At 33.0% G+C, this 106,097-nt stretch overlaps 1 protein-coding gene across 2 annotated transcripts; it reads right to left on the bottom strand.

Annotated features, from left to right (window-relative positions):
- Positions 1-6,385: 6,385 nt before the first annotated feature.
- Positions 6,386-99,888, bottom strand: LOC146532580 (uncharacterized). Of its 2 annotated transcripts, XM_085196230.1 has the most exons (10): positions 99,778-99,888; positions 99,086-99,159; positions 21,362-21,585; positions 18,269-18,477; positions 15,364-15,499; positions 12,165-12,298; positions 11,203-11,541; positions 10,158-10,281; positions 8,401-8,461; positions 6,386-6,867 (listed from the first exon to the last, which is right to left on the bottom strand). In XM_085196230.1, exons 3-10 carry the CDS (start codon positions 21,402-21,404, stop codon positions 6,855-6,857), a joined length of 1,059 nt encoding a protein of 352 aa, XP_085052356.1. In that variant the 5' UTR covers positions 21,405-21,585; positions 99,086-99,159; positions 99,778-99,888; the 3' UTR covers positions 6,386-6,854. The 2 variants fall into 2 exon arrangements, with proteins under 2 accessions (XP_085052356.1, XP_085052355.1); XM_085196229.1 differs by lacking the exons at positions 99,086-99,159; positions 99,778-99,888 and adding an exon at positions 30,986-31,161.
- Positions 99,889-106,097: the final 6,209 nt, after the last annotated feature.

The following is a 106,097-nucleotide window of genomic DNA, read 5'->3' as shown; positions in this document are numbered from 1 at the left end:
TGTATTCCAATGACAAATAATACAAAATAGAAATAAATACTTCATTAACACGCGCCACCGTGTCCAAGCCAAATTAAAAGCCAAGGAACGACGTGTATTTTACATGTATCATTTCAAGCTACTTTTGAGTCTTTTTTTATAATAAGTAAGTCTCTTTTTTTATAATAAGTCTCTTTTTTTTTATAATAAGTAAGTTTCTTAACAACGTTCAACTTCACCGCCAATACCTACGACTGTTAGGTTATCGTCAATGAGGCGTGTGCGTTTTATTTTACAACGAAAATTTTATTAATTCTTTTGTTTGAAAAAAATACTTAAAAACTTACTTTTACAGCAAAAAATAATGGAATTGTCGTACCTGACACGCGTTAATAAAATTAACCTTAGTATAAATCATTTATAGTTGTTCCGTGATTTACATTAGTGTTATGTTTAACGAATCGGATAAATGGTGTTAACCGCGGCCTTTGTACTGAATAACATTGCAAATGTACCGCAAGTGAATAAATACGTTTATTGTTCTTTAAATTTTTTTTTGGTTTCAAACTGTATCCTGCATAATGCACAGTATTCAGAGGGAAACTGGGAACCTAGTGTTAAGATACACCGTTCCCATTAAGATACTTTCGATTCCCACTTTCTGCTGAAGCTCTGCTTAGCTACTCAAGTGCAGGTCTTAAGTGTTTATCACGTATTACAATTTTTAGAGCTTCAGGTAGGCAGAGAGAGCCTAGTTTGAGACTCTCCGCTCCCCACTTTCCGCTAAATTCTGAAGGCATTGCGTGTTGAGTGACGGGACTCAGCGCCACGCTTTGCCTCTACGCCAGAGCGAACAAATCAAAATATTATATGTTTCATTTGCTCAAGTGGGAATCGAACCCACAACCTGTTGCGTTACGAATAGATACACGCTTGTGGAACACAAGTGTGCGCCACGACTGGCCTCAGGTATTACAATAAATACAAAATTATTTTTTGTACCCGTTCACAATACTATTGATTAATAATTTATTTATATGAACTATTTATATAGAAAGTCGAAAAGCATATATCATTCATTTAAGCAAATACCTTATTGTTAAAGACCCATAGCTTAAGAGCTTAGATAATCGTTTAATAAATCTTTATTACGTGCTACATAATAATTCATGTAGATCCCCGTGTTCCATCGAGCGGGTAAGTGATGCGGTTCATATTTAATAAGTAAATAAGCCAAAATGTGGCCTACTCAGTAATAAAATTAAATTTTGATAAATATTATGAACCCTAGAGGCCATCGGTGCTTAGGGGTTAGGGGTACACGCGACTGGTAGCGTTCGTGATTCCCGCTCGAGGGAATGGAAATATTTAATATTTCCCTTCCCTCGAGAGGAACTTAAACGCACGACTGTCGTGTTTACAGTCGCACGCTTGTTCCCCTCTTATTGTTATTGTGCTTATTTAAGTTGAGTCGAGTTCCGCCACTCAACACACAATGCTGTCGAGAATGTGGTGGAAACTGGGGAACCGAATTGTCTTCATGGAAACGGAGTCTCAAAACCATGTAAGTGTGTCTTAAAATATACATGTAGTAATGTATTTTAGATTATACGGACTAAAGCTTTTGTTTTATATTAATTTATAAAAAAATAAGTATAATTCCACATCAACGTTTAGTAAAAAGTTTATGTAATGTATACAGATCAAATTTTAAACGATTAATAATATATTAATATTCATTATTAACTAATAAATTATTATTTTGCTAGAATTGACCTCGTGTCCCTAGGTAAAATCAATCGGTACTGTCTCTAAATCAGATGATCCTCCAACATAATAGGCTTATAATAAACTAAAAACATAATATTATATTGCATGGAGGAATCCATATCTATCTACCTATCTAAATATTTCCCAACAAAAGAAGCAAATAAAAGATGTATCTATGCAATAAATAAACTATCGCGTTCATTTTGACAGAAGATAGAGTGGTAAGTGGCTTCAGCTAGGGTCGCCAAATCTTGATATGTCAGTAAACATGAACCGAATAAACAAGAGGAAAAGCTTATATAAAATGAATATAGTATTTGTATTGATCATAAAGCTTAGTTTGCAATTGAAATTATTTGGCTGTTATTATTTCAGCTATTTCTATTGTATTCGTTCATGCAAAATTTAGTCAATTTCAGTTCAGTCTTTTATTTTTTGATTGGTGAGTAAAGGGTCGAGAGATAGATTAATAAGTCGTTATGTTCACTATATAGGGAAAGCCTACTTTGTTGGCTTATTAAAAGAATATAACAATAAGTAAAAATTAATATGATATTTATATAATATGTTGAACAGAAATGAATAGTATATATTCGTGTAGCGAATCTATTATCCAAATTTAGAGTCATTGTCTTATTAAGTATGTAATAAAAAAATCTGCTTTTACAAAATGGATTAAAATTATAAAGTGGCGGGGCGCAACGCTGAAGCTTTATCTTACTAAAACGGGAAAAGGCAATAATTTAAATATTCTCATTTTCCTCAGTAGGGATCAAACTGGCGATCACAATCTTGTAATTTTCAAGGATAACTTAATTTTTTATAAAGAGCCTTACACCATTGATGTCTGTAGATGATCGTATTACCATCATTTAATAAGAATTACGTATATAATATAGCAGAAACTGTAAACTTTACTAAAACTTTATTACAAACTAACGTACTGTAATTTAAACAAGCAATATTTAGATTTGTGGTGTATTTGTCTAGTCTCTGTAAGTTGTTATTTGCTTTCAAAGTGAACAACAGTGCGTTGCAATCTAATGAATTTGTACAATGAAGTTCATCTATAAATAGTTCCGCTTGTTTGTCCGCTCGCAGTAATAACAAGAGATATTCAGTTACCTTTTGTGGGATTACAAATACTTTGTAGGATTACTTTTTATTTTTTTTTATATTTTTCTCTCTGAGAGTCGTCGTTTTCCTTTTTAATATAAAATATGTATATTTTTAAAATTTTATTTTATGTTATTATAATTTCCCATATGCCTCATATGCTATATATGTATTTCAATTGTTCCTTTGTTGAAAACATTATGGTCCTTGCTCTATTATTTCCATTTCTTCAGGCGTTCTGTATTTTCTTGTCTCCGATGGAATTTTGGAAAAGTTTCTCTTGTCGTATACAGCAAGATACTCACCTACGAGTAGGGGACAGAGAAACATCCTACTTTTAAAAATCCAATTAACAAAAGTAAAAGGTTCATAAATTTAATTCAAATATTGTTTTGACATATAATCTTTTGTAGGGGGCAGAGACTTTTCGCACGTGTGACAGAATTCAGCGGGTGCGCCAAATTCCTACTCGAAACTATATTTTGCAAAAAGACTACTAATTAATTCAAATAAAAACTACTAGACTACTTATATCAATATTGCTTCTTAATGTTGTGCTCCTACAGGTATTTACATGATAAAGTGTCAGGAGGTACATAGTTCAAAGACGTCATCAACAATCGCTTTGTATCCAATCTCTCTATTGTATTCATTGTATTACCTGTCAATGGTCGATTTTGTAGGAAACACTATGTATTGGATAGCATTAAATTGAAAGCACATTAAGCTACTGAATTAACTTGTATAATTTATTATATGGAAGAAATATAATATATAATATTTTATTTACGAGTAGATAACAAGTCTGTCTTTAAGGGAAAAGAAAACTCAAAATTCTGTACAAATAAAAATCTGCATTATTTAAGTAAAAAATTTGGAATAATTTAGTATTTACAACTTTTGACCACGTATAATCTTAATATTAAGCTTGGCTTCTATTTACTTTTTGTAGCTTGTATCCCGCACACTCACACAAGCAATACGCTTGTACGTCTGTATATTTGTGGTTGATATTTTTAAATAGATTTCTATCTATGTTTATGCAAAGTATTAATAATATTTACATCATTAATATTAAAGCCCAAATAAAAACTTATTTTTTTATACTTTACACTTAAAATATTAATATTTTAAACTAAAATACATAAAATTAACATTTTTATTACATCAATATTTTATGTTTAAAACAAGTGAGTCGATTCATCTCAAAAGAACTTGGATGTAACAATATAACAATAGCGATAGGATGCAGCTAACGCTACGTAACGTCTCTCAAACGGTGCATAATAAAACCGTCAATAGACTATTTCGGAAAAGAATTGACGAATATTCTCAAGAAAAATTTTTGCTTCTGATAACGAGTGCTATAAATATTTTGTATTTCTTTTGTACATCAATAATTATAAAATGGAATATTAAATTTCGATACATTATATTTATGTTTCACAAAAGAATACCGTTCTTTTTGAGAAGTCAAAAAATAATACGCTTGATGAAGGATAAGTCAACAAAAGACAACTTACTGACGTATGATGTATGATTTTCGACTAGAGTGTCAAAACACTCAGATCACACAACGGGAAAACGTTGACCAGTGCCGGTATAAACTTGTCTTCTTTTCAGGCATTCCTTGGGAATGTTTTTTATGGGATGAAAGGAAGGCTGCGGCACCAGGTCAAGGTCAAGTATTCAGGTCGATACGACTTGGATACCTTCAAAAAGCAAGTCTATCTCCACCTCAGAGACCGGCAACGCAGCATGTAGCTCCTCTGGTGTTACACAAGGTCGTGGGCGATGATCACTTATCATCTGGAGACATGTACCCTTGTTTTCATCTTTTCCTTTCTTTATGAAATGTATAAAATATTTTACTTTTATAATACGCCTACCTATCCGAATTATCACAAGTTATGGCCCCTAAAACGATATTGCGACTAGGTGTAAGCTCACTCGTGTAAGATATCGCATCTGCTCCATTAAGGCCCAGTCGTCCGAGAAATTTCCATTACCTTCAAATTGTATTGCTTGTGTGTTTCACTTTTCAACATGTACACAACACATGAACAACGGTTATTTCAGAAGTCGATGACGTGGAAGTAGTTTCCGTTATTTAGGGGATTAATCTCGATGCTTTGTTCGCGATTTTTTATACTTCATTTTTATGTTTAAAATAAGTACTTTTTTATGGTCAAATTTTATTTTAATAAAGATATCGGTCTCGCTTACTCTAATGGTAATTTATCCGAAAATATCTGTGAGCTCAAAAAAAAGAAAGCAAGAGACGAAAAAAGTAAAGATAAAATCAGGGCTCAGCGATGAAATACTAATAAATACCTTACTACCTAATAATACCTTGCGCTGACAAAATATATTTTTTCTCGCTGTAGGTATCCCTCATCTAACAGGTTGGACAGAGGAAACCTCATACTAAGCACTGAGTTCCCCACGCACCGCACAATTTTTTATATGCTTATTTCTTATTGCTTATCTTATAGAAAAAAGACATACCTGAATACAATAAAATAATAAGCCGCAATAAATAATTAAAAGTAATTTCATAAGAATCGCTTTTTTAACAATATCTACACTAATATTATATTGAATTTACGTTATATTTTATATTGAAGCCGGACGTGGCGCAGGGGCACGAGCGTGCGACTATAAACTCGACAGGTCGTGGGTTTGATTCTCACTCGAGGAAATGAAATATTTAATATTTTTGTTACTTCGCTCTGGTAACAGGCAAGAATTTAAATTGCCTCCATTGCCTTAATTAGGAAATAGAGAGCGGAAGTGTCTTAATGGGAACGAAGTCTCTATCTACCATGCTGAATAAAAAACTATAAAGGTTGTTTTTAAAACAATTCTTTTTAATTAATATTTTCACAGATATAGTTTTTCAATTACGTTGACCTGGCACCTGAAATTTACATCAGAGATTTTATATGGAGCGTACGCAAGGCTGAATATTAAACTAGCTAATTAACCTGTTATAAATATTTAAAAAAAATCTTCAAATGATATGTTCTTTTAATAAATTTTATTTTGTTTTATTACCTTCAGAGTTGTTGTTTTTGCTCTTTCCGAAATAGCAATTTTTTTAACTCAAATTTTTTTTTATTAAAAATATTTTAACGTAGTTCTCTTCTATTTCTCTTCTTACAGTTGTGAATATCCATCCGTTCCATTCCATTTTAAGGATGGTGAGGTCAACAAAGAATAAAAATATGTTCCGATGAAACCGCACATAAAGCTCGAAGAAAAGAACAATAGCGTAGAAATAACTGCTAATTAACTCTCTTTCAATATTGTAAATTAATAATTATTTATTTTTTGTCTTCAACTTGCTTTCTAACTAAAAGGTTGTTCTATATTATAAAAATAAATATTTTTTAAAAAAGCCTTTGTCTCGCCCGCGTAATTTAAATAGAGCCCTGTAATATTTAAATAGGTTGGTTTTTTATAATTATAATAAGTATTATAATTTCAATTCTATTTTTAGAGAACATAATGAAACAAGTTTTACAAATGGGGAATTATTTTATTAGACCATTTTATTTTATGATAACAGTTACATACATAAAAGTTGTGAAGCGGAACATCACTATTCTCTTAAGTCTATGTAATTTAAAACTACATACATATATACAAGTATAAAATTCACTACTTCACTTCACTGATAAAATCGTTTTACCTGTCATTTCATTAATACCCAAATATATAGTAGAGTATAAAACAGCATTAATAAATAATATTTAATATACGGTCGAACATTACTTGTAGAAGAAATACATCGTCAACCGAACGTTAGCTTAAACAAAGTTTGGTAAAACTTTATTATTAAATTTACTTACAAAATTTATTGGAATTATGCGAGTTAAAAAATTATAGTAATTTATTAATACTCAACTATAAATATGGGCTTAATAATTATTTATTAATCTAACACTGACTCGAGTCGAGAAAAAATCTTATTCTCATTTCACCAATCATCGGAGGACCCTGAAAAGAATACTTTTTGTTAATGTTATGTTTTTATTACGGAATAAGACGTATTTTTTTTTGCTTCGCGCTCTATCCCGCACATAGTAAAGTTGGCAGAGACAACCTGACAACCTAGTGTAAAGACATTTCCTTCCCATTAAGCAACTTCCATTCCCCATTTAAATTCAAAATATTACAAACGTTAATCTATATTATTTATTTACTGGTCCAATAGTGGACCAGTTCTAATAAACCAAACGCAGTAGTCCGATAAAAGTTTCACAGGGCGATATCATAACATTAAGTTTTCCTCTGCTAAATACGAGATATACGTTCAGTAAAAAATATATATAAAAATGTATATTTACTTAACATGCAACAATCAGAATTTGATTTCTATATAACAAATATAGTCAATATTTCTTGTAAATTAGGATCTTTATAGAGCTCGTAAGACTTTCTTACTTAGAATGTACTTAGGGAGTTGTTTTCCTTATGTTGAAGACTTAATATTTAATGCGATCGAAGATGACGTTATTGTTTCCACTCAATACTCGAAGAACTTCATCATAACAGGAAAATTTTCTAATTAATACCTGTTTTTATAACAAAAATTTTAATAATTGATTGGTATCGAAGAAAAATCTGACGTTATCGAAGCGGTCTGGCTTGTTTTAAATTAAATAGATATTTCAGCCAGACACTAATTGCATATTCTTTGTTTATTAAAAAAACAATCGAGTTAAAGGTAGAAGACAGTTGCATGCTCATGACTGTGCTTGTTCGTAAATATTTGTGTACAAATTCTGAACAGAAACTACGGTTCAACAGAAACAGACTTTTAATATTTTTTGGGGGAAAAATATTGTGTAATATTTTTTACGTAAAAAAGCGTTTTTTTTTACACACGCATGTAGATTTTACTGTTAATAATATTTGTTTAATTTATATATATACATATGCAGTTGTAAGTTAATTTTAAGCATGCATTACTTACTATTTCAAGTAACATAACATGGCCAGGGCAGTTTAGTTTATTTTTTAATCAATAAAAAAAATCTTTGTTTTTTGCCGTTATATCGTAAGCCTCCTCGCAAATACAAAAGTATTCAAAATATTTTAATATAATACACGAATTCATTTTCTTATCTATTGCGTAGGATTTTGTAAACCGAGTTTACCAAATGTTTATACTACATATTAGGTTTAGATTGAAGCAAGCACTTCCTTACTTTCGTTTTTCGAAAATACCACCGCCTCAAGCTGTATTAGATTAAAACGTTTTGAAAGAAACCCAGAATTCTAAAGATAGAAAACGAAATTATAATCATAATATTATAGGATAGGTGAAAACGTTATCTTATCAAACAATAAAAGCAAAATTTAAAATAAACAAAAAAATTAAATAATATTTCTTTTGCTTGTTTTATTTTCAACTTATCCCATATTCAGTTTTAGAGACGCTACTTGTCTATTTCCCAAGAGTTTGCGAATACGGTTTTCATATGCACATAACTTATGCAGGAAACTTGAAACGGGAACAGTTCTCACCAGTGCTTAAACAGTAAATAGTTTAAAAGCGCCAAGATGTGCGATGTGGAGCGCCGAGGACCTGAAACAACCAACAAACCACTTTTCTTAATTAACCAAGTCGTTTTTACCTAAATTTTTTCCAAAAAAAATATAAAATTAGGCCAGTCGTGGCGTGGGACACAGCACAGGGGCACAAGCATGGGAATGTGAGCGTGATAGGTTGTGGGTTCGATTTCTACTCAAGAAAATGAAATATATATAATATAATATTTGCATTTACTCGCTTTGTTAATGAGGCAAATCGAGGTGTTTAGTTCGGCCACTCAACACACAATGCCTCTCAACACAAACAGAATTTGGCAGAAAGTGGGCAAAGGAATGTCTTAACACTAGGTTCACAGATACCGTCTTCCTGTGACGTTTAATTTCACGGCACATCAAGTTGTTAAATGTTATATATAGAATCCTTATTGATTGAAAAAAATGGGAAAGTAGTTGATTTTTTTTTTAATAACTTATAAATACCTATATACTTTAAAATTTTATAGAAATATTTTAAATTTGTGTCCTGAGATTAATGGTTATATTAAGTGAATGCGATCTTAAGATTATAATACAGTTTATAGACATAAGATAGTAAGTTAAAGTCATAGTCACACTGTATTACAGTTGTCTAACATATAAAATACCATAAAAGCAATGTTTCCAGACAGCAATGTAGCATTTGCAGAAAGTATCTCGAACAATATGATTTTATTCGAACTGATGCGAATGTTTCATAAACGGTAGGAGCGTTAAAATGTCAAGTGAAGTGAGAAGTTATCGTCGCTGAAACACGTTCTCACACTTTCATACTTTTAAAGTGAGATCTTTCGAATTGCATAGGATATTGCGTGCCTTGTTATCTAAATATATTCCAATAAATAAACCTTTATATAGTACAACACATGGACGAATGTGATATATTTATGGTTAACAAATTTAAGAAGATTTTAGAATTGGATTAAAAAGCTTAGGTATTTGTTATCGCGGCCAATTCTTTTTTTTGCTTTTATCTTATGTTTAAATATCTTATTTACATAGTGAAATACAAGTTTTAATACTTAATAAACTTAAGTTGGCGGATGTATGTACTGATTTTGTATAAAATGAACTGCAAATATAAAATAGTATTTATTTATATGAAATATCTATAATTATCTTTCCATTTTTTACTAAAAATATACTCAAGCAATAATAGCACAAAAGGACAGACAAGAACAGTAAAAATTAAGATTCCACAAATAAACCAAACTAGAAGCTATTTCGATTTAGTGTCCCAATTATCCACGACAGTTGTCGAAGTTGGTCGAAAAAGGGTAAGTCTTGACTAAACTACGTTGTAAACCCTTACCCGAGTCCGTGACGGCCGTTATTTGGGGACGCTCATCGACCAGTAATATAGAAGCGTTCGTGACATCATACACAGGAGTGCAAAATATAAGACTAGCTTCTGATGAGATTAATAAAAATAGGACAAAAGACTTTTAAAAACTGAAATTAAAATATATATAGGTATTTATATAAATAAATATGTGAATATTATATCAAGTTTAATTTTTTTTTTCCACAACATTTCAGTTGAGCGCGGTCGTCTAATTATGGGGCTTTCAGTGTGCCGTTAAAGAAATATTAAATACTATCGGCCAAACCGATTAACTCAGGATGCAGGGGGAAACGGTGATTTTTCCTATAAAATAGATAAATATATATATATTTTATTTTCTCTTACATACCTGAGTTGGTGTCTCGACTACCCATGACTGGAGCGATTTGAGGCCTTTCTTCATCAAGCAAAAGTGAATCGCTCGCTGACCACACTGACAATATTCGCGCAACGCACGTTACATTTAAACGTCCCTGTTTTAAAATAAATTTATATGAGAATTAATATATATTCGAAGCTTATATTATTTAATAAAATGTGTTTATAAACCATCTCTTATAACACTCTAAGGAAGAGGGAAATACTTAGTTTAATAAGGAAGTGTAATAATATAGAGTAAAATTTGAAACAGAACAGATCCTTTAAAGATATTACAAAAACTTCTTATAACTTCAATAAACATTTAAGCAAATATGTAATTGGTGTATACAGAAAGCGATTTGTGTCTGGTGAAAGGTTGGTTTGCAACGATGCCAAGCCGTTGTACGTAACCATGAATGCGGCTGGCAAACGAATGGTCTTCCATGGTTTAAATTGCGCTATGCTTGGGCTAGCGTGATTCCAATACGTTTTATTGGGCATTTCGAGTATTCCAGCGAAGAGTTAGTTAGCCTTACGCTTCGGCAATTCAAGCTTTAGAAATGAAAAACTTGATAGATACAGATATAAAGATGAATATTTAAATTTCATCAAAAATATATAGTTTATAAGCATTATTTATTTTTATAGTTTATAGCAATTATTGTTTTGCGTAGACACTGCGTCAATCAAGCAAAATATAACAATATTCTGTTAAAAAATCTAAGAAAAAGTTCAAATAGAAACAAAACGACTTCCATTAAACTTTGGAAATACAATGTGAACATATCAAATATGTTCAAACCACTACTTTTGAAAGCTTTCGTGTCGAGCTTGTATGGAAGTAGTGAGCGGAACATACGTAGTTTTAAGTTATTTCTCAATATAATGTTTTGTCAGTTTCAATTTTCAAATTAAATATAAAACAAAATTAATTAAAGCAAAATTAATATAGCACATATTTTTTAGGTCTTCTAAAATTACTGATACGGCTTTTTAAATTTAAAATTGTTCACAAAGATAAAATTCATACGTACCTTGTGAAAATGCGACGTTTGCACTCTTATAACGAGTTGACTAAAGGAAGAGGATTTATTAGATTTATCTTCTTCGACGCTAATATTTTTGCTTGCAATTTGTTCTATCCGAGGCGTTAGTCGCGTCGAAATTTCGAACTTCTTGAGAGCACCCGATGCAAGTATGCCTTCATCATCACCAGGAATATCCAGAATGTCAGTCACTGGCTCCTCATAGCCAGATATTGTGTCCCATGGACTGAAAATAATTCTATTTGCGTCTTCTAGTGAAGCGTCACTTATCACAGGTTGTCTTCGTGGAAACATCGGGTCTAATGGTGGTATGTCGAGGCCTTTTACCTTTAAATAAATTGTTTACTATATAACCACGTATATAATGTATTTATGTTCATGTTTTAAGTTTTAACTTTTAACTAGTATATTTCAGTTTATAACATTAAAATTTTAAACGCTTTAGAAATTCCATGCTACCATAAAGTAAATTGTTAATTTGGAATACCTTTGCGTTTGGAATTTTAATTTAATATATTAAATACTTAGGTTTAGCTATTTTCCTACATTATCAGAGTAATTTAATTATTATTACCGGTTATTCTTGTTTCTATGTTTAAATATTAAAAAAAAGTATATAAAGACAATATATATTTGAAAAACATAATAGAAAAAGGAAATAACATCCGTTTATGAATTCAAAAAACTATTGCATGTTAAAACGCAGGGAATTGTTGATATTCGTCCTTTGCCTCATATCTGTGGAGGTTTAAGGCGTTCGTGACGCAGAGGCACAAGCGTGTGACTGTACGACGGTTGTAGATTCGATTCCCACTTGGTGGAAATAATAATCATTTATTAATATTTTCACTCAACACGCGATGCCTAAAGAAATCGGTGAAAAGGAGGAAACGAAATGTCTCAATATTAGGTTCCCTCAGACTACCCTGCTAAATGCGGTAAAAAAATACCTCATATCCGTTAAGAAGCCACGTAAGGTTTGTAGGAGGGTCAGCGGGCGACGATGTGCAGTTAGCACGTAACATATCCCCTATGGAGTACCAACTCTTTTGAGCACGTACCACCGGCCCAGACTCCGGTAACTCTGAAAACAAATGGTTTTTTAATACTCAATTTTTATTTATCTTAAAAATCCATTATTCATTAGTAAAACAAAAGTGATCTAAATATTTTTATCAATCATTAATTAAGAAACGTGCTTGCTCATTTTAGTAAAATTAATCCTTTATTATTATGTTGTTTAAAACCTGGGGCTAAAAAATAAATCAAATCTGACGAGGCCGTACGCCGTTTTAGCGGTACGCGCTGGAGCGTGGATGTTGCATATATTCATCTTTCATACGCGCTCATTCCATTTTCGCTCAGAATTTCGTCAAAACGGCTAAAACGCCGAACCGACAGAATGGTATTCGGGACTAAAACTCAGTTTTGTGCTTTGTTTGTCGTGGAGGTCCATTACTGAAACGGGGAACTCCCTCCGCAGTAAACTTTTAAATGCTTACATTCGTGTTCTCGCCTTTTACCGATTCTATTTGAACGCTACTTGGAAAATTCTCCGATACCCATGTTTAATTTAGTAATTTCTCAGTGTTTATTTTAAATTTCAAAAATTTCCATCTGTATTATTAAAATTGAAGTTAGTATTATTATTTCTGACTCGACTCCAACTCTTCATTGCCAGAGACAGTAAAATACGCGAATAATTTTGCGTTGTTTTAATTAGATAGGTACTCTTAGTATTTCTGTAATTCAATAATTAATTTTACTCTTATAGAAATACAGTTATAAATACATCATCTTGTGTACCTTTCATTTATAGATTAATGCAAGTTCTGTCTAAACTTCCCTACAAACCTCGTTATCAAAGTTTGTCTCTAACCATGTAAACATTGTTATTATTGTCGTGTGTGTACTTTAGACAATGGTTACACACACACATACATACAAATAAATTCACTGCGAGAGAATATTAAATCACGGTTTATAACTACAGAACTATTAATTTCATTATCAATAAAAGTAAACGACTAGAGGGAGGCTAAGTAATAATCTAGACGTATCGTTTTTTTTGATTATCATCATTCAAAATAATAATTACATATCATTAATAATTATTATATTTTATTTAAAACATATTTTTGACTAATAGCAGAAAACATGTGTAATAAACGACATTGGCAATTAACCCGACATATTGCAAATATAATAACGCAGGATAAATCGGAGAGCGACGGAGAATATTGACATTATCAGTTCGTGTTACAGAATGCTTACCAGTAAAATGGACCTTAGGTAAGTGTTCTGTCGTTTGTTTGTATGCACACTACACACCTTGTATCGACGGAATTACTCAACAATAACCGTAAATTCAACAAGATAAACCTTAATCAAACATCCCCTGTGTTCTACAATACAATAGTTGTGATTTACGATTTAGAATTCCACAGCGCGTGCTGGCGCTCTGGGATTATAGTATTACTTATACGTTTGACGTTACACTGTCATTAATTGAACCAAGTTCTGTATATTCTATTTATTTCTTTGCGGCGTTGAGTTCCACAACTCAACACGCCTTTAGGATTTGGTAGAAAGTGAGGAGCGGAGTGTCTTAACACTAAATTTCCTCTGCCTATCTTGCTACATGAGGGATACATAGTGAAGCTGGATAGAAGTTCTACACAAACCACTTATAATTATGAATATAGTAGACAGTTTACAGCTGCAAATTTAATTTCCTGATGTCAAATTCAGAGCAAGCGTGATTGACTAACTTACTCATTTAGTTAATCTGCTACATTGCCAAGGAAACTTTAAATTATATTTACGTAACTCATAAACAAGCACTCTGAAGCGAGCAATCAACATCGCTCATTGTTTATTAGTTCGTAAACTAATTGCGTTCAGAAACGTTGTTAGGGTTCCGTACCTCAAAAGATAAGAACCTTTATAGAAACACTTTATTGCCCGTCTGGGTGTTTGACAATTTATTTCGAGATCGCAAGGAAATATCAAGGTGAAAATAATATCAATATCAAAGGGTGAGGTCTATGGTCCCTTGAACCACGCTAAGTCAACGCAATGAACTCTATCACAACTGTGAAATTTGGCACAAAATGAGAACTACAAATGAAATAAAAAATCCGGAAAGTAAAAAATTATAAGTATTTACTAGAAAAAAATAATTAGGTACAAACTTATATTTGTAGGTTATTTCATACATATGTCTGCAAACTTAGTAAATAGTAAAATTGGTACGGAAGCCTTACTGGGCGAGTCCGACTCGCACTTTACCTGTTTTTATTTAACCAGAATATTTATTTTGCCAATCTGCCCATTCACGTTGTGGACGTTAAAGATAGAATCAACATTGAAATTGGTGACGAGATTGGAATAATTAAATTTTACTCCATTACAAATACAGAATACGCAATATATGTTGTATATAGATAAAAGTCGACCAATTTTTCATGTGGTCTATATATCTATTGGTTTTTTTGGTAGTTATAAAGTTTTTTTTAGTAAATTGTGTACCTATAGTAGGTATACATTTATTAAATTAAAATTATTAAAATGTAGGGTGACCCTAACGGACACCTTAAGGCAATGGCATATTATTATTACAGATAATAAAAAAAATACAAAAGTTAAACTAAATTTTAAGTTACAAAATATAGTTTTTTTGGTGGTCCAAAATTATGTGGAAATTTCTCAAATGTGTAGTAGCTAATAGTAATCAGCGCCCAGCAATCGACACCTAATTATCAATTGAGATATAATATATAGGCACCGAATATTAATTATCTTGTACCAAAATAGAAAAAGTTATTATTTTAGTATATTAATTGCTAATATAAAATGAAAATATATTTACTCTTTGATCAGTGTTATATTAAAAGTCCTTATATTGCATTGTGTGTTGAGTGGCCAAACTCAACGCCGTTCTTTGAATCAATACCAGAGCCACTCGGGGGAATGATCAGCCGCCTTGTACACGCAAGGCCTCCAGAATTCGGCGGAAAGTGAGGAATGGAGTAACTTAATGGAGATTAATGATTTCTCATAAACATTATCGAGTAAATATATCTCGAATAGAACTAAACAACAGTTCTTTTAATTTCCAACCTTTTAATTACTTAAGTGTACGCTTACCCACAACCCTCATATAAGCACTCTTGTACACTGTGTGGAAAAACGGCGCATCCGCCGATACTTCACATCGATATCGACCGCTTAACGTTCTCGAAGCACCTCGCAAGACAACTTGCTGAGCACCTGACCGTGAGATCTGAGAAACATTGAAAAATATAAAATATCTAACTCTTCTTACGTTTGGTTTGTTTTCCAAAAATATACTAAGATAAGTAGAAGAATCCATAATGATTATTTGTATATGAGCTTCTTTCTAATTTACCTATAGATATTCCTAATTTTGAGATTTTATAGATTTTTAAAAAATTGGGCGCAAATTAAGAAACTGACTTTTTTAACACTAAGCCGATCTGCATTACCTGCTCTATTAACGAAAAAAAGGAAAAAAAGGAACTCATTTAAATTATATAAAAAATATTTATTTTTATCTCAGCACTCCAATACAACATAACATAACAAATATATACAAACAACTTTGATAGCTACGCAAACAAAGGATTTAAAAATACAATAATATTATTAATATCCATTAATCTATATCTAATAAGATACTGTTATGCAACATTAAATAATTATGAACTAAATTTGTTCCGACAGGTTTCGGACGTCATGTTCACGTTTATTGAACATCCACCAGCACGGCTCCAATATTTTGCTTACAGGCATAATATAATGTCCGAAAGCTTTCACATGAATAAGCTTTTTACGTGTACGACTGTATGATTATCACGGAATGAATCGCTTCAGCAAAATGAATGGTGATTGAAAATCGCTTATATTTTTCAATTTAACGTATAGTTAAATTTTTTGACATAAGTAATTATTTTTTGTTTATTTTTTTCATTATGATGAAGATATTTTTCTATTAAATATAGAACGTTTAAATTTAAGAAAAATATAATAGTGTTTCTGTAGAAATAGTAGGTTCTGTAGGTTCATTAACTTAAATTTCGATCACTATAATTGGTTACTCTTATAAAATTCTTGTATATAATCGACTTTTGGTATATTTAAATCATATAGTTATGTAATTTATATAATACTGAAAATTTTAAAACAATTTAACAAGTGGGCAACAATTAACTATTTAATTTAATCTTATTGATGGTAGGCGGAGAGAACATAGTGTTAAGGCACCCTGCTATAATATACAGGATAAAGCCTGAAGCTAAAAAAATCAAATGTCACAAACTTAATTGCACTAGAAATAACGAAAGCTTTCTTTTTTCCCTAGTAGTTGCATAAAAAATAAGACTGCCTTTTGTTAAAGTCCATTCTAGCGCATTCATGAAACGATTATGAAAGGACTTCGACGAATGGTAAAAGCTTATACGTTAAAGTTTTAGATAAAACATATTTTCCAATACCTAGGTTATAAGCATTATAAGCGTTGTTTATATATTTTTTTTCAATTTCACGCTGTATCCCGCACACAGCAGGATAGGCAGATGGAACCTAGTGTTAAGACACTTCGTTCCTCACTTTCCGCCGCATTGTGGAGGCAATGCGTGTTAAGTGGCCTAACTCAACACCGCGCTCTATCTCGACACAAATGTGAAGAAATGAAAATATAAATTTAAATAAATAAATTTAAATAAATAATATTTATTTAAATTTATATTTTCATTTCTATATTTATTTATTAATATTTATTTATTTAAATTTATATTTTCATTTCTATATTTATTTATTAATATTTATTTATTTAAATTTATATTTTCATTTCTATATTTATTTATTAATATTTATTTATTTAAATTTATATTTTCATTTCTTTCCTTTCCTCTCCATTTCCTCGAGTTTGGATCGAACCCACAACCAGTCGCGTCTACAGTCACACACTTGTCCTCTGCACCACGACCGGCCTCACGTTAAAATTTTAGGTAAAACATATTTTCCAATACCTAGGTTAGTATTAAAAGCGTTCTATATGGAGTAGCGATAACAATTATGAAAACTGTTAAGAACACTTTTGCTCGCAGCTGGAATCATATGTACTAAAAGCTTCTATACATATTGTAGTAGGTAGTACTATATAAGTAACTAGTTTAGCATTGATTTTATACACAAATGATGTCAAACTAGAAGTAAATTATGTCAAACTTAATACTTGATTTGGGCCAGTCGTGGCGCAGGAGAACAAGCGTGTAAATGTAAAAACATTGTGGATTTGATTCCCACGAAAGCAAAAGAAATTTAATATTTTTAACTCTTAGGTCTGGTTTCGAGGCAAAGTCCGTCGTTGAAATCCACCACTCAACAGCTCCCAGAATTCGGCGAAAAGGGGGAAACGGAAGTTTTTTAAATCTGAGCTCCCAGATTCTCTCTGTCTACCCTACCATGTGCAGGATACAGCAGAATCAAAAAATAATAATAGTAATACATTATTACTGATCGCCCTTTTAACTACGCAACCAACTCTCCGTATCTTTTATTTTCTGGAAGGGTTTTTAATGTATTATTTTGGCACGCTTTTATTGCTCTAGCATGGCACAATGCCAACAGCTAAAGGTTTAACGTGCCTGCTCGGCGAGGTTCTTAAGTGATTTTTTTTTCAATGTATTCGCTGGAAGCAGTTTAACGAACTAGCAAGATGTCGCAAAACCATTGACCCATATATATTCACAGTTATGGCGTTGTTTATAGTCGCGTTATACTCGTAAATGAATTATTTGATGCCAGTGTTTGAGGCCAGTCGTGGTGCAGGGTGCAAAATGTAGTAAACGAATTGTTAGTTTAATTTCCAGTCGAGGAAATGAAATATCAACTTTTTTCATTTTCTTCGCTCTGGTGTTGAGTTGTCTCCAGGATTCAATGGAAAATGGAAAACGAAGTGTATATGGCCAATAATAATTAATAAGTGAAGGGAAAACGGAAAAGGAAGTTTGCCAATCCTCATACTTACATCAACACTAATACCAGTCTGTGAGAAGACCCGAGTGTTTGGCAGCTCTTTGGGCACAAAACGGAAGAACTCCTGTGCTCCATGATACCATTTGACAGTATATAGGGCCTCTCCAGTTTCCAGCGCCCATCGACATCCAAGTGTCGCGCTCGCGCCCACGCCCACCGCCTCTGGTACACTCAGCTGGATATCACGTAGACCGAGTACACCTAAGTAATAAGAATTTTTAAATATATTTATATATCAATAGGTTTTCTTTTAATTGTATTGTGTAACGAAATATATTAATTAGTTCTTTGTCTATAAATGTCCAATACACGGTATTTTATTTATTGTATTTGTATTTTATTTTGCTAGATAGAAAAATTAAAAAGTATATAGTGCCATATCACTTAATAAATTATTTTCAAATATATATTTTATAGGACATTAATTAAACATAAGAGTAATTTAAAAAAAAGTATTCCCAAAAAAATAAAATGTTCCATAATATGTAGATGCGCATTTACCTAGTGATTTGCATACGACATGTTTGAGGGTTATCCTCTCGATGAGATTTTTATACATTTTTTCTTTCATTTCGCAATATGTAAAAAATAACAACATTAAATCCCGCCGCATTACGCTTATTGTTTTTTAAAATAAGCAAAAAATGGAGAGCCTGTCTCAAAATATGTGAACAGTAATTGTATAATCAAAATTGGTCATTTCTTTTTTTTACGCTGTAACCCCTCTCATAACAGCGTAGGCAGAGGAAACTTGGGAGCCTAGTTAAGGTACTCTGTTCCCATTAGGATACTTCCGTTTTCTATTTTTCGTCGATTTCTAGATACATTGCGAATTGAGTGGCGGAATTCAACGACGCGCTTTGCCTCGTTATTATATAGTGTAACAATTCTCTATCATAATTATATGTGCACACTAATCTATTTACTTCTTAACTGGTATATAATATTGGTGATTAGAAAACCAAATAATTATTATTATAATAGGACAATAGAGTAATAAATTACATAAAACTATTTAGACATATAATAAAAACTTAAGTAGTAGTATTAAGCTTGATAACGAGTTTTATTAATATATTTCAAATATTTTATTATTTCAATTCAAAATTTTAACTGATATGTTCACTAACAGAAACAAAAGCTCCACAAAATCTAAAATATGAAACAATAGCGACCAAAGCAGTAGGTAGACTTTAAACAGCTACGATACGCAGGTAGCATTGAGTTTCCAGTTATTTTGTCCAATTTATCCGAAAAACGTTCGAAAATACAATAACCATTTTAGTTCGTTTGTTACTATTGCAGTTGTTTGCACTAACAGTAAAACGTGACTATTGAAGGTAATGTAATTGAGATACTTTCTCGGTTTTAGATATTGATACCTATACTATACTTGTTAATATTTTTATCATATTTTTTATATATTTAACTATTTAGAGGTCGTCGCGTCGTGGCGCAGCGGCACAAAGGTGTGACTGCAACGTGACGGTTGTGGGTTCGATCCCCACTCGAGGAAGTGAAGTATTTATTTAAGTTTATATTTCCATTTCTTCGCTCAGGTGTCGAGGCAAAGCGCGGCGTTCAGTTCTGCCACTCAACAACGGAATGTTTTAACACTCAGTTCCCTCTGCCTACCCTGCTGTGTGCGGGATTCAGCGTGAAGCTGATATTTTTAATTTAAATTTTAATTCTGCTTGCAATTTTACATACTATGAATAACATTATTTTGATAATACTTATAGTTTATTTTATCACACGTTCATGAAATTTCCTATTAATTCTAAAACAAAGATATGTTACAATAATAATGTTAGCAAGAGATATCACAGGTAATATTATTTTGTAAGGATTTTCATTAGGCGTAAATATATTAAGGGAAACTTTTCGACTTTTTCGTAACTTTGAGGTCTATCCGAGTCACTGAACAAAATTTTGGTCTTGGTAGTAAGTAATCAAATGTTGGCCTCAGCAATACTAAAGGTGGTCGGAATACATAAATCAAGGGAAAGCTACGTGATCGAATTTAAGATCAAACTCTACACAATTCTCGACAAGAACTCATTACAATGTAACCAAATTCGATTTACAATTTCTGCCAAATCGTAATATTTCGTGATTGTTTTCGATAAATTAAGTATAATTTTAGACCTTATCATCTATATATATAAAATCGAAAGGTCAATCTCAAATTTTGCATAGGAGTTATTTATAGGACGCAAGTACTCATGGAGTCAGAAATTAATAATAACTTAAATATATATAGTATAAAGATTCATTAAATAAGCTTTACGCTGTATCCCGCACACAGCAGGCAGGCAGCCAGAGTAGGCAGAGGGAACCTAGTCTCATATAATAAATATATTTCGATATATGGCAACGATATTGAATATAAGTATACATATTTTAATTTTCTATTTTCGATCAGCAAAAGACAAAGATTAATTTATTTCTTCTATGTTTTTCTTAAACTTCATCTGATACCGCAAAAGACAGTATATTTATGTTCGAAACTTTTTCGCTCAATTTGATGGCATCCCAAACCCTTCCGCTATAAATCTTACGCAAAAAATAGTTTTATGTGCACGGTCTTCCGGCATCATCAACAATCCTATGTAATCTGGTTACTTAATTCCCAAATACATTTTCCTTAGTTGGCTATAAATGTCAAGAATTCCTATAAATAACAAAAAGTTTTCGTAAGTCAGATCTAGGAATGATGTTCATACATCCTGTGAATTATAAACAATTTTATACCATTTACATGTTTTTAAGCTATATTTTTTTATTGCGAAGTCAAAAATAAGCCTGGCACTTTAGAAATTTTGGTACTACGGGCCCTCGGGTATTCCAATAATCAGCTTTACTTAAGGGATTGGATAGGAAACTCGATTGTATCCGAGTGATTTTAATAATTCATCACCTTAGCGTAGACACAGGATACGATCTTTCATTTTAATAAAGCTGAATAATATTTTACCTTGGTGTTATAAAAATAAATCGATAAACAAAATCAAATAAGAATTGTATTTTGAATTATAATTAATAATATATTATTCTTTCTGTATATATTTAATAAAATACTCACTTCCACCTAGCCACAAAAGTATGGCGGCAAGCTGCGAAGCCATGTTTATTTGACAGATAGCACACACATCAAGTCAGTGGCGCCTTTTGCCGGCGCTTTCTTACCACCTCCTTCATTTTCAAGCTATAAAAAATATTTGATCTCGCGTTGTCATGCTCCAAATGAGTTACTGCTGTACTTGTCTCCTGTGACAGAGCATTTTACCTTTTATGTGACATAAAACCCTGAAACAAAAGAAATGAAACTGAATGTTTATTTTTATTTTGTTTTTTTTCCAGCTACACGCTGTATCCCGTATATAGCAGGGTAGATAGATAGAGTCCAGTAGTCAAACTCTTCACTTCCTACTTTCCGCCGAATTCTGGAAGCATTGCGTGTTGAGTGGCGGACTTCAAAGCCGCGCTTTGCCTCGACCAGAGAGAAGAAACATTTCATTTCGTCGGGGAATCGAATCCACAACCTGTGATATTTACGGTGATATATTTATGCCCCTGTGCCATGACGACCTCAGTATACTATGTAATTTAATATATGAAAAAAATATCCTCTCTATATTTAAATAATACCAGCAAACCACACATTCCTACGTGATCTCATATTAATCATGTCAATGTAATTTATAACTCAAATGTACTCAATCCTCAAACACAATTTACGTCGCTTTCAATTAAACTGCTTTCAAAGACTCAAGAGAGCATCGCCGGAATTGAATCATTAGCCTAAAGTAGGAACAGCTTAACAACGTAATAAATTACAATTGAAAAATTGGCTTATACTGGTACAAGAGTTGTCAAGTATATGTTCACTGGTTGTTTATAATAATTAAATATGAGTAGGAAATTTACAATTCAATAATTATTTTTATTTGTCTAATTATCTAGTTATTTAAATATGCTCTTATTTATTTGCTTGTCTTTGTCATGCTTATCTTTGATGGTCAGACATTGCAGTACAAAATCAAATTATCATTTACGGTTATTATAATAGCGGTGTTCTAAATTTCTAACTAAATCCATTATTACTACTAAATCCGTTATATGTACTTTCCCACGTATTGGACATGAACTTAATATTTTATGTGTAGAATGTTTGCGACACAGAAGTCTATAACAAAGTACCTAATAGTGATTTATGACGCCGCCGTAGCGCAGTTAGGACGCCTGACTTCATTGATATACAGTTGACTACGAATAACGAATCTAAATGTGGATAATTCATCTTAAAAATAGTGTAAATACTAATATAGATCGAGATTAACTAAAAGCTATATATTATTTTATTTTCATAAATATTTTATTTTAATAAGTAACAAAAAAATTAAAAGCTAGTTGAATTTGTTCTATTATCACATAATATTCATAATCTTTTATTTTATCAAAAAACACTCGTAGAACGTCGTCGTAGAACTAGAATATTTGAGGAATCTGAAATAATCAATATAAGTAAGTGACGTCATTACGTGTTAACAGAACTAAAAATTGTTAGAAATGTTAACAGAAAATAAAAATAGACCTAAGTGGGCTTATCAGTATAGGAGATTTCATCCAGCCAGAATGTGGAAATGGGTAAAAGTATATGGCGAGGGGAAACTAAAATTATTGTATTTACTGAATGTTTAGGACGTATAAAAGTAAAATTTTAATCTCTCTTCTCTTCACTTTATATAAAAAAATTGTTTCGTTTTACCGGCGTCTTATATAAAATATTCGACAACAACAAAGAAATACGACTACGAGAAACTTTTAATAAAGCATATCGCTGAACCCAAATTTATAGCCCCACGAGCCACTTCATTCAGCGTGCGTTCTCTTGTCTGAAGATCGATTGGTTTGAATAAAATACATTCACCAATTGAATAGCACCGTAATGTTTCAGCCGGGGCGACACTTTTTCAGTCGAGCGCCGCGACTAATGGCCGCACGCGTTGGCCTCCGACTTTCAATAAATGGTTCGCTCGCGCCCCAACACGGCTAATCTATCCGTTTGCTGGTTTTTTTCCATTTTTGGCTTTTTGGGTTTTTGCTTTTTTGGATCTAAGCAGAGACCTATTTCATCTGTTTGGAGATTACGATGGTTTTTGTCGTTCTAGAGCTTGCCTTGTATTGGTTGTTTTTTTTTAATGTTTGGCATTGTTAAATGTTTTTATAACATACGCAGAATATTAAATTTTATTTATGAATATCTACAAATAATTAAATATATTTTACTTCTTTTACAATTACGTACATACTTTCTACAACCTATTGGAACCGCCATAATGTCGTTTTACCCTGTTACCTACAATCGTTCTATTGGAATGTCTAAGTATAACCTTAAACGAATTTACATACTGATTTAATGTAGTAGAGCTGACAAGATCCAAATGGAAATTTTGTATAAAATAGGTTCTACGTAGGTACATTCACAAGAAATACATCACCAAATATCTCGCACTTCAATATACTCGTTTTTGTCTATATATAATTATGTCCTATTATTTATATACAGTCTAGAATATTCTCCTCATATCTTACTAGGTATGAGGAGAATCTTCTTTGTTAAACTGTCTAACTAATTGCTACGATTCAAGTATTTCAGAGCAGGTCATTATTTATTTGAACATATTATAATTAACGCATCGAGCGATGCTATTCTACGACAAGTTATATATAGCTTGCATTATAATTTACATATTTCAGTTTATACTATACGTTCAGTGTTGTTGAACATTTATAATAACTTAACGAAAATATACTTAGATTTTGTCAAAATAAATTTGTTAGGCACACATTTAGTGTAATATCGCGTTTAAACTTCTTTAAAACGTTACTACGTTTCACTCTATTACTATAGAGCCTTATCTAGTAACTTTGGAGTTTGACAGAATATTGTCGAAGTTTCTTTCAAAGGTAAAGTTGCAGGAAATCAACGCAGTTCCAGGCACATGTAAGCGCATCCAGCCAAGTTAAAAGCTGGAAACGCGCAATGTTTATTTTACGAACCATTTCGTGACAACTCTTGTACTGTAAATAGTAAATTAAAATCTACATACACAAAATTAGGTAAATACATATAAAACCCTCTAGTTACTAAATTTACATATCTCAGACTGGTGTTGTCACTAACTCATTCGCTCATCAAAAACCTAACCCACTTCTAGATGACCTAGAAACTTAATATTTTGTATCGAGGTAGGTTGTTATACACATACACAGGAAAAAATCTAAAACAGAAAATTATTGATAATTATTATAAAAGAAGTAAAAAAAATAAGTACGAAAGCTCAAAGAACGTATGGAAATAAAGCGATTTCAATGAAAATTATATATTATAATGATTATAATATAAAATAAAAAAAATATATAAAACGTAGTAATATAAGGAATATTACTACTTTTTATAAATATACATAAGAAGTGAGAACTAAGTTCAATGCAGAGTAGAGCGTGGCTCTCATTTCTATGACAAAAGGATCGGAGATTTATGTGGGCTTTCTTATACATATTTGCAAGTTAGTGTACTTTCAGCTTATAATGGACTTATACTATTAGGTTCATATATTTGCTAAGATGGTAAAAAATAGCTAGATAAATTTTGAGTAAACTCAAAACTCGGCACCCACGTAAAAACAATATTGAACTGGGTTCAATTTATATTTTTGGTAGAATTAATCCCATAACAACAGAAACACATATAAAGAAAAGAATCATATAAGGCAAGTTCAGAATTAATAATAAAAAACTAAAATAAACAAATTTTATTACGTACTAATTTTAAAGCTCTTAAATTTTATTTAATGTATAGTCATATTAAATTTAATTGGTTAATTAAATTTTGATTTGGCGATGATTTTATTCAATTAGAGCAAACGATAATATATCGAAGTAATATTCATTAATTAATTATTCGTTACATGTTGCAGAGTAATATGCTAATTGAATACCTATAGCTCTAATTTAACATTTTATTGACATTCTTACTATAAATTACTGTAGACCCTAAAATTTATACCGATAATAATTATTTTAACTGCCTTAAATAATTTTTGTGACATTTATTACGTCTAATTTATTTAATAAATTTTATTTTATATGCCACAAACATAAATTAAAATAATATGGGTCGATCAGACTGCTTTCGACTCGATAAAATAATATTAGAATATTTCTTTTTATCTATAACGAATTTATTTCACTAACAGGCAAAAATATAATGAAAAAAATCACAGAAGCCTTTATCAAAAAGCTACTAAAGTTTTAAAGCTACTTGTTTAGTGCAAGTTTTTAATAACATACTTGTTTGTCTATATGCAATAAACTTTAAAATAGAATTTCAAACTATCGAATGCACTCTTTATTAGTTCACAGATATACAATCCAGTCTTCACAAGAACCTCATTATGGAAATAGGTTTCTTTAAAGAATCGCATATATTCTTCGACTGTAGCAGTCCTATCTACGAGTGTTCCAAAGTTTTACTATTGGCGCCCGGGGGAATGTTCTTGGAGAACAATTGCGGACACATTGAGCGTCTCAACCAAGCATTTTACAGCTTGGAAAATTCACCGCTGTCTTCATAAATGTGGCCAATTAAAGCTGGTGAGAGTAGTGCTTGAAACTTTCATGCAGTACGTTGAACACCTGCTTCGGTTGAGCGTTCCTCATATGTCTACTTAATGTGGATATTTACGGAATAGTATAGATACGTATAGAATTCCTGTTAAGTATGTTTTTTGAAATTAAAAAATGTATAGATCAAGTAAGCGTCAAAAGGGTTAAGATAAGTACTTAATGTATTAGTATTTAGCCTATTATGGTTCCCACTTTAAGACATTCCTAAGCTAAATAATAATATACTCCATAATTTAAACAGCAGGGTAGACAGAGGAAACTGCACTTTACCTCGACACTAGGGCGAAGAAATAAAAATAATTAATATTTCACTTCCTCGAGTGGGAATTGAACCCACAATCTGTCACGTTTGTGCCCCTACGCTAAGATTGGAATCGGTCTCTAATACTCAGTTATTCAGTAATATTAAAAAAAATACAATCCATTACTTAATCTACGAACATTTTGTACACGAAACTTGTTCGTTTCGTACACGAGCTTTCAAGCATTAAATAATAATAATAATATCTAAATATCTCCGTTAATAAAAAAACTATTTTAAATGACATCATCTGATAACGCAACACGAGCTAATTATGATGCTCTTAACAATAAATTGCAAGCCGGATCCTTTTTAATTGGGAGAGGCTTGTTAAGTTACGTACTAACCTCCATTAGGGTTCCTAGAGAGAACAAAAGACTCTTATTCTTTATGATGCTAGCGTTCCAACATAATAGATGCTGTTCTTGTATTTAATGTGGAACTGTATAAATAGTTACATGATATTAATATACTGTAATGTCGAAATAGTGTTTCTTTATATAAAATAGTAAGACTCTTCTCTTCTTCTCTTTTCTTCTACATTTTCATGAAATTTCCATAAACTGATGAGTGTGTCCAATTATTTTAGAATAGGATAAGATACATGGTACACGGTGTTTTGAATTTTGTACCTTGTAAAAAATATAAGTTTATTTTTCAAAGGTGCTTTGATATAACAAACCTTTGAATTTACATCACTAAAAATTAACTTAATAAATTAGCAACTATAAAAATATAAAAATAACTTTAAAAAAAATAATACAGTCTACTTAACGACGAACAATCAAGTAGGGCTTGACTTATTTTGTTGAATCTATGTCCTTTGATAATATAGCGCCATAATATATTATAATTTCGTTTATATTCGCCTATAAGGAAAATTACTAAATTACGTATTTGAGAAGAAAAATCTTCTAAAGATTAATTTTCATTTCGCCTATTCCCACTAAATACGTAGAATAATCATTAATCACTCCCCAAAGGATACTTACTAGAAATGCATAAGCATAAGAGGAACCGAATCTTTTCGTAGCTCTAAGAAATGGGTGACAGCCGCGACCCTCGCCACTATGTCGATATGTCAAAGCGACGCGCCGTTCCACTTGACACTTTAGTTTATTGGCACATTCGCATGTCAACGAACTAAGTCCGTATATCGGATAAATAAAAGTTTCATAAAAATATTATCCAACGCGATATTTTCAGTTTTACTACTGTTCCAAGTATGATTTAGTTTTTTATTTTCTTTAACAAATTCTTTAATATGTAAATAGTACAAGCAATTTGTTTATTATCAGTTATACAGATTCTATGCCAAATGATAATTAAATAAGTACCTACTTAAGGAGTTGTGATTACTTTTAATTTACAAATCTATAGTATTTAATTATTTTTTTATTTCTTATTTCCCTTAACGTCACGTTATGCCCCCCCTTCCGACATAGATTAACATTACACCGATTTCGAAGACATTGTGTGTTGGTGAAACTCAACGTCACGCTTTGCATATTAATTTATAATAACAATTTAAGATAATTTCAAAATTTTAGTATAAAAAAAAATTAAATTAAAAATATTTTTTGCAAATAACGCTAACAAGATTAAATGAAGATTGGCTGGATTGATATACTTTTGTTTGTAAATTGGTGATGAAAAAATTACGTATATTTATTATTTAAAATTCTATCTAAAATTATTTTACCCATAAATATATAAATATAAAGTATTTATATAATTCTAAAATCTATGTTTCATGATAAAAAAATGATTGCTATTAATAACGACAGAGGAAGTGCTGTTTTTTTCCAATCGAACATTATATTTTTGAAAATAGAAATACTTCGATTCATATACAAATTGTAAAATGTTGTATATACTTTTCGCCAGTTTTATATTTGCGTGCCTATTCAACTATTTTCAGGTCAAAAAGCTGAAAATGAAAATATAAAAATGTACGTTCGAAGAGTTAGTTTTTTATTGTAAATGTTCAGGATGCGTATTCGGTGCTGTCAGAAAAAAGATGATTTTTCTTTTATCAGCTACATGCTGTATCCCGCACACAGCAGGGTAGGCAGAGGGAACCTAGTGTTATGACACTCCGTTCATCACTTTCTGCCGAATTCTGGAGCCATTGCGTGTTGAATGGCAGAACTCAACGCCGCACTTTTGCCTGGACACCAGAACGAAGCGGATTGAAATCGAATCAATAAAATTCAATTTACAGCAAAAAAAAATAAACAAAATAGTAACTTTTTTTGTATTTTCTTAGGCTTAATTTACTATTAGGAATAAATGTTCTACCAAAAATATCTGAATAAAAACACAAAAAATCGATCTAAAATAAATTAGAAGTATATTTTCTATGTAGACCTATAGTTTTTTGAAGCATATGTTTGTAAAAACACGTTTGAAGGTAGCATGGATGGTGACAGGTCGTTCATTTTCAGAAAAATATTAAGTTACAAGTCTATGGAAATTTACTACATTTTGACTTTCGTAACACGTTTCAGTTTAACTTTTCGATATGTCGGACACGTTCCCGACGGCGAATTCGACACCCTTTTTAAAGAATGTTACAACACATTTTTTAAGTATTTCTCTACCTATTTGCTATTTAATTGTATTGAAATTTACAAAAACTTATTTCAGTTTATTATATTTAAATCAAATTATTTTTTTTCTAATAATTTATTATACCAAATGATTATTTTATACTATAGGTACGAGACTAGGTATAACATTACTAATAAAATAAAGTTCATTAAACATGAAAGAATTGTAGATTTCTCACTTCCTCTATAATATAAGGCTCTCTAAAAATGGAATTGAAAATCAAATTTCTCTTGTAGACAACAACGCAATGCAAGATGTATTTTATCTGTTTTGTTATTTGCAATAATTTAACAGACAAACTGTGGACATTATACTAATTAAAACAAATGTCATTAATACATTATGAACAATATGTTACAAGGAATGTATCTAAATAAACTAAGGATTCTCTAAATTAATTATATTTTCTATGTAGATTATAAAAAAAGTAAGAAAGTTACTTTTATTTGCTTCGTTGCGCTCCACCCCACTTTATTATTGTATTCCAGCGGTGTTCTTTATTCTAAGAAGTTCAAACGTACATAATATGTATGTATATTGCTAAGCGAACTTTTTATTTCAAGTATTTAAAGTTTTATGTTTGTATTATTTGTTTTATAAACATTGTACTTATTTTAAACAAAATGGTAAAAGTTTATAAAACTTGTAAATTACGTAAAACATAAACGCCTAGTAAAAATACTAAAATATTTGTAAAATGAAAATATTTGGACAATAAATTATATAAATGAACGTATTGTCTGTGTAAGCAATGATATTTTAATATTTTATACTCTCTTTTACCTGCGGGTTCACCCCCGTGGTCAAATAAAAATAATTAAAATTTAAACTCATTAGTTACAAAAAAATATATATGACTTTAGTTTAGTTTAGTTTATATATTATTGCACACAAATAATAGAAAAAGAAAAAACAAATAGCACAGAAAAGCAATAAATAAAAACAAGTATGCAAAGGCGGCTTTATTGCTTCAAGCAATCCAACGCAAAGCAAACGAACTTAGGTTCGTATTTATAGATCGATCTTAAGTCCAACATCGATATTTAGTTTATATGTAATATAGACTGTAGCGTTTCTCTTTAAAGGAAATATCCAACACAAAAACATTTTTTCCATTCAAACCAATAGTTCTTGAGATTAGCGCGTTCAACCAACCAACCTTTCAGCTTTACGTTTAGTATGGACATACATATAAATCGATTACACATATACAGTATATAGAAAAAAAGGTATATATTTATAAAAAAATTGTAAGTTAAAGAATCCTACGAGGAAAACATTGATCTCGTTATGATAAGCTTGCCCGAGTATATAAAAGAAAAAGAGAATGGAAACCTTTTCTAAGTCCGTCTTAAACCAGTCTTTAGAAATTCTTACTCAACCGAAAGAAGTTCACATACCTACCTACATATGACATGTACCGACAGAGATAAAAAAAGAATTGTTATTTTCTTATCATAATGTTTTATTTTTTTTTTATTTATTAATTCATACATTATAAACAAATATTCATATATAAGTATATATAAGTGTTGGTAATATTGGACTCTTTTTTTGTAAATACAAAAAAATAAATACGACGATACAATATAAGAGGTAAATTGAGTTTCACTTTTAATTAAGTCACCGCAAGCACCGTTCTTTGAACAATTTCCGACTGCAAACTTGTTGCAAATTAAAGATTAATTATTTGCTAGGTTATGAATATTGCAAAAGAATTTAACATTATTCAGCATAAAAGTAACAATATTTAATATTATTATTGATTTACTGTCAGATTTTCTTCAAATTCTACAATTTAAAGAAAAGCTGACACAAAATAAATCCATTTCTAGATATATGTCTTATTTCTCTCAATGGTAAATGGCACTGCCGACTATATCAATTAGATACTAATACTATTGTATAGCAATTGCTACCATAAAAGTTTTGAATTATTATTTACTACATATTTAATATAATAAAATAATATAGCCCTAAAATGTAATATATTTTTTTAAATAACTCAATTGAATTATTAAAATTACATTTTGTATACACTATTTATATAAGCTAGCTTAATATTTAAATAATACAACCACTTAATACAACAAAACTTACCTAATATAAATAATTCAATCCAAAACAATTATATTATGAACAGTTCTCACTAAACCCACTATACTGATCTGTAGCTGTCAATTATCACCGAATGTACGCATGTCGTAGATACCGCTACGTAGGAGCGTAGCGCGGGCGCGCACTCCGAGCTCTCGTAGGCAACTAAGCGGCGGCGGCCGCTGCATGCCGTAGCACCTCAATCATAAACGCTGAGATGCACACACATTTTACTTAATATTTTACTAAATATATATATATATATATATATATTTATCATTTATTAAATAAAAGAAATAAATTTTATTCATATTTATAATTATAATATTTTATGTACATAAATGTGGGGAACGTTATAATTTGTAAATAATTATAATAGTCAATTTCATTTCATTCAAAAATAGGTTAAGCACCGTCCCTAATACACATCAAAGGTTTCTTGTCGCTTCAAATGTTCTGGGGGATTAGGTTTGTTTATGTAAAGAGAAATCGTTTTAAAAGACATTTAAGACATAGCTAAGGTAATAGGGGCAATTAGACGATGCTCAGCATAAAATAAATTATAATATTCCACGCCCAAGCCTCAAGTTGTATAAAACGTAATGAAAGTATTTATTTCCTGTTTTATAATAATTCAGAACCCTAATATAAAGTTTATTAAATTATTTAATACTTGCAACATTATTAAGAATAAACGTATTCTTAAAAACAAAAATGAAGCTGGAAGAGACGCTGTTACCACCTGGGGCTTTACGGGGTTAGTGGAATTTATTAGCATTCAAATGATTTATAACTTGCGAGCGGCAGCTGAATTTTCTGATTCATCTTAAATTAAATTCTTTTTTCCTTTGACTGGATTTCATTAAGAGTAACAGAATGCTTTAAATGGGAAAAGATAATCTATAGAGTACTTCCCTAAAGAATATAGAATTTTTATCGTATTTTGTGATATTTTTGATATGACATAGTTATCACTACAAATATTGGCCGTTACAAAGTTATTCGTTTATTGCATACATGAACTTGATAAAGAAATTTAATAAATTTAGCAATGCCTTTATCAGCACCTAAATCTGTAGTATAACAGACATTATTAATTGAGGTGGTGGCGCAGAGGTACAAGCGTGTGTATAAACGCGAACGATTGTAGGTTCAATTCCCACTAGACGGAATAAAATATTTAATATTTGCATTTCTTTACTCTGTCGAAGCAAAGGCGGCCACTCAACACGCAATGCCTCCAGAAGTCGGCTGTAAGTAGGATGTGGAGAGTCCTAACACTAGGCTCTCGCTGCTATCGATAGCTAAAAAAATAATAATTAAAATGAAAATTATAATACTGTTAGACGTGTAGATTTGGGTCTGATGAAAAAATATTCGAACCTCATTTCAATTGACGTAAATTAGTATCACATAATACTAGGTACTTATTATTGTCTAATATTTTACAAAATTTCTTATATACAAACAGATATATAAAATGTATAGATGTATAATACATCAGTTTGTATATAATAAACTTTGTAGTATTTTAAAGTTACATAATAAATATTTTTCCCTTAGTTTCTTTGAAAATATTTTATGCACTTTAAATGTAGCATTGGAACTGACGTTTTTTTGAATAAGCCGGTCGTTCGAGTTTAAATATTTAACGAGGCCTGGGTAAAAGAACAAAGGGCATTCCTGTCTATCGTCGAAAGGCTGCCGTCATTAAATCCAGCCATGTTCTATACTGACTGACTTCGTTAGCGTTGCACTACCAAAGGATGGAAAAATAGTAGCGACAATGTTGTAATGAAGATGTAAACAGATGGTGTTTTTTTCGTTTGTACACTCTATTTAACTTTTAAATTTTTTTTACTTATGGAATATATAGTACTTTTTAAACTAAATTCTTTTCTTGATTTTGTGTTATAAACTTTCTAAATTATAAATAGAACAGGTATATAAAATTAAACTCTCTAAATATGTAAACACCGATTTTAATATAAAATTATAAAATATAATATTGTTATATTAAGTAGCGGTTTAAATGGTATATGTTTTTTATTATAGCTTTACGCTGTATCCCGCAAAGAGCAGGGTAGGCAGAGAAAACCTACATTTCGTTCCCTTTCCTTACTCTGTTTTTTATGACACTCCGTTCCCACGAATTATTCTTAATTTACCAGAGAGAAAAAATTAAAATATTTAATAACTAATTCCCTGGTGTGGGTTTCGAACCCACAACCGTCGCGTTTACAATCACACACGCTTGTGCCACTGCTCCAGGACGACCTTAAGATTAATATAATTACTTATTTTATAAAAAATACATATTAGCAATATACAGAGTATTTTCTAAATACATAATATGTTATGAAGGTGGTTTTAGCAAAACCGATGCCTTTTTGAAGTTTTTAAATTTTGTTCATAGAAGTTGGAACTGGAGTCGGTGTCAGAATTCCCACCAAATTTATCGATAGTAAAAAAAATACTTTTAAAAACCCCTATATTTAATTTAAAGGGACGCTTATAAAGAAAATGTACCTAGTTGTCCTGTTGTACGTATAGAGAGCGCGTGACAGTTTTTTTAGACAAACTGACCGCGGCCGCCATCGCGCGTCCTATTGAATAGTATTGGAATCGGTCTGAGCCGGAATTTCAGTCGGAATTTCCGACCTATTAGAGTCTAGTTATTTAGAAAATTGACCAAACTACAAATATTTTTTTTCAAGATGAGGAATAACTCAAATTACAATTAAACGACGACAGAAATGTCAGACATTAATATTTTTATTTTTGTGCACTCAAACGCGGTGAAATGTCGAACTTGTTTGAAAACTATTCAACTAAACTAGCCACTTGGACACAACGTGTTCACTCAACAGCTGATGCGATATTAATTATCGCGTCGGAATCAATTTTGCAATTAGAGACACTAGTGGTCGTTCAGAGACACTCGATGTACCCACTGAGTGTACCGTATATGGTATCCTAGTATATTTCTACCATAATAATATTATATAAATCATAGAATTAACATAAAAAGGCCATAAATTGAGGTAGTGCAGGGGCACAAAGTGTGTAAATGCGACTGGTCCTGGGTTCAATCCCCACTGGAGGAAATGATTCTTTTACGTAAAATTTATATTTTCATTTCTTCGCTCTGGTTTTGAGGCAAAAGCAAAGGCACTCAACACGCAATGCCTCCAGAATTCGGCGGAAAGTGGAGAACGGAGTGACTTAACACGAGGTTCCCTCTGCTTACCCTGCTTTGTGCAGGATACAGCGTGAAGCTGAAAAAAAAAACATAAAAAGGAAAATATTATACTGAATGGTTATTATTTTGTATGCAAGGTTCAAATGATAGCTAAATGCTACGGTTTGCTAGTTGACACTGATATACTAACAAGAGAGTAATTATCCTCCTTTCTCTGATGTGCACTCGCTGCCAAGCTCTAAAATAAAACTGGAAGCAACTACACACAGGAGAGCGCTCAGCTTGTACACTTAAAATATACATACATTCTAAATATGATTATGGTAATTTATGTAATTTTTTGATACATTTAAATTACCAAAAAGTAATTTAGTTTTATCTCAAAGGATTTTAAATATAAAAATTAAATTATACATACATTGTCTTAAATCGTTAATAACAATCATACTTTTAATATAAATAAAAGTAGCCATTTGATAGTTGACGACTCCATACAAATAAATATAGAACATGTAATAATTAACTATTAAAGAAAATTAACGTATTTATAATTTTGTTTTTAAAGTTCTTTGAATTAAATAGAAAAGAAACATTACGATATACTTAAGTAATAATAAGTTCGTATATCAATTAATATTCGTACGAAGTATTACTATGAATTCGTTACAATATACGAAAATAAAATGTATTACTTTTACTTATAATGTTAATCTAATATATTTATTTCTCCACCGCTCTTATTTAGATCATTACCATCCTGGTAGATTTAATTATCTTCTTCAGTATAGTTATATGCTACTTTATACAGACAAGAACTAATATTTTATTTACTAAATCTAATATATATAACAAAGGCCAGTAGTGGCGCAAGGGCACAAGCGTGCAACTGTAAACGTGACAGGTTGTGACTTCGATTCCTACTCGAGGAAATAAATATTGAATATTTTCATTTGAGTCAAAAGAGCGGCGTTTAGTTGCGTCACTCACCACGCATTGCCTCCAGAATTCGGGAGAAAGTGGGGAACGGAGTAAAACAATTTATTAGTAGCCAGTGCAGCTTTCCCATGCTTATCGGGCTAGACCCTTTCGGAGTTACAGTGTTCCTATGGCCACCTTCCAGCTCCATCATCAGACCCTGGTTACCAGAATTTCGCATTAAAGACACAAATTACCTTAAATTCTTAGTATTAGCAAATAGAACATGTTTAACTAACTGTCATGAACTTAACGTAGTTTAACCCACATATCAATCAGGTAGTTCCTGAAGTATTGATTAATAATCTTGAGTGGTATAATTTGAGGAGAAACGAGAATATATATATATATATATATATATATATACACATTCACATGTATATTATTATAGGAGTATCCATACCTATATTATAATACTACTACTGTCTGTCTTTTACGCGATCAGGGCCAAGCCGCTAATTTAATTGTGATAAAACTCTCATATAGAGATACTTGAGAGTCTCGGGATGAACATAGGATATTTTTTTTTCTCATATTTGTAATATTTTCGATATATACCAATATATTAAAATAATTAATTTGACATGCAATTTATTCCTCCATGTTAATAACAATTGTCGCTACGCGTTGCTAAGCAACGGCTTGCAAAGTTTGTTGTTTTAAGAAAACGTCTCCCAAAGTGAGTTACTGCTTAATGCATACATGGCGCGCGCCGATATAGATTTGTATACATTAACAAAAACTAGATGATTTCTATAGTTTGATATTCATCCTTATGGAAATAAATATTATAGTCACTTTTAGCATTTCATCTAGATGGAAATTATAGTTTACTGTATAACATTCTAATAAATAATTAAAATGTCACTGATTTCAAATGACCTACGAGTGGTATAGTATGACCGACACGAACGGGATGACTGATGATTTTGTAAATTTTTATATATTTTCGAATTACTATTATTTTTTATGTAATTATTTGCTGCTTAATAATTAATAATAATATAATTAATAATAATTTTAATAATAATTTTTATATAATTAATTTATTTCAATTCGGTTATCTATACCGATGTTATACACTTAAAATATCGTAATTTTAATCATTTCGGATTTGATTTAATATTGTTAGCAAAAATTAATAATTATTTAATATAGAAAAATGTTTGGTACGCGCGCACGGCAAACTTTAGGTACTTTTTCTAATATTAAGAATTTCCTTTACTTACTTTTACCTCTTTTGTTTGTTCATTTCGGTTACTCAAATATTTTTTCTAATAATAAATCTCCACTTATTATATTTTTTTTACTTATTTTAATTATTTAGGCTTATATTTTCGCGGGCGTAGCCGCGTCCCGGCCCACTAGTATTATATATATACATACATATTGTAGGTACAAATTTAATAGAAAATAATCCATAAACGCACATATGTGCGTGTGTGTATAAATATATAACCAGAGTTACATATTTATTTATCTCCCACGTGTTACTGGGACGATGTGAGTACTTAACTGTGTATTAAACTTACATATTAATAAAATATGATTTTAATTTATAATTTTGAAGCTGTATATAAAAAAAACGAATACATTTTTTAAAATATATTATTTCACAAAATTGCAAATCGTTTCATCATATTTGAATAAATATTTTTAATGAGCATTGAATTCAATAAAAGGTGGAACAATGACGTATGTGGGCACACATTGTGCTCCTTTGTTTTGCACTGAGCGTCATCATTATAATTTTTTCACCGCAACAATGTCTAATGAGTAAAAGCTCTACACATATTCTTTACTGGTCAATTACATGGTCTATTGTGAAGGTTTTAATGACATGCAAAGACGGCTGGCTGCCTTAATTGTTTCGACAGGAAGTAGAACAAAGCATTTTTGTTATTTCCTTATGGAAAATAATTTTAAGAGATAAATATAGTATGTATATATAAATATTATAGTTAAATCTATAACAATTTTATCAGCCTCACGCTGTATATACAGCAGAGTAGACAGAGGGAACCTATTATTGAGACACACTGTTCCCCATTTTAAATACACAAATTGAAATAAATATTTCATTAAGTCGAATAGGGTAATACCTACAACCAATCGCGTTAACAGTCATACTTTTTGCCACTGCGCAACGACTGGTCCCAATAAATTTTAAGAATTAATAAAAAAGTTATCACAGTTGACGGCATAAGAAGAAGACAGTAATATGAATTTCAGGGGTCACCAAATCATTGAAGAGTGCCGACATACGAGCGGTCCCAGGCCAGCGGAAATAATGACATCCGGCAAGTAATTGGAATGGGCCGGTGTACAGAAACGGACGACGCGTGAACAAAACGAAATATTTCTTTGGAAAATCAGCAATCATTAAAAAGCATTTGTTCACTTTTCATGTAAAAAAGGTCTTGCCCAAATATAACAATTTAATAATACGAGTATATCCTTGTATACTTTCATATTGTTAAGTAAATTTATACTAGTGGACTCGAACGTGGCTACGCCCGCTTGAACTTTACGAATATTTATTAAATATATTTATGAAATAATTTTCAGTTTTCAATAGAGAGATGCGTTAAGCAAGCTCATTTTAGGTGACGTTTTCTAACAACAAACTTTGCAAATCGTTGCTTAGCAACGGTCGTTCAGCTACGGCTGTTATTAACATGGCAGAATAAATTGGATGTCAAATTAATAAATATTTTAATATCAATATATTAAAATACCAATGTATATATCGATAATATTATAAATATGAGAAAAAAAGTATCCTATGTTCATCCCGAGACCCTCAAGTATCTCTATATGAGTATTTCATCACAATTAAGTTAGCGGTTTGGCCCTGATTGCATAAAAGACAGACAGACAGACAGACAGAGTTACTTTCGAATTTATAATATAAGTATGGATTTTAAAAGTACATAATTTATAAAAATTACAAATATTAGAAAATAGCTTGTAAATTCTGTATAAAAATCTTGTTGAAAATAAGATATTTAAGGTAAAATTTAAAAAAATATATGATGAAGGAAAAATTTGAAGTAATATTGGGTAGATTGGTTGCTGCACCAGCCGTAGTAGAAGCAGGAAATAATGATGTCCGATGAACTACCCCGTAATTGAAGCGCGCCGGTCAGGGGGCGAAACCAGTAAATTACGACGGAAAACGAATAGCTATACAGGAAATTTAGTTTATCACTTATTTGCAAAATGACCGGTCGCTTTTCGTCCGTTAATCTAATTTTACTCTCGATTATAGCAAAGTTGGGACATACAAAGTTTTGTCTATAGAGAGCTTTTAAATTAGAGACGTTATTATTATTTTTACATTAGTTATATTTGGACTGTATTTTATATATTGTCGAATTGTTTTGTAAGTACAATTGCCTGATGGAATATCTGTCGTAAAATTTATCACAATCGTACCCGAGGTGATATACTTTTTGCCCATCATCAATACTAACTAACATTAGAAACTTTCTTGTATGCATCGAACCATAAAAACAACTTGTCTCATATTAACTTTACTAATTATTTGATAATCTCATAATAACTTTCAATTTATAAAATGAAAGCTAGCAATGATAACTATAGTAAAGATAAGTTGTTAGCATATCTATAGGTCATTTATACGTTTTCTAAAAATACGTTTTTTTTCGTGTAGAATAACACTAATAAATGTAAAAAATATAACATTATAACAAGAAAAACTCATAGTATTGTAATATAACATATATTCAAGCATATATTTACATACGCTATGTGTCTTGTCAATAAATCTGGAGCGATGACAGTGCTGGTGGGACTCTACCTTAATTACACTCCTGGCGTTATCTCCCAAAGTTTGGCCGCAGCAGCCTCCAAGTGCAGTTCTAGCACAACATTTAACTGATGTTGGCTTACTGGCTTGTTGGGCCAACACGTGGAACTATAATAATATGATTTATATAAGATTTAGTATTAGTACAGTCCCCGGTGCGCAATCAACAATTATTCACGAATATAAACGTCATGTCACACTAGAATTAACTCTGTTAGCTCGTAAACATGTTCTGACATTGATTTATGGCATTAATTCCGCAATTCCGCGCCATAATCGTTAAACACTCGTTTTAATAAATACACCATATATTACGTGCAATTGTGTGTGACATAAATAAGGATTCATATGTAGCAAAGGCTTACTAATATTTTACTTGTTACATTTTCCCGTATTTGCTGAAAGCGAAGTAATATTAATATATTGTTATATTGTTTTTGTTTAACTGAATATTTTGAACCATTAAAATGGGAATAATAGGCAATTGTGCATTCAAATATAGGAATTCGTTTGAACAGAATTGGGTCCGAATGGGTGGTGAGGTTTTACTACATATTGCTTCCCGCTAAATCATTATATCACCAATTTCAGTCAAGTCTGAAATTTAGATGATGGCAACTGTATAAGATAACACATAAATATAAAATCTATAAATTTTACTAAATATTTAGTAATACAATATATAGCAGCTTCCTATCTTCAGCATGGTATGTAGAAGGAACATGGGAACCTTATGTTAATACAATCTTTTCCCTACTTTCCGCCGAATTCTGGAAGCATTGGTTGTATTGTTGCATCTGGAAGTATTGCTGAATAATAATTAAAATTTTATCATCCATCCATCAGCCTTTTAAGGTCCACTGCTGGACATAGGCCCAATGCTCGTCACTCCGTCCGGTCCTGCGCCCTTTGAATCCAGCGGGTTCCCGCTGTCTTCTTGAGATCGTCGGTCCACCTGGTTGGAGGGCGGCCTGTACTCCTTTTGCCGAGACGTAGTCGCCATTCGAGGACCTTTCTTCGCTGTCGGTATAATAATTATAACAATATCGGTATAATTTTATAAATATAAATTTAAAAAAATCACACCATCTATGATATTTTTCTTTGTATAACATCTTAAGCTATTCAATACCTATTACGCAGCAAAACACAACATTTGCTAATAAGTTAAGTAGAAAAAAATGATTGTCCTTTCCAACCACTTGATTCTTCATAATAAAGTTATAATATTTTTTTCTCTTAATTCCCGAAGAGCGGAACAATCAGTAAAACAGAAAAGATAAAAGCATTGTCGCCTTGGAACGTTCACGTTTTTGCCGAGGGTCCCTCGTAAAACTTTATTAGGCGCATTAAGGTCGTGGTTGAATCCTGTTTATGTAATCGCCTCCAGGGACCTTTAGCAGGAAAAATATTAAGTGAAAAAGAACACACAGTGACCCTCCAAGATTATGTACTTATATGTGGCGACGTGCTCCTTCGATACCACTTATCTATACAGGTGGTTTTTCTTATATATTTTTTACGTCTTGCGTCAGAAATAAAATGTGGTATGTTATCTTAGAATATAAGTTAATTATTCTCAACTATACAGCTGTACCTACAAAAAAAACTTTTTTGGGTTCTTTTTCGCTGTTCTGAACTTTCCGTCCAATCACGAGACTGCATGCTGAGCAGCAGAACGTAGATAAATAATTATAGTCGTTATACATTTTTAAATACTTTATCTCCAATCTCTTTTACCGAAAATACATTTTTCGTTCACTATAGTGAATAATTTTTTCCATTAATAATATACCATGAAATGTAAAGCGCAAAAATTATAACTTTCACGCATACTGTACGTTGGTTTCCTTTATTTTTAATTAAATTATATTTTTTTGTAAATCGGTTTCGGTTATTCAAAATATTTTTATGTTATTTTTTAGCAAGATTGATAGAGGGAACCTAGTGTCAGAACACCGTTCCTTTCTCAACTTTCCGTCGACTTCTTGAGGCATTGCGTGTTGAGTGGCGAAATTCAACGCCGCTTTGCCTCTTCACCAGAGCGACTAAAAGCTTTATATCAAAATATATAGCAAATGCATACTATACTACACAGCTTACATTAAATAATGTGCTTATGGTGTATACCATAAAGTTTAACTAAGCCAGTAAGTTATAACAGTCGAGGAGTTGAGGGACTGGTGTCTGCTCGGTTCCACAAATAATCTATTTAATGCCACGCTCCAAAATCTTATTCACATAATCAGGAGTTCGTGACTCTAATTCTTGATGCAAATCCGATGCCAACTATTTGATTAGATGATGCATGTGCCAAACTAACTTAAATGCATGAATTATATATCTAAGCTGCAATTTGCGCGACGGCAACGTTATATTTGGCTTTAGATGTACCATTACTACCTATTTTATATTAAACTATATTATTAATACCTATTGTATATTAAATTTATATTATATCTATGGATCGTTTGCATGATGAGAGAAATTAGTGAAAAATTGACAAGGAATGTTTTTCCTCAGTTTTGGGCCATCTAGAGATGATGCGCGCTTGGTTATGCAATCCTACCCCGAATTTTATTCTAATTTAACACAATGATTTTAATATACATTACAAACATACTATTAAGAAACATATTTTTTTCATGTACTTTAAGAAATGTTACATTATTATGATGATACTTTTTAAGAAAAGAAAATAATAGAAAAATGAGAAAATATGATCGTAATAAATTACAATACCTACATAAATGGATTTTGCTGTGAACGGAAGTACGGAAGTAATTTCAAACACCTTTTAGTCTATTAGGCGGAATCCGTGTAACATTAGTTTAATAATGGGAATGAATGTGAATGCACTGATGTATAGAACATGCCTGCAATCACGTGATAGTCTAAAATCTACTTACGGCGACCATATTTGAACTGTGAATAATGTGTTCATTTGCAAATAAACATAGATTATTGTTGTTATAAGAAGTTACCAAAGTAAAACATATTTTTGTTTATATATGTTAACTAGCGACCCCCTTGCGGCTTCGCCCGCTTTTACTACTTCATTATTCATATAATGTATGTTTGCAAAGCACTTAAGATAATGTGAAAATTAATTTACTCCAATTATCCAATACGTGCAAACGCATCTAAATCTTCGTTGCTATAGAGACAGGCGGGTTTTTTTTTCGCGCTTGTGGTTAATGCTGAAGAGGGTATTCTGTCCCCGATGAAAAGCAAGCACTACGTGGCTGCCTGTGAGGAAAATTAAATAGAATGCATCGGCCGGGAATCGAACCCGGGCCGCCCGCGTGGCAGGCAAGCATTCTACCACTGAACCACCGATGCGTGTAAGGCAGGCGGGCGCGGCGGACGCATGGCGAGTGGCGAGCCGTTTCGCAGCAAGGATTTTTTGATATTGTAACAACTTCTAAAGTACTTATTAAAATGAAAAACAGTAAAAGACAGTTTTGGTCTACATTAAATGGCCAACGTAACTAATATACTTATTTATATGCTGAGAGTAAGGGATAAGTGAAACTTGAGTAACATACAGCTGATGTGTCAACGGCGGCATGTGTCAACAATTAAAATGCGTTTTTCTGTAAAACTATTCACAATTTCGAAATAGTGTAAAAAGCAAATTTTATCTTCGTTTAACGTAGAAATTTATTAAAGTATTTTAAAGGATAAAGATTAATACCATTATGGAGAAATATCCCTCACAATAAAAAATATATTGAAATTACTATTTTTAGACAGAAATATGATCACTACATGTTATTCTTAAAAGATACGAATATGCTCTCGCGGACTTTTTTGTAGATCTTATTAAGAGAAACAATACTCCAGTACATTTTTTTCATGTAGTATTTACCATTAAAGCAGCGCATGCGCCAAAGTGTCTCAGCGGGTAGGACTTTATACACATTTATCGTATTTATGTTAATTTACATAAGAATGTACAAATAATAAACTATATATAAACCTTCCCTGAGAAATACTCGACCTAATGGTGAAAACCGCATTCAAATACGTTGGGTGGTTTAGAAGAAGAAGAGTTAGAAAGTTCAGACAGACACAAAAAGCGACTTTGTTTTATAAGATATAGGATTTGAATTTTATTTTTAGAGTTATGTAACCGAATGGTAAGTAACTCTTAGGATTATTTTTTACACACTAGATTACTCTACATGAACTTAGTAAATAAATAAGTATTATGGAAACTAGTTACGATTTTTACACAAATAAAAAAATAAGGAAAAAAGAAATACACAAAATTCAAACTAAGAAAAATCATCGAATCGAAGTCAATAGTTAAAAAACGGACATTCCTAAAGTTGTAAAATGTCAATGCCCCTATGTAAAATATAATAATGTAAAAACACATTTTATATATATATATATACTAGTGGGCCCGGACGCGGCTACGCCCGCGAAAATATAAGCCTAAATCATTAAAATAAGTTAAAAAATAATAATAAGTCGAGATTTATTATTAGAAAAAATATCTGAGTAACCGAAATGAACAAACCAAAGAAGTAAAAGTAACTAAAGGAAATTCTTAATATTAGAAAAAAAAACCTAAAGTTTGCTGTGCGCGCGTACTAAACATTTTTCTATATTAAATAATTATTAATTTTTGCGAACAATATTAAATAAAATCTCAAATGATTAAAATTACGATATTTTAAGTGTATAACATCGGTATAGATAACTAAACTGAGATAAATTAATTATAAGCAGCAAATAATTACATAAAAAATAATAGTAATTCGAAAATCTATAAAAATTTACAAAATCATCAAAGTCATCCGCCCGTTCGCGTCGGTCATACTCATATTATGCCGCTCGAAGGCTAGGTCATTTGGAATCAGTCACATCTTAATTATTTATTAGAATGTTATACAGTAAACTATAATTTCCATCTAGATGAAATGCTAAAAGTGACTATTATATTTATTTTCATAAGGATGAATATCAAATCATAGAAATCATCTAATTTTTGTTAATGATTTGTATAAAGAGATTTGTATAAATCTATATCGGCGCGCACCATGTATGCATTAAGCAAACTCACTGTGGGTGACGTTTTCTTAAAACAGCAAACTTTGCAAGCCGTTGCTTAGCAACGCGTAGCGACGATTGTTATTAACATGGCGGAATAAATTCCTTGTCAAATTAATTATTTTAATATATTGGTATATAACGAAAATATTACAAATATGAGAAAAAAAAAGTATCCTATGTTCATCCCGGGACCCTCAAGTATCTCTATATGAGTATTTTATCACAATTAAATTAGCGGTTTGGCCCTGATTGCGGAAAAGACAGACAGACAGACAGACAGACAGAGTTACTTTCGAATTTATAATATAGGTATGGATATATATATATATATATATATATATATATATATATATATATATATATGTATATATATATATATATATATATATATACATATATATATATATATATATATATATATATACTGTTTATACAAGCAAACCAAAATAAAGCTTTTTTTGTTGATTGTGGCATTTGACTCAATATTTTTATATCCCTTATACACATCTATATATATAAAATCAAAAGGTCACTCACTCATCACGAAATCTCAGAAACTACATGTGCTAGGAATCTCAAATTTTGCATAGTAGTTACTTATAGGACGTAGGTGCTCGCTAAGACGGGAATTTGTAATATTCCACTTCTAAGGGGTTGTGTCGAGTCGAGTCTCAAATTTTGCATAGACGTCACTAGGACGTAGTCATGGAGACAGAAATTAATAATAACATAGTTCACGCGGGTGAAGCCGCAAGCGGGCCGCTAGTTTATATATATATGCTTGCGGCTAAAGAACCCTTTTAGATGAGTACGGTTCGTAGTTGGCTATTTTTATACTATATTTCTATAAGCAAATATTTTTCTTATTATTATCTTATCTCTTTTTTAATACATATACATATAAACGTAATAGTAAATACCAGCTATAATACATATACCGCCATTACCAGAGCTATCACTGCACATCGTCTTAGCGGCTTACATGGATTTGGGAACGGCCGTCATCCCGTGACTGATTGTGCTGTCCCGGCCATTTCTTTGCAAGCCTGACTTGTAGGTTAGTGATACATTTCTATTACATTAAATGTAATAAGAGCAATATAGTATTTGAAATATTGAACTTTACTGATAGACCGATCTATCAATTTACATTTCATAAAAAACATAACCAAAAGTTAGTCAAAAAAACATAAGAATAAGAAAGGTACGGACGATAAAATTCTATGGCGCTCAGCAACTGGAAAAAAGTAAGCGAACACAAATTAGGTAATATTTATAAAGTGCTAATTCACTTACAAAAGTACATATTAAGTAATTTTTTCTTTGCGTTTTTATGGGTGCTTTATTTTAAATGGAGCTTACTATAAAATATTATATAAATGTACGAGAGACGTTATTTAAATTTTGTTGTATTTTATTTACAGAGTTCATTTCCAAAGGGTTTCACAGTTAATATTGAAGACCAATGGAAGACCAGGTGAAGTTTTAATTACAAATTAATGAATGTCCAATAAGTAAATGCACTAGCTAACTTGAAATTAAATGTACACATTTTTTTAAAGTAACTTAAGTTAAAACTTTAAATAGAACATTCATTTAAGAATTTGTTTACATGATCATGCTGTATTTATTTAAAACAAAGTATATATATATACTTATTAAATATATCCAACAATTTTAAACTATAAAGTAAAACAATTTATTTGCTTATTATTTTTAATTGAACAAAATAATATTAATTAACCAGTCATTTTAAAATAAATGAAAACAACTTCGACCAAAATATTATTGTACGGACGTTACTTACATATTTTCATTAAAATCAAGCATGATAATTGAAAATTTAAATGTAAACAATTTAAGGTGGGTATAATTTATAATGAAAATTTATTTAGCTCAAGTAAACTGGTTTAAAGTAGTCCTTAACTCTGGTCTACATCTGCTAATTACTTCCCAACTTGTTTTTGGACATAATTTTGGCTAATTGCAGCTACACTCGGCATCATGCCAACTGCAAGTTGCAGGGGAAAAGCAGTTTAAATCACATGGTAAAAATATTAGGCGACTTCCTGCTGTACTCTAATCGCTACTTTCCTTAGTAACTTTAGACTCAGTAAGTTTTCTTAACGCTTGAAGATATATTGTCTTCTATCTAAGCCCTTTTTTTTAATTTCACGCTGTAACCCGCACACACGAATCTAAAACGAAGGGAACCTGTGAACTTAGCGTTAAGTCACTCCGTTCCGCACTTGTGACTCCAACGCTGAACTGAACCCCCCATCGACGCGTGGAAATGCAAATATTAAATATCCATACCGCCAAGTGGGAATCAAACACACGATCGTCGCGCTTACAATCACATTTTGCTACGACGACCTCTAATTCTATTTAAAATTCTTTATAAACATATATATAACAAAAATTGTGTGGAAAACATAAGGAAATACTTACTCTTTTCGATTTAATTTTCGACTATTATTGAAAATAAATATTCAATTTAAAAATGTTTTAAGAATATTAAAATATTGTGGTATCATTTTTTATTATTACTTTTTGCTTCAGGGGATGCCACCAGCAAAACATCATGAATAATGTGATCGCCTTGCGGGTTATAATACTGGTATTTTGATAGCGCGTCGACATTGTTATCTCATGATGAATGGACTTTTTGTGTAAAATGGACAGTGACTTTCGCTAAAGGACACGTCATGTCCCGTGAACAATGTATCCTCCTAATTTTTCATATTATCAATCAACATAAAAACATTTTTGAATTCAAAAGCGGTCTCGTACGTCCATTATATAAGAGTAACATTAAAAAGAGGTAAGTAATTATTTTTTAATGAATAGAACAAAAGCATTGAATGTATTATATATAGGTACATGTATGCTTATTTAAAATATGCATAAGTGTGAGACTGTTACGCGTCGGCTGTGGGTTCAATTTCATTACTCTGGTAACGAGGCAAAAGGGCGACGTTAAGTCCAGCCGCTCAACACGCAATTCCTCGAAATCTGGCGAAAATGGGGAACGGTATCCTAATACTAGGTTCCCTCTACCTAACCTGCTATATCCGGGATACAGCGAGAATCATTCATTCATATTTAGAATGCACTATCCTTGAGGAAATGCCAATTTGAAGAAATCACTCGTGCACTTCGATTTGTAATTGAAATGCTCGAGCTTGACTTTTAAAGGAATTTCTTTGTGAATAGAAATTACTGAGCCAGTTGCCGCGCCGAGCCAAAGGATTCACTCGCTCAGCAACGTCAAATTAATTTCATTGGCAAAAACACTTGTTGAGTAAGAATCTAATTTACAAGCGTTAGCATCCCTTTATGTCAACCGCACCAAATTAAAAATGTAATTTAAATATCTTTGGAAGTTGGAAACTTCCAAACAAATACACTTTGCTACTTCAGTATTTTACATTTAAAGGAGTTTTAATATCAAATGAGAAGAGAATGTACAAGTATATGTAGTGACTATTTATTCTGTATTGCTACGTTACATTGAATAATAATTAAACACTCAAAAACTAGATTAAATTCTACGATATATTGTATAGATAAAATGATTTTTAAGTATTTGTGATGATTGTGGGACCAAATTTTCAAGGGCTCCCAGGATATTTTGAAGTTCCAATTGAAAGCGCTCGGGACTTTCGATCAGGTCTTTGAGTTTATCAGTTCACATATTTTGACCTTGAAGCTTTTCATACGTCGCATAAAAACTGTCGATCATTCCTTGTTTGACGGTACTCTCGCGAGAATGGGAGAAATTTGGATTTTACGTTTTATAGCCGACGCAAAAAAGGCGAGATACAATTCGTATTTAAAAAAATAGCATAATCTTAAAACTTACATACATGATGAGAAGCAAAGCACTTCAAGTTACTGAACTAACTTAATCATGGCTATATAAATGTCTCAAGGAGGAATAGCGTGGAGTCACTGTCTCTCTGGACTACGTCCTGTGTACTGGAGCCACCCATAAAATTTTATGAGCACACCGTATGAGCGTTATAGCTCTCCTCGATGTCGGATACTGTGTCTAACATAGTTTGTAACGAGAATAAAGTTGAGCTCGTACGTCCGCTAAAAATATTTAAATTTTCTGTGCACAAGGATACTTGTAGTGAAGTTAAAATGTGTTTAGCTCTCCTATATAAGACAGTTGTGAATTAATATAAAACCAGCTTCACTCTGTATCCCGCACACAGCAGGAGGAACCTAGTGTTAAGTAGTGTTAAGATACTCCGTTCCGGCACTAGAGCGAAGAAATGAATTTATAATATTGATGTATATAGGATTTTGTTGTTAAAAAACTATTAAGCTACGCCTATGAAAATAAGTTTTTTTTGGATTGTAATAAAATTAATAAATGAAATATCTATAAAACAGAATACACCATAAAAATCAAAGTTCGTAAAGCATTATAATTTCGTCGTGGTTGCATTTTCCTCTTAAATCCTCGGCCTCAGAGTCAAATTAAAAGGGATTGAAAGGGTACAGAATATCCATTACAGAGGTTTTGTACCCTTGGGCTTTTAGAAGTACTTCGTAAGATTGTATGCTAGTACTTATACTGGCATTTTTTTAATACAAAGAATATGTGGAATATAATTAGGAATAATTTGAAGTTAAAGCTATTAACATAACCGGTACATTTTTCATATATTTTGGACCATAATTAAATTGTTTTTTTGTTAATAAATCTATTTATACTTCTAAATAACATTTTGAAACAACATAGCTTTTAAAATCCCAAATGACCAAATACCAAACAGACATCAAATTACTGCGTGGAATAAGTACTCCTATATACTAGATATGAATAGCATCACCCGCTCTCGTCGCGGCAATATATTAAAAGGCGACTAAGGGAATTAGCCAGCAGGAGATGGGCAACAGCATCTCCTAAAAATCTAGGTCTACAGCGATCACCAACCCGCCTCCTAACTATAAAAACTATAAATCCTCCAAAAGTTGTCCAAAGTATCGAAAAGGGCAGTGTACCTAGTATTTAGAACATCTAAACTATATTTGAAAAATTCAGCTTCACGAAGTAACACACAGCAGGGTAGACAAAGAGAATCTAGTGTTAAAACACCATTTTCCGCCGAATTTTGGAAGCATTGCCTGATGACTAGCGAAACTCAACGCCGCGCTTTGCTTCAACACCAGAGGGTGTCGAGACAAAAGCGTAGAGGAATGAAAATATAAATTTAAATAAATATTTAATTTCCTCAAGTGGCGATCGAACCTACAACCAGTGGCGTTTATAGTCACACATTTTTGTCTCTGTGCCTCGACTGTCCTCTTTATTTGTTGCTACTGGAAACCATATATATTTGTTGAATGTTATACAGATTTAAGCTCGGCACGTCCAGACGACGAAGTGAAGCTTTGTATGAGAATATTTCTTCCAAAGTATCTGTCCCATATAGCTGCTATAGCTTTTATTTCATATTCAAAGGATATTATATATGAAAGTAAAATTAGTAAAATCAAAAACGATATTCACCGACATAGCAATATAAGCAACACGGATCGTAACTCCAAATGGATTTGATGAAAGTTTGTTGTTGCGTTAGATTTAATTCGTAAACTGAAGAGATTAAACAACAGTACCGAGGGTCGCTCCCAAAGTTGTTGAACTTGTAACAACAGTAACTTGTGTCTTACGCATTTTGAATATTTATGTACGGATTATCTGACATCTTTGTCTTATAACTACTACAGCGATAGGAAAATTTTGTACTATTATGCAAGTTTGTTTAAAGCACCGTCTGGCAGTATAGCATTATTATTTATTTATAGGAAAGACTCATCTGTATTTTAAATGTCCTAATTCTGTTTATGCTAGTTTTCTTCCACTTGCAAGTTTTAACACTTTTATCAAATAAACGTCACAATTTTTCCTAACTATGTGAATAACTAATATATTTAGTGTTGCTAGGCGTTTGGGAATTTCGTCTAACTCCTTTATCAGTCTTTTTTATATGCTTATTTTTAGAGATCATTATATGTCTTCAGATTTGATACGTTTAATATAACGCTATAGTATTAGGTTGTCAACTTAGGCACTTTAACCTTCAGAAGAACAATACTTAGAAAAATCATACGAAAGTATTATACTTTTCTAAGTACATATTAATGTAACTGGAACTGATTTGCAATTGAAACAAAGTAGGCAACGTTCATTATTAAATTCCAAACAATCAAAACAATAAAAAGTATATTTTCTTTTTTCTTAGAAATAAAAGCAATTTTCTCTCCGAGCCAGGCTTAAATGAATCACCTATGCTCACCTCGAACATTCAATTCCACGTGATAAATAGCACGGCTGCGGCCGCTCCAATTTCCGATGACAAGCCTACATTAAACGTAAGCGCCCTCTGTCAGCAACTTTCCAAATAAATAAATTCTCTAAAACTAACTCACTTTGAATTTTGTTTTTGTCAATCCACAGGATATTTTTATGTAACTTTGAATAAGCTTTCGATTCAATGTTGTTAAAGATGCTCTAACTATAATTTGTTTTATTTTATAATCGCTACCTACCTTCTCACTCATCAATGCCTAATTTCTCATTAATTTTTGTAAAAATGAGTTTATTGTTGAATATATCGTATTAAAGGAACAAATAAAAAAAATTTTTTTTCTAATATGACTAAATATTTCTTGCTCTTCTGGCAATAATGTCTCGTGGTAAGACTAGCGATATTAAAGTATCTAATACTATGTACATAGACTTAGGAAGATAAGAAGTTGGTTAGGCCATATCCTCCCCAAAATAGTTTGGCCCAACCCCATCTTTACACAAAAAGAACTGTCTGTTTGATTTGTTTGATATCAATTTATATATAATTTAATTTATAATTTCTTTATAATATGTTTAGTAAATTCTCTAATAACAGTCTTATAAAAAATACATAAGTATACATTGTACGCGACTGTTTAAAAAAATTTAGTAAACTCTAAGATAAAGAAAATACTTTTAAAAAGATACAGTTTCTTTATATTGCGATAGTCATTATTCAAACTCAATTGAAAAAACTGGGCTGTTTTGTATACATCAAATGCTCTCTGGAGATATCCTCTAATGTATGGTGATTTACTGTTTCCACACCTTTCTTATTTTATTTAGTCACATATTACGGTACTCTATAATTTTGCCTATTTAAAGAAATTTCTTGAGCTGAGGTTATTTAACCAAATCAGGCTAAAACATGTAACCAAGAGAAATTTGTACGTAAAACCACTAAATCACATATATGAGAAAAAGTAACAAAATATCAACTTTAAAATTTTTAATACAGTTTTATTTTTATATATATTTCAGGATTTCTTTCTAGTTTTATACTTTACTTCGCATATAGCATAGGAATTAAATTGAATTCGAGACAGGCTCACACAAGTATCACTGTACCACGAGTCTCTACGATATTTGACGTTGTAATAATAAATTACATAACTATTTTTTTATGCCAAAAATCTATCGTATACCCCATTTTATTAAACATAATGAACACAACACACATACTGTGCAGGATATTTTTCATTTCGAATAAATATATATATATTCTTTATTGCACAAAAAAACAAAATACAGAAACTTAAGAGAAGAAAAATTTTGTTGACAAGGGTGGGCTTATTTCTAAAAGAAATCTCTTCCAGCCTACCAGTGGAAGTGGATATTTGTGAAACAGCGGGGAGAGTATAGTGCATAACAGAAAAATATTATATTTGAATCTATAAATATAAATATACAATAATATATATATAAACTACATATACATATATACGCACATATATATTCTATAAAAAAAAAAAATACATACATAATTATAAATATTATATAAATACATAAATATTATATTATTATGATGAGTTAAATGACAAGAAAAATGAAATGCAATAATTTGAAACTCTGTCGGAATATATATTAATTGTTCCCAGTTTGTAAATGCTTTTTTAATAGGGATTTAAAGGATTTTAGGGAAGGGCTTCTCTGGATAGGATTAGGCAGTTGATTCCAAAGGGATGAGGCATATACGGAAAAGGACTTCTGCATGAATTTGGTATTGCTCCTAGGTATGTCAAGCGCCGGAACGACACACGACCGCCTAGAGCGTGAAGGAGGAGGAAGAACGTTGAAGCGGGAGCGTAGGTATGTAGGAAAATTTTTGTAGTTAAGGATTTTAAAAAGTAAGGTAAGGATGTGCATATCACGGCGAAGACGGATTGGGAGCCACTTAAGCTGAGCACGAAATTGAGAGACATGATCATACTTACGTAAGCCAAAAATAAAGCGTATGGCGAGATTTTGAAGACGTTCTAATTTGTTAAGTAGCTCCTCAGTCGCATCTAAATAGCAGACGTCAGCGTAGTCGAGTATAGGAAGGAGAAGACATTGCGCCAGCATAACTTTGGTTTTGTGAGGAAGGAAGTATTGGAGACGCCTAAGAGAATGGAAAGAGAAATGCATGCGCTTGCTGATTGCATTGATATGCGGTGCCCAAGACATGTTGCAATCAATTATAAGTCCTAAGTTCCTAACCTCGTTACAATAGGGAACCGTTACACCTGCGTAGCGTATCGCTGGCACAGTATCCCATTTGATTTTGTGTCTTAATTTATTACTGCCTATGATAATACTCTGAGATTTTTTGGGGTTGATAATTAAGCCAAAAGATTCGGCCCAAGTACGTATCGCATCGAGATCACTATTTAAACTATCGATAGCTTCAGGCAATCCATTTAAGTTACTATGGCGGTAAATTTGCAAATCATCTGCATACAGATGGAAGGGAGAAGTAATGACTTTAGATATATTGTTAATAAAGACAGAAAAGAGAAGAGGAGAAAGAACGCCGCCTTGAGAAACGCCAGCTGTAAGATCAAGCCAAGTAGATGTTATATCGTTAGCTTTAACACATTGCCGGCGGCCGAAGAGGTAAGAACGAAACCAGCTTATAGCTTCAGATGAAATATTGACTGCTCGAAGTGTGCCAAGAAGTATATCGAAGTCAACAGAGCTAAAAGCATTGCTGAAATCTAACAGAACCATAACAGTGAGCTTGGTGTTGTCCATAGCACACCGAACATCCTCCGTTATATTCAACAAAGCTCCAACTGTGCTGTGAAAGGGACGGAAACCGGACTGGAAAGGACACAGTAGATTATTGGTTGATAGAAAGGAGTAAAGTTGGTTATTGACTAAAGATTCAAGGACCTTAGATAGAATAGGGAGGATGGATATGGGGCGGTAATCAGCGACATTGGAGGGATTAGAGGTTTTGGGTAATGGAATGACATAGGCACTCTTCCATAGTGAAGGAAAGACATTACTTGACAGTGAAAAATTGATAATGTGGGTGACCACTGGTGCAATGCTTTCCAACACAGGAAGAATCATCTCAAGGCTGAGATCGTCACTTCCAAAGGCTTTGGTGGAAATGGAATTGATACACTTCTTGACGTCATCTTCCGACACAGCTTTAAAATTAAAAGGAATGGAGTCTGGTAGGTTGAGACGTGATAGCAGTAATAATGTTTCCGATTTTATAAGGGGACTTATATTACATGGTGGGGTTGTAAAAAAAGAATTGAGAGTGTGAAGATCCACTGAGACTTGACGAGTTTCAGTGGTTTTGCCTACACCAAACGACTCCAAGAATCTCCACACTTGTGCTTGACTGAGATTCTGAATAGTGTCATGGAAATAGCGACGTTTAGCATCCCTACACATTCTGTTGCAGATGTTACGCAGTTTTTTATAGGTTGAAAGATTTTCTGGCGAAGGAGATTTTTTGTTTTTTAATTTTGCTCTGTCACGCTTAGCCATTGTATTCTTGATAACTTGTGTTAACCAGGGGGCAGGCGCATGCTTCATACGAACTGGTCTTACAGGGGCATGGATGTTGTAAATGTTAATCAGTTCAGTAGTTAAAGATTGTACCATCGTGTCAATATTCATAGACGACATAACGGAAGACCAGTCGATGTTCCTCACATCCTCCCTTAGGCGATCAAGATCCATATGCTTAAAACTACGCAGAAAATGAATTTTGCCTCTAACCTTGGGTGGACGAAGTTTATATGATAGAAAAATAAGATCGTGAAAGGAGAACGGAGCGGTCATTTGACCGTGAGAAGAAACAAGTATAGGGTTAGAGACTGAAATAAGATCAAGAAGAGAAGGTCTACAATTAGGAAAGTAATGAGTAGGGGAAGACATAGGTAAAAGGTGTAAATTATAGGACTCGTTTAGTGCCTTTAGTAGATGAGTTCTACGATCATTTTTTAAAAGACACGTATTTAAATCACCCATGCAAATCATGTGTTCGTAGAGGGGTCGAAGGTTCTCAAGAATGCCGTCCAAAGTGTTAAAATAATCGATTTGATCATTGGGGGAGTACAGGACTCCGACCAGTACTTTAGTATGACGCAAGGTCAACTCTAGAAAAAGACATTCTAGTGAGCCGTCAGGATGGGGTGAAGAGCAAAAGACGACACTAGCGGGAATGTAGTCACGGAGGTAAATACCAACGCCACCACCGCCCCTGCCAGTGCGGTCATTGCGATATAGCTGATAGCCAGGAAGAGAATAGGAAACAGATGAAAGCGATGGTTTCAGCCAGGTCTCGGATATAAGTATGCAGTCAACTACGCCGGAGCTAAAGGAAGCGAGAATGTCGGAATGGTGAGCCGGAACACTCTGCGCGTTAATATGCACCAGGGAGAGGGTTGAAGAACAATTATTGTTAAAAGTTTTCGACAGCTTATCATAGAGTGGTTCTGAATCAGAATCGACATCACTATCCGCGCTATCATAAACACTAGAAGAACAAGAAAAGTATTCATTTACATTTAACATTATATAAATATCCAAATAAATAAATATATTAAGATAAGTATATATAATATATAAAATAAATATATAAAAACCAATTAAATAAATATATAACTATACTATATAAAATTTACAAAATAAATTACCTGTACAAGTCGAATTAAATACAATTTACACTACATTTAAAATTATGAATTTAAAAAAAAACAGAATTACTAGAAAAATGGCGTAACATAAAATGGAACGTACAACAAGACAAATTGTGCAAACAAACATATGACTTAAGAGATACATTTTAAAGTCGAATTGTAAACAAAATGTTAGCCAACATCAAAATTAAAATACATTTTACAATTGCCACAGCAAGAATAATAACATAAATATGAATGTACCCTACAATGGAAAAGTAAAATAAAGTCTATATTGAGGTGTTAACCGGCCATATTAAAGTGATGTAAACAAATTACTAAGTTGCTGTCAGGGTTTAGTCACAGAGCCCTGTTCTATGAGTTGTTTAAGTTCGCGCTGTGAGGAGATCTTGATTTTAGTTTTATTAGGTAGCAAAATAACAATCATGCCTTCCGCTGACCAGCATTTTTTAATACCAAAATGCTTACGGGCTGCAGTAAACACATCTTGGCGGCATTTTGTTAGGAACTCCGTCATAGTTATTTTAGTGCTTTTTAACTTTGTTTTCGCCCTCCATACACTGGAACGAACCTGGCAACTGGTGAATCTGAGAAGTACGGGCCGGGCAGAGTCTTTTTTAACACCCAGCCTGTGGCACGCCTCAATTGCAGTGGACTGAATGTCAGACATCTTTAAGTGGTTGGACAATACATGAAGCATCTTCTGCAGTACATCTTCATTATTATCCTCTTCCAAGCCATGGAATAGAAGAACTTTTCTCCTGGACTGTGTTTCAAGGCGATCCAGACCAACAACCACCAGTTCAACCTGAGACTTTAATAAGCCAAGGGCTTTCCACACAACGGATTTGAACGTGTTGAACTCAGCAGCCAAAGATTTTATTGTGGGATTGGAAGCTGCAGATCCGGACTGTACTAAGTTTTTCTCAAACTCACCCATTCTGGATGAGAACATAGAGGACAGTTCATCCACACCTTTCATAAGTTGCTCCACAGGAGTAGTCATTGTGAATACAGTGTAGAAAACAGTGAGTGAGTTTAGTTGTTATTGACTTAAACACAGGTAATCAATCTTTCACCACATATATGTACTTTTAAGAGCCTTTTTTTTAAAAAAAATACAGAGCTTTAAAAACACGTCTATCAAGTTTGATGTCTACCCGCGAAAAGTATATAGTATAAACCAGTTGTTCAAAGTGTAGTAATGCAATTAAACTCTCCGAACTCTGATTGCAGGCCATACAAGCCGTTTGAAACAAGCCAATATGAGTATTTGCTTCGAAGGCATATTACCCAATCATTTCATGTTCCCTCTTCATGCTTTATGAACGCCGCGTCGTAAAATTTTTCGGCGCCAACATTTTATGCCAATTTTTATGGCATTGTCTTCGTAATATTGTCCGAGTTTTTATTAGTCCTTAAAAAAGCTTTACGATTACATCAGTGACGTACAGGTATGATATTAAAAATTTTACTTAAGTAATTACGGTTTCTGTAACCGTTGTAAAATAAATATAAGTCAAATATATGATTATAAATTACTTAAGCCGATCTCCATCTCAAAAAAACATTTTTTTTTTGTTTATTTAAACATTTTAATGAATAGGATTTGAAACAACAGCCATCGCGATGAGAGAGAGAGAGTAGAGTCATCTAAGCAGGTTTACAGAATTACACCTATTTGATATTTACTACTAACAAAATAATATAGCAAAGGAACTCTAGATAGTCTATTTTATAACATTACAAATGATTATATGCAAAGTAAATACTAACGACGCTTCATTACCCTTCGACTCAACCTCGAAAGATTTCACGTATACCATTTTGAAATCCGAATAAGCATTCCCACTAGTCCTTGACATACCCGTTTGTCATTTTAGTCGTGATATTGAACTTCGTTTAATAATATTGCAGTGCTTTTTTTTATTCATATTTTTGGTTTGTTTTACATATAATTGTAACCTATACGGCATAGTATCTTAACATTAGGTTCCCTCTGTATCGGGGCAGGGTCAGGGGCAGTCAGCATGAGGAACCTGATTACATTCCCTGTTAGACCAGGAAGAAGCTGATCCCAGATTGCAAATTTCTAAAATCACTTTCACTTTTGACAAAAGATTAGAAGATATATAAAAGGTTGTATAAAACTAGCTGATACTCTAAAAACATTTTCTTAAATATAAATGTAGTGGCACACTATTTTGACTTTATATTTATTGTTTTTCAGCACTTACATAAAAACCTTTCAAATTGATCACTAATATTGCTAAGCACTTACGTAATATAAAGGTTAATAATTCTAGCGAGATGGTCGTGTTTTAAAAGGACTTATAGGTTACAAATCCGTTCTTCTCTCCACACATTTTAGGACAATACGTGCTCAAGGCTCCACTCCGCTGTCGGCGTTCAGCGGTTGCCATTTCACTTTCGAGCGCATACAAGCTCTTTTATCCTCTTAAAGCAGCCATTATTTTAAGTGATGTTTTAATTTTTAACTTTATTATTTTATTTAGACTTTCAAAAATAAAAAACAGACAATTAGTATATAATTGATAGAATAATATCTAGAAGTTTCTTGCTATTTGGGGAATTATTTATCTCATATACCATTTAATGAATGTCGTTGGGACATCAACTACAAATACAATAAAAATGTTTATAACTTAATGTCTTTAAATTGGTGGAAAGGTGGAGAGCGGACCGAACCCGAACCCGAACCCTCGGTGGGCGAGTCCGATTCGCAGTAAGTCAAGTTTTTTAAGCATGCTGCTCCCCTAAAAGGGATAAGATTACCCTGTAAGTATATCCTACAATATATAGATTAAATGTTCACACGAGTGTAATAAATATTGCAATCTGACGAAATACATGTTCAAAAGTATAACGCATGGATGCACTAAGTGCTTGTGTAACAGAAAGCACTCTAATATCGAAGTGTTCCTTTTGCCCTATATTACTATAATCTATATATATATAAAAGGACTTGTCCTCACTGACTGAGGTAAGACGCGCACACAGCCGTAACCGCTGATGGTAGAAACATGAAAGTTGGACAGATGTTTACTTTCATAATCTGGACATCCACTAAGAAGGGATTTTGAAAAATTTTTACCCTAAAGGGGTAAAATAGGGGTTGAAAGTTTGTATGGAAAAAAAATTAAATCTTCACCGATTTTTATAAAATTTGAAATTTAAATCTTTAAAAGTATTTAATTGAACACGTGTTTCGTCGTTTTCTAGCATTCACCCTCTAAGGGTGCAAATAAGGGGTTGAAAGTTTGTATAGAATTTTTTTTAAATCGACACCAATTTTTATACAATTTGAAATTCAGACTCTTAAAAGTATTTAATTGAACACATGTTTCATGGTTTTCTAGAATTCTTCCCATAAGGGTGCAAATAAGGGGTTGAAAGTTTGTATGGAAAGATCTTTAAAACGCCACCGGTTATTATAAAATTTTAAATTTAGGCTCCTAAAAATATTTAATTGAACATGTGTTTCATGATTTTCTAGAATTCACCCCCTAAGGGTGCAAATAAGGGGTTAAAAGTTTGTATGGAAAAATCTTTAAACCGCCACCGATTTTTATAAAATTTGAAATTTAGACTCTTAAAAATATTTCATTGAACACATGTTTCGTGGTTTATTACAATTCACCCCTAATTACGCAAGCGAAGCTGCGCGCGTCCGCTAGTATATCATAATACTTTACCATAATATTAAATAATAATGAAGATGTAACAAATGCTAGATCAATCAATATTTTTTAAGAAAACATTAAATGGTTGTCATACCAGTACAGTGTTTAATCCATCAAAAGCATTAAACTAATAAATATACTTTAAAATACGTAACAAAAGCTAAAATTTCCTTAACGTATCTTACCCAACCAAAAACTTTACTACTTTCTTTTGATATTGAAGATAACAAACATGCAAAGGAAATACAGAATTTCATCATTTGAATTGGAAAATATACGCGTAAATCGTAAATTTATTTGTAGGTGAACGTCGGTACCTGGCATACGCGGCCGGGCGGTTCTGTAGGTAAGTGGGGGACAATTTTACGACACAAAGACCCTAATTTATTCTTGAACCGAATTTATTCTGTATACGGAGCTGATGACAGAGGACTCTTAAGGTTAATGTAGGTCTTGTCATTTAAAATTGGAACGGCCGTGGTTGTGATGTTTGTTACGAGGAGCACAATATCGAAGGTAAATTAGTATAGATTTCGACCTGGTTTAGGCAATAATGCATATGTTTATATATATGTAAAATGTTTGCATTACGTATTTTATTACGTGTTTCATAAGCTTTATGAATGTACAGCTTGAGGATTTTTTTCAACCTTTAGATATGAATATAATAAAATATTGGATCATTTCACGGCGTTGAGGTCCGTCCCTCAACACGTACATCGATAATTCGGCGAAAAGTGGGGAACAGAAATGTTTTAATAGGAATGAAGCTCTGCCTTCCCTGCTATATACGAGATACAGTGTAGAGCTAAATAAAAGTGTAAGATGTTTTTGGAAAAAGTTGAAATGTCTTAGAGAAAATATTGTTTAAGTCTTCGCGTAAAAACTTCCGTAAGATTTCTAATGAAAGTGTTTGAAACCCTCTTTTTCCAGATTTGTAAATATAGGTATGTTAGCTTACTATTCCCTTACAGTTTCGTGTACTCCAATGGGACGGCAATTTAAGAAAGGTGTGGTCGTAAGTGAAAGGGTTTGCATATTCTCCAAGGCACGCTTACTTATATTATCTGATAACTTTTTTACTTTTTTTTTCTCAATACCAAGAGTATATTTGATAGTAAAAGTCACCATATTATATATATATTTAATAAAATTAACTATATTAATTATTCATAAATTCAATCCTAACAAATTTATACTGTCAAATTAAATTGATAAACGACATTTTAATTTGATCAAGCTAATAGGCATGATGACAGCTGGCAAAAACTACAGTAAAGTTATGTATTTAATTAATAAAACCCAGTTAATAGATAACGAAACACGCATTAATTTTGTTATTAATTGATAGATTAATAATTATTAATAAACAATAAACTATAAAATATGGTCGCTATGATTTGATGAACGCCAATCTGTACGGTGTACGTCACGCCTTCATAAACAAATGAATCAAAGTTTTGTATTGAATAATCGAAGTTTGATATTGGCAATTTACTTAGACTTGGCGCTATTGACCCTATGGACAGCAATAAAATTTAACTTACACATAACGTTAGCAATCTAGAGAAAAGATTGGCTATTGTCGATGGTTGTGAGTTCAATATCAGTAATTTCCATTAGTATTGTTTCTTATCTTCTTAATAAAAAAAAAATTCGAAATGCGTTTCTTTTATCAGGATTGTCTCTGTTAAACTTATCTTCCTGTTCCTGTTCCTTAAGTGAGAAACAAAGAGTATAATCTAATCACAATTCTACAGAGAGAAAGACAGATTTTAAAAAGGAGTTGAGTGATCTCTTAATCTAAATCAAAATATACAAACCTAATATGAAATAATAAATAATTGTAAAAAAAAATCTTATGTCATACAAAAATATTTTATTATAGTAAGTTCTATGGAGTTATTACAAAATCGAATAAATCATTTGTATATTGGACTGACAGCCCTTACGCTTCTCTACCTATCAATAGTATTTGTGTATACAAATTGCGTTGCTCGACTACAATGTGCCATTGTTAGCGTAGTCAAGTTGGCGTTATCCCAACCAACAGGGAAAAGGTAACTCCTTGCGTACATTATATCTGTTGTTACAGATATACCTTCACATAATAATATGCAATAAACATGTTTATATCGAATTATTAGTCTACTATTTATTATTATTAGTCTAGTTCAGTGAAGAATTTTTTCAGTTATATGCGATATAATAAATAATATTTTTGCTTAGAAAATATCTTAAATAATTTTACCATACTTTGTGCCGGCGGCGCCACTACTTTTATAAGAATAAAAGTATTTTTTAATTAAAAAGTATTTTAATAAATTTTATATTGGACATTACTGTCCAGCACCTTTTGCCATATTTCTTTTAGTAGCATGACTCTTAAAATTTTGGGCCGTCTGATAAATTTCTTTATTCAAAAAACTAAAGAATTGACTCAATTAAGCAAATAGAAAAAGAATTGTGTAATTATAATTGAGAAGTATGTATAATTGTATACTATATATAATAGATATCAAATTAATGTTATTAATTACAAGATATTTGACGAAAACTTAAGTTATTTTTAATACATTCATCATCACACAACAAAAATGAGTACTAGATTATTCATAGACAAGAACAAATATATCAATGAGTCCAATTATATTATAAACTTATACGAATATTCGTATAATTGGGACTTAACACCAAACTGTCTGTAGAAAATTTAAACGTTCGATACCCTCTCTCTGCGTGCTTGTTAAATGTTCCGTCGGGAAAGTTTCCTCACAATGACCCCAGTAAAGTTTTTGTATCGCAAGGAGCATTCGATCCGGATGTTTGGTCCGTGAAAACTACTCAGGGAGAATTATTGCTTTAGGTATGGTAGAGTAAAGTGCGCAGTAAGTCTCTATTATCTGCGCCGTTAGAGTCGCGTGAATGAAGGCTGCGGACGTGGTGAGAATGTATAAGCAAACTCTGGTTTTATAACTCTCGAGATATTTTAGACATATGACACTATTTTTGCGATTTATTATCAACTAGCGACCCTCTTGCGGCTTCGCCCGCTTTAACTACTGGATTATTCATGTAATGTATGTTTGCAAAGCACTTAAGATAATGTGAAAATTAATTAAACCCTAATGCAACCCGCATTTTTGTAGTTTCAATAAGGATTTTCCAATTGTTTTACACAGCAAGGATTTTTTAGTAGGTACCGTAATTTTAAATCTGTGCTACTAATCTTTTCAAGTACTTATTAAAATATATTTAAATGACTATTTTTAGATAGTTAAATGACTATTTTTAACCGGAAGAAATTATAAACTAAAACCTAATTGCTAATAACTACTACAAAAAATGTGAAACAAAATATATCGCGCTTAAATAATACATTCAACTCCAATTATCCAATGTGTGCAAACGCTTCTAACTAAATCTTCGTTGCTATAGAGGCAGCCGGGTTTTTTTTTTTCGAGCTTGTGGTTAATGCTGAAGGGGGTATTCTGTCCCTGATGAAAAGCAAGCGCGACGTGGCTGCCTGTGAGGAAAATTAAATAGAATGCATGGGCCGGGAATCGAACCGGGGCCGCCCGCGTGGCAGGCGAGCATTCTACCACTGAACCACCGATGCGTGTAAGGCAAGCAGGCACGGCGCACGCATGGCGAGTGGCGAGCCGTTTTGCAACAAGGATTTTTTTGATATTGTAACAACTTCTAAAGTACTTATTAAAATGAAAAACAGTAAAAGACAGTTTTGGTCTACATTAAATGGCCAACGTAACTAATATACTTATTTATATGCTGAGAGTAAGGGATAAGTGAAACTTGACTCGATACAGTTGATGTGTGAACGGCGTGATGTGTCAATAATTAAATGCGTTTTTCTCTAAAACTATTCGCAATTTCGAAATAGTTTAAAAAGCAAATTTTATCTTCGTTTAACGTAGAAATTTAATAAAGTATTTTAAAGGATAAGGATTAATACCATTATGGAGAAATATCCCTCACAATAAAAAATATATTGAAATTACTATTTTTAGACAGAAATATGATCAGTACGCGTTATTCTTAAAAGATACGAATATGCTCTCGCGGACTTTTTTGTAGATCTTATTAAGAGGAACAATAATACAGTACATTTTTTTCATGTAGTACTTACCATTAGAGCAGCGCATGCGCGAAAGTGTCTCAACGGGTAGGACTTTATACACATTTATCGTATTTATGTTAATTTACATAAGAATGTACAAATAATAAACTATATATAAACCTTCTATGAAAAACACTCGACTTAATGGTGAAGACCGCATCAAAATCCGTTGGGTGGTTTAGAAGAAGAAGAGTTAGAAACAACAGACAGACACGAAAAGCGACTTTGTTTTATAAGATATAGGATATGTTGTGTTTCTTAAAATAAACTACATATAGGGCTTTCTTTTCTTTTACTTTCTTACAGCCCGCTTATTTAGGAACATAATCCCCCTTTTTAATAGTTTAACGCAACTGTTTTAAGTCTAACCAGACCTAAGACATAAATAAAAAATAAAAAAAATCTCTACTTCCAAATCAAAAACCTGTAAGGAATAAATATTTCTACAAGTGTATCTATTTTTTCATAATGCCTAGTTATATTTATTTTTCATTTCGGCCTAATTTCTCTTATCACAACATTATGTTTCAAAAACGTGGGGAAAATGGCATATATCTTAGAACAGTACAAATAATTCATTGCGTGACACTGACGAAGTGATTTTGTGCTCAACTGGCACGCTCGGAACGCCATAATAGAAAGAACAGAACAGAACAGAACAGAATAATTCATTGAACTATAAGTTTACGTTTTAGTGGGTTCCTTAGATTTTATATTCGATTAAATAAAAGCAGCAGATTTATTTCACTACAAATAATAAAAATAGAGAAAGAATAGAAAAAGAAAAATATAAACATTGTAAATCATTCATTCATGTCCACTATATTCGAACACGTGGTTATTTTTTTATTAATAAAATTTTAAAATAAGTAAAATACGTAATTTATTCCTTTTATATTGTAATTGCATTTACGTCGAACTTCGCAAAATAATGCTCAAGAGAACTGGATTTGATTTGACAAGACCCTCCTTATCACTAGCCAGGGGACATCTCGATAGAATTTAATTTGAACATAATAGAAATATTTTCCCAAAGGCTAGTCTTATCTCAGTTTATTATAATGGAACTTGGAGTTCTCAATAATTTATACTATTTATAGCTGTAAGGATCTCTCTATGACCTTAATATAGTTAATTAAATTATATTACAAAAGAACAAGACAAGTTAAATATTTTAACTTCACGCAGTACCAGCAGGGAAGAGGGAACCTAGTGTTAAGACACTCTGTTCCCCATTTTCCTTATGTGGAACTCAACGCTGCACTTTACCATGTTGCCATATTGAAAATGTTATTAAAAAATAGTTTCTCATTAAATTATTTTAATTGGTATTTATATATATTTCTTTGATAATGAATACATTTATTTTAAAATGATGTGTGTATTTTTATAAATTTTGAAAATATGGCCATATTATAAACATATTTAAGTTTCCATTTTGTGGAAGAATTTTATATTTCAGTTTGAAAAGCAATTTCAGGGAAACTACTAAGTATATGAGATATACGAGTACGTATCCCATCAGCTCGAATAGGGATCCGATTCACTTGTATCGTGATGAGAACAGATAGAAGGTTATTTACAAAATGGCCAGACAAAATGTAGACATCAAAACGAGCATCGGTGGCGAGATAATTTTATAGACTATTTACTCTCTCCCTTCTATGAATAACCTCAATAAATTCTGGGTATTTACTAAGCCAAGATACTTACGCTTTTTTATGGTAGGTGAAATTAAACTAGTGTGAAAACACTCCGTTCTACGTTTTCCATCAAATTCAAGATGCGGATGGCGGAAGCCTCTAGAATTCATCAGAAAGTAGGGAACGAAGTGTCCTAACACCCAGTTCCTTCCGCCTACCATGCCGTGTGCGGGATACGGCGTGAAAATAATATATTTAATATCTTTTATCTTATGTATAAAAAACGGTCTAATGACAAAATACACGCATTATTTTCATATAGATATAAATTAACATAAACATATATTATGCATACATCCTCGTTAACGTTCATTGTAGGCGTGGAGAATGCTACGAGATAGTCACGTAATTTGTCTCAGTAAATATATAGCGCTCGCTTTGAATTCTTTGTAAATGAATTTACGCTACACGAAAATCTTAATATCATTTACAATATATTGTCAATTTGAGGCCAGTCGTATTCAGGGACACAAACGTATGACTGTAAAGGCGACAGGTTGGTTTGATTCCGGCTCGAATAAATGATATATTTAAAATTTTTCATTTCTTCCCTCTGGTATCCTGGAAAAGCGCGGTGTTGAGTTCCGCCACTCTGCTGAGTGCCTCAAAAAATCGGCCACAACAGCCTCACATAATATATCTAAATAATAAGTCTACTATAATATAATAAAATAGTATAATAAAATAAAATATATAACGTTAGAAAATTAAAATATAATTTAAACATAAAGTCTTTATTGAGTTTTTCCAATGTAAATAAACGAGCATAATCCGATACAGTTTCTACGGGTAACCGGGGCGTGGTGTGGCACCGCACGATGCTGTCACAAATCGTGGAATATTGCCAGCGACCTCTATCAAATGCACGTATGTACAACGGCAATACGTTATTTAATACACTACGTTTAAAAACTTCACTTTTGTGTAGGAAACGTATTAGTACAAAATATGAAATCGAATAAATATAAACAAAGTTGAATTTTCTTGTATTATGTTTGCATAGAATATATGCATTATGCATGTTAATTTTTTGTTAGCTTCATGTTGCATCCCGTACACAATAGGGACGGCAGAGGAAGCCTAGTGTTAAGACACTCTGTTATCCATTTTCCGCCGAATTCTGGAAGTATTGCATGTTGAGTGGCGAAACTCAACGCTGCGCTCTACGTCGACACCAGAGCGAAGAAATGAAAATATTAAATATGTAATTTCCTCGTCTGGGATTCGAACCCACAACTTACACGTTCCGTTACAGTCGCAGGACCTAAACCCTGACCTATTTTACGGTAAGTTAAATAAAAATAATAACTTTGATACAGATATTTGAATTATTTTTAAATCAAGAAACGCAGCGCAGTAGAATAACAAACATTTTCTCTTTCTACAAACACAAGGAAAAAATCAACTAGACTAGAAACGTAGCGTGCAATTATTTCAGCTTCAAGAATATTGCTGTGAAATTAATTAAAATTTAATTAACCATCTTATTTCCTTTTGTTTACACTTAAGTCTATATTTCAAAGCCAAATAGTGTAGACTGTAAATATATACATACATCCATCTTAATATGATTGTTCTACGAAGCAATTGCTATTATACTAACATAGATATAGATGAACATATAAATGAATATAATATACTAAAATAAAATATGTTAAACATAACATTAACATTTTAATTTTAGACATATAGACGCTTATTTAGTAGCAATATGCATCGTTTTTGTAAAATAAACTATTTTTAGATAATTAATTTTAAATAATGATTCTGTTTCTGTTGCCTGAAATCGTCCGATCTTTATTAGATCTTACTTTAGTTACTTACTTCAGTCTATATTATAAACTATCAAAAAAATATTATAATTTGTTTGGATAGTATATAAAATTATTAATAATATCAGTATTTCACATTGCATATCAAAAAGTACCTACACATTATTATTCAAAATATTATACAAAATTAGTATTTAATCAACTTTAACTTTAATCCAAGAAACTATATTAAAATAAAATATTTTTCGTCATATTTATTTCAATATTACCTGTATGAACACTAAAAATAATGCCTATTTTAATGTAAAATATCGTACACAACAAACCATTAAGTTCCAAAGATAAATGGATACTTAAATTAGAATATACGTAATACAATCAAAACTTTTGATGAATTTCCTCAAGATTGGCTTCATTTCCCCTTTCTGGAACAGTTTAATAAAACCTGCAGCTGACTTACTTGCGATGGAGATAGTAAAGAATATGACAAAGTAAGAATTAATGTATAAACGTAGATATTATTTCGTTAATAAAAAGAAGATTATATAAGATTTTCCATATTTAATAACGCATACTATTTATAGCTTAATCTATCATATCGTTTTAGTTTCTCTAATTATGAAAAAATAGCCAAACATTTTATAAAACAATTATTTTTATAATTTGAAATAATTTTCGTCCTAAGTTAACATTTTAGATGCGTCTACTTTGATTGAGCTGTCAATTACGCCGCAACAACCCTACCTCTTAATCCGTCATCTGGACACCAATTAAGGAGAAGATACTGTTACAAGAAAGTTCGTCTTCACAATCTGATAAATCAGTATTTTAAGAAAAATACATGTACCCATTAAATTTTATTATTCTTTTCTCCGTTTTGTCATGTGTGTGAACTAAACGTCCAATTTCAAATTAAGGTTAAGAAAACTTCATTGCACTTTATTTGTAACTATTTGCCGGATCGATTGAAGGATCTGAACAAACACCTTATAAGTGTTCCAGCTTTAAGGGAATTTGGTGTCTGTTAATGAACAGGCACTAACACTTTATGATGAGAAGTTATGGCGCTTACACGTTGTTTCATAAAAAAGAGTCATCATTTACGCATTTACGTCGACTAATAATGCCATTTTATTATCACGATCAGATTTTCAGAAATTCTCGAAGAAAGAACTAAAAGTACAAAGAATATAAATGTATGTAAAAGTAACTGAAGCGTTTGTAGATGTCACAATAAATTCGACACAAATAAAGATATGTTACCTTTCTACTCTAGTTGGGTATTACGCCAAGTTGACTGCGCTAACAAAGAAATATTATTGTACAGAAACACAATTCGGATTCATGAACATGGAAGCTCCATTGATGGGCAGAACTGCGTGACAGTATTCAACCTAATATAAAAATGTCTTCTGGTTATTGCTATCTTATCTTACGTAACTTTTTTTAGACTTCTTAATTACCTAAAAACATTAATAATGCTACAATATTAGAATAAAGATAATGGAATTGGAATAATAATTTTACAATTTAGAAAAATACATGTAATAAATAAACATTAACAATTCTTTTTAACGTTAAATTTTGATAAAGGTTTGTCTTTAAATGTGAAATTCAAAGCTTAAAATAATAACCGTCAGCTATTCTTTGTGTAGAATCTAGCATGGATGTGGTCCACATAGATGGCATGCTCCTGTCACGACCGGTGGCACCTTGCCAGAGGCGTCTATCACCTGCAGACTTTCATTATTTAAAATTTTGGGCCGTTATATAAATTATACACATATTGTAGATTTATATTTAATCCCTATAGATACTAAAATATGTTAAAACATAAAGGCATAAACTAATAAATTATTACCCTATAAAATGTAACCTCATTAATAATCAATTATCCTCTCTTGTAATTATTGCTTGTTCATTAAAATGAACGTACATAGTTGCTATATTTAGGATGCTGCAATTGAAACGCTTGTGTTGGGAGTAAAACCTGCAAACGCGACGGTTTGTAGGTTCGATTCCCACGCGAGGAAATGAAAAATTTAAAAAACAAAAGGACGGCGCTGAGTTCAACACGCAATGCCTCCAGAATTCGGTGGAAAGTGGGGGGCGGAAGGGTTTTAATGGAAACGGAGTGTCTTAACACTAGGGTTACAGGTTCCCTCTGCCTATCCTGCTGTATGCGGGATACAGGATGAAGTGAATCTTTAAACAAACTTAAATGTTTACATTAATTTATTACCCTTTAATTTGTAAATTTTTTGTATCAAATTTCTGTGGATGTTTTGTGAGCCCTGCCGCAATTCTGTTTGCTTTTAATCAAATTAATTGGCGTGTTATGGGAAGCGAAATTCACTTTCATGATTATATTAATTATTAAATTAATTATAAATGTGAAATAGCAGGTATACGAGTCTATCAATTTACTTCATTGAGCTCCTTGATGTGGATATGTATATGTCATTAGTTGTGTATATATTAAAAGTTATTTACAACAGATACAATATTTTTAAGAAGAGAATAATAGAGTATGATTATCTATTAAGAATATTGTACAAATATTACTTAGTAACTTTATTATATAATATTATATTTGAAAATATTTTTTTTAACTTCACAAATCTTTCATTAAAACTTCGCATTGCGATCGGCAAATAAAACCTCTTTTTAAAGGAACTTATAGCCTAGAGATCTAGCCTTTATCTAACTACCGCCTTAAAAGTCACATATTTCTGTACAATGTCACTAAAACATAATAATACTAATTATAAAAACATCAAAGTAAACTATAACACCAAATTCAATAGCAACATAAAATGACATTAAATGATTTATTCCTGAAACAGCATCCTATTTGGTACAAAAGATTCATTCATCAAAAGAGATAACAACGTCAGCGCTATCGTAGAACTCAAAGCGATAGCTGTTTTGTATTTCAGAAACATGACGAGCTATATCGTGAATCTATTATATAAAGATACTTTTGAAAAAACTAATAAAAAAATGTTTCAGTGAATAACTAGCCCGGACATACTAATTGCAAATGTTTATTCTTATTCGTCGCATATCCTGCTAATTGTAAGAGACGCGTGAAAAAAAAACCTCTCTTCTTTTCACCCAATATGGATATTGAATGTAGTGTAAAGAGGGTTGCATAATCAAACAACAAAACAAACAAACAGCTCGAGATATGTAGAGAAAATATTTAGATTAAATCCGGTCAAATGCGTGTCGGAATCACCCACGGAGAGTTCCGTACTAATTTCAGGATTGTACGTCAAGTACCTACTGAAACTGACAAACTTAAGTTTGCCTTGGACCTATGCACTTATTTTGTATTAAATGAACTAGGGATATAAGCTTGTAATGATTGGTTTTTTTTGTAACCGGGACCGTAAACCCAGATATTTGATATTAATCCACGCCACCTTGAGATTAATGGTCCACCGACCGACGGACAAGTTTTTTAAGGTACTGAGGAAAACTTAAAAAAATATGATTTTAGTAAAAGAATGTGGCGTTATCTAATTATTGTCTTCAAAGAATATTCCAGTTTCGTAAAAAACCATAGAGTAGATAAACAATTTTTGAAAATTAAAAAATATTTTAATTAGTTTATAGGTAAGGTTCCTAAGTTCGTACATAAAACAACATATATAAAATCAATCCTCCCACGAATAAATCTTCAATTTCATTATACTTAATGAAGTATTAGTAATATATATAAACTAATTTAAAAGTTGTATATAAACTAATTTAAAAGTGTTTTCGTATAGAGGGAAATATTATTTTATTGTATAAGCAAGCGATATATTCACACAATAAATCAGAAAAGTAGAAAAGTGGGATAAAAGAACTAAATTCTATCTCAATCAACAAGGCTATTCATTCGCTTGGCTGCTGGCAAATAAGTAAAGAAACTTTCAATTGAAGTTGAATTTTCTCATTAATTAAATTATATCTGTTTATATCTTTCTAAAAAATCAGTAGGTATTCTTGGCATTGCATTTTATACATATTTTATAATAATTCACTATTATTTACTTTATAGAGAAAATTTAAATAGTATTTTCAAAATGTTTTAATTGTATGAATTCCCAAAATAAAAGTACAGTGCTCCACAACTTATCTACCATCGAAGAATTAAAATACCATAACAATCGGTTCACCTATTCCGGATATTAGCCCGGATAAACAGTAAGACAGACAGACAGACAAAAAATTAAAAATATTTTAATATTATGTATTTTTTTCATCATCATCATCATCATCATCATCAGCCTGTTCTCGTTCACTGCTGGACATAGGCCTCTCCAATGGCACGCCACTGAGCTCGATCTTCAGCTCTTCGCATCCAGCCGCTGCCCGCTACTTTGCGAATATCGTCACCCCATCTAGCTGGAGGACGTCCCACATCACGTTTGCGGAGGCGTGATTTCCACTGTAGTACGTGCTTACCCCAACGGTCATCAACGGTGTATTTTTTTAGTATTGTGAAAATATAGTTATTTTAAAATCACAGACATATATTTCAATTTTATTAATATGTATAGATTAACGTCTTATTAATTATATTTTTCTGCAAAGTAATTTGCAAATTAAAGGCCAAAATTACAAGTGTTTTAACTGAAAAGAAAATTACAAAATACGATGACACTTCAGCGATTAAGCCTTGGTCTATTAATTAAATTTGATGCAAGCGCAAAAGAGCTCGCTAAGAGGATATAACGCAGTAAGTTGCTAGTTTGCGTCAAAAGATAAAAATAAAACCGGGGCAAGCAACTTAATTAAAGTCAAAACAATCTCAAAGCAATGAATACCTTAAATATACGAGTATATACTATGTAATAGAGCTTATTAAATTTTTCGAGCAAATGTAAACCTTTACGGTTTATATTGGATAAATACGTGAATTAAAAATACGTTAAAAATTCAACATTCATTCGTTCATTGCTCGTTCATTATTTATTCGTAAAATTTTACCAAGTCAGGCTTCGCATTGCAAAAGAGTTACCCAAAGTGAAAAATAAGAAAAAGGAGAAAATGAGTTAATGTTACTAAAGTGTTCTAGTAAAGGTCTCTTATACTTATTCTAGACTGCCTCGTGTAAGCGTCGTGAGTGTCTCAGTGTACGTGTCTGTAATAAAAATGTCAACAGAGAATGGGACCAAGTTTTTATTTAAGTACCAAAACTCATCTTACATCATTATATTGTTATCGTAAAATATGATTAGAGTCAATTTTAATATGTATCTATACAAAAAGTCTATATTTTGAAATATTTATATCTATTTGCTTACTGCAATTCAAGCAAAGATTTTTTTGTCCATACGACCCGATTGAGGCCATCGTGGCGCAGCGGCATAAGGGTGTGACTGTAACGCGACGGTTGTGGGTCGATCCACACTCGAGAAAGTAAAATATTTATTTACGTTTATATTTCCATTTCTTCGTTCAGGTGTCGAGGCAAAGCGCGGCGTTGAGTTCTGCCACTCAACACGCAATGCCTCCAGAATTCGGCAGAAATTGAGGAACGGAGTGTCTTCACACTAGGTTCCCTCTTCCTACCCTGCTGTGTGCGGGATACAGGATGATTTTTTTGATCCGATTTTTTTTATAGAAATCCTCATATTGTAAAAAGCTTTTTATTTTCAAATCGAACACTTATCATACTATAAGCTCCAAGTAAAGTTTAGAAAAAGAAATAAAAACTCCGAGCGCATCCACATGTTACGTCCTACGTCCCGTCCACATAATGAAAAGTTCTAATGTGTTTCATAAAAGTAAAGTTTACCCCAACGTGCTTATCGGCGTTATGGAGGCGCGCTTTACGCCCACTAAAGTGAACTGGAGTTGGCACGTGCGACCGAAATTTGTATATAAATATATCTATTTATCTATAAATAAACACGATAAAAACACATACCGTCTATATGTTTCCAACGTACTCGGACAGAGGTTCCACTTAATTACAATAAGTGACGTGTATCACTCAGTAACAACACTACACACTAGATTCCTTCCAATCAGGGCTTCCGCCTACAAACAACTGTTCTCGTTTGACACAATTCCACTGTTGTTATTGTCTTTTTCACATAAATCTACCCACATTTACACTTGTACATAACGCTAAAACTATACATATTTTATTAATATATATCTTATTTTATGTATTTTTCACTTCAACAACCGTAGTAACAATATATTTTCGTTTTTAATATTAAATAATACTAGCGGCCCGCTCGCGGTTACACCCACGTGTACCATGTTATTATTAATTTCTGTCTCCATGACTACTTCCTAGTGACGTCTATGCAAAATTTGAGACTCCTAGCGTTTGTAGTAACGAAGTTTCATACAAACTTTCGACCCCAAAAACAACCCCTTAGAAGTCGAATATTGCAAATTCCCGTCTTAGCGAGCACCTACGTCCTATAAGTAACTCCTATGCAAAATTTGAGATTCCTAGCACTTGTAGTTTTTGAGATTTCGTGATGAGTGAACGACCATTCGATTTTATATATATAGATTATTGTCATTGTATGACAATATAGAACAAACGTAAAAAAAAGTCGAATTGTTCATCGAAAAATAAGTCAAGTGTATCAACCTACTATGAACGAGGCAATCAATGACGTTATATAACTATTCACATGATTATTTTATTTTATTTTATAATTTTAAAATACGATAATTTTAACATAAAAAAACAATGAGATACCTAGACTTTAAACTTTATTTGTCAATATATACGGTATATATTATACAGTGGTCGCAACTAGGATGGTGTACTTGACTTGATGAAATGATTAATTGCTTATTTATTTATTTTATTTTTTTTGTATAATTAATTTTCTAGCATTTATAAGAATGTGTAAATTTCAATTACATATTTGTATAAATTCTACAAATTCAATTTGGAACCGACAAAAGACTGATCAAAGGTAAACCATGTGCCTAATTAAAACATATTAGCAAATAATTACAATACTAATTACATACATACCTTAATTTCTTATATCTTCGTAAATTGCATAGCATGTAAACATATACAGGTACGATAGCCAATTTGTATTTCAATGCAAACTTACATAGGATAATTACATGGGTAACTCCAACATTAAAATGTCTCCAAAATATATAACGCTTGCGATATGCAAACAATGTAACATAAAATTAGAATTTAAAATCAATGTTCAGCTCCAGAGGTGTTTTTGTGGCGCCTCTCGCCCGGCTTCGGGCCACAGAGAACATAATATGTACCGAATATTTATGCCAAGAGATGCCACAAACAGGCGCCCGTATTTACCGCCAAAATGTTTTTGTGTCTATTTGTCATTTATTTTACAAAATTTTCTCATTTAAGTCAAAACATTAAAGAGTATGTTCTCGATCATAATTATAAATATTAATTAAATGTTATCTTGCGTTTTTTTTTTTTAAGTATGTTATATATTATTAATTTTTAAAAATTGTATTTAAAAATTCATTAAAAATAATCACTTAATAAATAAAGCTATGAATAAAGTATACTTGTAAACGGAATCTCCCTAATCTTAACAGAGTGAGATTTGTGGGTTTCACTTAATTGATGTTGGCTGAATGATTGATTGTCTTGCTGCGGTCAGAGATTGCTTGCTGGTCTTCGCTCCTAGCCGGGATCTTGCCACGTGACAGATACAGATTTCGTCCGCCATGTTGAAAACCTATACTAGTACAATTATAAAATTTATAAATACACGCTCACATTGCTTTAGAAATTATTCAGAGGTAATGTAATATACGCGCTACATATGAATTTTTAATCTTACGCTATTACAATTTAAGCCTTCTTTTATGAAACGTTAATTAAAACGTAAATTTACCCGTTTTAATTTTGTATAATCATTGTAATGAGATGTACACTGTACTGTATACCTTAAAAATACTCCGAAATTTTTCAGATTATATTTATTATTATTTTGCTCGACAAGGTACAAAATTATATTCCCTCGTCCTAACAAATCCAATGATTTAAAAAAAAAAGTTGTAATAAAAGAAATATAATAGAATAACAACTACTATTTCTGATGATAAAAGTAAACCATGTCAATTGGAAAAGCAAATCAAAAGCTGAACGTTTCTCATAGTGTGATGAGGACATATAAAGAATTCCTTCGCGTAACAAGGGTGCACTTTACCATCGCATCATAGCATCACATACTTTTAAAATAGGTTCGTATATACGAAAAAAAATATACGGACATTAGACAACTTCCGTTTATAAAATAAATAAATAAATATATCTACTACTAAAACATTAGGTAATTAGCTTGAAAAAAATAACTTGCTCGTTAGCGTCAGCTGTTTTTAATATCATTTTTAAATCCTATTTAAATTCATTTTATCACAAATAAGTAATGAAAAAATATTAATTGGAAAGTCGTAGTCGTAGAGCTGACAGAGCATCTTTAATATGCCACACCCGCGTCAGTAGTCTGTACTATTGGCGCTATTGGCAATTCAAATGTCTACAGTAAACTGGCGAATTATTTGATATCCATCATATATTGGCACTAGAGTCGAACAGTTTTCAACTATTTTCCTTAAAATTTATATCAAAAACATATTCTACATATAAATCGTCTACGATATGTTTTTTTTTTTAATTCAATTATAACTCATCATTTAATATTGTCATTCCTTGACCTATTTAAATATTAAGAATTATTTCCACCTCATGACCTTTGAGTACATCTAAAATATAATTTAAAGATTTTAGTAGGATTTATAATTTCATAAATATAGCTTCATGAAACTATGAGAACGAAGAACATTCGCATATTCCAAGGAAAGCTCTTAAGCCTCGTTTGTGATGTAAGCGGATCAATTGAGTGTTCGGTACAAGTTGGCTATACCGACTATATAGAAAATACAACATAATATGAAACATGTTCTTATAAATAAATAAATTATACGCACATTATTTTTCTTCTTTTTTAATAATTTCATTGTTTACATCCATTGATTTTCTTGCTTATACATTATTATATGTATGTTTTCATAAGAATGTTAAAATTTTAAGTCTTTCACATCTTAAATCAACTTTTAATTAATTACTTAATAAAAAAACTCTTAGGACAATGTATAAGGCTACAAACTTCAATGTTATTACTAAAGCATTAATATTGCATTAATTTATAGCAAAGTATTTTTAATATTTCTTGTTGTCAACATTAAAGAGGAATTTAACGTCGCTTTGTGTTCTTAAGCATACCAGGAGACATATTTGTGTAATATTTGAACTATTGTACACAGGAAATAATACCCTCAAAGACGACTTGCGGCTGAATCATTGTCATAAATCACGCTGGATCCCGCACATAGCAAAGTAGACATAGAGTTTCTAGTGTTAAAACACTCCGTTACCTACTTTCCGCCGAATCCTGCAGGCGTTGTGTGTTGAGTGGTGGAACTCAACGCCGCAATTTGCTTTGATTCTAGATTAAAGAAGTAAAAATATAAATTCAAATTAAATATTTCATTCTCTCGCGTTTGGATCAAACTCACAACCAGTTGCATTTACAATCATACACTTGTCCCTCTGCGCCACGACTGGCCTCAATCATAGTGGTTGTATAATATAAACAAAAAATATAACACAAATACCTACTTCTAAACAAAATAAATCTACGTTTCAATAATATTCGATTGAAAAGAAAGCGTAACAAACATACTTACATTCACATTTATAATATTAGTATGAAGTATGAGATGATTTTGAAAGAATTCCGTAAATATGTTTTTATTATACGTTAAAGTTTGTCTTGAGTTTGTCGGTTATCGACGCTCTCTAACACCTCGGTAAGTACGTTAAAAGCTTGCACGCGCACCGCTACATTTCTATGTAAATTTGCCCCTTTCTATTATGAAATAAATTATTATTTTATAAATTTATAAATTTTGTAACTTTTTTGCTGCAGGATAGATATATGTATGTATTTTATTAAGTAAGTATACGCTACTTCTTTTTTAAGACATTTGAAACTTTTAAAGATAAATTCCTCATCAGGTTGGTTATAAGAACAAACTCAACATAATATGAATGTGAAATTATTACAATTTAATGCAAAACTTTGAAATTTGAAATATAAAAGGAAATCCTTTATCTTGTCGCCTGCAGAAGTTTTTCCGAGACAATTGTGAAAAATTAAATAAGTATCTTTACAATTTTCACATCTTCGCAGTTCTAATTTTGACGTCGTTTATAGATTTTTCCCAACAAATTATAACTTTAGTGAAGAAAAAATAAAATATACATCTACAGATTCATGCTGATATAATAAAGATGAAGAGTTTATTTGGTTAAATACGCTAATCTTAGGAACTACTGGTTCAAATATTATATATTTATTACCGGTATATTTTTTAATTGTTAACAATAAAAAATACACAGATAGCTCTTTAGTAATAATAATCTTAATCGGGGTTTTTAATAATTTCTAAAGGAAATACAATTTTAACGAAACATTAAACTCATCTAAAGGAATTCTAATGTAAATAACTTCAAGAACGAACGCGACAATTTTATATGAAAATAAATGGGTGTAAAGCAAACTCTCAGCAGTGAGGTTAAGGTGATATGTACGTCGTTAATTATTTTTTATATACTTTATATGTGTTTGTTACAGAACGCTTTACAATTATGTTAATTCTCATCTCATGTTCGTGAGAACTCTTAAGTCAACCACCAAGTGCCTAAATATTACAAAAGTCTAATAACTGTGGTTAGGCCCCTAATGAGATGTTGAGTCCATTACTTAAAACTACGATTCGTCTCAATTGCGTTAAGTTGGTGTATTTTATAATAATTCATTTATTTAATTATTATGTATGTTTGTAATCACGCTGTATCCCGCAAATAGCAGGGTAGGCAAAGGGGAACCTGGGAACTTAGAATAAGACATTTCCATTCCCCACTTTCCGCCGAATTCTAAAGGCACTGCGTATTGCAGTGACGGATCTTAACGCCGCAGTTTGCTTCGTTACCAGAGTAAATGTAAATTTAAAACATTTAATTTCGCCTAGGAATCGAACCCATAACGTATCGCGTTTAAAGTCACACAGTTGTGCTTCTGCGCAATAATTATTGCCTCAATTATTAATTTGAATATAACAAAGTCTAGTTAATAGTCAAGTTCTTTAATTCAATCTGCATTAAGTTATCCTTGCATAACAGGATTAAACAAGCAGTAATTTAATTAGTCGAGATCTACGTCATTTACAGTTAACATATATAGATTTTGATGCTTACTGGTATTATAGTCTTAAATAGTACCTTCCTTCGTACAATAATTAAGATCTTGCTGAGATTAATTAGTACGTTCTGATGTACAGGCGTTTGACGTTTTAATTAGGCTTAGCATAATTATGTATATTATGAATATGAAGATATAATTATCTTATAATATGAAACAAGAAATGTTTATTATTGTTTGATTTTTTAGTTTTAAACTGTATAGCACGGTAGAGAGAGATCATAGTGTTCTCCAGTTTCTGCTGAAATCTCGAGATCTTGTAACCAGAGCGAGGAAGCGAATGTAACTTATTTTCCCAAACGGAAATCGAACTCATAACTATCTTCTTTACGCAATCACACAGCCTTAATATTAAAGTTGTACTAAAAGCTTAAAAGAAATGAACAGCTAAATTCAATAGCGCGCATCAAATGGGCTTTCATTCAGTAAATAGTGACAGATTGCAGTGCATCGCTCTCCTGAGACTCTAGCACTATTGCATTATCGCCATATTTCCCAACGGATAGGCGACGTACTCGTAGGACAGGACAAAAAGAAGATATTTAAGCTTGCTTTTACGAAATACTATTAAAGTCTGGCAAAACGACTAAATTTAACTGAATGAAACAATTTTAATGATTATACCCCTAAGGATAATGATAAAGCGAATTTCGTTTTTTTCTATATGATTTATATTTTATACTAACGTAATATTTCTTTATCTAAATGTAATATTTTATGTTAAAGTATACATAATTATAATAAAGCAATTTATTAACATTCACAAGAGCGTCAAGTGTGCACGTCTAAATTTCTAATATTAACCGACATTTAAAGTTTCATTTTCTAAACTGTTGATGTTTATTTATATTTAAAAAAAGCCCACTAATCCTACCTTCTAATACTAGATACTAATTATTAAAATATGAAAAAAAAAGAATAATCTTGACAACGATATTAAGCAAATAAGCTGCATTTTTTAACAATATTGCAAAACTACGGCAATTAACATGCTTAAGGCGATCGATTTTCCCTAAATGCAGGGATAAGGTGCCGACTCTGGGCCGCTGTTAATGCTGAAATGAGGAAATTTAATATTGCGGCTTAGCACACCACTAACCAGCTATTAATTAAATTTGATGCAAGCGTAAACGCGGCAACTGAGAATGTAATATAGATTAGCAAGATTCAACTTCACGCTGTATCCCGCACACAGCAGGGTAAGCAGGGGGAACCTAGTGTTAAGACACTCCGTTCCCCACTTTCTGAAGGCATTGCGAGTTGAGTTGACACCAGAGCGATGAAATGGAAATATAAACGTAAATAAATATTTCACTTCCACGAGTGGGAATCAAACCCACAATCATCGCGTTCCAGTCACACCTTTGTGCCACTGTGTCACGACAGCCTCAGTAAGATAAAAGTCTGTTTTAAATCTTTAAAATAAACAATCCATTAACTTGTGGAATTTCACACACAGCTCTATCGTTAAGCGCTTGAAGTAACATAATTTAGAAAAATATTTTAGAAAACCTATAAAAAATTTAACGTAGTAGTAGACTTGAACCCGAAAACCTTGGAAACCGTCCAAGTTAAGAAGTCCATGTGAAACTTGCCGTGAGTGGTTTTTATTATTTGCATATATTGAGATTTAATATACACGTTTTTAATTAATAAAAATAGTTTATCATTTCAGAAAGTTGACTTTAAAATTCAATTAATGTAAAAATAATATAATTATATTAAATACAAATACTTCTTCCCATAAACTTTTAAAACAATCTCAATGCCTATTTTGAATAGTTTAAGTATAGTCTTCATTCTTGAATATTACTGAAATTTTGTTTAAATGAAAAAGCCCACGTAAGGGGACTTTCCAACCCTACTTTCCAATATCTTGTAAAAATTTATCACATTTTATTCAGTACCAAACAGCTATAAGCTAACTAGCGTCCTAACATTATGTATTACAATTAAATGATGCTATAAAGCTACGTACATTAAATATAAAGTTAGAATCTTAAAACTGTAGTAGCAACTTAGTCTTCTATCTCAGTAAGTCTCGTAAGGCGTTAGAATTGAATTCGCTAGCAATATAAGCTTCGTTGGCTGAGGTAGTGTTGTAATAATTTACATAAAATTTCCCACCGAGGATAGCGCGAGCAAAGTTCCCGACATTACCGTCGTCTGTTATTCAGGGACACGTTCACAAAATCGGGCCGCGCTTCCTCACTCTTGAATCTAAACCGACATACTCGTAGTGTCATAATGAACCACTCGCATCAACAAAATCGAACTACTATTTAAAGTTTAAATGCTGGAGCCTTGCAATAAATAAAAGTTACTGGCTTTAGAGCTTAACGAGAGCTATTGTCCTATTAACTCGGAAGCTCAGTATAGCGAACGATCAAAGTTCTCGGTATTACGGAGGGTAGAACAATTACCAGCAACATTCATAATTCTGACTATAAAATGTAGGGATTACAATTAAAAGTATTATTTGTTTACTACCAAATCGCTCGCGGCGTCGTTGCTCGCTTGAAGCACACGGGTATTTATTTACTGATTTACATATAGCATTATCATTATAAAGATTCTATACATTGAAAACTCTGTAATTTCCGTCACGCATTCATTTTGTAACAATTTTATGGAACAAAATATACATTTATATCTATACATTACATACAGATCTCACAATCTACGGAAAGAAAATTAATGTGACTTTCACTTTTTTACATAATGATTCCATAAGTATTGTCATATGTGTAACATACGTATCAAACTTTAGCTAACGCTAAAAATATCGAAATTTATTAATGTAATATCGTATGTTTGTTGCTTGCACTTAGCAAGAAAGTTTTTTTTACGATATTAAATATTGAAACTTAAATATTGAAAAATTACTTAATATTGAATATGAATTACTCCGTAAATAATATCGTAAAAACATGAAAAATATGTCAAAATGTCAATTAGAAAGTCTCGTCACTTCGTCTTCGATACAACAAATACTCTTACAAAGAATATCGAAAATGGAACTCAGTGCATACAGTATTATATATAAAGTAGGTATTAAATCTTAGTTCAGTGTTGTCCAAGCAATATTCGATACGGTTTTCTTCCTGAAAACTACTCAAGAAGAATTATTGCTGTAGGTACGAAGTAAAGAGCGCAGTAAGTCTCCATTATCTGTGCCGTTAGAATGGCGAGAATGAAGGCCACGGACGTGGTGAGAATATACAAGACAGATTTATTCTCAATGCTATACTATCATTTAATAGTTAAAAAAATATTTATTATGACAACACTATTTATTTAGGTTTATTTATTTCCTCTGTTAAGTACTCTTCTGGTTTTGCTATTTTAATTCTATATTATTTGAATCTAATACAATAGTTGAGAAATAAACCATATTATGGAACTATAAAACCATAATGACGTCTCAAATAATGTGCATTAAACGTTGAAATAATTCATATATGCATATGCATGCATTGATTTCGCGGGTAGGTGTCAAAAAAGTTAACACTTTAAAGTTTTACTGTCTTCGATTTTTTGTTAATTTAAATAATTTAAAAGTAATTTTATTCAATTATAAGTGAAAAAATAAGTGTAAACAGTGTGAACAATTATTGGAAAATACTTTTGTTGTGCATTTAATGTGTTTATTTGCGTAAAGTAGCACTTACCTGCTGGCTCACTAATTATACTAGTCTATAACAAGTTATCAATCAGAACACAATATGAGCAGAGTGGAGGATATCTTGGAGGTTCATAGAAATATTGCAGAGGCACTAGGAAAGAGAATGGCACATTTCGAAAAACAATTAAATAACACTGGTTCGAATGATACCGGTAAGGGAGGTCCTGACAAGCTGGCATCTGAATTTAAGGAATTTAAGACTTCAGTGTGGAACATTTTGGATCTCCTCAAGTCTTTAATCTCAAATTTATCTTCACAAATTGATGAAGTTGACAATTCAACCAGAAGAAATGCTCTTCTTTTTGGTGGGATTCAGGAGGCAGAGGGTGAAAATTTGGTCTCCACTATACTTGGAACCATTCAAGTCCTCATGGGAGTCTCTGATATAAACCCTTCTGCCATACAATCCTGTCAACGGCTGGGTATTAAATCAGCAAATCGTTGTCGTCCAATTCTGGTGCGCTTTAATGACTTTAAGGTGAGGAGTGATCTCTGGGGCAATAAGAAGAAGCTAAAGTCCTCTCAAGTTGTGCTGAGTGAGTTTCTCACAAAATCTCGCCAGTCCATATTTATTTCAGCGCGCAAATCTTTTGGAGTGAGGAATACATGGACATATAATGGTAACATTTTTATCAAACTTCCTAATAACGAGCGTAGGCGAATATCTACTACTGCTGAGCTTGGCGAGTGTTTAAAACTGCTTCCTCAAGCCGTTTCTCCTGTTTCTCCAGTTGTAAATGCCACTACCTCTGAGCGACCCAAAATAAGTCCTACAGCCATCAGTCAACCCGTGGGGAGGCCCTTCACTAGGCGTAATATTGTAAAGAAACCCTAGCCTATTTAAGTAGTTTGTATCTTTAATTTTAATTTTTCACTTATATACATCCCACATTCAATGTGACCATATTATTTGTCTTTTGCATCTTATTTGCTTAGCTATGTTGCCGGTTATTGTTATTAAAATATTTTATGTCATTGCAATATGTACTCTTTACTATACTTTATTTCACATAATAATATACACATAATAATATGTAGTATGTGTTTTTTCTTGTCCTGTTGATGCCGGTTACTGTTATTAAAATATTTTATGCAATTGCAATATATACTCTTTACTATACTTTATTTCACATAATAATATGTAGTATGTGTTTTTTCTTGTTCTTTTGATGCCGGTTATTGTTATTAAAATATTTTATGTAATTGCAATATGTACTCTTTACTATAGTTTTTTCACATAATAATATGTAATGTGTTCTTTCTTGTTCTGTTGAAGCCGGTTGTTGTTATTAAAATTTCTTATGTAATTGCAATATGTACTCTTTACTATACTTTATTTCACATAATAATATGTAGAATGTGTTTTTCTTGTTCTGTTGATGCTGGTTATTGTTATTAAAGTATCTTATGTAATTGCAATATGTAATCTTTACTATTCTTTATTTTATAATAGTATAATATTTCAATAATAGGTAGTATGAGTTTTTTCTTGTTCTGTTTACTTTTAGTGTTTACAACTTTCTTGCTTAATGTTACCTGTCAGTGTCAACTGTCATTAGTAAGTTAATATATTTGTGACACGGACAGCAGTATTTTGGTAACTTAGTTTTTATTGTTTGTAGTTAAGGTCGTGGGATGTATGTGAATACATTTTAATCATTACAGCATTAGTTTAAGTCTGATATGATCATTTTGTTTTATATACATTTTTTCTTTTTATTTTCTCGAGCCATCAGGTCATGTGTGTGTTTATTTCATATTCACTTTACAATTAATTTATTTTTGTTTTATCTAATATATATATTTTTTAGTAATAACATACTATTTTATTTATATATATTTATTGTAATTTATTTAAATTTATATTTTTTATTTTAATATATTTGTATATATATATATATATTTTAATTTAATTTTTTTAATATTATATTATGGATTCAAGTATCGATTCTTATCATTCCGCGCTCAGCTATGACGAGTTATCCAGTAGCTCCTTTTGTAGTTTGGATGACCCCAGTTTGTCGCTTGACATAGTTCTGTCGAATGAATTTGCGCCGCTTCATAAAAACTTTAATTTTTGTCACATTAATGCGCAGAGCATCCCTGCTCACTTTTCCGAATTTTATACCACTTTCAACCAACCTAACATCCATGCCGTTTTGATCTCCGAATCTTGGCTAAAACCTTCACTACAATCTACTTGCTTTTCTGTCCCGGACTACGTACTAATAAGAAACGATCGTCTAGAAAGGGTCGGCGGTGGGGTTGCCATATACTTAAAAAGTCACATTTCGTATAAAATCATCTGTCAATCGACTCCTTCACCTGAATCGTGCTTAGAATATATATTTATCGAAATAAACCTAGGAGTAAAGTTTGCCCTTGGGGTTGTGTACTGCCCACCTAATAGTAATTATTTTAATAACTTAGAGATTCTTTTCGAAGATCTTTTAGCTAACTACTCCCATCTTATAATCTCAGGTGATTTTAACACGTGTCTCTTGCGAAATGATACTCGAGCGAGAAAACTTAACTGTATGTTAGAGTCACTTAATTTAAATTTATTACCACTTAACCCTACTCACCACACCAACAATGTTGATACACTGCTTGACCTAATAATCACATCAAATTCTGATCTTGTCTCCAAATTTGGTCAATTTTCTGCTCCAGGTTTTTCTCTCCATGACCTTGTTTTTGCGTCGTTAAAAGTAAAATCACCCAAGCCAAAACCACAAACTCTTTCAATTAGAAGTTTCAACAACCTCAATCATGAGAAGCTTAAGAGCGATGCTTCCTGCATTGACTGGTCGGCGATCGAAGTGTTGTGTTCGATCGATGAGAAAGTTGATCTGTTGACCTCAAACATAACTGGATTGTTTGACAAACATGCACCAATTCAACTCATCCGAATCAAAAACCAACCAGCTTTATGGTTTAACGATGATTTTCGTAAAGCCAGGGCTAAGCGAGATAGGGCTTTTTCAAAATTTAAAAACAATCGATGTGATCTCAATTGGTCCATTTATAAGGCTGCAAGGAATCAGTGTAACCAGTTGGGTAGAAAATTAAAACGCCAATACATCTTTAATAAAATACGCAATTCTTCTCCCGAAGCGACTTTAAAATTTTTAAAGTCCCTCGGTATTGGCAAACTTTCATCTTCCTCAATTAATCCTGATCTTAATTTGAATGTCCTGAATATGCATTTTTCATCATCTTCTGCCCTTGATATTAGTGTTAAATCCTGTACTCTTTCTGAAATTCACAGTTTGCCGAAAATTAACCTCCCTACCTTTACCTTTTCTTCTATCAGTGATAATGATACCAAGAAAACCATTCTAGCTATCTCCTCTAAAGCAGTAGGATCTGACGATATTAGTCGTGGTATGATCACCCTTATTTTACACATCCTTGTTCCTGTAATAACCCACATTATTAATTTTTCTTTTTCCTCTAGTCAGTTTCCCGTGATGTGGCGCAAGGCATTTGTTCTCCCACTACCTAAAATATCTAATCCTACGCTACCGTCACATTTTCGTCCCATTTCTATCCTACCTTTCCTCTCTAAAATTCTAGAATCCACCGCTTACCAACAAATCTCTAGGCATTTTTCTAAATACAATCTATTAAACCCTCTACAGTCCGGATTTAGAACTGGTCACAGCACCACTACTGCTTTACTGAGAGTCACTGAAGACGTTAGATCAGCAATGGAAAATAAGCACTTAACTGTGCTTATTTTAATAGATTTCAGTAATGCATTCAATGCCGTAGACCATGATCTTCTTATTGCACTCTTATCCGGCGCTAACGTCTCCAGCACAGCTTTACAATGGTTTTCGTCTTATCTTCAGGGGCGTCGGCAGTCGGTTCGTGTAGGCCAGACCTCTTCTGACTGGCATGATGTGACAGCTGGTGTCCCTCAAGGCGGTATTCTATCTCCTCTTCTTTTTTCATTATTCATTAACTCCATCACTTCCGTTATAACCTCTCGATACCATCTTTATGCTGATGACTTGCAGCTTTATGAACACGCTAGTGTAGATAATATTGTTGGTGTTGTTAATTCTCTTAACAATAATCTTCGTAACATTTCGATTTGGTCGTTCAAATACGGAATAAATGTTAATCCTGACAAATGTCAGGCTATAATTATCGGCAGCTCGCGACAGCTAGCCAAGCTCGATTACAGCAAACTGCCCAACTTAACTTATAATGGCACGGTCATCAATTTCACCACCACTGTAAAAGACTTAGGTATTATAATTGATAATAAATTAACTTGGAGCAATCATGTGGCAGATATGTCCCGCAAAATTTACGCTTCCTTGCACTCAATGGTGCGCCTCAAAAATTTCTTACCTGTGCAGACCAAACTACAGTTGGTCAATACCTTGCTGCTTCCTATTATTGATTACGGTGATGCTTGCTCCTTGGATATGAATAAAGAACTGGTAAACAAGCTCGAGCGGATACTCAACACTTGTATACGCTTTATTTATAACCTCCGCAAGTATGACCGTATATCATCTTATAGGAGGCAGCTTGGCTGGCTTTCTGTGGCTGATCGCAGGAAGTCTAGAGTCCTTTGTTTACTTTACTCCATCCTCTTCAATCCTCAGTCTCCCACTTATCTATCTTCTGACTTTTCCTTCCTTTCCTCTTTCCACGATACATCCTTACGTTCCCAATCCAATTTTATGCTGTCCACACCCCGGCATACGTCAGGGTTCATGTCTGACTCCTTTGCGGTCGCCGGTGTCAGGCTATGGAATGAGCTACCCGAGCCCATAAGAAAAGCTCCCTCTCGTGAGGTATTCAAGCGCCGGGTAAAAGAGTATTTTTTTAAAAATAACATAAATATATAATATTCATCTATTTAATTAATTGTATATATTGGAGTATATATGGTATGCTATATTATTATATGGTTTATATTTTTATGTATTTTTTTTTTTTTTATTTCTTTTATTTATAATATCCGTAATATTTTATTATAATTATATATTATATGTATAACTATTTATTATATGTATATTTATATATTTATTGGATGTGTATGTATGTATATGTATGTATATTTTACTTCTGCACACCTGCATACTTATTATCCCACATGACAAGGTCGGCTGGGAGAGAATGCTTTTAGCGTTAAGCCCGCCTTTTGTACATTGTTTTTTTGTAATTTTGTGCAATAAAGTATATATAAATAATAAATAAATCTTTTTGTTATCTTATTTTAATATCTTCTTTAATAAAGCCAGTTATGAATTACAGATACGATTTTTTATGATCGGTTCCATTCACTTTAATACGCGTCTTTAATGCTTGTCGTAAAATTTTATGGCAAATCTTCCTAAAGCCATGATATACAGGTAAAGATACGAGTATATACATACTCTTTTATTCATATTTACTTCGCAAAGAGATATACTTAAAATATTTATATTAGATTTTTAAATTTTATTGTAATATAAAAAGATTTTCTAAACATAATATCTCCAATACTTATGATATATCCACAGGTATATTATAATAATGGAAAAATTCATCTGTCTGTTTGTTTATTTATCTCATCTAAACTTTTGTATCAACTTTCATGACATGAACAACATGAACAAAACTAAAACGTCAGAGGCATATAGTTTACATTGCAGAAAATTACGTAGCTTTCGTACACAATGAAATTGTCGTTGTTGCAATAACAACTCAATTTATTTCTAGTTCATATTGATATTGTGAATATTGCGTGATCTAGTATATTATGATGTTTTTATGCAACTAAATACACTTGGTAAGAAAATATTACTTTAAGAATATTAATATTTTTTATTCTCCAAAACGTCAATCTTATACAATATTTAATATCCTCCTTACTTTGCTTATTTACGTAGTATACTATAAAGTGTCTCTATTTTTTTTAAGATAATATTCAGAATGTGACCAGAAACAGATCCGATTCGGCCTTGCTTCGGTGAGGTCGCACAATTGGGCTATTATATTTATTTCGATCCCTTGTCGAAGTGCTACTGTATTTATATTAGTGTTGTGCTGCGGATTCCTGCGACTGCTGAGCTGCGTGGCGTCCTGCTGCGCTGCGTTGCCCTGTGGTTGCCGAGTCCCGCATCGCTCGTTTCCAGCGTCCGGATTGTTTGTTCAGTAAGTGAATACACAGTTGTTTTTAGTTAGGTACTCACCTACCGTTCACCGACGGTAGATTTTGCTTGCCAAATATAGTGTAGTTTTAAAATACACACCCCGTCCCTCGCCGCAAGGTGAGGGGAGAGACAAAGTATGGCCGGCCTCAGTCGCTCCGAGCTGCTGAGGTACCTAGAGACATTTCACGGCGAAACGTACAACGCCGTCGTCAAATTCGCGCAAACGCGCCATGATGCGCCTAGTTCGCCTAGCGCGCCCGATATCGGCCCGGATGCCGATATGCAGCCTTCAGCTGCCGGCCCGAGCGCCGATGATGAGCAGATGCTCTCCGGTGGGCTTTGCGACCTCGGAGTCGCCCCGCCGAGGGAGCACTCCCGCGATCCCTCACCGATCCAGTCTGGTGAAGAGATGGAGGTGGGCAATTGCCCTTCCTCTGATACGGAAAATGATGACGGTTTCGAGACCGTCGGATCCCGCTCGGCCAAGCGCAAGGCCAGGGCCCCTAAGGCCCCCCCCCGCCCAAAAAGGCGAACAAGCCCGACGGCCGCCGTTCCCGCGCGAACGACTTAACGGTTTTCCCCTCCCCTGCCCCCGCCTCTGCGGTTGAGCGGGAAGAGGACGACTCCCCCCGCGCGCCCCGCGCCCCCCGTATTAAACCGCCGCCACCCATTTATGTGCAAGAGAAGCACAAATGGGGAAAAGTATCCCAGTGGCTTAATAGCCATAATATTCAATACACTACCGCGCGCTTAACGCAGGTAGGTATTAAAATCCAGGTCAGGTCTTCGTCGGAACACCGACAACTCACCTCTTTCCTTCGTGAGTACCAGATAGGGTACCACTCTTACGCCCTGGAGGACGAGCGCCAATTGCGCGTCGTTCTCAAGGGCATTCCCAAAGAGATCGAAGTCGATCTCGTGTTAGAAGACCTTCGTAGCAAAGGCTACCCCGTGCGCCAGGCGCACCGCCTATACAATTCTCGCACTAAAGCGAAATTCGACATTGTTCTTGTTATCCTGGACCTCACTAAGGAGGGAAAGGAAATTTTCAACCTGAGGTCGGTGTGTTCTCTCACCGGCATCAGAGTCGAACCCCCACATACGAGGGGTCTCATAGGGCAGTGTCATCGCTGCCAATTATACGGGCACTCTGCCCGCAATTGTTTCGCGCGGCCTAGGTGCGTTAAGTGCCTAGACGATCACGCGACTGCGGATTGTCCTCGCAAAGTCCCCGATCCCGCTGTGCCCCCAAGCTGCGTGCTATGCGAGACGCAGGGCCATCCCGCGAACTATCGCGGATGTTCCCGCGCGCCGCGCAGACGCACTAGGCGCGGAGGCAAAAAGCGCACCTCCAATAAAAAGGAGCCGGCTCCTACTCAATACGAGCCCGCCCCTCTCCCTAAAGAGAATGCGTGGTTTAAACCCGCACCTACACCGGTCGTCGCCCTCGCCGCGGCACCGGTACAGCCGCCTACCCCTCAGGTAGCGGCTCCCCGCCCCGCGCTCGCGCCTTCCGGCGCGACCGTGACCGCGCCCTTGCGCCCGGCGCCTTCCCGCGCCGCGCCCGCGCCCGCACCCGCGCATTCCCGCGCCGCGCCCGCCCCCTCTTCTAACGCTAGCGACTTAGCACTTGTGCTAAGATTCGCTAGATGTTTTGATTTCAAAGAAATCAAAGTCCTCGCGGCGAAACTTAGGAACACGAACGGTTCCGACGATCGCGCTCAAGTTATTATAGATCATATAGATCTCATCGAAGCCATTCAAGGCTTCGTCGCGGTTTAAATTTTTCCAATGGCGGTCATAAATAGATTTACCCCACGGCCCGCTGACTCGCAACTCGCGCGTATTAAACCTAGAGCCCTGTCAATAGCGACCTTTAACGCAAACGGTGTCAAACGCCAAAAAGAGGCTGTGAGCGTCTTCGCGCACGCCCATCAATTAGATATCTTATGTATACAGGAGACTTTTCTTAAACCTGCTGTTCGTAGTCCTGGCATTGCGAACTACAGGATTGTAAGAAATGATAGAGCCACCCACGGTGGAGGCACTATGATTTATTACAAGAAGAATTTACACTGTATACCTCTCGACCCTCCGTCTCTCGAAGCAGCCGAGGCGTCGGTGTGTCAGGTATTCCTCACAGGCCATCAGCCTTTAATTATAGCTTCAGTTTATCGTTCGCCGTCTAGGCAATTATTAGAAAGCGACATTTTGGCGCTACTTAGTATGGGAGACTCGGTCCTTCTGATCGGGGATTTCAATTGCAAACATAGACTTTGGAATTCGTCGGTGACTAATGTCAGCGGCAAGAGGCTTCTAGCCTTCACAGAGAAATATAACGCTTGTGTTATAGGCCCGCCTTCTCCCACTCGCTTTAGTGTCCTCGGCACAGGCGATGTACTCGATATTGCCATACTTTCGAACGTTGCACTGTCGCAACGTTCAATAGATACCATTCTCGACCTAGATTCGGACCATCGTCCTGTCATTCTCAAGTTAGGTGACGAGCGCCCCTCTGGCCCTCCCACCAAAACTGTGGTCGACTGGAGGAGATTTGCAAAGCTCCTCCGCTCGAATGAATCCCCTCTTAAGGAATTAATACCTGGCATCGCCGACTCCGCGGCGCTAGCGATAGACGCGGCGAATAAATTTACCGATTATATTTTAAATACAATCCAGAGTTGTTCGAAAGAGGTAACAAACTTGCCCGACGGTAGGTTTGATATCTCAGAAAAGCTCAGGCGATTGATTAGACGCAGGAACGTAGCTATGCGACGACACGATACCTACCCGACTGACAACAATCGTAGAGAATTTTACAGATTAAAGAGGAGAGTTCGATTCGAATTCGAACTTCTGCGCGGTGAGTCGTGGGATAAGAAGCTCGAGGGGCTCGCTCCATCGCACCAGGCATTCTGGGCGCTGTCGCGAGCTTTTAGAGTCGATTGTCTCTCGACTATGCCTCCTCTAGTTAGGTCAGATTGTTCAATTGCCGCCGATGACACCGAAAAAGCGGAATGTCTCGCTGACAGTTTAGAGGCTCAATGTACCCCGAGTAGTCAGCCCTGCGATCCGAGCCACATTGCGCGTGTGGATTCCGCGGTCGCAGAATGGGCGCTGACGCCCCCGCAAGGGGAACCGCTCCGCCCGACCTCTGAAGACGAGGTCAAAGTCATCATCAAAAACCTCAAAGATAGGAAGGCCCCGGGGCCCGATAAATTGTCTAATAGAATGTTCAAGTCCCTACCGGCTCAGTTCATATCTCTATTGGTCATTATTTTCAATTCCCTTCTTAAGTCGTGCTCATTCCCCGACGAATGGAAGGAGGCCATAGTCATAGGCATTCCCAAGCCTAATAAGCCGCGGAATATCCCGTCCAGTTATCGACCTATCAGCCTTCTCAGCTGTTTAGGTAAAATTTACGAGAGAATCATTCTCGTTAGACTCTCAGAGGTGGTAGAGGCCGACTCTCTGCTCTGCAATGAGCAATTCGGTTTCAGAAAGAAACATTCCGCCATACATCAAGTCCACCGTGTTGTAGAGCATATAGCTCGATACAACCTTAGGGATCCTTCTCACAGCAATACAGCTGCTATTTTTCTCGATATAGCGAAAGCTTTCGATAAAGTCTGGCATAACGGCTTGATTTACAAGCTGCGCGCCGTTTACGGCTTGCCAGACTGTCTCGTATACATCCTGCGGGACTTTCTCTCGAATAGGTACTTTCGCTATAAAGTCGAAGGCACTCTCTCTTCCCCCCGCCTCCTCCGCGCAGGCGTGCCACAAGGCTCTACGCTAAGTCCTATCCTGTACTCGTTGTACTCCAGTGATATCCCGCTCACCCCGGGTGTTCACCTGGCTATGTACGCCGACGATACAGCCCTCTTCACAACATCGCGTTGTACTATCCTATTAAAAGATCGACTCCAGAAAGCGGCCCGCGCACTCGGTGAGTGGTTCCGCCAATGGAGAATCGAAGTCAATCCCGAGAAGAGTAAAGCAATACTCTTCCCTCTCAATAAAAATATAAGAGTCTCTACCATCCATCTCTTAGACAAACCCATTCCCTGGGAAAAACAGGTCAAATATCTAGGTGTCACTCTAGACTCTAGATTAACTTTCAAACCCCACATTACAAAAGTCTGCAATAAAGCAAAGTACATTCTCAATAGATTATATTATCTCATAAACAAGAATAGTAAAATGTCACTTAGAAATAAGCTGACACTATACAAAGCTTGTATTAGACCTGTCCTTACTTACGCTTGCGTTGCGTTCGCGCACACCAAGCTTGCTCCCTTGCAAAAAGTGCAAAATAAATTCCTGCGCATCGCATCAGGTTCCCCCTGGTACGTGCGTAATGTCGACCTACATAGAGATTTTGAACTGGAATCGATTCACGAGCACTGCAAACGCTTAGCGAAGCGCTACTTTGAGCGCGCAGGCTCGCACGCGAACCCCCTCGTCGCTGAGGCGTGTAATTACACGCCTCACGCGATTCGTAGACGCCCGCGTAGCGTCCTCTTAGACCCCGATGACGCCATTACCGTAGCAAACGGCCCGTACGTAGGTAGGAAACACACTACACACGCACGACACACACACCGTCGTCGCCGGAATCGACGACGTAGTCTAGCTTATCTCACGGCCCGGCGACGCCTCGGCGCCGTCGGGTCCAGCGGTTAGGGACCGTTAGCTCCCTTAGATTAGTCTAATTTTATCCCCCGGTCGCGGCTTCTGTGTCGCGGCCGGCTTTGCTTAGAATAGGGAAACTCCCAGCCCGCTCGACGACCGCAAGCCGAGGTTCGAGCCCCGCAGGGGGCGCCCTTGCGTCGTCGGCACTCCCCACAGGCAGCCACACAGTGCCTGCATATTTTCAGGGACAGAGTACCCTCTTCCCTACCCACCCGGTGTCGCTGTAAAGGCCAGTAAGGCTAACAGCATTAAAGTCAAGTCCGAAAAAAAAAAAAAAAAAAAGTGACCAGAACAATTTGAATATATGATGTCAAGAGAGATACGTCCTCTATCGTCTCTCTCGAGTACGAGACAAAGTATGAGATCTCTGTTGGCCTTTTAAAACATAGTCTCAACAATATAATAATTTTGAAAATAAATTAAAATTCCCTAAGAAAAATACTACATACCTACTATCAAGAAAACGAAGAATATAGAAGTAGTAAATATTTAACAATAAATTAAAAATATTCTTAAATAGTATATAAGCATATACTTCAAAAAGCGAAAATGCCTAATTTTAAGCATAACATTTTCCGTTCCGTTGCTTCCGTAAATACTCAATAAATTCCTCATGTTGATCCGGGGATGAACCCTTGTGACGTATGAAAATGAGGTTTCAGTACGTGGCGTCTCGCAGAGAAAGATTTGTACTCCATTGTGGGCTGCGGTCAGCGCCACAGCTGTATCTCTCTCCTATGCTATAAATCACAAACAACTTCCAATTAAAGAAATAACACTTTATGTAGATATTTCTAGTTATCTACTTGTAAATATTACCATATAATATAGACATTTAAATACATTTACTACGCGTTTTCCTCATTTAAAGTAACAAGAATAATTAATTAAATATAAGAAAATTTTACTGACTACGAATAATCTGTTTCTTAATGTAATGACGACTCCGATGGGGCAGTCCAAACCGTCTTCAAAGATTTTATTGATTCTCGTCCGAATCGTTTCTTTTTTATAAAGGGATCAATGAACTACCTATGAGATGGCAAAAGTGCATAGATAACAATGGTTCACACTGATTAAATTAATTATTATATTATAAAAAAATCGATTTTTTGTTCTTCCCATACCAAAAGCAAACTTCATATGTAAATATATATCTTGACATTTTAATTACTTTATATAAACAGAAGTCAAGTGCATATTTTATTACTGAAGTAAAGTTAAAGGGGAAACAAAGACAGTTTTGGGGAAATTCATCAAAAGTTTTGATTGTATTACGCATACTCCGCCTTGAGTGCTTGTTAATCTTTCAATTCGTTGTTTGTTTTGCCCATTGTTAAATTAAATATTATGATCTGGATTTATCTTATTTATACTTTATTTAAGACATTTATATTTGTACATATATTTTCCAATTATACTTAAAATTACTTTCTTAAAACATTGAATTCTGTAAATGCTAAATTAGATAAAAAAAACAACGTATTATATTTTGATCAAGTGCTCGTCTTCGTCACGTAAAGAATAATAGCAAAGACTATGAATAGATACAAAAAATCCCCTACATTTTATTATAACAAAGCTCTTATGACAGTTTTCAATAACCTATTTGAATGCACTCAATATAGTGATAATATTTGAAAGATATTGTATTAGGTAAAATTTTCGTGACTTTGATAAGGCTAAGGAACGTGTTAAAAACTAAAATAAAACTAAAATATTTTGCTTTTAAATAAGAATATATTGTAGAAAAGAGTGATGTGCCCCTAAGTTCTCCTAATAATAATATATGACCTACTAACCGCCGACAAACGGCTTCGCCCGCTTAAACTTATTGTTATATTATACAAAATCTTTGTATAAATTGTAGCATATGTCTTATTCAGATGTATAAGCTATATTACTGTAACGTTTCACCTAAATCCGTTCAGTAGTTTTTGCGCTAAAGTGGGACAAACATCCAACCTCACAAACTTTCACATTTATAATATTAGTAGGACGAATATTTTAACCGACTTCTTTCATTATATCATAGTCAATAATATAAATTTAATATTAAATCCTACGTCTAAAACTACACGCATACATACAAGATGGCTTGACTGGGATCGCGGTTGAGCCTGTTTAATTAATCTGGATTTGATGAGGGATTAAGTTAGCGCGACGCGTGACGGCTCGAGCGCCGCGTGGCCTGCTCTATACTGTGGTTTAAAACAGATTTACCTTTCATTTCGACTACCCTCAATTAGTACACACGTCCAAGACTGTGTAATTATACCCTTGATATAATTAAAGTTACAAACATCTTATATAGCTCGATAGATACTGAATGGCTTAATTTCCCCCCCTATTTCGAGTAAAATAATTAAGCAAATAATATTCTAAAAATATATTAAACAAAAAATATTCTATATGTTCTGTGTAGCTCGGTCGACATATTATTCGTCAATAAATGGAGAGTGCGTCCCTTAAAGCAGAAAGGGGGTTTTAACTCTATAAATCGAAAAGTTTATAATATTTATTTGTGAAATACTCGACGACGTACAAATAGTTAATATAATATGTATAATTTATGAATTCAATTTTACTTCAAGAAGCACATTGATAAATGGGTGTTGTATTTAGATACAGAGAATGTTACATAATAAATAACACTACATTATTACCTTCTCTCAAATTGCCTCGGGTAGCAGTGACTGCTATTAGTCTTCTAGGTCAGGTTAGGCACTTATGCGGTCGCTTAAAGCGATAACTTACTGGATTTAACACTATCTACACGTTACATTACATATACTGTTTAATGATTTACTAGTAAATAAATTTAAATTTTTTAATGGTATCAATATATGGAAATTAACATATTAATAATAAAATCATATGACTTTGGCATACCAAGTTTATAAATCCTCATTTAGGGTCCCATTCTTCAAAAGATTCTTCTTTACCATTCCATTTTCTAATGGAACCCTTATATAATCAATCGGATGTACGTCTGCTTGTAGGTCTATCAGTTCGTCTGTCGAGACAATTCCGTGGACGTATTTAGCTTGGGACACAGACAAGATTAAGCTTTTAGGTCAATACAAAAGATACGAGCGTATATGCATCGTTTTTAATACACTTTATGTGGAATAATGGGTAATTATGGGTAATTTTGTTATGGTTTTTTCTGTAATACCTATAAATACAAATATCTATTTTTCATTTTTTTTCTTTTATTTGGATTGTAAGTTTGACTTACTGCCAAATTCTATCTAGGTCTACAGAAAATACTCTATAGGTTACGTTGTGAAAGTTGAGAAACTAAGTCTACGCCCATTTTGCATAAAATGAACTACAAATACAAGTCAGTAAAGATCGTACAAATTGGACTAGGTTAAGGTTAAGCAGGAAGGCAGACCTTGGCAACATATGCCGAGATTAATGCCAGGAGGAAGAAGACGGAAGGGAAGTACTGGAAGACGGAAGTAGTAGTAAGTAGTGGTTTCGATTATGCGATTAATTTAATAAAAAAGGCAGCAAAAAGTATACATAAATGCTAGTATCCTGTGAGTGTGTTCACATAGCTTAACCCAAGAGACAAGAAAGAGATATTTGGCATTCATTTCAGTTTGATGCTTCCATACTATCTTTAGATAATTGATCTTGACATGCAAATACAGAATTACATGGGACAACAAAGCGTCCTATTGTGTTTTTTTATACATTAAGATACAAAACCACTTAAAAACAATATTCTTCTTCACTAGTAAGTTATTTAAATTATGAAATATTCCACAATTCTCCTACATCAGGGAAAATCCATTACACGGGTGTTAAAGATGCGCAGCAATACGTCACTGTCACCGCGGGCGGGCAGCGAAGTGATTCCGGAGGCGGGAGGCGCGACGTGCCGCGACTGTCGATGGTCTCACGAACAATTCATTAATAATTTGGAAAATTAGAGTGGATTCAATGAGCAGATTTTGTAAACGTAAAATATTTATCATTGTTTTTATTACCATAGAAAAATAATAAATAATTAAATTATTTTTATTTTAAAGATCTTGTTCCGATACAGAAAATAGTTTTAAAATTTAAGAGGCTTTATAACGGATTTTGTGGCCAGTCATGGCGCACAAGCGTATGACTGTAAACGCAACAGGTTGTAGATTCAAATCCATCATTTCTTCGCTCTATTGTCGAGGCAAAGTGCGGCGTTCAGTTCCGCTACAACAACAACAACGCTCAACATGTAATGACACCAGAATCAAAAAGGAGAGCGGAGTGTCTTAACACTAGGTTCCCTCCTCCTTGCCACCATTGCACCATTCTTCTTGCGGGAGATACAATTTTATATTTTTTTTATTTCTTACACTGTCTAACGAGTGGACAGTATGGGCGTCGCCATCGTTTGCAACGTTTATTTACGTAACTGTATTTAGTCGTGAATGGAAATAGCTATTATGTATTACAGCGGCTGGCTAAACTAGTGGCTGAACTAGTAGTCCGATGTTCAATCTATATGCATATACTATTATCTTTGTATTTACAACGTCCTTTCATTGTATGCGCAGTATTGGACGTTACTTTAAATTATTCGTCTATTCTAATACTAAATACTGTACAATGCAAATATTTTATGTTATAGTAATTTGCATTTCGTTAGTATTAACAGTTAGCTAGTTACAATTTAGATACCTGTAGGTATCTAATGGAGAGAGGTATCTAACCTTGGAGAATTACAAAAATATATAAATAAAAATATTTCTATAAAATTGAAATTATTACTTGACAATGTATAAAAATATTTACGAAATTTATATAACGTAACCAAGTAAAAGAAATCAATTGTAGTTACAAAAACTAGGCACCCAATGATCTATTTATAAATTCCTGTAAATCCTTAATAGGTTTAGTCTGGCTCTGATGCCAATTTCCGTTAGATTTCGGCCGCCATCATCTCTAATCACTCAACGATTCACTGCGGACACTTGTAGTGCTAAAAGCATTGCAATTTGGCTATAGTGACTGATGCATTTTTTATATATACTATATTTTTTCAGTAAAAAATTAAATATCTTACAACTGTTTATAATTCGTATTAATACGTTTTAGTATTAGTATTTTTAATACTATTTAAAATATAAACCTTATTTAGTGGTATTGATAGCACCTAGGTCTAAACTAATCTAACTAAACCATGGAGACATTGAATCTCTCAAATAAAAATTAGAATACACAACAATCAATAGGCCGTCGTGGCACAGCGGCCCAAGGTTATGACAGTAACGCGACGGTTGTGGGTTCGATCCCCACTCGACGAAGTGAAATATTTATTTACGTTTATATTTCCATTTCTTCACTCTGGTGTTGAGACAAAGCGCGGCGTTGAGTTCTGCTAAAAACGCAATGTCTCCAGAATTCGGCAGGAAGTGGTAAAATCTTAACACCAGGTACCCTCTGCCCACCCTGCTCTGTGCTTGATACAGCGTGAAGCTGAAAAAAAAACAATCAAACTACTAAACACAAAAAGATAAAATCAATAGATTTATAATCCTTTTAACATTACTTGAAAAAAAAAAAGTTGTATTTGTGTACATCTACATCGTGGTTAGGATTTCAAACAGAAAGGAAATAAATAGTGATGTAACCATAAAATATCTGCATAATATGTAAATAGTGCTGTACGAGTATTGTCTCTGAAGACAGATCAATACAGAATAGAGCTTAGCTCTACAACTATTTATTTGAATCGGAAGTTATATATGTTGAATTAGGTCATGAGATCAGCGTGCTGTAGACTATAAGCCTGATAGTTGTGGATTCAATCTCATCTCGTGGGAGACAGGAGGACAGGAGACAGGAGTGTCCAGACATTAGGTTTTCGTTTGAACTCTTGGAAGCCGTCAAGGATTAAAACCCCACAACGTCCATATTCATATTCATTTCTAAGAAATTAATTTGAGTGACATTTATGCCTCATAAAATCTAAACACAGTGTCTTAACTCGTAAGTAACACCCCAGACACCTGCAATCAACAACATGCACATAATGCTTGGGCACAGTTAATTAAGTCGCTTGTCTCCAGCACCGCAGTCCCTGTGGCTTCATTCTTTAAGCTCTTAAACGCTAACTACCAACTCTCAGCATTATACTCGTATACTCTTAGAGGGTTCTTTAAGCTTGCATCAAATTTAATTACAAGCTAGTATTTTAGGCTGCGCTATTAAAATAACTTAAACGTTTTTAAAATGATGTTTTATGAACTCTAAATCTATTTTTTATTATTATTTATATGTTTTTAGCCGTAGTCAACGAATGGGATTAGTGGATAACTCTTTACAATACACAAGTATTTACATAGTATAGCGTAAGTAGTAAGTACATTTCTTTAGCATTCTCATAAATTATTTTATTCTGTTAATTTAATTTTTTTTAGCTTCACACTGTTTTTCACACGGCTGGGTAGGCAGAGGGACTAGGTTCTCTCTGCCTACCCTGCTATCCTGGTTTCCATTAAAACAATTTACTGCCGAACTCAACGCCGTGCTTGAGGAACTTAACGCCGCGCTTTGCCTGGTTATCAGAGCAAGGAAATAAAAATATTAATTATGATTTTCTACAAGTGAGAATCGAATTCATAACTTGTCGCGCTTACTCGCATGCTTGTGTTCCTGCGCCAGGGCTAAATATCTATCATGATTATCGAATAACAAATAAAGAAAGCACAGTCTAATTACAAATATGAATATAATATAACATATATTTTTTATTTCCAATCATTAGTTATATATAAGACAAATATATAACTAATGATTGGAAATTAATCTCACAATCTTGCTACACAATTTTCAATTATAAAATTTCTTTGTATTTACTTACTAATAGATGTAAGAGAAGCCGTAGCCGTCACGATAGCAGTTCCAGATGGAGCGGTGACGTTAACTCCAAGTGATCTGGAGAACATAGCAACGTAATCAATCATTCAGCTAACATCAATTAAGTCGCCCACGCTAATGACTTTGAATTCTCAATTTGGATCAGATTCACTTACACCTACTATGTGAGACATTCAATGATTGTATTTTTTCTAATGTTAGAACTGCTATAGTTTTATTTGTATTTAAAATAAAAAAGTCCGTTAAAAATAATTTTATTAAGAATGTTCTTCATCTTTTCTAAAAAATCTATGTCATAACTCAATCTATTAATAAGTAAAGCAAAATGAATATAAAGCTAAGCTACCATTAACCTGTACACATAAATTTGATACAATTTTACCGAAAACTTTTAGACAATTAAAACTTTATATATCAAAAATATTTTCATATTGTTAGTTATGGAAACATTGCGAATTCGAATAAACTATATATATTTTTTCTGGCAATTAAAAATTCTGAAACTACTGTCCATCAACCATCTTAATGCTTCTTCCATATAAGCTTATTTGGATTACTATTGGATAAGTCCTCCACCTAGTAGAATAGATGCGTTTTGCTTCTTATAAAATAGCTATATAGTTAGAAAACGGAAGCGGTTAACGTTTTTAAAATAAACACGATAAAAACACATACCGTCTATATGTTTCCAACGTACTCGCACAGAGGTTCCACGTAATTACAATAAGTGACATGTATCACTCAATAACAACACTAAACACTAGATAGCTTCCAATCAGGGCTTCCGCCTAGAAACAACTGTTCTCGTTTGACAATTCCACTGCTTTTATTGTCTTTTTTTCATCTAAATCTACCCACTTTTACACTTGTACGCTAACAATATTGATATTGTAATACAATAACTGTTATATTTTACAATGAATACAATGAGACGTTATATTAAAATATCCAATAAAATCCAACGTGATTCAGTGCGATAACTTCTGAATATAAACAAGACGGTTGTGGATTCGATCCCAAGTCGGTGGAATGAATTATTTCTACTTACCTGCTCTGATTAACTTCCTTGTTGATTCAAGGTTGCGTGATGCTAAAAAAAGTGTTTTAAATAGAAAAAAGCGCTACAAATCTGTATAATATTTCAAGACAAACATAATAAACATATAGCCACATAAAAGACTATAATAAAAAAGTTCATATAGTGAAAGCTTCTTTTTCTTTATATTGTATCTATTTATAGAATTTTGAAAAAATCAATAGTTTAATCGTCAAAATAATTTAAAGTAATCGTATTTTACCGTGCGTAACTCGATAGGATTACTTTCGGCGAGTTGCGTAACTAATGAAGTAACTTGTGACACGGGTCGGCGTGGGATCGACGTAATCAAATTAATGAGAAAACTTCACTTCAATTTAGGGTTTCCTGCCCAATCTTTAGGTTATTTGGTAGCGGTCAAGCGTCTAAATGGCTAAGTTAATTGTACTTGCATTTTTTTCTTATAATGACTTTTAAAATTTAAAGAATCAATTTTTTACAAAAAAAAATACGGTTACTTAACTCTCAACTCCTGCGCACCCCTCTGTCTAATACTAATTTAATTAGAATAGATTAAAAATTTTCTTAGAGAATTCGTTATATCGTAAGAGTGTACTGTTACTACAATTTTCCTACCGATAATAATTTTTCACTGCCTTTCAATTCTTGTATTATGAAAGAAGCTTAGAAATAATTGTTTCAAGCACTCAAGTACAATATTCAATAAAATCTAATAATACCTAATTACGAAGATAAACACAAAATATAACAGTTTAATTTTATTATTAACTAGCGGCCCGCTCGCGGTTTCACCCGCGTGAACTACGTTATTATTAATTTCTGTCTCCGTGACTACGTCCTAGTGACGTCTATGCAAAATATGAGACTCCTAGCATTTGTTGTAACGAAGTTTCATACAAACTTTCGACCCCAAAAACAACCCCTTAGAAGTCGAATATTGCCAATTCCCGTCTTAGCGAGCACCTACGTCCTATAAGTAACTCCTATGCAAAATTTGAGATTCCTAGCACATGTAGGTTCTGAGATTTCGTGATGAGTGAGTGACCTTTCGATTTTATATATATAGATTCTGATAAATAAAAAAAAAGGATTTTTTGACCTCAATTCTAAGAAAGAATACGGCTTAAGCTACGGTACGAGAATAATCCAATTGGTAAGTTTCTCGAGGGTGATGAACATTGCAACGACAGGCTTGTGAATATAATATAAAATGGCGACTTTCATTTTAATATCAGCAAGACTTATTGCATCGTATTTGAAGTGTAAAATACATTAACAATAAGTATTATAGGTATATATATGTTATACATTGACATTTCGCAAAAGTCTATGTAATAATAATAATTATTTTTTATCAGCTTCACGCTGTATCCCGCACACAGCAGGGTAGGCAGATGGAACCTATTATTAAGGCACTCCGTTCCCCATTTTCCGCCGGATTCTCGAGGCATTGTGTGTTGAGTGGCTGAACTCAACTTCGAGGTTTTGCCACGACCCCAGAGTGAAGAAATGAAAATTGACTGAAATTAAATATTTCATTTCCCCTAATGGGAATCGAACTCACAACCTGTCGCGTTTATAGTCATACTTTGTGACTACCACGACTGCCACGACTGCATCACGTCTTAATTGAGGTACCCATGTATACAAGGAGTTAGATATATTTTGACTAGTTAAAAACTACCTGTATTCATTTATTTTTCGACAGCTTAATTATCTATGTCAAATTACCATACAATGAATCAAGTATGTATTCAGTGAATCGGTTTATTGGCGTAATTGATCTATGAAATGTATATTTTTTTCAGTGGTGGCGAAACTCAACGCCGCACCTTGCCTTATGAAACATTTAACACTACATAAAAGAATAGATTGCATACATAAACGACATATAAAATAATAGTAGGTAGCAACATTGTTTACAGGCTACAGTTCTCAAACACAATTGAGCAGAGACTGCCGTCCTCGTGTTGAAAGAGGCATTGAACCGGTAAATTCAAAAATCAACTAACATTTTCTAGCCCAGTGAATCATCCCTTAGCAGGCTTTCGAAGCAAGACATGTTTACCTTCCGCCTTACAGATTTCCCTTCTGATACATTTATCGCGTTGATTCTACATTGTTTGCCCAAGAATCCCTTTAGTGCTTTGATGTTGTTTGTTTTTTAGCTTAGTGTTAAATGTGAGGACACTTCTGACAAATTGGGTGATTTTTTAAGTCAATTTACGCGGCGTGATTTCGTTTGAAATATATAAAAATAGATATGTCTTAAATCCTTACGTGATGTAATAAATTTAACTGCTAAATTATAATTTAAAAAAATCAGCTTAGGGAACATAGTGTTGTGACATTCCGTTCCCCGCTGTTGCTAAATTTTTCGAGGCAATGCGAGGCACTCAACAGAGTAGCTTTTGCCTTGATGCCAGAGCGAAAAAATGAAAATATTAATAAATATTAATTCATTTCCTCGAGTGGGGATCGAACCCGCAACAATCGCGTTATAGTCCCACTTTTGCGCCCCTGCACCACGACAGCCTCAATTTAGGTGTTAAATGCTCTATAATTTATATAGTAACATTGCTTCAATGATTGGGAGTGTAAGGACTATAATAGCAAATATAGGTAGCTATTGTGTCTAATCAACAAGCAATTGATCAAGCTGAACAATGCTGATCTGCCAGACCTAATGAACAGAATGCAGGTGAGAATTTCGACTATATACATACTAACTAAACCCCATGTGTCTATTACACCAGTTACCTACTGATGAGAGCTACATAATGCTACATTTATTTTTAGTCATTTGTATGAAATAACCTAAACAATAAAATAAGTAATTTATTAATTTTACAATTTCCAATATTAACAGTTAAAAGAAAACAATTAATTAATTACTATATTTTTTTCTGTGCTCGAAGACACCGTAGATCTGAATATTTAATATGAATTTCAGCTTGGTATGTCCACGTGATCTGTGAGTACCTAATAACAAAATGTTATTTTTTCCTAAGAGGCCGTCGAGGCGCAGCGGCACAAGGGTGTGACTAACGCGACGGTTGTGGGTTCAATCCTCACTCGAGGAAGTGAAATATTTATTTACGTTTATATTTCCATTTCTTCGCTCTGTTGTCGAGGCCGAGTGAGGCGTTAAGTTCGGCCATTCAACACGCAATGCCTCCAGAATTCGGCAGAAAGCGGGGAACGGGGTGTCTTAACACTAGGTTCCCTCTGCCTACCCTGCTATGTGCGGGATACAGCGTGAAGCTGATGATTTTCTCCTAAATATTCAAACAAAAATATAGAAAAATATAAATTAACAAAAATTTGTCGCAATTGTGGCATGTCGCTTACAAATGACGATTGATATGTCCCTAACAATAAATAACTCTTGTAACTGAAACATACGAGATCATTTTCACCATCAGGCGGCGATATGTCCACGTAATGTGCTACAGAGGACCGCTATTTTTAAGATTTATCATGGAAAGGAAGACTTGAGAAAACGTTTTGATATAAGCTTATATAATTTTCGATTTTAATACATATATGTATTTCTATCTACATTGTTAATACATTTATACATAGCATTCAAAATTTCTTGGGTTCTATAAAATGCATATGATGAAAATTTAACATCAATAGTAACAATACCTATCTCTTTATTCTCCACACTCTGTGTGCTATTTATACATCCAATTAAAAAAATATATTTTTAAAATTTACAAAAATCGCTTTCAGTTGGGCAATTTCCAAGTGCGTCACGAAACTATAAAAAAGGTTGTATCTATAAAACGCCCGAAGTCAACCATGAATCTAAAAGATAAGAATTTTAATGCAAAATATGACTATACCTAAAGCATCCCCGGTGTCTAGGAAAAACTGCTATGAATAATAACGGAAGAATAACTTACACACAATATTATGTTTTATAATTAAAGTCAATATTACAAGTATCTATCTACTTATAAAACTAAATTTAGCATCTATTACTCAAACATAACAATTTTACATTCATTAATTTACTTTATTTTAAAATAATTGAGAGACTATATTCCGGGCTTCAATTAAATTATTCAAACTTTATGTTTGAAACCTGCAAAAATAACTCGAGAGCAAACTTCTATTTCATTTTTTACGGTTGTCACAAAAAAGTTTTTGCTAGCAATGAGAAAAAGGGAGTATTTTGAAACTGAAAACTTCGCCAATATCATTCAAACGCCCGTAATAAAATGTACCAATCCAAATATAAAATAAAATTGTCTGGATCTGACATCAAAAAATATCGCGGTGTCACAAGTAGATAGAAAATACAAGTGTGAAATCGTAGGACGTGATCGTTTGAACCACTTTCAATATTTTCACTTAAGATTCATAAGTGCAGCACCAGTGCCGCGAATCCTTGCTGAATCCATCCAACCGAAGCTAAAAATAGCTACACGCCATACATAGCAGCACACAGGTAGGCAGAAATGTTGTTAAGATACTCCGTTCCTTTAAGACACTTCCGTTCCCTACTTTCCGCCGAATTCTGGAAGTATTACATGTGGAGTGGTGGGATTCAACACCGCGATTTCGCCTTGTTACCAAAGCGATGAAATGAAAATAAATTAAATATTTCAGTTCCTCGAGTGGGAATTGAACAACCTGTCGCGTTTATAGTCGCATACAGCCTTTACGATACCACTACCTAGCCTTTTATATAAAAATAATCTAGTAAAAAAGTTATTTTATATACCTAATGCAGCAAAGCCATGCCAATTTGGGAACATGTATAGCGATTCTCGTGCCAACTTTCAATGTACTTAGCCAAGCATTAAAGAACACCTTCGTAGCGCCGCTAAACACCTAGATTTAGCCAAATGTCACTTTTATGGTATATCCTAAGAGTTTACAACAGTTTTAGTACTAAAAACTGAAAGATAAATATCTACTTCAATTTTAAGACATTAAGTTAAGAAACAATATTGCATTTTTTAACAGTACAGTAAAAATTTATTAATGTCATACACATGATTATTTTGGATTCGGTTCCCATTTGATGAATTACTATTTATCTGTCAAGGCTTTCTACTATTTATTGCCTACTATTTATCAAACCATCATCGTCGACCTGTAATATATTGTGCTAATTATTTTCAATTTTCAATTATAATAAATTAAAATTATAAGATAATTAAAACTATAATTTCTCTAACTACATTTCAAACTAAAACAGAACTGTTTGCCCGCTATTGTTTTGAAGCTCAACACTTTATGTACAGACTACTACAGACTAAAATGTTATCATAAACGTAGAATACAAATTGATTTAACAATTGATGAATTTCATATAATTAATACTTTAAGAAATATTTTTAATTATATTCTCTATAGGTACTACAATTATTATTATACCTAAATTACAATTTATGATAATTTTTCAATGCATTAAAAATAATTAAAGGGTCCCCTCGTACTCTATAAACAAGAGTGTTTTTAAAACTTACCTAACAAAGAGAAAAACACATTTTCAATATTAATCCTTCCTATGATTACGTTCTATTTTTTACAGAAAAAAAACACCTAGTAATATTGCTATAAGGAATTTAGTAAGTATTCAATGAATCCAAATTACAAAGTTAGACCAAACAATTTTTTATAAAAAATAAAATTTAATCATAAAATATATTTTACATTACTTGTGGTAAGCAATTAGAATTTAAATTGGCGAGGATTATAATTTGGTAAGAACAAATAGGAATCCATCTACATAATCGTACCATTGAAACTTCTGGCCGACGAAACCGCATCCTCGAAAACAGCGCGAATTTTTAGAAGTACGCGAGTAATTGTTACTGGAGAGCTTAAAAGCTTTACTTTCGAACCGTTTTAACATATCCGAAGCCCGGAGTTGTTGCGAACATATTATTGTCTTCTTTTATATTTTTATCCTTGTAGC

Source organism: Heliconius melpomene, chromosome 13, assembly GCF_056956725.1.
Source record: "Heliconius melpomene rosina isolate 202511_hmr_F chromosome 13, ASM5695672v1, whole genome shotgun sequence".
NCBI classification, from domain to species: Eukaryota; Metazoa; Arthropoda; class Insecta; order Lepidoptera; family Nymphalidae; genus Heliconius; species Heliconius melpomene.
Note: the sequence above shows the minus strand (reverse complement) of the source record. Positions and strands in the feature narration are given on the sequence as shown.

Bases quoted from the DNA above. Each gene is read 5' to 3' on its own strand.
- LOC146532580 (XM_085196230.1), bottom strand. From the start codon at position 21,404: ATGGCTTCGCAGCTTGCCGCCATACTTTTGTGGCTAGGTGGAA. The intron at 11,542-12,164 runs GTATTTTTTTAC...ATTTATTTAAAG, and splicing joins GGCTTCTTAACGGATATGAG to GTAAAAGGCCTCGACATACC. The intron at 10,282-11,202 runs GTACGTATGAAT...ATTTTAAAACAG, and splicing joins AAACGTCGCATTTTCACAAG to GGACGTTTAAATGTAACGTG.